Here is a 111,342-nt window from a genome sequence, read left to right on the forward strand (position 1 = left end):
AGAAACGACTACTCGTGTTCCAAAAATATTCTCAAGAGAGACTCTTATGAGTGTAGTATCGCGTAACAATCGTATCAAATCTTACATCTGAACGACTTTCGCACTACATCCTAAGAATAGGACAAGATGGGCTTGGTAAACTAAGGTCCTTGGCTTCTAAGGTCTATATTGGAAAGAGTAATGTCTAACCACAACTTACTTGTGTGACATTATTGATCCCAACATGACCTCCACCAAGTGAATGGACTTGCAAGTCAACTTGCTAAGGAATAACTCCACACAAGTCAACAAGACTACGCCATTCTCCTATCCTAAGTGCACTCGAGTCCGGGTATAGAACTCATCTCACAAAGATCACCAGGCATACAAGGAATTAGTATCAAGCAAATCAATCATTACATACAATACAGTAATCCCAAATTGCACAAAAATATGTCACAAAACAATACAAGACAACAAATATGAAAAGTAGGAAAAACCCCACTAGGCAAACATCCCCAGTAGAGTCGCCACTTTTCTGTAGCGGGGTATTCGTTACCATTAGAGATATTGACTAAATCCAAGGTAAATCATACAAATCGAGTCGCCACCGCACTTCTATTTATCCAAAGGAATGGTTAGAAAGCGAACAAAAACCTAGAAGTTTTAACAAAAACTAGTAAAAGAGAACAGAGATCTGGGTAAGGGGGTTGGTTATGTAATGGGAAGGTGTTAGGCACCCAAAACATCCTAGGTACTCCTAGGGAGCCCTTTTCACACTTGTTGCAAGGTTGTTGTTTTTGTGAAAATTTTTGTTTGTGCAAACATGATTGAAGAGATGAGAAGAGAATATACAAGTTATTTACATTTTTGTGTTTGGATGGATGAACCCATTCCATTGCCTACGTACCTTCTTATAAAAAGATTAGGATCAAAACCTCGTAGTTCGGGGTAAAAATCTCAAAATGAGTTGGTGAATTGATTGGTCCAAAAGCCTTAAGGTCTTTTGTTATCAAAGGGAGAAAACTTACCCAAACCACAAATCCACCATGTGAGGATAGCTTCAGCATGCTAGTGAGGGGTTAACCCTATAATAAGCATGGAAGACTCATTGTCCTTCACTAAGGATATAGGTGAGTATTACATCTACCACCAAGATAACTCAAACCTAATAGCTAAAGGTTATGAAATTTTTTTGATTAAGAGAGTGGCCATTGAAACCACAAAAAAAGTATTTGAATGAGTGGTATTTACCAATGAAAAGTATTTACAAAGTATGGTCAAAGTTGACTTAAAAGTTCAATTCAAAATAAGTGTCATGAAAAGAAAGTTTTAAAATCAAAAGCATAAGGCTTATGTTTCTAATGTTTAAAAGAAGTGTTAATGTTTGCACAAAGTTTTGGCTTGGGTTAGAGTGGAGAGAAGAAGAAGAAAGGCTAGGTCCTAAGTAAAACAAAAGGTGAGGGATAAAGAAACAAAACCACAATGGAGTTCCTCTCTTGAGATCATATTAATGATCCAAGTAGCTCCCATCCTTTGGAATAGGCAATCACAAAAAGCATAAGCAATCATCAAACAAGCCTCTTAAGAGATCCTCAATGTATCTTGTATCTTTCACTTTGGATGAACATGGCAATGGTTTCTCCAATTTGAGCTCTCATAGAATTCCCTAGCACAAAAGCACACACATCAAAAGTTCCATGAAGCAAATCAAGAATGGACAAGAGTGAGTTTAGAGATTTGGTCCATCTAACCCATCTTCATCATTAAGGTCCTTTTACTCCAATTTTGCATAGGGAATATCCTAGAATCTAAGTCCATTTCTCCATTTCTTTGCATAGGGAAAGTCCTAGAAACTAAGTCCATTTTTTTGCACTTTGGTCCACAACAATCAAAACAAAACACAAGCACAATAGTATATACACAATTATGTGCTCAAGTGAGCAAAAGGCAAATGGAATTAACATAAACATGTGCTCAAGTGAGCAAAGAGAAAATCAAATGGATAATATGTGCAAGAATAGTAAATTGCATAAAAGTAAAGAGCAAAAAGTAAAAGTTAGTTGTTAATGGTTAGTGTTAGTAGTTAGTGTGCCGTAAGGCAAATTTAGCGCTATGTTAAGCAATCGTAATTGGACTTATGTAGAAGTCACAAATACCTGAGGCCGGTCAATAATAATGTAGTCAACAACACAAGTTAGAAGTCTTGATTAGTGAACCAAGTTCCAACAACTTGCCATGCCAAAAAGGAAAAGAGAATTGATCTTGTATTGGTTTAAGCCTTTTGCATGATTTAGAAAACAACTTATCCTTAATGCAAAGCCATTCACTTGATCAATTGATCAAGATGAATTAGATTTGAATCAAGGAAGATTAAGTCTCCCTAATCAATGCTAACTTATCAACCTTCAACTCATTGATCAAAGAGAAAATAAGAAGAGGAAGAAGAAGGAGATGGATGATGGAAATAAAATGGCAAAAGTACAAATGCATTAAATGAAATAAAATGTACCAATCATCATATGTTGACCAGTAACATTGAAAGTCAAAGTCAAACAATCAAAAACAGAAGTGAAATGAAGATTGGAAGTCAAGAAATGAACAAAATATTTTTGGCATTTTTTAATATTAAAAATAAACTTGAATTAAAAATAAAAGGAAGGTCAAACTTCAAAATTACTTCAAATCAACCTTGAAAGGTCCAAGCAACTTATCCCAAGTTCAACAAGGTCAAACCAAGTTTGACAAAAAAATTCAGAATTTTTACAAGTCAGAAACTATTTTTAATCAATTAAAAATGAATAAAAATAACCCAATTGAACTAAAATCTCAAATAAATCTCAAATCAATTAAAAAATTGATGAGAATATTTTTCATAGATTCATCATCATTCAAATAGGTTAGGAAAATATTTTTGTATTTTTTGAATATAAAAAACTATTTAAAATGAATTAAAAACAACCAGAAAAGAGAAAATTCATAAAAAATATCAAATGACAAAATAAAAAAATATTAAAAATCATTTTAAGAAACTAGAAATTATTTGGAGACTAATGCAATTGGTCCCATAATTTTTGGAATAAAAATGAAAGAGTTATGAATTTTTGAAATAAATGGAAATAATAGAAATTAAATCAGAAAAATAAAAATTCAAAAAAACCAGGAGCGTTAGATCTGAGCTCATTAATTGAGCTGGCAGATCACACGCTCCAGATGCGCGCTCCCACCATAGGCCAAAGTCAAATGCGCTGCACAATGTATTAAAACAAGTCATAACAAACAAGGGCCAGGATTAGATCTGGAAATTCAATCCAACGATCCACAACACATCTGGCAATGGCACGACCACCGGAGTCACCTTCTTCTCTTGTGAGCATGAAGATTCCGACCAATTTTGCAGACAACCAAATCTTAACCAAAATGCACGATCTATACATTTTTGGAAAGCTGGGATGATGTACATCATCCCTATGCCACTCAATTCCACTCTAGATCTCTATATTGAGAGAAATCAGAGATGGAAGTTCTGTGGTGTTCATCATGAACTTAATGGATTTCAAAAATGAAATGCACAATCATGATGCCTCTATTGAGAGGACTTCAGCCAACACAAGATCCAAGCAAATATGTCAATATATTATGAGTTTCGAAGAAAAAACTAGTTGCATAACAACCTTGATTTCTGGAGGCTTGAACTCGATTCCTTGCTTTCTTTATCAAAACAGAAGATCAATGGGGTAAAAGATGAAGGTTTAGAAGCTTTAGATCCAAGGATTCAACCAGATGTAGTTGAATTTTGGATCTGAAAAATTTAGAGAAAAATGAACTAGCTCCTTTGGTGAGAGGTTGGGTTTTGATTTCTGCAGCAATTCAGGTTGATTTCAGTGTGAATTTTGAATGGAATAGAGCTTCTATTTATAGAGGGAATGGCAAGGAGAAGGTGATGCAATCCGTGTGCATGTAATTGGATATCCATTGCATGGGCTTGCATGATCATGCACAAGGCCCAAAACCAAAGCCAAATGACATCTGAACTCATACCAAAGTGAAATGGACGTGTAATTTGAAAGGCAAAGGCTTGTGTAATGAATTCTCACATGTTATGCATAATTGAACTAAAAACTTCTCCTCTTCGAAACTAACACTTGCCAAATCCAAACATGATCATGTGAGTAATGGATGGAAAGGTTTTGATGTAAGGAACAATTGTTGTGTTGGGAAAAAATCCATTTGGGATGTGGAAATTGGTGAAATTTGAGTTTAAAGTGCAAGGTGCAAAACATGTCAAGGCAAAGTTTCTAAATTTGGCCAATGTTCAAGCCCTTCTATTTTGATGATGAAAGCCTCAAATGAAAAAACTTCCAACATCAAAGTTGTAGATATTTTCAAGAAAATCAAAATGGACTTAAATTTTGCATCATTTGGATTTTTGATGAAAGCGTTATGGGCATTTGAAGTTGGACTTTTTTGCCTTTTAATGCATTTGGCCCAAAAGGACCTATAATGTCTTGCATTATCACATGTATTTACTTTGAGATTTTGGAATTTTGTTCAACATAACATTTTAAGTAGACATCTTAAGCTTTCCAATGAATTTGATCCCACCTCAAAATCATAAAAAAATAAATGAGTTGTGTCCTTGGGAAGTTGACCCAAAATTAGGGTTTCAGTCAAAATGACCTATAATGTCTTGGAATGGATGATGACCTTCCAAGCTTCAAATAAAATTTTGATGAACATGAAAGTTATTCATATTATCCTTAAGAACATTTGTTCGTTTGGAATCATCTCCATTTGACCAACACATAGAAAGTTAGGTCTCAGTGAATTTCAAAATAGTCAGATGAATTGACTGATCAACTTCTCAAGTCCATGACTCATATCTTGATGAATTGATGATTGAGGACACTCAAATAAGTTCAAATATGCATGAAATGATGAATTAAAGAACTTCCCTTGATTGTATTTGATCATGGGCTGAGGTTGCTTCATGAGCAAGGCATTATGGTGCACAGATGAATTAGGGTTTCCTTGGGGCACAAACCTCAAACCCTTTGACTTGCTTTGATCAAAATGATGAATTGAGATGCTTGGAAAGCATATTTTATGGATGAGAGTTTTGGGAACCATTACCATGCTTGCTATCATCTCCTCTTGACCTTATCATTGCACAAAAGATCTCCTAGAAGCTTTGGACCTTGTGATTGCTCAAGCTACAAATAAAAGATGTTAGTGACATATTTTTGTGCTTTTGGTTAGTAAACAAAATAAGAAAAGCAATGATATACAATTCAAGCATGCTTGGTGATCTCAAACCACTCACAAGAGATCCCACCCAAAGGCAAAGGGAACCAAGATGCTAAAGATCCTTGAGGCAATGCAAAATGCAATGTTATGATTTCATGAGGGATCTTAGGGAAAAAATTGGGGTCTTACAGTATGGTTTCCTTTCTTAAGTCTGTGGATAGTGAAACTTGGAAAGCAGTCATAAAATGATGGACTTCACCAAATATCGCAGATAAAGACAACACTAAAACTATGAAACATAAAAAGGATTGGACAACAACAGAAGATGAAGAAACACTTGGAAAATCCAGTGCATTTAATTCCATTTACATTTGAGTTGATAAGAATATTTTTATTATCATCAACATTTGCATTAGTGCCAAAGAAGCTTTGGAGAAACTTGAAGTTGCTCATGAAGGTACATACAAAGTTAGTATGTCAACACTTCAACTACTTATAACTAAATTTGAATATAACTAAATTTGAAAGAATTAAGATGAATGAGGATGAAATCATATATGAATTCAATGTAATTGTTACCCAATGTAATAGTTGCTAGACAATTATAACTAATAATACCATATTTTAGGAAATTATCTGCCAAAAAATTAGGAAAGTAATCGTTACCAAATTTTAATTTTAAATATAATCTTAATCTCTTAGGATTGGATCAAGATAAATTTTTATTTAAAATTTAATGAAGATTGAATCAAATTGAATATTGATTTGATCAAAATTTAAATTTCAGATATAATTCAATTATTTTATTTTAAATAAAGAATTAAAAAAGTGTAGATTTAATTTTTGAGAAAAAAATGCAAGATCCAATTTAATCTCTTAAAAAAATAAAAATAATTTATAGGCTTTGAAGAAAATAATCCTGATTTAGTCCCTGTTTTATTTACATTTTATTTTATTTGTATAAAAAGAAAGAGAAAATAATGATTATTTAATAATTTGTTAAAAGGAAAATAAAGACGGAAGTAAATAACTATTTTTATTTATAATACAACATAAATGACCTAAAAAAGTTATAATTTTAAAAAAATGATAATAATAAATTCAGTATATCCTAATTAATTTTTGTGTAAATTCTTGATATGATATGACTGGTATATATTATTATTTTTGTTAAATTAATAATTATTTATGTTTTTTAATTTTGCTTTTGATATTAAACTCTTGAAATTAAATTTACGATTTAGAAAATGATCGATAAAAACTCGGTTGGAATGAGTGAGACATCAAAAGTTTATTGAAAAAATTAATAAAATATTGCAATATTTGATTGATGTACTCAATATTGCGATATTTGATAGATATATTGAATGTCGTGATATCTCATTAGTCATATATATTTTTATCCATTTATAAGTATATTTGTATCAACAATACACGTGTTTCCAGGTTATAAAAATATTCGAATCAACAATATATTTTTTTGTTTATAAAAATATTTGTATCAACAATACATTTTTTTCACATTTATAAAAATATTTGTATCTACATTAAATTTTTTTTTGAGTTTATAAAAATATTTGTATCAACATTATATTTTTTTTTGAGTTAATAAAAATATTTGTATCAACAATAAACTTTTTCACGTTTATAAAAATACTTGTATCAACAATATACTTTTTTTGAGTTTATAAAAATATTTGTATCAACAATACACTTTTTTTCTTTTATAAAAATATTTGTATTAAAAAAACATTTCCTATTCATAAAAGTATTTATATAAACAATAAAAATATTTGTATCAACAATAAAATTTTTCCGTTTATGAAATATTTCTATCATAAAAAAAACTTTTTTTTTCATTTATAAAAATATTTGTATGAACAATAAATTTTTTCGAGTTTATAAAAATATTTGTATCAATAATATATTTTTCCCGTTTATAAAAGTATTTGTATCTAAAATAAACTTTTTCCATTTATAAAAATATTTATATCAAAATTACATTTTTCCCATTTATAAAAATATTTGCATCAACATAACGCTTTTTTCTTTATAAAAATATTTGTATCAACAACACATTTTCTTTCGTTTTAAAAATATTTGCATCGACAATAAACTTGTTCTCATTTAAAAAAAAAATTGTATCAACAATACACGTTTTCCCGTTTATAAAAATATTTGTATCAACAATAGATGTATTTCTGTTTATAAAAATATTTGTATCAAGAATACACTTTTTCTCGTTTAAAAAAATATTTATATCAACAATATACATAAATATTCGCATGAACAATATATTTTTCTTAGGGGTGTACATGGGTTGGGTTGGATCAGGTTTTGCCTAACCCAATACCCAACATGTTTAAATTTTAATGGATTAGATTCATCGTTCAACCCGCAATTTCATTTGTAAAACCGACCCGAATCAACCCGATCATTTATAGGTTTGGTTAGGTTAGATTTGTGGGTTATGTTTTAAATAAAAATTTTTTTTTAATAATGTTTTTTAATATAAACAAACTTAACACAATTCAAATTGGATGAAACATGTCATATAATGTCTAATAAAATTCATCAACACGACATAACACCTGATAATAGTATAAAATTCCATTAGACGCGTTATTTTCATAAAATACGTAAGTTGAAAATGATGTAGAAATAATAAAAAACAATATTTAGTCTTAGAATTACAAATAGTATTATTGATGGAGAATAAATTTTTTTAGGCAAAATTATGGTTAATAATGAGTTATTAATTATATATTTTTATTTAAAATAATAATAAATTACTAATGTCACATCAATGGGTTGGGTCAATGGGTCTGCGGGTTGAGAAACTCAAATTCGATACCCAAACCAAAACTGTTCGGATTGTTGTGAGTTGGGTATCCCCGTAAATGAATGTGTTTGTGTAATTTATGAGTTGATTCAGTTTGGGTCAGTGGGTTCGCAGGTCCACCCGTACCCATGAACACCCCTAACTTTTCTTATTTATAAAAACATTCGCATGAACAATACAATTTTCTCGTTTATAATAATATTGGTACCAACAATAAAAAATTTCTTATTTATAAAAATATTTGTATCAAAACTTTTTCCCATTTATAAAAATATTTATATCAATAATAAATTATTTTCCATTTATAAAAATGTGTATATCAACAATATATTTTTATTGTTTATAAAAATATTCGCATCTACCATACATTTTTCCCTTTTATTAAAATATTTACATCAATAATTCATTTTTGATCATTTATAAAAATATTTATATCCACACTAGACTTTTAAAACCATTTTTATCAACAATAGATTTTTTTTTTTTCTGTTTATACAAATATTTATATCAACAATGCATTTTTTCCATTTATAAAAACATTCACATCAACAATACACTTTTTCCGTTTATATATATAAAGATTAATTGCTATACACTGTCAGTGTAAAAAGTTTTACACCGTCCGTTCATCACCATCACCCATTTGTATTACTTTATAGATTTTTAAAATAAAAGTCAAACTTCTTTTAATATTCAACGTCTATAATTAACTGATGGTGTAAAACCCTTTTACACTGACAGTGTATTTCAATTAATCTCATATATATATATATATATATATATATATATATATATATATATATATATATATATATATATATATATATACATACACGCGCTTAGCATCTATCTGTCAATCTATGCATGCAAGGACCTTCATTCGATGAACGAAATCAACAATTACCTTAGCCAATATATTATCGCAAACATAGCAATTGCCATTTGTATAACCAACATAATTAAAAACAAAAATTATAAAATAGGAAATCATATTAATTTATAATCTAAGAAAGTACTAAATATGTTTATTATTATTTTCTTCAAGATTTAAATAGTCTTTTGGCCCCTATAAGTTGGTGTATTTTTGTTTTTTGTGTATCTTTTTTTCCATATAAAATCCTTAAATGTTGAATTTCATTTGATTTTAGTCTCTAAAGTTAAAATCTGCAGGTTTCCCGCAGATTTTTCTTCGGATTTTTTACGGATTTTAAATTTGAGTTTAATTGAAATACACTGACAGTGTAAAAGGATATTACACCGTCAGCTAATCATAGACGTCGGATATAAAAAGAAGTTTGACTTTTATTTTAAAAATCTATAAAGTAATACAAACAGATGATGGTGATGAATCGACGGTGTAAAACTTTTTACACTGACAGTGTATAGTAATTAATCTCTTTAAATTTAGGGACTAAAACCAAAAAGATTTTAACATTCAGGGATTATTTTCAGAAGAAAAAAGAAATACAGAGACGAAAGTAAAAAACATGCAAACTTCAAGGGACCAAAAGAGTATTTAATCATTTTTTTCAAACATTCTCATTTTTAATTCTACTAATTTATGTTTGATAGATGAAAATGCATAATTAAAAAATGTATACATTAATTGTATTACCAATATTTACTATTATATGTAAAAAATGTAAGAGTATTATGAAAATAAAGGATAGATTCCATTCTTGAATAAAAAAATATAAGCTTTTATACGAGATTATCAAAGATGAAAAGGACTCACTATTGATAAAAAGGACTCACTACAAGCCCTATATTAATAAATAGAGTAATTATTTTAATAGAAACTGGTCAAATCTTGAAGTCCTATTGATTATAGTCTAACCGTATATACATTTTCTCCAAAACTCACTGTATTTCTTCCATTTGCGGATGTGTTTTTTCGCCTATAATGAGCTCGCTTGTAGCACCATCAATCTTTACCGAGCTACAACCTGGTGTTGTGTTTGCTCCTTTGATTTTCATGATATCCCTCACCTTTCTAGTAAGGAGTATGTTTCCCAGATGTTGCATGTAACACCCTAGAATTTGATTAAATTATTTAATCAGATTATTTCATATTTTACTTAATTAATTAATTAATACTTGATATGTTTTTATTAAATATGTATGAAGATTTGTATTTGTATGTTGGGATTATTCTATGTAAAATAGAATTTTGGAGAAGGAAGAAGATAAGCCTAAGAGAACTTCTATTGTTAGAGCATGAAGGTGTTTTGCTGGAAAATTCAAGGTAAGGGGAGGAGGGAGGGGAATTACTCCTAATATGATGTAGATTGCGCGATTGGGTAGACGGAAAGCCTTAATTCCATTAGATTTTTACCATAACTTTTCCCCTTTTGATGAATGAACGATGAACATGAATTGAATTTTGTAATAGTATGATTATCTGTTGTGTTATGTAATTTTCGTGCATTGCTTTACCATGAGAATCATGTGTTCTTGTTGATGAAATTGGGAAAGTGTGTTCATATGTGTTTTATGAGTTTGATGAATAAAGCATATAAAAACCATGAATAATCGTTGAGATTAGATGTTAATTGATGGATAACTGATGTTTTGATGATATATATTATTTTCCATGATGTTGTTGTTCGATTTGGGGCCTAGGAAGGTAAAATCAGAGTTTTGATTTCAACTCCATGGCAAAAATGCAGTTTTTACCTTCTGGTTCAGGGTGACGAGTATCACCTTAATGACGCCTTGGTTGTCATGTGATGTGAAGCACTAACTGGCGCCAACTTCCTGACGGGTAGACCGTCATGGTCCCAATCACAATTTTATGGGACGGTCGTCACATGGATGATGTGTGAGGTGACGTGGGCGGTGAAGGACGTCACCTTGGTGAAGGGTAACCAAGGGCGTCACCGTGGAATTGAATGTCGATTTTGATTTTTGATGTTGTGTTGTGATTAGGCTACTGTTTGGCCATTGTTTGGAGGTATTTAATGTTATTTATCATGTTATGTTAGATTAATTCACCTATTTTGTATGGAGAATGGTGTTGTGCATAACAGTGATAATTGCATGGTGATACTTTGGTGATATTGCAAGTTGTTGAGATCATGCATCACCATGGTGTACGGAGTTCAGTCCAGATTCGGTGTACTATGGTTCGATGGTGTGGATTCATGAGCAAGTAGCTAGTTCCAGATGGGAATCGATGAAGCGTTACTTATGATGATAGTAATGAATTGGTGTGCTCTAGTCCGATGGTGGGGATTCAGGAGCGAGATGGACTTGTGTTATCCATAATGGTATCGCATGGATTGTAGAGTTTTTGTGTTAAGTACATTGCATCCATTGTTCTCATATATAATTGAATGATCATGTTGATATTGGTGATGGAGAATACTTTTGGGGTGTAGCGAATGAATTGTGTTGAATAATGGCTAATGTTTTCTTAGGCTACCCTGACATACTTTTGCACCATTATATACTATGAGCGTTGTAGCGAGAAATTTTTGATCATCAAGCTATTAACAAGCTAGAGATCAAATAACAAGAGTCACCACCATGCTTTTATTGTTTCCAAGGAAAAAGGAAAAAAGTACGAACAAAACCCAAAAAGTAAGAAGTTTTCAAATCAAAACTAATAAAAAGTCAGAGATCACAGGTAAGGGGGTTGGTTACACAGAGGGAAGGTGTTAGCACCCAAAGTGACCTAGGTACTCCTAGGGAGCCCTTTTTGTGTGCATATGTATTTTGTTCAAAGTGATGTTTACAAACAAATAGAATGGGGGGATGAGAAATGAATTCATTAATTATATTTTTGTGTTTGACAAGACCTTCGGTCTTGTGCCTACGTACCAACATAAAAATGAGGGATCAAAACCTCGTAGTTCATGATACAAATTTCAAAATGGATGCATTGATTTTAACAAAATTTAAGTTTAAAAGGAACAAAGGCCTAAAATGGTTTGAATGAGTAAGTTCTTTTTGGCCTTTTGAAAGTTTAAGTCAAGTATAGTTAAGTTTATTCACAAGTTTGATTTTAAGAAAAGAAGTTTGAAAATGCAATGGCATAAGGCCAAAGTTTCTACATTTTTGCAAAAGTGGTCAAAGTTTAGAACAAAAGTAGTTTACACAAAGAAGATTTTGAAAAATGGAGGGAGGGATTTTTTAAATTGAATAAATGCCAAATAAATTTGTTGACCAATTGTGATGACTTTGTTTATGTTTGACTCTTGTTGTTGGGCTTTGGTCAAGGTTGGTTTGACTTTGTCAAATTAATATCATTGGATTTAGGGGATTGATGGAATGTACATTCCATCTCCCAAAATGAATGAATGATATTAATTTGGTAAAAGTCCTCCTTTGACCAATTTGTGATTTCATTCATCCCCCTCCCACTTCATCTCATTCCTCTTCTTCATTCATTCATTCCATTTGGCCTATGACATCTCAAAGTCCTAATGCTAGTTGATTGAAAAATTGACATGAGTATGTATGAGATTAGGCCACACCTTTTGCATATTCTTTTTTGTGTGTGGTGTGTTTCATGAGCATAGTCCATTATACTATGTCTCTAATATGCATTAACACCAAAATTTTATTGCCCGACCTCAAATAGTTGTGAATTCTACATAAGTCCAATTACGATTGCTTAACATAGCGCTAAATTTGTGACATAAAAGTCATAAGCATTCTAGTTAGTGAGATTGTAAGTCTACCCTCTTTCATGGTATTCTGTGGAAACTTGACCTTCTTTCCTTCCTTTGGAAGATGTTTTGGTTCAAGGATCCATGCTTGTGATAAATAGGTTGAGTGTTCTCTAAAGAATGTCTTGAAATGAAAAGCAAAAGAAAAACAATACTAACTCTTAACCTATTAACTACTAACTTTTAATTTCAAGCTTTTACTTTAATGCAATTTACTTTTAGCACTCTATTTCATTTTGCCATTGTTCATATCATTCTAATTGTTTATGTTAATGCAATTTTCAGTTTGTCTATTTGGACCATATTGTGTGATATATTTCGTTTGTGTATACTTTGCTTGTTTGTGTGGTCTTTGACCATTAATGTACATAATTATAACCAAAACCCTAAAAAACTTTTGAGTGGACGATTGGCTTGATCTTGGACAAATGGACTTAGAATCTAGGCAACCTTCGTATGCTAATGGACTTGGCCAGTGCCAACTTGTTGAAGAACCAAGTGCTTGCAATTTGAAATTCATCAGATACATCTTTGAAGACCTCTCTAAGTTCATCTGCAACATGATCATTGTGAAGCTGTTATTTTGAACCTGTGATTTGTGGAATTCATCTGTTACATGGGTTATTCTGAAAGAAGATCATGGAATGGATAAGCTTGGATGTGGCCATCTTTATTTGATGCCTTGCTCTTCAAGATAATATAATTGTGCATTTGTGTATTGCTTGATTGTAAAAGTCCAAGGGAATTCTGGGTATCTATTGACATTTTTGTCTATTGGATTGCTACCCATTTGGTAAGATCTTTTCAACTCTAAACTTTTAAATTTTGCATTTAAATTAAATATGGCTTGTCCAATTCCTAAAATCTCATCAAAACACCAAAGAAATGGCCATGAGATTTATCATAGGTCAAACAAGGTCAAAGGACCTTGGAGAAAAAATTTCATAATTTTTGGACATTTAAAAATATTTTTAAACAATTAAAAACAAATTCAAAATCAATTAATTCATGAAAAATATTAATAATGATCTAAAGAATAACTTTAATTCAGAATATGAAAGAGAAAAATATTTGAAATTTTTTGGTGAAAGTCCCACATTTTTTGGATCAATATTGAATTTAATATAAATTATTGAAAATAAAGCAAATAAAATGAAAATTCAGAAAATCAAAAATACGTGGACCATCCGATCTCCCTCATTAATTGAGGTGGTAGATCGTATGGTGCCTAGCGCGTGTTCCATGTGGTCATTAGTCAACTGCGCTGCACATGTGGTAATAAAAACTAACACCTAAGATTAAAACAAAATGAATGGATCATGTGGTTCAGAGACTTGCTAACTCATCGCCGGAGCCAGAGCTCCGGTCTTCTTCTTCGGTGGACCTTACCGGACTGGTCCACCATCAACCATCACCAAAATAAAAAACAAGGACATGATTTCAAAGTAAAAATGGCAGTGAACTTGAATTTGGCCTCAATTCACTCTAACTCCAAGTATATTGAGAGATACATGGAGTTGAAATTTGAGGTACATGAACTGAGTTGCTTCGATTTGGCCTCAAAGCAACTCAATCTTCTTGCCTACATTGGTAGGACTTCAGAAAACTAAACAATCAATATAATTGAGCAAGAATTTGAGAGAATCGAAGAGCTCAAAATTTATGGAAAATACCTTCAATGGAGGTCTAGATTCAACTGGTCTTGATCTTGCTTGTGCTTGATCCCACTCCACTTGCTTACAGAAGAAGGATTAGATGTTTCAAAGGCTGTGGATTCCTGGAGATTTGAATTTCAAAACAATGGAAATTCAACCTCAAATTCAAAAGAATTTCTCAAGCTTATCCTTTGCAAAGTGAGGGTTTGAAATGGGGGAGCAAAGCTGGCGCGAATGTGTGTTCATTTCTGAGCAATTGAACCTCTATTTATAGCTGAAACAGTTTATAATTGCACACTTCAAATCACTTTCCAATTTTGGAAAATGGTGATGCAAGGGTGCATGGGCACGCACAGGCCCATGAAATCATTGCTTAAGGTCCACAAATGAATGTTGGATAGTCTGAATTGAGCTTGGATTGCAAGGCAAGTGTGCATTGATGTTTGAAGTTTGATCCTTTCCAAATGATATCATCATGTTCATGCCATATGCAGCCTATTCATTTCTTGTCCAAAATGAATGAATTTGAGCTCTTTGGAAAGGTGAGATCAAGATTAACAACTTTCATGTTTAACACTTTTTCATTTGGATCTTGGAACTTGGAGAAATTTGAGGTGGAAGTTTGGAAATTTTTGACATATCAAATTTTTTCTAAGTGTCAAGCCATATGTCTCAATATTCCACCTTTCTTAAATTTTTTATATGAGCTTCAAATGAGAAAAGTGTCTTCATCAAAGTTGTAGCTCTCTCAAAGACATTCAAAATGGTCACCAATATCATGTCATTTGGATTTTAAATGATAGAGTTATGAATTTTTGAAGTTTGGAAAAATCACTTGATCAATGGTATAGGTCAAAAGTGACCTATAATGTAACCTCATATCACATGCTCAAAAAAGTTGAATTAGCTCCGACTCCAAACATCAAAGTTGAAGTAGACACATTTAATTTGATTGTGCAACTTGGAAATCTTTCATATTATAAAAATTGAGCAAGTTATGGCCTTGGGAAGTTGACTTTCAAATTAGGGTTTAGACAAAATGACCTATAATGTTTCAACATAGAGAAAATTAGGGATGTGTACATGACACAACATGAAGGATTTGACATACCAGAAGGTGCCCAAAAGATATGTAAGTTACAAAGATCAATCTATGGATTGAAGCAAGCTTCCAGAAGCTGGAATCTTCGTTTTGATGAAACAGTAAAACAATATGGATTCATCAAGAACGAAGACGAGTCTTGTGTCTACAAGAAGGTTAGTGGGAGCATGATCGTTTTCCTGGTATTATATGTAGATGACATATTACTCATTGGAAACGATGTCCCTACCCTACAACAAGTAAAGTCTTGGTTGGGGAAATGCTTTTCTATGAAGGACCTAGGTGAAGCAACCTATATATTAGGAATCAGAATCTATAGAGATAGATCACAAAAACTGCTTGGCCTAAGTCAGAGTACATACATAGACAAAGTGCTGAGACGCTTTAATATGCATGATTCTAAGAAAGGATTCATACCTATGCAACATGGCATGTGTCTATCAAAAACATAATCCCCTTCAACTAAGGAAAAAAGGGATCACATGAATAAGATTCCATATGCATCTGTAATAGGATCTATCATGTATGCCATGTTATATACTCGACCAAATGTCTCGTATGCTTTAAGTGAAACGAGTAGGTACCAATCTGATCCCGGTGATGCTCATTGGGTAGTTGTCAAGAATATCCTTAAGTATTTGAGAAGGACTAAAGACTCATTCTTGATATATGGAGGTCAAGAAGAGCTTGCTGTAATTGGATACACCGATGCTAGCTTCCAGACAGATAAGGATGACTTTAGATCGCAATCTGGTTATGTGTTTTGCTTAAACGGTGGCGCTGTGAGTTGGAAAAGTTCAAAGTAAGATACAGTTGCTAATTCTACAACCGAGGCCGAGTATATTACTGCCTCAAGTGCAACAAAGTAAGTTGTTTGGATCAAAAAGTTCATTACTGAACTTGGCATAGTTCCTAGCATTGTGGATCCCATTGGTCTCTATTGTGATAACAATGGTGCTATCGCACATGCTAAGGAGCCTAGATCTCACCAACGATCTAAACACATACTTAGGCGTTATCACCTCATTCGAGAGATAATAGATAGAAGAGATGTGAAAATATGCAGAGTACCTACACTTGACAATATTGTTGACCCACTGACAAAGCCTCTTGCGCAGCAGAAGCATGATGGCCATGCTAGATCTTTGGGCATTAGGGGTATGCTTGATTAGCTCTAGTGCTAAGCTCTAGAGGCCAATAATTTTGGTACTTGTATCGAATTATTTATTAATAATAAAAGGATTTTTCTTTATTATGTTTGTTTAATAAAGTCCCTAGAATAACTAGTCCGTTTGATGTATCAAGTATGACGTAATCATGAGATCACATTAAACATAAGGACATTATTCTTAAAGTATTCATAGTCGAGCTCTATTGTGAAGTGGGATAACATTAAAGCATTAAGACTATTATGTATATAGACTGATGATCATATCTCATGGATCATGGATAAGGAGTTATCAAGTCTTAAACATAGGTATGAATATTAAGAGTAATATTTATACTGGATTGATCCGCTATGAGAATACTATATAGAATGTTATGCAAAGTGTCATAAGTTATTCTCATGGTGATAATGGTGTATGAAATTCTAGTTATCAGACGTTGGATGTCACACTGGTTGTTATGACATCCAATTCTGCACAGACAGGGATTATGCAGAACTTAATAGTAAGTGCAGTAAATAACACAAGTAATTGTTCACCCAGTTCAGTCCAACATGACCTACATCTGGGGGCTACCAAGCCAGGGAGGAAATCCACTATTAGTAGTATCAATTCAAAGCTAAACTCACCCGTTTACAACTTATCACTTAATCCCTACCCAATGCAATTTCAATCTTAACCTAAGATCAGAGTTCCTACTCACTCCCCCTCAATCACCTCAGTGATATTAAAGACACTTTGAAGTCACACTTCAAAAACAACTCTTGATTATGCTTCACAGCTTAAATCAAGATACACAGCACTCACGCTTAAAAGCTTTGAGTGACACAACACTTACAACTCAATGAACACCCTATGCCAAAGCAATCATCTACTTGATAATGGCTTGGCTTACAAGATACGTCTAATACAAGACACACAAAATACAGCAGTGAAGTATGATGGACACACTGACTCTTCACGCTTCAAAATCCCCGAGACTGAATGAAGGAATGCCTTCCTTTTTATATTGCAGTACCTGGGCTTTTGCACCTGTATTTTCCTGAATTTTAGGTCACACAAGTTCCCTCAAATTTAACATTTAGGTTGCTAACAAATAGGCTATTTGTTAGGTTCATTGAATGTAGCTTGGTTGTTGATTTCCTGGATTTTCTCTCAGTTGTTGAATCCCTAAAGAATAGCCTGAGAAAAAGCTGAAACAGAAAACTGAACAACCTACAAATTAGCATATGCTGTCAGGCACGAATGTCACGACATTCAGCTTGACATCAAGGTCCATATGCTGAGTCTGTTTTTCCAGAAAACAGACTGTACAAAATTTGCTGACCTGTACATGATCAAAATGACCATACTGCAGTAACAGCTTACATTAATAAATGTCAAAGTGTCCAACTTAACATTTACACAATTGGCCTTAAGTTAGTTCTGTTATTCTCTTGAAGAACAAACTAAGTAATATGCTGAAGTATAGCAGAACACCACTCTGCCTAATCTTCAGTAGCTGCTGTCAATGATGAATGTCACAACATCCAGTTTGACATTCAGTCAGTAGGCCTTATGCCAGGTCTGGTTCTTCCTTGATAACCAGACTGCAAATGAATACTAAGTTCTAACAGAACTTCTGTTCCTTAGTATCTGTTGACAGGAATGAATGTCACAGCATTCAATAATCCTGTGTTAGCTAGTCCTGCAGTAACTACAATGTAGTCACACTTACATGTCATGACATCAGTCAAGACATTAGTGTTTTACCATATAATGCAGCCAATTAAACACCTACAAACTCCCCCTTTGGCAAATTTTTGGCTAAAACACTTTGATCCCCATAACAGAGTTCATGGCAGCGGAATACTACTAGCTAATACACTCAGAGTGGCAGCACACTCACACACATGGAAGTTAAATAAAAACTTCGCATAGCAGCACACACATATTAGAAGTTGCACCTAAACTTCAACATCAGCTGCAGGGGGGGGAGGAAGTTAAATAAAAACTTCACACACATATCAGCATACACACAGAGGCATACACCAGCATACACACAGAAGCTAAATACACACTTCATCACACAACAGCTGTAGTAGGGGAAAACTTCAATCTGTCATGAATGAGAACCTGTTTTAATAAAGTTTAACAATGTAAACTTCTGTTGTCCTGGGGTATCACTTGTCACTCCCCCTTTTTGTCAAAAATGTTGCCAAAGCAACACTTTAATTTACAGATCCACAAATAGTAATTTGAATTACACACATGACAGAAAAAAACACAAAAGAAGTGATTAATCCTCAGCCTCATCATCAGCCTCCTCATCATCCTGTTCTTCAGAGCTGGCCTCTTCCTCCTCCTCAGCCATTTGCCCTTCAGCTCCATCCGTGTCCTCAGCAGTAGACTCCAGCTGCAAGATGAGCTGTTCCAGTGCATGCTTTCTAGCTCCCAGCTCTTTGCAGGTCTCTTTGAGAACTGTAATAACATCAGCTTTGTCTGGTTGGTTGCCAGCTTTGGAAGTCTCTCCCGATGTCAAGACAATGTCAGGGACATGCTTGCCCAGGAACAGTTTGTAGCTGAAGGCCAATGGACTCTCTCTTCTTTTCACGAAGTCATTATCTGTCAGGATGTGTGGAAATTGATTCAGCACAATTCCACATATGAGAGATGGAAAGGCAATGGGTCCCTTCACACTAAAGCTCCCAGCATGCTTCATTGTCTGATCAAATATGTAAGCACCATAGTTCACCCTTGCCTTGGTTCCCACTGCATAGATGGACTTCCCTAATGCCACAGACACAGTTGACTTGTGGTTAGTGGGGACCCAGTTGGCTGCTCCAACTTTGTGTAGCATTGCATACTTGACACTTAGTTGGCTGGCTACTAGCTTCCCTTTGAGAGGCCACATTCGGACTTGCTTGGCTGTGATGACTTGACAGACTGTATTGTCAGTCACTTCAAGCTCAGGTTGCTCTTCATCCGCTCTTCCCAGATACTGATTTATCACAGAGGGGGAAAAGGTCACACATTTTCCACGCACATAGACCTTTCGAAATTCCTTGGATCTCCCATCAGCACACTCCTCTGACAGATTTACAATAAACTCCTTCACTAAGGTCTCATAGCACTTAGGAAGTTGTGACACAGTTCTTATCAACCCTGCCTCCTTGATGAGATCCACAATCTCTTTACAGTCCAATGCATTCTGTGCCAGTTCTCTTTCCAATGCCAGCCTCTTGTGGTATACATACTTCCACCTGTTAACACTGGAGGCAAAGTGGAAGGACACATTGTCAATGGGAACTTCTGGGACATTGGTTGCCAACCTACTGGAAGAGGGTTTCTTCCTGGACATGGATGCTGTGACATCACATGGGGCATCAGATTCAGACTCAACCGCCACAGCTTTGGTCTTCAACTTCTTAGGCACCTCTTTGCTCCAAGCTTTTGTAGGACCATAGCTTTTCCTCTTGTGTGTACTCTCTGACTCTGGTTGCTTTTGAGGATTTGTTACACCAACCTCCTTGGAGGGGGACTTCAGCTCCACAACCTTTTTCTCCCTTCTGGTCCTGACTCTCTTGGCTATCCTAGGGACAACTGTAGCCAGAAGTTCATTGTCTGAGAGCTCTTCCACGTTAATCGTCTCAGCCCTAGGATTATCCTCAACACTTTGAGTAACATTGGCCTTCTCACTTCTCACCTTGCCTGAGGGTTTTTCAACCTTTGATCCCTCATGAGCATCTGGTTGCTCAACATTGTCAGTGACATTTTTCCTCAACACAACAGCTTTATCTTGACATGCAGCAATGTCAGGAATGATTGTGTTCAAGGGAAGAGAAACCCCAGGAACATCTCGATTGCCAGATAGTATCTGAGTGACGATAGTTGCAATGGAGTTATGTACATACCTTGACCCTTCCCTTGTGTGTTCATCAAGAGCGATTTCTGATGAAAACCCGGTGACCGTTTCCTTAGGTCTTCTTGCATGGGACGAAGTTGCTGCGTCCACAACTGGATCCTCCCGGGTAGGGTGGTGAGACTCGGTGCTGTGAGAATCAGACATGGTGGTGTACGAGGAGGTGTCGGATTGACGAGCCATGCTGAATATTTGAGAGGGAAGATGAATCGTTTCTTTGGACGAGGGTTTACACGAGTGGAGAATGAAACGACTGAATGTGAACCACTTTGTGCAAGAGTAAGGTCTATTAGATTTTGACCACTCAGCGCTCACCATTTGTTTAATAATTTGACTTATTAAACAGTAGCTAACTAACTTCATTAGTTGCTATAACTTTTCAGACGCACGCATTCCCTTTTTGTCCTTACTGTACAATGTCATGACATTCTGGGTGACATTGTACTCTGTCTGCATCAGGTTCCTCCAAACTAGAGGTGACCACCTGCCTCCACAAGCAAGGTACTGAGTTTCTGCAGACGTCAATAACACACACCTCTGTCTATCCCTTGCTGTCATATCAGTTGTATGATGGCCAAAGGGAACCAAGTGCTCATTGCTTTTGAGCAGACAATTTCCATAGTCTGTCCTTTTATCTAAAGACAGATATGAGACTCTTCTCATAGTTCCCTTGGAAATGCTCTTCTTCACTCCTTTTACCTGAGGGGCATCAAGTTTTCCTTGTCCCACCTTCCCTTCCTGATCTCCCTTTGCCAACAGACACTTGGGAGGGTTGATAGAATCTCTAGATTTCCATAGATAGCAATTATCTTTGGATCTATCTCCTCTCATCACTTCTTGATTGCTCCCATTCAACACCACACATCCTCCCTTGGTAAATTCCACCTTATATCCTTGGTCACACAGCTGGCTTATGCTTATGAGGTTAACAGTTAGTCCTTTTACTAACAATACATCACTCAATTTTGGAGCTTCTGGACAGTCCAGCTTCCCAACACCCATGACTTCTCTTTTAGTTCCATCACTTAATGTCACAGACTTGGTGTTAGAGGGATGTAGATTCACCACTAGGTAGTTCATCCCAGTCATATGCCTTGAGCAGCCACTATCAAGGTACCAATCTTGTCTGATATGTCCCCTTGAAGAGGTGTGAGCAAGGTTAGCAACACACTTTTGATTCTCAGGTGAGAAGTGCATCTTAGATGCCAGCTGCTTAGGATTGACCTGAGGTGTCTGCTTAGCCGCCCATGTTGGTCTCTTAATGGGGGCATTATGAGTAGACACCTTTTTCTTGGGCCTACCTTGAGAGGTCTGGTTTGGGTAACCATGCAGCCGGTAGCAGAATGGTTTTATGTGACCGAATCTACCACAGTAATGACATTTCCATCTCTTGAATTTCTTCTTCTGATGATTGTTCGTTCTGGTTCCTCGATGTTGTGACTTTGGATGAGACTTCCCTTTGGATTTCTGAACTTTAGCCTTTGGGCGTTTGCGTTCAGTTGAGGATCTTTTCCCAAAGCCTAAACCAGATGTGTTTCCAGACTTCTGTCCTGTTTTCAGGATTTCTTCCAAGGTGTCAGATCCCTTATTCAACATCTTGATGGATTTGGTCATTTGGTCTAGCTTAGAGATCAGCAACGAAATCTCACCCTTCAGACCCTCTATGACTTTCAGCTGCTCTAGTTTTTCAGCTTCTAGTTCTTTGATGAGTTTCTTATGCTTTTCTCCTTGGATGCAAACTTCTGCACTTTTAACACATAATTCTTTATATGAGGCAGCAAGCTCATCCAATGTGAGTTCATCTCCACTTGAGTTATCCTCTGAGGCACAAACACTGGTTAGAGCAGTGACTTGTTTGGCCGATTCTCCTTCAGATTCACTCTCAGTGTCTTCTTCTGACCAGTTGACAGATAGCCCTTTCCTTTGCCTCATGAGAAGGATAGGGCAGTCAGCCTTACTATGACCATATCCTTCACATCCATGGCATTGGATTCCCTTGCCTTGGTTGGCCTTTTCTTCATGAGTTGATCTTTTCTTTATGTCCGACGGGATGTTCTTGACATTAGATCTACCCTGTTGATCAACTTTCTTTATGAGCTTGTTGAACTGTCTCCCAAGCATGGCTAAGGCTTCTGATATACTTTTATCACCTCCAGTATATCCTTCTCCTATAAAGGCTATGCTTTTCTTCTTCTCAGCATACTTACCTAAGCCCATTTCAAAGGTTTGGAGAGAACCAATGAGCTCATCTACCTTCATATTGCTGATGTCCTAAGCCTCCTCTATGGCAGTGACCTTCATAGCAAACCTCTTAGGCAAGGACCTGAGAATCTTTCTTACAAGTTTCTCTTTAGTCATTTTCTCACCTAGTCCACCAGAGGTGTTTGCAATTTCAAGAATATTCATGTGAAAGTCATGAATAGTCTCCTCCTCTTTCATCCTCAGATTTTCAAACTTGGTTGTCAACATCTGAAGTTTGGACATCTTCACCTTGGAAGTACCTTCATGAGTTACCTTGAGGGTATCCCAAACTTCCTTAGCTAGTTCACAATGGTGCACCAGCCTGAAGATGTTCTTAGTGATTCCATTGAACAGTGCATTCAAGGCTTTGGAGTTTCCAAGAGCTAATGCCTCTTGTTCCTTGTCCCAATCTTCTTCGGGAATCTGCACACTGACTCCATCTTCACCAGTCCTCGTTGGATGTTCCCATCCCTTGTTGACGGCTCTCCAGACTTTGCTGCCTAGAGACCTTAAGAAGGCTATCATGCGAGGCTTCCAGTCATCATAATTAGATCCATCCAACATGGGTGGTCTGTTTGAGTGTCCTAAATCCTTGTCCATGGTACTAGAAAGTAACTTCCCTAGATCTCACCCAGAACTTCACAGGCAGGGTGCCTGCTCTGATACCAATTGAAATTCTAGTTATCAGACGTTGGATGTCACACTGGTTGTTATGACATCCAATTCTGCACAGACAGGGATTATGCAGAACTTAATAGTAAGTGCAGTAAATAACACAAGTAATTGTTCACCCAGTTCAGTCCAACATGACCTACATCTGGGGGCTACCAAGCCAGAGAGGAAATCCACTATTAGTAGTATCAATTCAAAGCTAAACTCACCCGTTTACAACTTATCACTTAATCCCTACCCAATTCAATTTCAATCTTAACCTAAGATCAGAGTTCCTACTCACTCCCCCTCAATCACCTCAGTGATATTAAAGACACTTTGAAGTCACACTTCAAAAACAACTCTTGATTATGCTTCACAGCTTAAATCAAGATACACAGCACTCACGCTTAAAAGCTTTGAGTGACACAACACTTACAACTCAATGAACACCCTATGCCAAAGCAATCATCTACTTGATAATGGCTTGGCTTACAAGATACGTCTAATACAAGACACACAAAATACAGCAGTGAAGTATGATGGACACACTGACTCTTCACGCTTCAAAATCCCCGAGACTGAATGAAGGAATGCCTTCCTTTTTATATTGCAGCACCTGGGCTTTTGCACCTGTATTTTCCTGAATTTTAGGTCACACAAGTTCCCTCAAATTCAACATTTAGGTTGCTAACAAATAGGCTATTTGTTAGGTTCATTGAATGTAGCTTGGTTGTTGATTTCCTGGATTTTCTCTCAGTTGTTGAATCCCTAAAGAATAGCCTGAGAAAAAGCTGAAACAGAAAACTGAACAACCTACAAATTAGCATATGCTGTCAGGCACGAATGTCACGACATTCAGCTTGACATCAAGGTCCATATGCTGAGTCTGTTTTTCCAGAAAACAGACTGTACAAAATTTGCTGACCTGTACATGATCAAAATGACCATACTGCAGTAACAGCTTACATTAATAAATGTCAAAGTGTCCAACTTAACATTTACACAATTGGCCTTAAGTTAGTTCTGTTATTCTCTTGAAGAACAAACTAAGTAATATGCTGAAGTATAGAAGAACACCACTCTGCCTAATCTTCAGTAGCTGTTGTCAATGATGAATGTCACAACATCCAGTTTGACATTCAGTCAGTAGGCCTTATGCCAGGTCTGGTTCTTCCTTGATAACCAGACTGCAAATGAATACTAAGTTCTAACAGAACTCTGTTCCTTAGTATATGTTGACAGGAATGAATGTCACAGCATTCAATAATCCTGTGTTAGCTAGTCCTGCAGTAACTACAATGTAGTCACACTTACATGTCATGACATCAGTCAAGACATTAGTGTTTTACCATATAATGCAGCCAATTAAACACCTACAAACTCCCCCTTTGGCAAATTTTTGGCTAAAACACTTTGATCCCCATAACAGAGTTCATGGCAGCGGAATACTACTAGCTAATACACTCAGAGTGGCAGCACACTCACACACATGGAAGTTAAATAAAAACTTCGCATAGCAGCACACACATATTAGAAGTTGCACCTAAACTTCAACATCAGCTGCAGGGGGGGGGGGGAGGAAGTTAAATAAAAACTTCACACACATATCAGCATACACACAGAGGCATACACCAGCATACACACAGAAGCTAAATACACACTTCATCACACAGCAGCTGTAGTAGGGGAAAACTTCAATCTATCATGAATGGGAACCTGTTTTAATAAAGTTTAACAATGTAAACTTCTGTTGTCCTGGGGTATCACTTGTCACTCCCCCTTTTTGTCAAAAATGTTGCCAAAGCAACACTTTAATTTACAGATCCACAAATAGTAATTTGAATTACACACATGACAGAAAAAAACACAAAAGAAGTGATTAATCCTCAGCCTCATCATCAGCCTCCTCATCATCCTGTTCTTCAGAGCTGGCCTCTTCCTCCTCCTCAGCCATTTGCCCTTCAGCTCCATCCGTGTCCTCAGCAGTAGACTCCAGCTGGAAGATGAGCTGTTCCAGTGCATGCTTTCTAGCTCCCAGCTCTTTGCAGGTCTCTTTGAGAACTGTAATAACATCAGCTTTGTCTGGTTGGTTGCCAGCTTTGGAAGTCTCTCCCGATGTCAAGACAATGTCAGGGACATGCTTGCCCAGGAACAGTTTGTAGCTGAAGGCCAATGGACTCTCTCTTCTTTTCACGAAGTCATTATCTGTCAGGATGTGTGGAAATTGATTCAGCACAATTCCACATATGAGAGATGGAAAGGCAATGGGTCCCTTCACACTAAAGCTCCCAGCATGCTTCATTGTCTGATCAAATATGTAAGCACCATAGTTCACCCTTGCCTTGGTTCCCACTGCATAGATGGACTTCCCTAATGCCACAGACACAGTTGACTTGTGGTTAGTGGGGACCCAGTTGGCTGCTCCAACTTTGTGTAGCATTGCATACTTGACACTTAGTTGGCTGGCTACTAGCTTCCCTTTGAGAGGCCACATTCGGACTTGCTTGGCTGTGATGACTTGACAGACTGTATTGTCAGTCACTTCAAGCTCAGGTTGCTCTTCATCCGCTCTTCCCAGATACTGATTTATCACAGAGGGGGAAAAGGTCACACATTTTCCACGCACATAGACCTTTCGAAATTCCTTGGATCTCCCATCAGCACACTCCTCTGACAGATTTACAATAAACTCCTTCACTAAGGTCTCATAGCACTTAGGAAGTTGTGACACAGTTCTTATCAACCCTGCCTCCTTGATGAGATCCACAATCTCTTTACAGTCCAATGCATTCTGTGCCAGTTCTCTTTCCAATGCCAGCCTCTTGTGGTATACATACTTCCACCTGTTAACACTGGAGGCAAAGTGGAAGGACACATTGTCAATGGGAACTTCTGGGACACTGGTTGCCAACCTACTGGAAGAGGGTTTCTTCCTGGACATGGATGTTGTGACATCATATGGGGCATCAGATTCAGACTCAACCGCCACAGCTTTGGTCTTCAACTTCTTAGGCACCTCTTTGCTCCAAGCTTTTGTAGGACCATAGCTTTTCCTCTTGTGTGTACTCTCTGACTCTGGTTGCTTTTGAGGATTTGTTACACCAACCTCCTTGGAGGGGGACTTCAGCTCCACAACCTTTTTCTCCCTTCTGGTCCTGACTCTCTTGGCTATCCTAGGGACAACTGTAGCCAGAAGTTCATTGTCTGAGAGCTCTTCCACGTTAATCGTCTCAGCCCTAGGATTGTCCTCAACACTTTGAGTAACATTGGCCTTCTCACTTCTCACCTTGCCTGAGGGTTTTTCAACCTTTGATCCCTCATGAGCATCTGGTTGCTCAACATTGTCAGTGACATTTTTCCTCAACACAACAGCTTTATCTTGACATGCAGCAATGTCAGGAATGATTGTGTTCAAGGGAACAGAAACCCCAGGAACATCTCGATTGCCAGATAGTATCTGAGTGACGATAGTTGCAATGGAGTTATGTACATACCTTGACCCTTCCCTTGTGTGTTCATCAAGAGCGATTTCTGATGAAAACCCGGTGACCGTTTCCTTAGGTCTTCTTGCATGGGACGAAGTTGCTGCGTCCACAACTGGATCCTCCCGGGTAGGGTGGTGAGACTCGGTGCTGTGAGAATCAGACATGGTGGTGTACGAGGAGGTGTCGGATTGACGAGCCATGCTGAATATTTGAGAGGGAAGATGAATCGTTTCTTTGGACGAGGGTTTACACGAGTGGAGAATGAAACGACTGAATGTGAACCACTTTGTGCAAGAGTAAGGTCTATTAGATTTTGACCACTCAGCGCTCACCATTTGTTTAATAATTTGACTTATTAAACAGTAGCTAACTAACTTCATTAGTTGCTATAACTTTTCAGACGCACGCATTCCCTTTTTGTCCTTACTGTACAATGTCATGACATTCTGGGTGACATTGTACTCTGTCTGCATCAGGTTCCTCCAAACTAGAGGTGACCACCTGCCTCCACAAGCAAGGTACTGAGTTTCTGCAGACGTCAATAACACACACCTCTGTCTATCCCTTGCTGTCATATCAGTTGTATGATGGCCAAAGGGAACCAAGTGCTCATTGCTTTTGAGCAGACAATTTCCATAGTCTGTCCTTTTATCTAAAGACAGATATGAGACTCTTCTCATAGTTCCCTTGGAAATGCTCTTCTTCACTCCTTTTACCTGAGGGGCATCAAGTTTTCCTTGTCCCACCTTCCCTTCCTGATCTCCCTTGGCCAACAGACACTTGGGAGGGTTGATAGAATCTCTAGATTTCCATAGATAGCAATTATCTTTGGATCTATCTCCTCTCATCACTTCTTGATTGCTCCCATTCAACACCACACATCCTCCCTTGGTAAATTCCACCTTATATCCTTGGTCACACAGCTGGCTTATGCTTATGAGGTTAACAGTTAGTCCTTTTACTAACAATACATCACTCAATTTTGGAGCTTCTGGACAGTCCAGCTTCCCAACACCCATGACTTCTCTTTTAGTTCCATCACTTAATGTCACAGACTTGGTGTTAGAGGGATGTAGATTCACCACTAGGTAGTTCATCCCAGTCATATGCCTTGAGCAGCCACTATCAAGGTACCAATCTTGTCTGATATGTCCCCTTGAAGAGGTGTGAGCAAGGTTAGCAACACACTTTTGATTCTCAGGTGAGAAGTGCATCTTAGATGCCAGCTACTTAGGATTGACCTGAGGTGTCTGCTTAGCCGCCCATGTTGGTCTCTTAATGGGGACATTATGAGTAGACACCTTTTTCTTGGGCCTACCTTGAGAGGTCTGGTTTGGGTAACCATGCAGCCGGTAGCAGAATGGTTTTATGTGACCGAATCTACCACAGTAATGACATTTCCATCTCTTGAATTTCTTCTTCTGATGATTGTTCATTCTGGTTCCTCGATGTTGTGACTTTGGATGAGACTTCCCTTTGGATTTCTGAACTTTAGCCTTTGGGCGTTTGCGTTCAGTTGAGGATCTTTTCCCAAAGCCTAAACCAGATGTGTTTCCAGACTTCTGTCCTGTTTTCAGGATTTCTTCCAAGGTGTCAGATCCCTTATTCAACATCTTGATGGATTTGGTCATTTGGTCTAGCTTAGAGATCAGCAACGAAATCTCACCCTTCAGACCCTCTATGACTTTCAGCTGCTCTAGTTTTTCAGCTTCTAGTTCTTTGATGAGTTTCTTATGCTTTTCTCCTTGGATGCAAACTTCTGCACTTTTAACACATAATTCTTTATATGAGGCAGCAAGCTCATCCAATGTGAGTTCATCTCCACTTGAGTTATCCTCTGAGGCACAAACACTGGTTAGAGCAGTGACTTGTTTGGCCGATTCTCCTTCAGATTCACTCTCAGTGTCTTCTTCTGACCAGTTGACAGATAGCCCTTTCCTTTGCCTCATGAGAAGGATAGGGCAGTCAGCCTTACTATGACCATATCCTTCACATCCATGGCACTGGATTCCCTTGCCTTGGTTGGCCTTTTCTTCATGAGTTGATCTTTTCTTTATGTCCGACGGGATGTTCTTGACATTAGATCTACCCTGTTGATCAACTTTCTTTATGAGCTTGTTGAACTGTCTCCCAAGCATGGCTAAGGCTTCTGATATACTTTCATCACCTCCAGTATATCCTTCTCCTATAAAGGCTATGCTTTTCTTCTTCTCAGCATACTTACCTAAGCCCATTTCAAAGGTTTGGAGAGAACCAATGAGCTCATCTACCTTCATATTGCTGATGTCCTAAGCCTCCTCTATGGCAGTGACCTTCATAGCAAACCTCTTAGGCAAGGACCTGAGAATCTTTCTTACAAGTTTCTCTTCAGTCATTTTCTCACCTAGTCCACCAGAGGTTTTTGCAATTTCAAGAATATTCATGTGAAAGTCATGAATAGTCTCCTCCTCTTTCATCCTCAGATTTTCAAACTTGGTTGTCAACATCTGAAGTTTGGACATCTTCACCTTGGAAGTACCTTCATGAGTTACCTTGAGGGTATCCCAAACTTCCTTAGCTAGTTCACAATGGTGCACCAGCCTGAAGATGTTCTTAGTGATTCCATTGAACAGTGCATTCAAGGCTTTGGAGTTTCCAAGAGCTAATGCCTCTTGTTCCTTGTCCCAATCTTCTTCGGGAATCTGCACACTGACTCCATCTTCACCAGTCCTCGTTGGATGTTCCCATCCCTTGTTGACGGCTCTCCAGACTTTGCTGTCTAGAGACCTTAAGAAGGCTATCATGCGAGGCTTCCAGTCATCATAATTAGATCCATCCAACATGGGTGGTCTGTTTGAGTGTCCTAAATCCTTGTCCATGGTACTAGAAAGTAACTTCCCTAGATCTCACCCAGAACTTCACAGGCAGGGTGCCTGCTCTGATACCAATTGAAATTCTAGTTATCAGACGTTGGATGTCACACTGGTTGTTATGACATCCAATTCTGCACAGACAGGGATTATGCAGAACTTAATAGTAAGTGCAGTAAATAACACAAGTAATTGTTCACCCAGTTCAGTCCAACATGACCTACATCTGGGGGCTACCAAGCCAGGGAGGAAATCCACTATTAGTAGTATCAATTCAAAGCTAAACTCACCCGTTTACAACTTATCACTTAATCCCTACCCAAGGCAATTTCAATCTTAACCTAAGATCAGAGTTCCTACTCACTCCCCCTCAATCACCTCAGTGATATTAAAGACACTTTGAAGTCACACTTCAAAAACAACTCTTGATTATGCTTCACAGCTTAAATCAAGATACACAGCACTCACGCTTAAAAGCTTTGAGTGACACAACACTTACAACTCAATGAACACCCTATGCCAAAGCAATCATCTACTTGATAATGGCTTGGCTTACAAGATACGTCTAATACAAGACACACAAAATACAGCAGTGAAGTATGATGGACACACTGACTCTTCACGCTTCAAAATCCCCGAGACTGAATGAAGGAATGCCTTCCTTTTTATATTGCAGCACCTGGGCTTTTGCACCTGTATTTTCCTGAATTTTAGGTCACACAAGTTCCCTCAAATTCAACATTTAGGTTGCTAACAAATAGGCTATTTGTTAGGTTCATTGAATGTAGCTTGGTTGTTGATTTCCTGGATTTTCTCTCAGTTGTTGAATCCCTAAAGAATAGCCTGAGAAAAAGCTGAAACAGAAAACTGAACAACCTACAAATTAGCATATGCTGTCAGGCACGAATGTCACGACATTCAGCTTGACATCAAGGTCCATATGCTGAGTCTGTTTTTCCAGAAAACAGACTGTACAAAATTTGCTGACCTGTACATGATCAAAATGACCATACTGCAGTAACAGCTTACATTAATAAATGTCAAAGTGTCCAACTTAACATTTACACAATTGGCCTTAAGTTAGTTCTGTTATTCTCTTGAAGAACAAACTAAGTAATATGCTGAAGTATAGCAGAACACCACTCAGCCTAATCTTCAGTAGCTGTTGTCAATGATGAATGTCACAACATCCAGTTTGACATTCAGTCAGTAGGCCTTATGCCAGGTCTGGTTCATCCTTGATAACCAGACTGCAAATGAATACTAAGTTCTAACAGAACTTCTGTTCCTTAGTATCTGTTGACAGGAATGAATGTCACAGCATTCAATAATCCTGTGTTAGCTAGTCCTGCAGTAACTACAATGTAGTCACACTTACATGTCATGACATCAGTCAAGACATTAGTGTTTTACCATATAATGCAGCCAATTAAACACCTACAAACTCCCCCTTTGGCAAATTTTTGGCTAAAACACTTTGATCCCCATAACAGAGTTCATGGCAGCGGAATACTACTAGCTAATACACTCAGAGTGGCAGCACACTCACACACATGGAAGTTAAATAAAAACTTCGCATAGCAGCACACACATATTAGAAGTTGCACCTAAACTTCAACATCAGCTGCAGGGGGGGGAGGAAGTTAAATAAAAACTTCACACACATATCAGCATACACACAGAGGCATACACCAGCATACACACAGAAGCTAAATACACACTTCATCACACAGCAGCTGTAGTAGGGGAAAACTTCAATCTGTCATGAATGGGAACCTGTTTTAATAAAGTTTAACAATGTAAACTTCTGTTGTCCTGGGGTATCACTTGTCACTCCCCCTTTTTGTCAAAAATGTTGCCAAAGCAACACTTTAATTTACAGATCCACAAATAGTAATTTGAATTACACACATGACAGAAAAAAACACAAAAGAAGTGATTAATCCTCAGCCTCATCATCAGCCTCCTCATCATCCTGTTCTTCAGAGCTGGCCTCTTCCTCCTCCTCAACCATTTGCCCTTCAGCTCCATCCGTGTCCTCAGCAGTAGACTCCAGCTGCAAGATGAGCTGTTCCAGTGCATGCTTTCTAGCTCCCAGCTCTTTGCAGGTCTCTTTGAGAACTGTAATAACATCAGCTTTGTCTGGTTGGTTGCCAGCTTTGGAAGTCTCTCCCGATGTCAAGACAATGTCAGGGACATGCTTGCCCAGGAACAGTTTGTAGCTGAAGGCCAATGGACTCTCTCTTCTTTTCACGAAGTCATTATCTGTCAGGATGTGTGGAAATTGATTCAGCACAATTCCACATATGAGAGATGGAAAGGCAATGGGTCCCTTCACACTAAAGCTCCCAGCATGCTTCATTGTCTGATCAAATATGTAAGCACCATAGTTCACCCTTGCCTTGGTTCCCACTGCATAGATGGACTTCCCTAATGCCACAGACACAGTTGACTTGTGGTTAGTGGGGACCCAGTTGGCTGCTCCAACTTTGTGTAGCATTGCATACTTGACACTTAGTTGGCTGGCTACTAGCTTCCCTTTGAGAGGCCACATTCGGACTTGCTTGGCTGTGATGACTTGACAGACTGTATTGTCAGTCACTTCAAGCTCAGGTTGCTCTTCATCCGCTCTTCCCAGATACTGATTTATCACAGAGGGGGAAAAGGTCACACATTTTCCACGCACATAGACCTTTCGAAATTCCTTGGATCTCCCATCAGCACACTCCTCTGACAGATTTACAATAAACTCCTTCACTAAGGTCTCATAGCACTTAGGAAGTTGTGACACAGTTCTTATCAACCCTGCCTCCTTGATGAGATCCACAATCTCTTTACAGTCCAATGCATTCTGTGCCAGTTCTCTTTCCAATGCCAGCCTCTTGTGGTATACATACTTCCACCTGTTAACACTGGAGGCAAAGTGGAAGGACACATTGTCAATGGGAACTTCTGGGACACTGGTTGCCAACCTACTGGAAGAGGGTTTCTTCCTGGACATGGATGTTGTGACATCATATGGGGCATCAGATTCAGACTCAACCGCCACAGCTTTGGTCTTCAACTTCTTAGGCACCTCTTTGCTCCAAGCTTTTGTAGGACCATAGCTTTTCCTCTTGTGTGTACTCTCTGACTCTGGTTGCTTTTGAGGATTTGTTACACCAACCTCCTTGGAGGGGGACTTCAGCTCCACAACCTTTTTCTCCCTTCTGGTCCTGACTCTCTTGGCTATCCTAGGGACAACTGTAGCCAGAAGTTCATTGTCTGAGAGCTCTTCCACGTTAATCGTCTCAGCCCTAGGATTGTCCTCAACACTTTGAGTAACATTGGCCTTCTCACTTCTCACCTTGCCTGAGGGTTTTTCAACCTTTGATCCCTCATGAGCATCTGGTTGCTCAACATTGTCAGTGACATTTTTCCTCAACACAACAGCTTTATCTTGACATGCAGCAATGTCAGGAATGATTGTGTTCAAGGGAACAGAAACCCCAGGAACATCTCGATTGCCAGATAGTATCTGAGTGACGATAGTTGCAATGGAGTTATGTACATACCTTGACCCTTCCCTTGTGTGTTCATCAAGAGCGATTTCTGATGAAAACCCGGTGACCGTTTCCTTAGGTCTTCTTGCATGGGACGAAGTTGCTGCGTCCACAACTGGATCCTCCCGGGTAGGGTGGTGAGACTCGGTGCTGTGAGAATCAGACATGGTGGTGTACGAGGAGGTGTCGGATTGACGAGCCATGCTGAATATTTGAGAGGGAAGATGAATCGTTTCTTTGGACGAGGGTTTGCACGAGTGGAGAATGAAACGACTGAATGTGAACCACTTTGTGCAAGAGTAAGGTCTATTAGATTTTGACCACTCAGCGCTCACCATTTGTTTAATAATTTGACTTATTAAACAGTAGCTAACTAACTTCATTAGTTGCTATAACTTTTCAGACGCACGCATTCCCTTTTTGTCCTTACTGTACAATGTCATGACATTCTGGGTGACATTGTACTCTGTCTGCATCAGGTTCCTCCAAACTAGAGGTGACCACCTGCCTCCACAAGCAAGGTACTGAGTTTCTGCAGACGTCAATAACACACACCTCTGTCTATCCCTTGCTGTCATATCAGTTGTATGATGGCCAAAGGGAACCAAGTGCTCATTGCTTTTGAGCAGACAATTTCCATAGTCTGTCCTTTTATCTAAAGACAGATATGAGACTCTTCTCATAGTTCCCTTGGAAATGCTCTTCTTCACTCCTTTTACCTGAGGGGCATCAAGTTTTCCTTGTCCCACCTTCCCTTCCTGATCTCCCTTGGCCAACAGACACTTGGGAGGGTTGATAGAATCTCTAGATTTCCATAGATAACAATTATCTTTGGATCTATCTCCTCTCATCACTTCTTGATTGCTCCCATTCAACACCACACATCCTCCCTTGGTAAATTCCACCTTATATCCTTGGTCACACAGCTGGCTTATGCTTATGAGGTTAACAGTTAGTCCTTTTACTAACAATACATCACTCAATTTTGGAGCTTCTGGACAGTCCAACTTCCCAACACCCATGACTTCTCTTTTAGTTCCATCACTTAATGTCACAGACTTGGTGTTAGAGGGATGTAGATTCACCACTAGGTAGTTCATCCCAGTCATATGCCTTGAGCAGCCACTATCAAGGTACCAATCTTGTCTGATATGTCCCCTTGAAGAGGTGTGAGCAAGGTTAGCAACACACTTTTGATTCTCAGGTGAGAAGTGCATCTTAGATGCCAGCTGCTTAGGATTGACCTGAGGTGTCTGCTTAGCCGCCCATGTTGGTCTCTTAATGGGGACATTATGAGTAGACACCTTTTTCTTGGGCCTACCTTGAGAGGTCTGGTTTGGGTAACCATGCAGCCGGTAGCAGAATGGTTTTATGTGACCGAATCTACCACAGTAATGACATTTCCATCTCTTGAATTTCTTCTTCTGATGATTGTTCATTCTGGTTCCTCGATGTTGTGACTTTGGATGAGACTTCCCTTTGGATTTCTGAACTTTAGCCTTTGGGCGTTTGCGTTCAGTTGAGGATCTTTTCCCAAAGCCTAAACCAGATGTGTTTCCAGACTTCTGTCCTGTTTTCAGGATTTCTTCCAAGGTGTCAGATCCCTTATTCAACATCTTGATGGATTTGGTCATTTGGTCTAGCTTAGAGATCGGCAACGAAATCTCACCCTTCAGACCCTCTATGACTTTCAGCTGCTCTAGTTTTTCAGCTTCTAGTTCTTTGATGAGTTTCTTATGCTTTTCTCCTTGGATGCAAACTTCTGCACTTTTAACACATAATTCTTTATATGAGGCAGCAAGCTCATCCAATGTGAGTTCATCTCCACTTGAGTTATCCTCTGAGGCACAAACACTGGTTAGAGCAGTGACTTGTTTGGCCGATTCTCCTTCAGATTCACTCTCAGTGTCTTCTTCTGACCAGTTGACAGATAGCCCTTTCCTTTGCCTCATGAGAAGGATAGGGCAGTCAGCCTTACTATGACCATATCCTTCACATCCATGGCATTGGATTCCCTTGCCTTGGTTGGCCTTTTCTTCATGAGTTGATCTTTTCTTTATGTCTGACGGGATGTTCTTGACATTAGATCTACCCTATTGATCAACTTTCTTTATGAGCTTGTTGAACTGTCTCCCAAGCATGGCTAAGGCTTCTGATATACTTTCATCACCTCCAGTATATCCTTCTCCTATAAAGGCTATGCTTTTCTTCTTCTCAGCATACTTACCTAAGCCCATTTCAAAGGTTTGGAGAGAACCAATGAGCTCATCTACCTTCATATTGCTGATGTCCTAAGCCTCCTCTATGGCAGTGACCTTCATAGCAAATCTCTTAGGCAAGGACCTGAGAATCTTTCTTACAAGTTTCTCTTCAGTCATTTTCTCACCTAGTCCACCAGAGGTGTTTGCAATTTCAAGAATATTCATGTGAAAGTCATGAATAGTCTCCTCCTCTTTCATCCTCAGATTTTCAAACTTGGTTGTCAACATCTGAAGTTTGGACATCTTCACCTTGGAAGTACCTTCATGAGTTACCTTGAGGGTATCCCAAACTTCCTTAGCTAGTTCACAATGGTGCACCAGCCTGAAGATGTTCTTAGTGATTCCATTGAACAGTGCATTCAAGGCTTTGGAGTTTCCAAGAGCTAATGCCTCTTGTTCCTTGTCCCAATCTTCTTCGGGAATCTGCACACTGACTCCATCTTCACCAGTCCTCGTTGGATGTTCCCATCCCTTGTTGACGGCTCTCCAGACTTTGCTGTCTAGAGACCTTAAGAAGGCTATCATGCGAGGCTTCCAGTCATCATAATTAGATCCATCCAACATGGGTGGTCTGTTTGAGTGTCCTAAATCCTTGTCCATGGTACTAGAAAGTAACTTCCCTAGATCTCACCCAGAACTTCACAGGCAGGGTGCCTGCTCTGATACCAATTGAAATTCTAGTTATCAGACGTTGGATGTCACACTGGTTGTTATGACATCCAATTCTGCACAGACAGGGATTATGCAGAACTTAATAGTAAGTGCAGTAAATAACACAAGTAATTGTTCACCCAGTTCAGTCCAACATGACCTACATCTGGGGGCTACCAAGCCAGGGAGGAAATCCACTATTAGTAGTATCAATTCAAAGCTAAACTCACCCGTTTACAACTTATCACTTAATCCCTACCCAATGCAATTTCAATCTTAACCTAAGATCAGAGTTCCTACTCACTCCCCCTCAATCACCTCAGTGATATTAAAGACACTTTGAAGTCACACTTCAAAAACAACTCTTGATTATGCTTCACAGCTTAAATCAAGATACACAGCACTCACGCTTAAAAGCTTTGAGTGACACAACACTTACAACTCAATGAACACCCTATGCCAAAGCAATCATCTACTTGATAATGGCTTGGCTTACAAGATACGTCTAATACAAGACACACAAAATACAGCAGTGAAGTATGATGGACACACTGACTCTTCACGCTTCAAAATCCCCGAGACTGAATGAAGGAATGCCTTCCTTTTTATATTGCAGCACCTGGGCTTTTGCACCTGTATTTTCCTGAATTTTAGGTCACACAAGTTCCCTCAAATTCAACATTTAGGTTGCTAACAAATAGGCTATTTGTTAGGTTCATTGAATGTAGCTTGGTTGTTGATTTCCTGGATTTTCTCTCAGTTGTTGAATCCCTAAAGAATAGCCTGAGAAAAAGCTGAAACAGAAAACTGAACAACCTACAAATTAGCATATGCTGTCAGGCACGAATGTCACGACATTCAGCTTGACATCAAGGTCCATATGCTGAGTCTGTTTTTCCAGAAAACAGACTGTACAAAATTTGCTGACCTGTACATGATCAAAATGACCATACTGCAGTAACAGCTTACATTAATAAATGTCAAAGTGTCCAACTTAACATTTACACAATTGGCCTTAAGTTAGTTCTGTTATTCTCTTGAAGAACAAACTAAGTAATATGCTGAAGTATAGCAGAACACCACTCTGCCTAATCTTCAGTAGCTGCTGTCAATGATGAATGTCACAACATCCAGTTTGACATTCAGTCAGTAGGCCTTATGCCAGGTCTGGTTCTTCCTTGATAACCAGACTGCAAATGAATACTAAGTTCTAACAGAACTTCTGTTCCTTAGTATCTGTTGACAGGAATGAATGTCACAGCATTCAATAATCCTGTGTTAGCTAGTCCTGCAGTAACTACAATGTATTCACACTTACATGTCATGACATCAGTCAAGACATTAGTGTTTTACCATATAATGCAGCCAATTAAACACCTACAGTGTATGCCTTAGATGTAGAGTCGAATGCCTTATTGCTGATCAAACGTTGTCCGTAACTGGATGACTATAAAGACAGTTGATGGGTACTCCACGAAGCATGCTACGGGACATGAGTGACCTAGATGGAATTTGCCCATCCTACGTAACAGAATAAATGTCTACGGGCCTAATATTGAACTGGACAAGGATGACACAGTCTATGCCTTGTGTTCAATATAGACATAAGGGCAAAAGGGTAATTATACACACAAGTATTATCACAAAAGGATTTGTCAGATCACATGACATTTTCGTGTCTTGGGTAGTAGTGATGTGTTGCTAGATACCACTCACTGTTTATTATATTAAATACGTGATTTAATATAATTGCCAATACCGTGAAAACCTACAGGGTCACACACAAAAGGACGGATTGATGAGAGATAGAGTAACTAAGGAACACCGTAAGGTACGTTGCACTTAAGTGAATTGTAGAACATCGTAAGGTATGGTGTACTTAAGTAGAATACGAAATATGCTAAGGTACCAGACGCTTAAGTGATTTTGGCATATTATAAGATATTGACCACATACACTTAAGTGAGCTTTTTAGCTTGTAGCCCACACAAGTGGTTCTATAAATAGAACCCTTTCGCAGAAGCATTTGTGAAGTTGCAATTTCGTTTCTCTCTCTCTCACTCACTCAAAGCCTTCATTCGTAGAAGCTAGCACTGAGATTGAAGGAATCCGTTCGTGTGGACTGAGCAGAGGCGTTGTCATCGTTCAACATTCGTGATCGCTCCGTAGATATGCATCAAAGGTTACAATTGCCACAAGAGGTAACGATTTATCACTGATCATGCCCATTTGTAAGGATCACTAAAGGAGAAATCTTTAAATTCCGCTACATTTTGGATCGCTCTTCTCCTACACACTGTACACACAATTTCATCCATTCTTCAATCAATCTCCCTTATGAAAATCCAATTCCAACAAATTCCAAGTCCATTCCATGGTAAAAGAACCTATTTGATTTCAACATGAAAAAAACCATTAGAAAAACCATGTAATAAAAACCGATACAATTTCAATTCAAACTTGCAAAACCTAGCTAACATGGTTCAAACTTCCAAACAATTCCCAAATCATCATGACAAACCAATTCAATTCCAATTGTTGACATTATACAATAGCTCACTAATTCATATAACCAATATCGACATCCTAACTAACATCCTTATTCATTCTAACCGATAATCCAAGGAATGAACAAACTAATAACGACTCTTACAATTTAATCTAATTTCACTAATAGCCACTAACATGACACTAGCTCACTTGATAGAAATTCATACCATATGTCGTTCCAAACTTAAGCCCAAAGCAATCCCAAGGCAGCCATTAAATCTGAATCCCACGACCCTGTCCATCGATCATTCCAAGCTACCCTGCATAAGCATAACAATTTTCCTGCATAAGCATAACAGCAGCCCTAAGCCAAACCTAACAATAACATCATAACAAAATATTTTGATACCCTGTTGTAACAGAAAAGCCACACCAAAAACCAACTCCTCAATAGAAACAGAAAAGGAATAGAACTAATTCATAACAGAAAAATAAACCAACCTGCAATGTAACTAACTAATAGAACCTCCTCTCAAATCTCTCCAATCCCCTAACAGAATTCAAAAAAACTGTAACAACCTCTTCAACCTCTAACCGCCTCAACAAACTCCAACTGGGAAATGAAAACACTTTTTATCATAACTCACAGAGGTGACCAAAGAGGCCAACCCTCACTTATCTCAATCCAATCACCCTCTCAATAGAACCAACCTAACTGAATTCATCTTCATCTTTTCTCAACCATTTTCCAACGACCTGTAACAAACAGAAGCATCAGAAGAAAAGAGGAAGTCAGAATAGTAGCAGAAGAAGAGACAAAATTGACAAAAGCACATAACAGCACAAAGAAATTCCAGAAGCATCAAATAGCAAAAAAAAACGGAATTGAACAAGAAGCTAAAATAATTTTCAAATTAGATTCAGTGTTTCATTCTTCATCATTCAACCACATGCACAATTCGACACGCCGAAGAACAAATCAACGCACAACAATAACATCCAATGAAAAGCGGACACACAAGGAAAAGAGAACATTGAAACCTGAAACTTTGAATTGGTAAATTCAATAATTTCATATCGATCTCGCCTTCTTTGATTTTGTGCAAGCACGAAGATGTATTGAACTTTGATTAGTTATGGTAGAATTCCTGAGCTGGATTTTGAGATTCGCTTACTGAGCATGGACGGACGCATGAACCTGGTGCGTCACCGACATTGAGTTCTTCGCATTTCGTCTTGGCACCGTTGAAGAAATCTGAACATGAGTGTGTGTTTATGTGAACATGAGAAGCGGGTCCTGGGTTGCATATGTTTGAACCCGAGTGCAAGACTTGGGGTTTGAGCCTCTTTGGCCCAATCAATCCGCTTACCACACCTCCATCCAATTATCACAACCCCGACCCATAATCTCAATGTTTTGTTTATTAATCCATCATTTCTTGCCTAATGATGATTAATTATTGTTAATCCCAGTTATCGTTAATCTTGATCATTGTTTTGCTGATTTTATTAGGATTAGTTTTTTTTCTTGAGTTTTGACAATTAGAAATTAACATGGTTTTTGATGAATTATGATTAATAAGGATTAGATTTTAGTTAGAATAATTAGTTAGAAATTAAGTCTAATCAATTTCCTTTTCATTCTCTTATGATGTATTGTGTGGATCCATTCCCCCATTTTGGGTTGAATGCTCCCCCACCCCATGATCATGTAATAGCGTAGATTTATTGCTTTCTAGTTAATTCACCATGCATGCTAATAACAAAGATAAAATACAAAACGATAAACAAAGCATTTCGAAAGAAACAAAAAGTACTTGATTCAACGTCAAGTTATTTTTCGAATAAAACTCACACCATTTCAATGTGAATATTTGATCTAACGTCAAGTATTACCCATCTGTTTCATGATCCATTATATCATCTCTCCTCCATTTTATTCTCAACCTTATTATATCTCTCACTCCCATTAATAACTCACACTTTTAATAATAAATTGAACCACTTGATCCAACATCAAGTTCCTTTTTAAAAACCATTTTCATAACAAATCAGAATGCAAAATGGGGTGTACGTGCTTGTACACAACATTCAAGTGCTTGGGTTGTCGGCCATACCTAGCCTGAGGACCCTCTAAGACCCCAATTTTGACCCTAAGATCCCTCATGGCATCATAACATTGCATTTGCATTGCCACAAGGATCTTTAGCATCTTGGTCCCCTTTGCCTTTGGGTGGGACTCCTTGTGATTGGTTTGAGATCACCCAGCATGCTTGAATTATACATCATTGTTTCTCTTACTATTGTTTACTAACCAAAAGCACAAAAATGTGTCACTAACATCTTTTGTTTGAAGCTTGAGTATCATTCAAGACACTTTGTGGGTTCTATTTAGATGATCAGTCAACACAAGGGAATGGCTTGAGATACTTCCAACAGGTTCAAATGGGGTCTATTCGTCAGTCAAAACGTTAATCTTGAAGGAGCAAAAGTTTGTTCATGAGCTGTCATGCTCGCTAGACGAGCAGAATGGGTCGCCTAGCGAGTCCCAAGAAAAGCCACCAGAATCACCTACGCTAGGAGAAGCCCACATGTTTAAAAAAAAAGAACGAAAAAAAAACAAAAACAAAAGAAAAACAAAAAAAATAAAAAATAAAATAAAAAAATAAAAAATAAAATAAATAAAATATAAAATTTTGGACTTGGGCCTCTCTCATTTAAGCCCACAGGTCCACAAAAATCAGGTTATAAATTCAGAGTTTCAATGAAACAAAATTCAATTCTATTCCTATTACCCTGGCAGGGAGAAAGATAATGAGAGAAGAGCTAACAGAGTTCAGAGCAACCTCCAGAGACTGAAGGGAACTCATCAGCAAAGAACCAATTCCCTCTCATATAAACCCTCAGATTGCTTTGCAAACCCAACCGGGAAATTCAATTTCATTCGATCTCTCCAGTCAAGTTTGCCCTTATCCCCATTACTCTACGCTTTTAATTTGAATGCTCTGAATGTATGAGGTATTATGGGTGAATTTGATACCCTTTTGAGGCATGTGTTTGACAAGAGGTTTAGGCCTCCTACCCTTGGTTGCTTTTTGTGAATTTTAATGGCATGATTCATGTGGTTACATTTTGATTTAGGGGCAACTCTGGATTACCCTATCTTGTTTCTCTAACCTGTTTGTTGAGTTTTTTTTGTGAGGGATCACATGACTCTTGCAGAGATGGCTTGCCTGGTGTTCCACTTTATTTGTGGGAGACCACCTGGAGGTTTATTCCGATTACCTGTACTGACTCACTTTCTTTGATGGTGCTAGCTTGAGAGATCTCTGGGTTTCTTATTCCTTTATTTGCTGTTGCTTCGGATCTTTATCCGTGTGGTAGATCTCTTAACCCCCTTTATCTTTCCCGCATTTTACTACTTTTTCCCTAAATACCTCCATGAAGAGGCAATTGACGGATAAAAAGGATCAATAATCAATTCCCCGTTATTCAGTGCGTCGTTCTTTAAGATCACACTACGTGTCGATGCTTCAGAACAAAAACCCCAGATCTTTTGTCCGGTCAGTCAGTGGAGAAGGTTCCACCTTTATGAACCCCCACTTTTTGTCATGAGCTCACCTTGTACAGGGTTAAGAGCTATGAGGTCTTATCCTCATTACCCCTTTTGCATGAGCGTTCCTAAAACCCCAAACAACTCATTGATTTTTCTTCTCCTAAGAACACGTTATCTCCTTCTACTACAGGCGAGTAAGTCTCCAAAGGTCGAGCATCCGGTAGATTGCGTAGTAACGTCGTTCACCCCAAAACACAATTCTTACCCCATAGGTGGTCGAACTACGTTTTGCTCTGATTTTCATCCCAGATGAGATACGTAGGCATAAGATGCGATGTCTTAGCGAGCACACTCCTCTTTAACCCATAGGTATCTGAGCTACGAAGACTCTGATTCTCAGATTCAGATGAGATACGTATGCAGTGGATGCGACGTCCGTGCGAGTCATTTTCTTTTGACCCTTCTTTTTGTAAGTAGTACATTAGATAAACATACACGCTTTTCTCATCCCTTCAATCATGTTTGCACAAATAAATTTTCAAAAAAAAAACAACAACCTTTGCAAAAAATGTGAAAAGGGGTCCCTAGGAGTACCTAGGATGCTTTGGGTGCCTAATACCTTCCCATTGCATAACCAACCCCGTTACCCAGATCTATGACATTTTTACTAGTTTTTGATTCGATAAAACTTTTAGGTTTTTGTTCGCTTTCTAACCATTCCTTTGGATAAATAGAAGTGCGGTGGCGACTCGACTTGTATGATTTACCTTGGTTTAGTCAATATCTCTAATGGTAACGAATACCCCGCTACAGACCCGACACTTAACTTTCCCCTTTAAAACATCTAATGATTCAAACAAGTTAGATTTATGTGCTACGAGGGAGAAAAGGAGTAGTTAGGACTTCATTGTCCTCTCAATTCCCAAGTACTCTGATTGTTGACCGTACTTAGTCGATGGTCAGATACTTGTCTCCCTCTAAGTTCCAATGATTAGACTTGCCAAACTATTTTCATAATTCAAATATTTTTTTTGGATGAAAAATAATGGTTAGGATAACATTGTCCTTTCAACTCCCGAGTTCTTGAACTGTTGACTGTATCTAGCCAAGGGTCTGATGCTTGTGTCCGTACATAAAATCAACCCCGACAAATCAAATCATCTTTTGCCTTAAGGCATCCTTTTTAAAAACTTTCAGAAAGAACGTGTTATTTCCATTCTACCGTGAATGATGCTTAAGCCTCCATGGGTGAGCAAGTAATGTTTAACTGCTAGAGTTTGATCCAAGCGCATCCACTTTACCGTAAACAAGCAAATACTTCTTGCTTCCGTGACAAATTATACAAGCAAGTGAACAATAACATGTGAATGTTAATGTTGTTCAGTAAAAACAATCAAACAAATGTTCTGTTTGTGAGCCTAACTACGAAGCTCTGACTTCCTTATTGCACGTATGAGGATACTTAGGCGCAAATGCCCAAATCCTTGGAGAGCACACTAAATTAAAACTTATTCTCTCCCCATCTTATTATTTCATCTCATTCCCGATAGCAAGCAACATATAGATAAACAACATCCATACGCCTTTGATACGAGCAAGTGGTTCCCATGGAGTACCATGGATGTGAGGGGTGCTAATATCTTCCCCTTGCATAACCGACTTTCGAATCTGCTCTTGGTTGCGAGACCATTTCTCTCATTTGGGGTTTTATCATTATTTTCCCTTTCCTTTGCAATAAATAAAATCCGGTGGCGACTCTGTAATTTTCGCGGCGCGACAAAACTGTTCTTTTTTTCCCGTTTGTATGCAATATTTAGATTTCGTTACTCTGATCTGTAACACTGGGCAAATGATTTTTTGGTCTTATTATTTGTTATTTGTTTTAAATTTATTGACGTTGAAGGCATTTTTCCATAATCATGTTTTATGTTATGATACTTATTTGGTTGTTGAGTTACTTTATTTGATTTTTTTCCCGTAACAATGAGCCTATGTAAAGGTGAGTAAGTGATGTCAGGTGTTTAAATTACTGCATGTTTTATAAAACTCATGTTACGGAGTAGGTTTATGTTTTGTTTGAGTGACACCTTATGTGTGTAGTTGTTTTATATTTGCATTATTTCGCATTTTGGGCTTTAGGGTGTTACATTGCATACAGATTAGAAAGCAAACACATAGACTCCAATGCGAATGTGATTATCTAACTGCAACACCTTTTCAACAACAAGTTCAGTCAGTTCAGTTTCTCGATGGTTACAATATACATCAATTACAACTCTATCATACATCAAGATTCCATCTTTTTTGGTGCGCCATTGTATTCTGTGTAAATTCTGAGCTTTGGAGCATAACGAAGATATCTTACCAATTATAATAAATTTGTTTAAAATAACTTAGTTGCTTAATGTTACAAGAAAATAGTGTTTAACTATGATTTTAGCTTTGAAGAAATAGAAACACACATTGTATCAACGTAGATCACACTGGTTCCTCATATAACTACCATAGTCTGAATTCGACCCAACGAATTTAACACTGTAAATTTCAATGATGCAGTTGTCTAGAAGAAGAAAACAGTCAAACATAACATCATAAGCTTTCTAGAAGTGTATGACATGATTTTAATGGAAGATGTAGGATAAATTAATCTATAAGAACATAATAAAGTATAACCTGCACTCAAAAACTCCAGTATCCGAATTGCATCGGATATATTTCAATGATGCACTTGTCTGGAAGAAGAAAACAGTCAAACATAACAAGTGATAGTGTTATAAGCAGTCTTACATAAGTTGGCTCTTCTCAAACAAGTGGATCTATCCCTCCTCCTCTGAGTATTATTATTTCATCACAAGGATAAAAACAAACACCCCTCAGGCTTAAACACCAAAATAACTAAGAACAAAAGGTACATTTTTAAAAAATAAACAAGTACGGAAAGAAAACCTTTTAGATTCTTTTCTAAAGTCCGACTATACTTCACACTGACAATGATAAGGCAATATGTATCTTTTGTAATAAAGTGTATGCACGCACTAGCTCTAGGAATATAATCATTAGCATAAACAAACATCTTAGTCTAAATAAGAAATTTGATAAGAGACAAAAAAATTGGTCTAGACAAAGATTGTGAAGATAACCCTAATAAGACTGTTATTTTTGAATTTGTTAAATTTAATCAAGAACTTACACTGTTAGTCGTTGTACATATGATAATTATGGATGATTTTTCTTTTTAAAATATTGAAATGAAAGACTTAGGTATCATGTTATTGTGGATTGTCTTAGATTTAAAGTTTTTACTCATGTTAGAGTGGTTAAATATTGCATGCTTTTGTATAATGATGTGAAAGAGAAGTCAAAGAGCATATGGTCTTCAAATAAGTAAATTGTTTCTTTTACCATAGGTTGATGGACATATGTATAAGATTTGAATTACATGTGCATATTTTTCATTACATTGATGAGTGGTAAGTGTTGAATAAGATATATATTGAGTTTAAATATGATTTCATATCACAATGGAAAAAGAATTGATAAGTTCTTAAAGGCATATGCTTCAAATAGTGGAGGATCGAAAAAGTTTATTGTGTACCTATTGATAAAGTAAGTGTTAATAATGTTGCATTTCCATATCTTATTAGAGGAAAAAGTGGTTGAATTAATGCATGTACAACAGTTATTGAGCACCTCATATGCATGAACTCCTCATTTAACAAAGTATGACCACTCAAATTACTATTCTTCTAACTAGATATGTGAGATCAATATTATTAGCACTTTCATTATCTACAATTATACAACAAAAGTTTTAATCCCCATTCTTTCAAGGATGTCTCTAAGCATTTACCAATTATTTATCCACTGTGATCCAAAATTAGATTAAAGCTCAATATTTTCTTATTTAACTCAAACACATGTCATTTAAATTTTGTACCGATATCCAACAATTGATGGTAAGAGAGACCATTTGTTTATTTGTAGACAACATGCTCTTCAATTTCTCTTTCTCATCATTATACAAAAATATGCAATCTTGAGCAACAATGACATGAATATGAACTTTAAATCTAGAATAATTCACACTAACAAAATAGCTAAATACTTCATTTTTAACATATTCAAAAACAAACTCATCCATAGTTATCATCTTTGTAAAAACTAATCGTGTCGATTTTTAACTAAATTCAAAAAATTTAAAACTAATATTGCTATTAGGACCATCTTCACAACTTTTTATAAGACCAATTGTTTTTTCCTCTTATCAAATTATATATTTGGATTATTAGGATACTTCTTCATATGTTTGTTCATGATAGTGGTTCAATTCCTAGAACTACTGCATGCATAAATTTTGTCATAAAAGATATGTATAATCTTATCATTGTCTCTTGCGAAGGATAATCATACTTTAGAAATGGGTCTATTAGATTTTCTTTTTAGAACTTGTGTATCTTCTATAGATATATTTTATTGTGTTTCTAGTTGTGTTGTGTTTAAGCTCGAGGTGGTTGTTCTTTTCTTTGTGAGAAAAGAATGACACCTAAAGGAGACAAGGAATTCATTTGTTGGAGAAATTATCAAAATATTACCTTCCAATTATATAATATTGTGAATTTCATTATATACAAAAAGACATGTTTACATTGTTAGATTACAAATAAAATGCATCAAAATATATGTCACTAGAACAACCCGTTATAGCGTGTTTAAGACATTTGTTGTAGTTCATCCCTAGATCAGACCATCTAAACCGAAAAGCGTAAAAAATAAATTATTTACAGTTAGTTGTACTATAAAGTAAACATATGGAACAAATGAGATAAACTTACTTTGGTGCGTAATGGAATGTGAAGTTGTTCACATTAACGGGGGAGAGTGACAACACTCTCGCAAACCCCATGCTTGGAGAAAAATAGCGCAAGAATAAAACGAACAAGTACCCTTTCGTGCGTTTTACACAAATAACTATATAGATGGGATAAAACAGTTTAACCCCAGTTAATATGCGATGAACTTTTATCTATCATTAACAAGGGCCCGTTATTGAAGATGAGTACAATAATCTCGCATATCGTTAAATGATACAATTATACTCCCTCATACATGAAGGCATGGATAGCTAGGACTAAGGATGTTGAACGAGTATTCATAAATTGAAAGGATTCGTACAAATAACTTCCACAATATCTGGTGGCACTTAAGCATTATGCTTCGAAAACTGTTGCAATTTTGGAGACCTTGTCGGCATATACCCCAAACAGGACTCATGTTACTGGAAATGGAATATTCCACCGACTCTTCTAGGCGTATGAACCATGCATCAAATGTTTTGCATTATGTAAACCTATTATACAAATTGATGTAACATGGTTGTACATGAAATACAAAGGAACACTACTCATGGAAGTGGCACAAGATGGCAACATCAACATTTTTCCAATCACCTTCGCTCTGGTTGAAGGGGAGACTGCTGGTGGATGGAGTTTTTTCTAAAAAATCTCTGATTACACATTGGTCTTCAGCCTAACTTATGCTTGATCTCAGATAGATATCTATCTATTGAGAGTGCTTATAAAAACCTTGATAGTGACTGGCAAGATCCTCCTTTTATGCATGTCAACAACATTAGACACGTCACTCAAAATTTCATGCGGGAGATCAAAGACAAGACGCTACGAAAGAAGATTATGAATGCAGGGTATGCATTAACAGAACATCCCTTCAAACACTATCGGGAAGAGATCAGATTGACAAATGCAGATGCATTAAGGTGGATCGATAATATTCCATTGGAGAAGTGGACCAGGGCATTCGACAATGGTCAATGATGGGGACACATGACAACAAATCTTATGGAATCAATGAACTATGTCTTCAAAGGCATCCAAAACCTACCGATAACCGCTTTGGTGAGAGCAACCTATTTTAGGTTAGAGTCACTATTTGAGATCAAACGCTTAAAATGGAGTTCAGTGTTACAATCAGGGCAGTTGTTTAGTGAAACTTCAATGAAATTCGTTAAGGAGGAAGTTTCCAAAGCTAACACACATGTGGTCACAATGTTTGACTATTGTAAAGATTGATTTAGTGTAGATGAGGAAATCGACCACAATGAGGGGAGGCCAAGGGGATACTATCGAGTCGAACTAGATAAATGTTGGTGCAATTGTGAAAAGTTCCAAGCCTTCCGCATGCGTTGTTCACATGTCATAGCGACATGTTCAAAGGCTCGACAAGACCCTTCCAACTTACTATCTGCCATTTATAAAGTCACAAACTTATGCACTGCGTACAACAATAACTTTCCCGTGGTAACAAAGGAAGATTATTGACATGCATATTAAGGGGAGATAGTTTTACACAATAAAATTATACAAAGAAAGAAAAAGGATCGCCCTAAAATATATGTGCATTAAGCTATGTAAGAATACTTAAACCCTAAACATATACATTAATAAAGATGTATTAAAAACTAACATGACAATATCATATTATAATACAATTATTTGAAAATATACCATTCTATAATAAGATATCCGTGTAAAAAATTTATTAACAATATACACAAATTAATATCTATGATAATTTTGATATAAATATACTTGTTAAAAAAATACTATAAAAATAACCATATGTTTGTAGAAATGTTTAATGAGAAGTTTTATATATGACTTTTTATTCAGGCTATTCATTGGGTATTATAGACTACTTGTTATTCCTTCTCATGCAAAGCAAAATTATTCCGGTACCATAATCAATGAGATTATTATAAATGACAATATGTAATAGTTAAAAAACATTGAAGGATTAATAATTAAAAATATATAGAAATATTCCTAAAGAATCAATATATTTACAATCTTAATTATTAAAAATTAAAATTAAAATTGATATCCACTATTTATTGTCTTATCACATCTAAACTCGGTATTCTAATTTATCACTCACACATAAAGGATTTTGTTTATCTAATATTTGACGACCAATCTTCTTTAAATCCACCTTGCATGCATGTTCTTCAGGATATCTATGCATTTTACAAAATACATTTCCACAACGACAATTAAATCCTAATAGTCCCACTTTTTTGTTGCAACTCTTGCACCTATTTTTCTCTGTCTTTATGTTTTGATTGTCGGTAAGAGAAGTAGCTGCCATAGCCTCACAGATACTATCAGTATTAGGGGTCATTGAAGAACAAGAAGATGTTGATTCAAAAACAAAGCTTTCATCATTTGACTTTTCAATGTTTTCTTTGAGATAATCATTGTAACACTTTGAGCAGAGATTGTTGTTTGAAGAAGAACCGTAGAAACCACAACCATTGACACAAAGCAATGGAACCATGTTTCACTTAAGAAAAATAGATGTTTGCAAATTCGGAGAAAGGGAGAGTTTTGTGGAGAAAAGATTCAAGCTTGAAAGTTTTGAATGATGGATTAGGTTGTGTTCATTTATAGGATATAATTGCTAGATGATTGTAACTAATAATACCATATTTTAGGAAACTATCTGCCAAAAAATTAGGAAAGAATTAAATAAGTGTAGATTTAATTTTTGAGAAAAATATGCAAGATCTAATATAGTCTCTCAAAAAAATAAAAATAATTTCTAGGTTTTGAAGAAAATAATCGGGACTTAGTCCCTAATTTATTTGCATTTTATTTGATTTATTAAAAAAATTTAATTAAATAAAATGAAGATAAAATAGTGATTATTTAATAGTTTTATAAAAGGTAAATAAATACGGAAGGAAATAAATATTTTTTTTATTAAACGACATAAATGTCCTAAAAGAACTAGTTTTTTTTAAATAAAATATTAATTTTGGTATATCCTAATCTTATGTAAATTCTGGATAGGACTAGTTATATATTATTTTTGTTTTGTTAAATTAATGATTATTTATGTTTTTAATTATTTGTTATATTAAACTCTTAAAATTAAACTTTTGATTTAGAAAATGTTAAAATCTCTTTTGAAATGATCTAAAATAACTTCATTTATAACTACCATTATTGTTACCACTTTGCAGAATATTTAGGTCCTAAACGAATTCTAAGAATTTGACATTTATAAAATTAATTTTTATATAAATAATTTAAATATATTTATTTTTTAGACTTTCTAAGATGTAAAATCATTTATTAAATTATCATAATCGATTTCTTATCAAATTTCTTTTTCAATGGATAGTAAAGTCAATCATTTAATCTTTGTTAAGGCATTGTTCATCTTAGATAGGATTTTATCAATTTTAATTTCAAAAAATACAACTAACCTTTTAATTGTTCTAGAGCAACATTATGAACAATCACCTATATTTTCATATTTATTTTTTTCGTTTGTTTGTGGTCAAGATTTTTAACATTTTAGATTTGAGAAATAAATATGTGGATTTTATAGAGAAGAAAGAGAGGAACTCATAGGAAGGTAGGGATGACAATGAGTAGGGGATACTATAGTATCCAAGCCCATACCCGCTAGCATATCAACGTTAGTACTCGTACCTAGGGATGTACATGAGTTGGATAAAAACTCACTAAATTCGGCCAAACTCATTCAAAATGATCCAAAAAAGAGGATTTGAATGGGTAATTCGGTTAATATGATCTTGGAAAATGAAAAATTGTTCAAAATAATTGGATTTCAGGTAAACACAGACCCAACCCATAAAATCCACTCAATCCATAAAGTTTACCATTAACTATTAACTATTTTTGTTTTTTTATGTCTCTTATAATGAATTGATATATGAACTAATATTTATATTTTTATCATTGTAATTTTGTTGAAGATATTAATGTTGAAGTCAAAACTTCCTTTTTGAATTATGAAGGATATTTTAACATTGTTATTGTCTCTTTTTTGTATTTTGATGAATGATGACTTTGATGTATTCATACTTGATTGCTTCAATTTTAGGCTCTTAATTTATGAGCCATGCATTTTAATTATTTAGGATATTACACTTTGATTATTTTGATTTTAATACTAGTAAGTTTTTAGTAATTTACGTAATTCTAGTTCTAGGTATTATCAGAGGTGGATCCAGACATTATATATTGATGTGGCTAAATATGAAAAAAAGTATGAAGTAAATTATATTCAGAATAAGAAATAATATTGTTTAATAAAGTACATTTACAATGAAAATTGTCTACTATCCATTTCTTGAAAATGAACTAAAAATAACATCATTGTTAATTGTTCCAAGACCATCTTTTTCTATAAAAGTTACAAGACGATCATTTAACCATTGATCACTCATTTTGTTACATAGTTGACTCTTCACAAACTTCATAGCTGAAAAATTACGTTTCACACTTGTAGTTGCTACCGGTAAGACTAAAGTCAAATTCAGAAACTTATAAACCATATCGAATGTGTTGCACTTATTTGTTTCCACAAGTTTTACACAAATATCTAAAATTCCTTTTAAATTTGCAAATTTTAGGTCACATAGAACATTTCTAACATAATTTTGAAGTTGATTTCGCACCATAACTTTTGACACATTTACAAAATCATTTGGATAAAACTCAACCATCCTTAATAATGTTTTCACATCAAAAGTTGCAAATGACGATGAGGGACTCAAACATGAAACACGTTGTAAAAGTTCAGTATTCTCTTCATCAAACCTAGCATTAAGCTCATGTAATTGCAAATCTAAAACACTAAACAAACAATCATGCCTATAATGATTCAAATTAGAAACACTAGAAGTTGTAGCATGTCGTCTAGGTTTCTTCCCTTGCACATATGGTGCCTCCATATCAGGCACATAAATATCATGCTTATTACAAATTTCCATAATCTTAGATATAAGTTCTTCTCATCCATCATTCTTTATTTCTTGTAATTCTTGTTTGGTAGCATTGACAAGTGATAAAGCGTTCAAAATATCTTGATCACACTTTTGAAGCATTACACTCAAATAATTTATAAATCCTAAAAATCTCAACCATCATATATAACATGAAGATAAAATCAAAAGAATGAAGCACATCTAACAAAAGCATAGTTTCACCATATACTCACTTTACATTTGATTTTCAACCACCCATTAATAAATGCAACCAAGCCAAGTGAAAAAATTGGAGAAATAAAATTAAAGATTGATAAATATGAGAGGAAGAGACAAGCATGAGAGATGGTGTGAGAGAAAGAGAGAGAAATGTGAGTTAATCATATTTTTTATAAATTATTCTAATAAACATGTATTTTTATATATAATATAAAAAAATTAATTATTCTAATAATAATCATTAGTGTATATATATAATATATAAAATATTTAAAAAAACTAGTGTGACTATAGCCACACCCTGCCATCACCTGGATCCGTCCATGGGTACTACCGTAATACAAATTTGATTTTTGCAAATACTTTTATTATAAATTTTATATAATGTTTAGACATTTGATGTTAAAAGAATAACGTTAATACGGTTAAAGTATTTTTCAAGAAAAAAAATAATTGGAGCATTTTTTGAAAAAGAATGTCAAATTATTTATAATTATCCAATAAAACAAGGAAAAGAATTGGGCGACCCACTACCAAACCCAATGGTTTTATCCAAACCGACCCAATGATATTGTGGGTGGTTATTTTATTTCACCAAATTCAATATAGTCTATGTGGTATGAATTTTGACTTTGGCCAAATCCAACCCAAACTGACTCATTTACACCCATACTCGTGTCCTCTAGGTATGTAAGTGCCCATACTCATATTTGTTACCCGCATTTATAATAAAAATAAATATATCAAGTATAAAATATCATATCATTTTATCTTTTTAAGATCATTAAAAATTTTCAAAAAATTTACTATTGAATTAAGAAATAAACAAATACTTATATTAAATATGTAATGGTTTAACATTGACGTATTCTTAAAAATTGATAGACTTTTATTTTTATATGATAATATAAATTAAAATATATAAATAAATATATTTTAAGGGTATGGGGAGGGGTGGGTACTAAGGTGTCCATACCTGCATCCATACTCACTTATTTAAATAAATAATTATCCGAGTTTGTGCATGTACCCATTTTTGCGGATTTTTACCCTACCCATTATAGGTATTTTTGTGGGTACTTACTGGAAACGGGTCAAATTTCCATCCCTATAAGAAGGGACGACGTAAGGGTAAGACAACCCAAGCTAGTGAAGGAGAATAGCGATCCAAAACGCAGCGGAAATTAAAAATTTCTCCTTTAGTGATCCTTACGAATGGACATGATCAGTGATAAAATTATTACCTCTTATGGCGATTGAAACCTTTGATGTAGATCTAAGGAGTGATCACAAACATTGAATGGTGACAACGCCTCTCCTCAGTCCACACGAAAGGATTCCTTCAATCTCAGTGCTAACTGCTATGAATGAAGGCTTTAAGTGAGAGAGAGAGAGAGAGAGAGAGAGAGAGAGAGAGAGAAACGAAATTTCATATATATCAAATGCTTATGTACAAGGGTTCTATTTATAGAACCACTTATACAGGTTGTAAGCTAAAAAGTCCACTTAAGTGTATGTGGCCTATATCTTATGATATACCAAAACCACTTAAGCACATGGTATCTTGCCATATTTCGTATTCTACTTAAGTGCACCATACCTTAAATTGTTCTACAATTAACTTAAGTGCACTGTACCTTACGGTGTTCCTTATTTACTCTATCTTTCATCAATCCTTCCTTTTGTGTGTGACCATGTAGGTTCTCGCGACATTGGTAATTATATTAAATCATGTATTTAACATAATAAAAAGTGAGCGGTATCTAGCAACACATCACTGCTACCAAAGACACAAAAATGTCATGTGATCTGATAAATCCTTTTGTGATAATACTAATGTGTACAATTACCCTTTTGCCCTTATGTCTATATTGAACATAAGGCATAGACTGTGTCATCCTTGTCTAGTTTAATATTGAGCCCTTAGACATTTCTCCTATTACGCATGATGGACAAAATCCATCTAGGTCACTCATGTCCTTCAGCATGCTTCATGGAGTACCCATCAATTGTCTTTATGTTCATCCAGTTACAGACAATGTTTGATCAGCAATAAGGCACTCGACTCTACATCTAGGATCCATAGTGGTTTTAGGTCAAAGAGTGGTATACACCACTATCACCATGAGAATAACTTATGACACTTTGCATAACATTCTATATAGTATTCTCATAGCAGGTCAATCCAATATAAATATTACTCTTAATATTCATACCTATGTTTAAGACTTGATAACTCCTTATCCATGATCCATGAGATGTGATCATCAGTCTATATATATAATAGTCTTAATGCTTTAATGTTATCCCATTTTACAACAAAGCTCGACTACAAATACTTTAAGAATATTGTCCTTATGTTTAATGGGATCTCATGATTAAGTCACAATTGATACATTAAACGGACTAGCTATTCTAGGGACTTTATTAAATAAACATAATAAAAAAAAGTCTTTTATTATTAATAAATAATTCGATACAAGTACCAAAAATATTGGACTCTAGGGCTTACACCAACAATCTCCCACTAGAACTAGAGCAAATCAGGCATACCCCTAATGCCCATAGATCTAGTATGGACATCATGCTTCTGCTGCGCAAGAGGCTTTGTTAGTGGGTCAACAATATTGTCAAGTGTTGGTACTCTGCATATTTTCACATCTCCTCTATCTATTATCTCTCGAATGAGGTGATAACTCCTAAGTATGTGTTTGGATCGTTGGTGAGATCTAGGCTCCTTAGCTTGTGCGATAGCACCATTGTTATCACAATAGAGATCAATGGGATCCACAATGCTAGGAACTATGCCAAGTTCACTAATGAGGATTATTGGCCTGCATATCAAAGGGGAGATAGTCTGACACAATGAAAATATGCAAAGAAAGAAAAAGGGTTACCCTAACAGCACACATATTCAAACCAAAATGGATACGACGAACAAAATGGTGAGATTACGTAGTTCATGCCGTCAACCCGAACATAATCTTACAAATTGTCTCAATATTGTAGCAAGCTCCACAACATAATTCAATAATCCACTTTTAGTCTTGCTTTTTATATGTAATTCATTTTATGTAACCATTTTATTTTAGATTGAAAATAACGTTCATTTCATAAATATCACAATATTCGGTTTCAACAACTAAACAACAATTTAAACAACAACTAAACAACAAGACAAACAAATACAATGACTAAACAACATATATATGCAATTACAACCATCAGGACAATTTCCTCACAACTATGCATCATAATACGACAATCAATGTCAGTTTTAATTGACTCCCAAAATCGAATTTCTCCATTGTTGTTGTACACCATAACAAGCGTTTGAATTCTTCTGATATTTTCACCATCTGCAAAATCTCCATCTAACCAACAGATCAAGCTCTACTGAAGATGCTCGAAAGTCTCCGTGTTTCAGAGTCGGATCTTCATCAGAGGCTTTACTGCTGAATAAATCAAATTGATATTTATCTTGACAATATAACACATCATTTTGAAGATAAATTAGAGAGAATTAAAAGGTGGGTGAAAAATGATGGATAGGAGATGCACTATATAAAAAAATTCAAAACAACACAGTAGCCACTGACTATGGTGCATGCTCTTAGAGGATGCATGCATGCCCCATAGACACTTACATGACATGATTGCATGCGCCACACCCAATGGCGCCTTGGTTCAAATTATGAGGGCATGTGCCATTGCCTGTGGCGCTTCCTCTCGGGGTCGAAATATTTTTGTTTGAAACATGGTTACTTTAGTATTTTTTCTAAAAATATGATTCTTTTGATTTTTTTTTAAATATGATTATTATAAAAAAAATTCAAAATTGAGTGATCAAAATCACCTCAAAAAAGTTTAGCATATGGTGATTTTTAAGTATCTTCCGTTCTTTTTCAAATATACACTTTTTATAATAAAAAATCAAATAAAATATATGTGCATTAAAGTATGTAAGAATAACCTAAACTTATATAGTAATGAAGATGTATTAAAAACTAACATGACAATATATATACAAATTAATATCTAGGATCATTTTAATATAATCGTACTGTTAAAAAAAATACTTAAACATAACCATACAAACAATGTTTGTGGTATTTAGAGTATTTAATGAGAAATTTTATATATGATTTTTTATAAAGAAAATTAGAGAATTCTCTCAACTCTAAGTTCAAAATTTATCTTTCTTCCATAATTTTCACTTTTTCAAACATATTAAAACAAAATTTTCAGTAGTTATTTTAAAATATTCAATACGCAACTTTTCCATTTTTCAAAATTCACGGATTTATATCGGAAATCCGGGAAAATTCGGTAAAAATACTGGAAATTTCAAAATTTTCAATATACAATACTGGAAATTCTCAAAATATCCGGGAACAAACAAAAATTTTCGGAAATTTTCAAAATTCCGATATATCAGAAATTTTGAGTATATTTGAAATTTCCAGTAACAGACCCTTAGAGACAGACTTGTACTAAAGATGCAAAAGCATGAGAATCAACATATGTAGGACGAATTAGGCATTTGAAAGATGAAATTACGAAGTCATCCTAAGTAGTTTTGTATTCTTGTACGTAGAACAACTTTTGTGGTAAATATGTATCTATTATATGTGATGACTTTTTAGTGGAACCATTTATGCATGCCGTTGTACTCAAAAAAATGAAAATTCATGTTTTTGATAATTCTGAGATCATACCGGAAATTTGACATTATTTGCATTTTCCGATGTATCGGAAAATTTAATTTTTTGGGATTTTTAACCATTTTATGCAAAAGTCATGATTTCCGGTATATCTTCATCGGAATTTTTTTAAATTTCCGATACATGGCTTACGGAAATTTGAAATTTACCGTACCTGTCTTACGAGAGCAATAAAAATCTGTAAATTCACAAAATTTTCCGTATGCACACAAAAATTATGATACGAAGCTGGAAATTTCAAAATTTCAGAGTTTTTTACAAGAGTATCAAGGTAAATTTGCTCAAAACAGAGGGTGTCAGGTTTAATTGTGGGGTATCATGGACCACTTTCACAACTTTGATATTTTGTTCACAGAAAGAATCAATATGATTTTTCGTCTGTTTTTTTATTTATTGAGAAGGACTTAGTTTACTTGTGATTGGTTTGGAGCTAGTTGTAATACTTCTATTCATTCTAACTTCTTAGATTGACTTGACAATCCTTTATTGTATATTAGATTGTGGTTGTATGCTAATGTTTGAAAATCAATTCTACCTTTCTCTTTCTATTGAGTTGAGTATTACTTATACCACCCTCTCTCATCTAGGCTACTTGTCTTGCTTTCCTTAGAACCACCCTCTCTCATGCCAAGCCAAATTATTCCGGTACAATAATCAATAAAATAATTATAAATGACAATATGTAATAGTTAAAAAACATTGAAGGATTAATAATTAAAAATATATATAAATAGTCATAAAGAATCAATATATTTACAATCTTAATTATTAAAAATTAAAATTAAAATTGATATCCACATCTAAACTCGGTGTTCTAATTTATCACTCACACATAAAGGATTTTGTTTATCTAATATTTGACGACCAATCTTCTTTAAATCCACCTTGCATGCATGTTCTTCAGGATATCTATGCATTTTACAAAATACATTTCCACAACGACAATTAAATCCTAATAGTCCCACTTTTTTGTTGCAACTCTTGCACCTATTTTTCTCTGTCTTTATGTTTTGATTGTCGGTAAGAGAAGTAGCTGCCATAGCCTCACAGATACTATCAGTATTAGGGGTCATTGAAGAACAAGAAGATGTTGATTCAAAAACAAAGCTTTCATCATTTGACTTTTCAATGTTTTCTTTGAGATAATCATTGTAACACTTTGAGCAGAGATTGTTGTTTGAAGAAGAACCGTAGAAACCACAACCATTGACACAAAGCAATGGAACCATGTTTCACTTAAGAAAAATAGATGTTTGCAAATTCGGAGAAAGGGAGAGTTTTGTGGAGAAAAGATTCAAGCTTGAAAGTTTTGAATGATGGATTAGGTTGTGTTCATTTATAGGATATAATTGCTAGATGATTGTAACTAATAATACCATATTTTAGGAAACTATCTGCCAAAAAATTAGGAAAGAATTAAATAAGTGTAGATTTAATTTTTGAGAAAAATATGCAAGATCTAATATAGTCTCTCAAAAAAATAAAAATAATTTCTAGGTTTTGAAGAAAATAATCGGGACTTAGTCCCTAATTTATTTGCATTTTATTTGATTTATTAAAAAATTTAATTAAATAAAATGAAGATAAAATAGTGATTATTTAATAGTTTTATAAAAGGAAAATAAATACGGAAGGAAATAAATATTTTTTTTATTAAACAACATAAATGTCCTAAAAAAACTATGATAATGTTTTTTTTTAATAAAATATTAATTTTGGTATATCCTAATCTTATGTAAATTCTGGATAGGACTAGTTATATATTATTTTTGTTTTGTTAAATTAATGATTATTTATGTTTTTAATTATTTGTTATATTAAAATCTTAAAATTAAATTTTTGATTTAGAAAATGTTAAAATCTCTTTTGAAATGATCTAAAATAACTTCATTTATAACTACCATTATTGTTACCACTTTGCAGAATATTTAGGTCCTAAACGAATTCTAAGAATTTGACATTTATAAAATTAATTTTTATATAAATAATTTAAATATATTTATTTTTTAGACTTTCTAAGATGTAAAATCATTTATTAAATTATCATAATCGATTTCTTATCCAATTTCTTTTTCAATGGATAGTAAAGTCAATCATTTAATCTTTGTTAAGGCATTGATTGATGCTATATTTATATATTTAAAAACTACATCAATTGATGCTATATTTATATATTTTTTATAAGTAAATGCTATATATAAAAGTGAGGATCAACTTACTTTATAACTAAGTTTTTTAGCTTGCTCCAAATCATAATCTTTAAATTGAATCTAATCTAATGGTTAATTAGAATTTTTATTTAATTAACCATTAGATTAAATTTAATTTAAAGACTATAATTTAGAGTAAGTTTAAAAAACTTACTCTTAGAGTAAGTTGATCCCCCAAATATATATATATATATATATATATATATATATATATATATTAAGAAAATTAAAATTTTAAGACCTAACGCGAGGTCTTTACCAACCTAATTGTTGAGATGGCCCTACCACTTTTTCATTTTATGTACATATCAAACAATTCCAATATTTAAACCATAATAATTTTTTTTGAGACATGAATATCACATGAATTCACGTGAATACGATAATTCTGAACACTTAATTTTTTTACTTGTAAAACTACAACAGGAGAGATATTGTCCCTGTCTTGATATTTCAACATGAATACTATAATTATGAACACTTAATCTTAAAGAAGACATGATATTCAAATTTTTCATTTGCAAGCTTCTAAAACTGGCCACTTCACTAAACTATGATCTGATTGTGAAATTTGAGCAATATCATGAAAGATTGCTACTTTGTTTTGAATAACAAGAGCGTCATGACAACTAAAATAACTCTGATGACAATAGAAGGTCTTGAACAGTGCTGTTAAAAGAGTGTGAGTTTTGTGGTCAAGAATTTTAACATTTTAGATTTGAGAATTAAAAATGTGAATTTTGTGGAGAAGAAAGAGAGGAACTCATAGGAAGGGCGGACGTAAGGGCAAGGCAACCCTAGCTAGGGCTTTAGGACTCAAAATTTTGGGTAAAAAAATACTAGTTTTTTTAAAATTTTGTTATGAATATATAAAATGACATATTTCTTTCATAAAATTCTCAAAAAGTCTTGATTTTGGTGACTATGTGTTTGAGCTAGAAGTTAAGCATGTAGAATCCTATGCCATAAAAAAAACTCTATTGGATTTCCATCTTTGATTTTTGGTATTTTGTTCAATCAAAAGAATAATATTGTTTGTATTGAAATAAAGTAAGTGTGTCTCTTGGTTTATTAAATTTTAGTTATAAGTTATTTGCGAGGAAACATGCCTCTTACATTGTTCTTCCAAATATTCGAAAGATTGATGAGTCTAATCTAATTGTTGATGATGTATTACCCCTGTCTGGACATGTTAGAAGACGTCTCCTCAAGTTCCTTATGCAAGAAGACAAGGCTTTACCAGAAATCATAAATATGTCGAGTGCTAGAGAGGGTGTGTGGGAAAGGTTAATTCAAATGTTGAGTCCAAAGGTTACAGGTGCTTTATCTTCTCATGCTGTTGTACCATATGTTGAGAAAAATGATGTGACATTCGATATTGATTAATACATGGACAATGGTGATGATGATGAAGATATTGAGTATGATATTGTCTCTGGTGAAGACTGTGTTACCTCCTTTTAATAAGTTGTTTATGGGTTCACGATTTCTTTTCTTTTGACAGGTTTTTTTTTTCTTTTGACGAAAATGTATGTCATTTGTATGGCTAAATATTTTTATTTCACTCTTGATGTTATGCCTCTATATGGGTCGAATAGTTTTTTGTCTGTTGATGCTTTATGCCCTTATGTGGCTAGTTTTGTTGTTTTTTGTATGCCTTTGTGGGCCTGACATTAGTCTCCTTCCTTTGTCCCTTTTGTGGCAAATAGGGGGGAGAAAAAATATCATTACTGTGTTATTTAGTGCTTTGTGGTTTTTTCTTTATTTTATATTATCGTTGTTGATGAAGCTAATTGCACGTTCCTCTTTATACTCTGTTGTGATTTGTGTTATCTCATCTAAAAGATATTCTATTGTGATATGATGTTGGTGCCACAATGAACCTTTTGTTGTTCTTATGTGATCCTTGAATTTGTTGTGATCTATAGATGATGAATTGGAAGAGTGTGAGTATAAGAATGTGCATAATATCTTGAATGTTATTGAAATGCCTAAAAATAGCCTAAAGGGGAGTTTGTTATTACAGTTGATTCACAACTTTTTGTAGGTAACTTGTTAAGCAATATGTTTTGATATGGTATGAGACATTGTGTCTCAGTCTATTTACTGGGCACGCGTTTTGTATTTGATTGGATTTTTCTCAACATGATTTGTTTCCTTTTTTCTTAAATCGAGAACTTAATTCAAAGTGCATTTTCATTTTGGAAAATATTTTACGCTGAATCATTTGGTGAAGTTTTTGGAATTATTATTTATTTTTAAATAAGATTTATTTAGATTTGATTCTCAAAGATTTAGAATTGATTTTGTGGAGTTTTATTTTCTTGCTCTTTTTGGAAGCCAGATACTTTTGGTCAAAAATTTATTGGGCTTATGTGCTGGATGTTTTGTATTACTATTTAAAGAGAGGTTCCCTTCTTGTGAAAACTCAGACTTACAGAATTAAGCTTGTCGTTTTTGTTAGTTTTATTGAGTCTTTTGTTTTGAGTTTGTAATACTATAGCGTAGGATTTCTTTCATAAGTTAGAAAGGTAGAGTATTTGTTTTGTAATTGTGTTTTATCACAAACATTATGTATTTGTACAAACACCAGGGAGGGTATTTGAGTGAAAGTGAAAGGTGTCTCTAATTTAGGGGGAGCTTGAATAGAATTTCACGGGCAGTATTAGGAAAAAGGCATTGGACCGAGGAGTTTGAAATAGACCTTCAACTATTATTGACTATTGATTAAGGAATTTTATTTTATTGGGTTGATGCCCTCCAAACGTAGGTGACTTTGCACCAAATTGGATTAAAAATCTCTTGTGTTGTTTATTCTATGTCTTTGTTATTTTCTATTATGGTATCACATTGTTGTGTACATTGTCTCAAAATTGTGTGTGACATCTTGCCACCATTCGAACATAATTTCAATTGACATCAGTACATGCACCTTGTTATGGTTGGGTGAGCTCCGGGTTTTTTCTATACTCTAAACAAAATGGACAATACCAAAGAAAGAGGATATGTGAATCGACCACGGGTTCTTGATGGTATGAAAAATGATTAATGGAAGGTTTGTATGTGTAGCGGGGTATTCGTTACCATTAGAGATATTGACTAAATCCAAGGTAAATCATACAAATCGAGTCGCCACCGCACTTCTATTTATCCAAAAGAATGGTTAGAAAGCGAACAAAAACCTAGAAGTTTTAACAAAAACTAGTAAAAGAGAACAGAGATCTGGGTAAGGGGGTTGGTTATGTAATGGGAAGGTGTTAGGCACCCAAAACATTCTAGGTACTCCTAGGGAGCCCTTTCACACTTGTTGCAAGGTTGTTGTTTTTGTGAAATTTTTTGTTTGTCCAAACATGATTGAAGAGATGAGAAGAGAATATACAAGTTATTTACATTTTTGTGTTTGGATGGATGAACCCATTGCCTACGTACCTTCTTATAAAAAGATTAGGATCAAAACCTCGTAGTTCGGGGTAAAAATCTCAAAATGAGTTGGTGAATTGATTGGTCCAAAAGCCTTAAGATCTTTTGTTATAAAAGGGAGAAAACTCAACCAAACCACAAATCCACCATGTGAGGATAGCTTCAGCATTCTAGTGAGGGGTTAACCCTATAATAAGCATGGAAGACTCATTGTCCATCACTAAGGATATAGGTGAGTATTACATCTACCACTAAGATAACTCAAACCTAATAGCTAAAGGTTATGAAATGTTTTTGATTAAGAGAGTGGCCATTGAAACCACAAAAAAGGTATTTGAATGAGTGGTATTTACCAATGAAAAGTATTTACAAAGTATGGTCAAAGTTGACTTAAAAGTTCAATTCAAAATAAGTGTTATGAAAAGAAAGTTTGAAAATCAAAAGCATAAGGCTTAGGTTTCTAATGTTTAAAAGAAGTGTTAATGTTTGCACAAAGTTTTGGCTTAGGTTAGAGTGGAAAGAAGAAGAAGAAAGGCTAGGTCCTAAGTAAAACAAAAGGTGAGGGATAAAGAAACAAAACCACAATGGAGTTCCTCTCTTGAGATCATATTGATGATCCAAGTAGCTCCCATCCTTTGGAATAGGCAATCACAAAAAGCATAAGCAATCATCAAACAAGCCTCTTAAGAGATCCTCAATGTATCTTGTGTCTTTCACTTTGGATGAACATGGCAATGGTTTCTCCAATTTGATCTCTCATAGAATTCCCTAGCACAAAAGCACACACATCAAAAGTTCCATGAAGCAAATCAAGAATGGACAAGAGTGAGTTTAGAGATTTGGTCCTTCTAACCCATCTTCATCATTAAGGTCCTTTTACTCCAATTTTGCATAGGGAATGTCCTAGAATCTAAGTCCATTTCTCCATTTCTTTGCATAGGGAAAGTCCTAGAAACTAAGTCCATTTCTTTGCACTTTGGTCCACAACAATCAAAACAAAACACAAGCACAATAGTATATACACAATTATGTGCTCAAGTGAGCAAAAGGCAAATGGCATTGACATAAACATGTGCTCAAGTGAGCAAAGAGAAAATCAAATGGATAATATGTGCAAGAATAGTAAATTGCATAAAAGTAAAGAGCAAAAAGTAAAAGTTAGTTGTTAATGGTTAGTGTTAGTAGTTAGTGTGCCATAAGGCAAATTCAGCGCTATGTTAAGCAATCGTAATTGGACTTATGTAGAAGTCACAACTACCTGAGGCCGGTCAATAATAATGTAGGCAACAACACAAGTTAGAAGTCTTGATTAGTGAACCAAGTTCCAACAACTTGCCATGCCAAAAAGGAAAAGAGAATTGATCTTGTATTGGTTTAAGCCTTTTGCATGATTTAGAAAACAACCTATCCTTAATGCAAAGTCATTCACTTGATGAATTAGATTTGAATTAAGGAAGATTAAGTCTCCCTAATCAATGCTAACTTATCAACCTTCAACTCATTGATCAAAAAGAAAATAAGAAGAGGAAGAAGAAGGAGATGGATGATGGAAATAAAATGGCAAAAGTACAAATGCATTAAATGAAATAAAATGTACCAATCATCATATGTTGACCAGTAACATTGAAAGTCAAAAAACAATCAAAAACAGAAGTGAGATGAAGATTGGAAGTCAAGAAATGAACAAAATATTTTTGGCATTTTTTAATATTAAAAATAAACTTGAATTAAAAATAAAAAGAAGGTCAAACTTCAAAATTACTTCAAATCAACCTTGAAAGGTCCAAGTAATTTATCCCAAGTTCAACAAGGTCAAACCAAGTTTGACAAAAAAATTCAGAATTTTTAGAAGTCAGAAACTATTTTTAATCAATTATAAATGAATAAAAATAACCTAATTGAACTAAAATCTCAAATAAATCTCAAATCAATTAAAAAATTGATGAGAATATTTTTCATAGATTCATCATCATTCAAATAGGTTAGAAAAATATTTTTGTATTTTTTGAATATCAAAAACTATTTAAAATGAATTAAAAACAACTAGAAAAGAGAAAATTCACAAAAAATATCAAATGACAAAATAAAAAATATTAAAAATCATTTTAAGAAACTAGAAATTATTTGGAGACTAATGCAATTGGTCCCATAACTTTTGGAATAAAAATGAAAGAGTTATGAATTTTTGAAATAAATGGAAATAAAAGAAATTAAATCAGAAAAATAAAAATTCAAAAAAACCAGGAGCGTTAGATCTGAGCTCATTAATTGAGCTGGTAGATCACACGCTCCAGATGCGCGCTCCCACCATAGGCCAAAGTCAAATGCGCTGCACAATGTATTAAAACAAGTCATAACAAAGAAGGGCCAGGATTAGATATGGAAATTCAATCCAACGATCCACAACACATCTGGCAATGGCACGGCCACCGGAGCCACCTTTTTCCCTGGTGAGCATGAAGATTCTGGCCAATTTTGCAGACAACCAAATCTTAACCAAAATGCACGATCTATACATCTTTGGAAAGTTGGGATGATGTACATCATCCATATGCTAGTCAATTCCACTCTTGATCTCTATATTGAGAGACATCAGAGATGGAAGTTCTGTGGTGTTCATCATGAACTTAATGGATTTCAAAAATTAAATGCACAATCATGATGCCTCTATTGAGAGGACTTCAGCCAACACAAGATCCAAGCAAATATGTCAATATAATATGAGTTTCGAAGAAAAAACTAGTTGCATAACAACCTTGATTTCTGGAGGCTTGAGCTCGATTCCTTGCCTTCTTTATCAAAACAGAAGATCAATGGGGTAAAAGATGAAGGTTTAGAAGCTTTAGATCCAAGGATTCAACCAGATGTAGTTGAATTTTGGATCTGAAAAATTTAGAGAAAAATGAACTAGCTCCTTTGGTGAGAGGTTGGGTTTTGATTTCTGCAGCAATTCAGGTTGATTTCAGTGTGAATTTAGAATGGAATAGAGCTTCTATTTATAGAGGGAATGGCAAGGAGAAGGTGATGCAATCCGTGTGCATGGAATTGGATATCCATTGCATGGGCTTGCATGATCATGCACAAGGCCCAAAACCAAAGCCAAATGACATCTGAACTCATACCAAAGTGAAATGGGCATGTAATTTGAAAGGCAAAGGCTTGTGTAATGAATTCTCACATGTTATGCATAATTGAACTAAAAACTTCTCCTCTTCGAAACTAACACTTGCCAAATCCAAACAAGATCATGTGAGTAATGGTTGGAAAGGTTTTGATGTAAGGAACAATTGTTGTGTTGGGAAAAAATCCATTTGGGATGTGGAAATTGGTGAAATTTGAGTTTAAAGTGCAAGGTGCAAAACATGTCAAGGCAAAGTTTCTAAATTTGGCCAATGTTCAAGCCCTTCTGTTTTGATGATCCAAGCCTTAAATGATAAAACTTCCAACATCAAATTTGTAGATCTTTTCAAGACAATCAAAATGGACTTACATTTTGCATCATTTGGATTTTTGATGAAAGAGTTCTGGGCATTTGAAGTTGGACTTTTTTGCCTTTTAATGTATTTGGCCCAAAAGGACCTATAATGTCTTGCATTATCACATGTATTTCCTTTGATATTTTGGAATTTTGTTCAACATAACATTTGAATTAGACATCTTAAGCTTTCCAATGCATTTAATCCCACCTCAAAATCATAAAAACCAAATGAGTTGTTTCCTTGGGAAGTTGACCCAAAATTAGGGTTTCAGTCAAAATGACCTATAATGTCTTGGAATGGATGATGGCCTTCCAAGCTTCAAATAAAATTTTGATGAACATTAAAGTTGTTCATATTGTCCTTAAGAACATTTTTGCTTTGGAATCATCTCCATTTGACCAACACATAAAAAGTTAGGTCTCAGTGAATTTCAAAATAGTCAGATGATTGACTGATCAACTTCTCAAGTCCATGACTCACATCTTGATGAATTGATGATTGAGGACACTCAAATAAGTTCAAATATGCATTAAATGATGAATTAAATAACTTCCCTTGATTGTATTTAATCATGGGCTGAGGTTGCTTCATGAGCAAGGCATTGTGGTGCACAGATGAATTAGGGTTTCCTTGGGGCACAAACCTCAAACCCTTTGACTTGCTTTATCAAAATGATGAATTGAGATGCCAGGAAAGCATATTTGATGGATGAGAGCTTTGGGAACCATTACCATGCTTGCTATCATCTCCTCTTGACCTTATCATTGCACAAAAGATCTCCTAGAAGCTTTGGACCTTGTGATTGCTCAAACTACAAACAAAAGATTTTAGTGACATATTTTTGTGCTTTTGGTTAGTAAACAAAATAAGAAAAGCAATGATATACAATTCAAGCATGCTTGGTGATCTCAAACCACTCACAAGAGATCCCACCCAAAGGCAAAGGGAACCAAGATGCTAAAGATCCTTGAGGCAATGCAAAATGAAATGTTATGATGCCATGAGGGATCTTAGGGACAAAATTGGGGTCTTACAGATGCCCCTATTTAAGTTCATTATAGCCGGAGAAGTGAAGGTTAAAATCTTCGTCTCGACGGGGTAGAATGGGCTTAAATAATATTAAAGAGACGAATTTTGGTCCCTAAGAGACCTCATGATGCAGATGTATGCATGCAAATAGTAAAACTCTGTGGGGATAGGCGTCCACAAAAGAAAAAGAAATCCGGAGAAACTAAAAATCCAAAGGAGTAAGACACTTACTAGGGAGACAGAGACTCTGGGGGAGCAAATGGTGAAAATGCGTGAGCAGGTCACGACTTGAGACTTGCTGAGAGACACTGAGAGAATCCATGAAATAAATCAATGGAAGAACTCGAGCTGACTCGAAGATGCATGTATTGGGGAATATGCCAATACAACCAAAAATTATCCACGACGGATACTTCGGATAAAAAATCCGGACTCAGGTGGGGATGTCCACTAAGGACTCAACTGAGGAAGATCCCAACAGAAATCTCCTAGGGAAGCAACAGGATGAGGTATTACCGGTTACTGGGTAGTAAGCTTAAAGAGATGTGTGATCCGCACATCGGTATAATGGTGAGAGAACAACATGCCCCGGAAGAATGAGTATCTAAGACCGATATAAGGGTGAGAGATGTCAATCAACCAAATCATCTGAGGAAGACCTAAAAAGGTATATTTCAACTCAGGAAAATCTGACTCCACAGGGGACAAAAGGTCATAATAGGGAGCAGAAGGAAGGAACACCAGGGATGCCGGTTACTGGGCATATAATAGGTGACCAACCAAAGCGTGAATATGGGAATATTCCCAAAACACTCATCATCCGAAAAGAGGGCAAAAAGCAAGCTCGATTATGGGATGGACATTCGATTCCAAAATAGGGATACGAATCTTACTCAACTGGGGAAGAACAAAAGGCTTCGACCAAGGAGTGCATGAGATATATTATCTATTACCGTCAAAACGTAGATAATATACTCGCATGGAAGATTATCCACAACCGGTTACTGGGTTAATAAAGGATAAATCGGCCGACAAATAAAGGCATCGGGATACCGAAACTAGGTATATAATGATGACCATTCAAAGGGAGCATCAAACATTAACGGCAACCGGTACATGAAAGCTGACTTGTTGGGGATAAACTACTTAATCAGAGCAATTATCCAAGAGAGGGAGGGAATATCAACACCGAATATTGGATAATGATAACCGTCAAGGAGGGGATTACATCTATAGGATACTGGGTAGAAAACCACAGAAGAGTAACCGTCATCGATTAGGATGAACAAGGAGGTTAACTCTGCAAAGGGGAGAAAATAGGGTTTACAACTACCGGTATAAGGGTAGAAAATCACGGACTCTGCCGAGGATAAGATGAATAATTACCGATTACTGAGCAATTATTCATTTATACCACGGGGAAACATAGGAACCAGTCACAAGAGGCCAATTTAGGATCAAACCAAAGAGGCAAAGTGAATCAAGACTCGTCCTAGTGAGGATATCACTCAATAGGGGAACCCATCCCAATATATGTGTTGGGAGGAAGCGAAAACAACCGTCGTCCATGAGTATATAACTCAATGGGGAGTGCGAAAGGAAAGATAAACACTTTCTGCTTAACGGGCTGACTCTATATTGAGGGATCAGGCGCCGACATCTGCTTTGGGAATGTACTACCAACTAGCAGAGAATAACAAACAAAGATATATGGCAGAGAATGCAATATGAATATCCGAATGTTTGAAAATTATATGCACACATGCGTGGTTTATGTATGATGAATGCTGACAAACAGACATTTCTAACACAAACATCTCCAGAGAATAAGCACTCAACAGCCGGTACTACATCTCAAGAGAGAAAGCCAGACTCCATGGAGAGTATTCAATCTGCCGGGGATCAGAGATACCAGGAAGCAAAGACCTCTGCAGGGGATGAATCATCGGTCAATCCTGTTGGGGACAGGAGTTTATTGCACAAAATAAAATCTGTTGCGTAAGCAATTCTACTGGGGAATCTATCCAAGGGATAAAGGGGTTCTGGGGATCAACCACCAAGTACCGTACCCACCAAGGAGATCACATCTGCTGAGGAGAAAAGGTTGCTACTCCGCTAAAGGGGAGAGTGGTGAATATCTCAACAAGCATTCCACCTAGTAGGATAAACCATAAAAGGCTCCGGAGGGAGAAGATACATTGAAATTCTGGTATAGTCAGAGTTCAGATGTTCTACACGAAGTCATGACATCTGATCCAACATTGTTACTAATACAGCGAGACAGTTATCACAATTAAAACTTAGTACTCATATGGACTCTGTGACAGATGTCAAGACATCTGCTAATATACCACCATGGAAAGAAGAACATCCAGTTTTGTCCATCTAGTGCAAAGACACAGTAGAGATCAAATATAGCACTTATGTTTATTGATCCTGCCCAGTTATCAGCATGATGTTTCAACATTGATTTGAACATCATTTGTTCCAACATTACAGAAGGGTGAACTGTAATAGACCAACCAGTCTATCAGTGACAGCAGTCTATAATGAATGTCATAACATTCTGTTTTGCAATCAGACTGTAGGCTATGTGTCAAGTCTGTTGTTCTCTTCATAAACAGATTAGAAACAGACTGAGTTATAACAGACAAAATATAGTGTGCAGAAGGTAAAAACACCAGTAATTGTTAACCCAATTCGGTACAACATTACCTACTCTAGGGGCATACCAAGCCAGGAAGAAGATCCACTATTAGCAGTATTAATTCAGAGTTAAACTCCCCCGTTTACAACTCTTCACTTAATCCCTACCCAATGCAATCTTTACCTAGGAACTCCTAGATAGAAACCTCCAGTTTCCATTCCTATCACTACAAATACTATGTAATGTTTAAGCAACTTGAACATGCTTCACAGCTTCGTTCAAGAACATAACAACTCTTGCCTACAGGCCTTGAGTTACAAATAATCTCATGCTTTCAAGCACTGAGAAACACTTGGTAACCTTCCCACAGGTTGGGAGGTTTACCTCACACATACCCCTAATTTTTACATTGTTTGAGGCTTACAAAACCTAGGTTACAATCTACTATTTATAACCTAACCACCCAACTGGATTTGGGCCTTCAGAAATCGCAGCAAAGCTTTCCTTTGCTGTTACAGAGCTGGCAGAATTCTTCTACTGCAATCAAGGTCTTCAATCTTTTATTTCCTAAAAGATCTCCATATTTGGGAACTGTATGTTCACCAAATATATTTACCAAATCTTCTGATTGAATCTTCAAGATCTCCACGCAGGAGTTAGGATATTCACCAGATCTCCTAATTAATCACAAACCAAACCAGAATTAACTGATTCAGTTTTATACACATTTGAGATGTCACAGTCCCGATGTCGTGACATATTACATGACATGTTGGTCCAGATGTTGAACTTCTTCAACCCAACATATTAAAATAACAGAGGTGATTACATTATTTGTTTTACTAAATTAATGCCAATCTTAAGTTACTCACAATCTCCCCCTTTGGCAAATTTTAGCTAAAACAAATAACCCAAATCTGGGTCTGCACTTCCTCTTTGTCTTTGACAGCCCCAATGCCACCACCACTGTTGGTGTACATGAGGAAGAAGATGTACAAGGATCAGCTCCACCACAACCCTTCCCCTTAACAGTAGGGCTTCCTGAAGAATATGTAATGCTGAGTACATAGATAATGTAACTCAGATTACAAGACACAACTGTCTTCTTAACTCAGATCACAAGACACAACTGATATACCCAGTTAGTGACTTTTGTGTCTGAATCCATCTTCTCCTTGCTACCAGATATTGCTTGTTTCTGGTGCATCCTCAGGACAATGTTTCTCTCCCCCTTTTTAGCTAAACATTTACAAATGACACCTTCACAAAACCAGATCCAGGAGCAGTATGCCCAGATCTTAACAAACCCCATGGTTTAGAGGGAATGAAATGTCGCTCTTGTGAGAAGAGGAGTTCTGATAAATCCTTTAAATAGGCCAGACCATGCTTAGGAATTAACGGTAGGAGTAAATGCTTGGTCAAGATCCATCCATATTTGCTGAGAATCAGTCAGAGAATCACCACCAATATCCCAGACAATCTTTGAATACCTTTTACAGCTTTTGACTGTTTCCAGAAACAGCAGTTCCAAGACTATTCCATAAATGCTGTTAGACACGTTACAAGCTATGTCTAAACATTTGATACTGCTTTTGTCTGCATTCTTCAAGTATTCTCCCTATCACCATTTTCTAAAACCACTTACTCACCTCCAGTGGTAGCTTGACATCTGGCATCACACATCCACATATCCTTATACAACTTCCAGCAGGAACATATGATATCTTATGTTAAGACATCACTTATGACATCTTGTGAACACTCTGTCCTTTTTGTTCACAAGGAAAACTATCAGCAGTTAAACCACATAACAATACTTTAATCAGCAGCAGAAGCAAAAAACAATTACTAGCTATGGCTACTAGTAATACACACATGCACAAGGGTACTTCTCCTTCCCCTAAATCTGTGCAACAATCAAAATTACTAGTTATGGATGCAACTAGTAAGACACACAAATGTACAATGCACAAGGGTACTTCTTCTCCCCCTAAATCTGTGCATTCATCAAGTAACAGCTGCTGTAACTCCAGTACCTGTACCGGCCAGACTGTCATACTGACATCTGCTTCCATATTTCCTTATGACTGTAAGTTTCAGAAGGAAATAACAATATTGTCCAAGGCAATGTCATGACATTCGGTCAGACATTCTTCTGCTCACTCAGCCTTGACACACACCACATCATCCCACTAGCTAACAAGGTTCCATATCTTGTTATCTGAGAACACATAGACGACAAGCTTGATGATTACTTGCAGTGCAAAGACAGAAATCCCCCTGTCATGAACAACCAACTCTCCTCTTGGAACATGGAGATCACATATGAACATATCCAACACCCCAAAGTTAGACCTTTACAAACTTCCTGATTCAACGAGAACCCAGACCACTTGATGAATGGAAAACATAAGACGCATCTTCATGTGTTCAAGAGCACACCCTCTGTTCAACCCTCTTGGCTGAACACATCCATACCTTGTGTCAATCTCTCTTCTAACCAGAACAGAACACCACTTCACAAAATGTTCTAACCTGTGTTAGGACATCCTTCACAACATAACACCATCTGCTAATCTTCAGATATCACTGAGTCATTAGCTTGATCCACAACAAACCAGACACAAATTGGGACATATACATTCTCATCCCATTACAAGAGATAGTCTTCCATATAAGCTCCAGCAGATACAACCACTATCAGAAGCTTTGTCATTGTATGTGGCATTCTGAAACAATCCTGCTTGCATATGTTCTTTAACTCTAGCCACAAGCTCCAAGAGATGAAAAAAACAACTCCTTTTGTCTTCAACTTACTGCTTTTCTGCTCAAAAGTAACTTGTCTTGGACTGTCCTCAAGAATAATCAGTTGCCATATGTAGATTATCTTGAATCTTCGAACTCACTTCTGAGATAGACCAAATGCCACTGGTTGATTACCTCCTTCATGAATCCTCATATGAAAAAGTCAAATGCCATTCTTTTGACCTCTCCACGATTATCAGACTTCTCCCAAAGATATTCTGACCTTCCAAGTGAAACTTGAACTTCAAGCTTTTTGAAGTATCCAATCTCCAACCCTGTAGACCCTTCTATCTCAAGTTGATGTGTCGCTTCACCAACTAAGAATCTGATGTTGAACCAAATGTCACAACATTGTGTTTTGACATCTAGCTGTTGAATTCAACTCCTTCTTCTGCCACTTGAAAGAACTTCCTCCCTTCACAGAACAAGAGTTCAATGTTCTCATAAACTTGATTGTGGAACCAAGTTTGAGTAAACAACCTCCATCCTGCAGGTTTGCAGTTAAGTCATCCAAGCTCACACCTTGATGAATCCCTGCTTCTTCTCCAAAGACATCAGTTACTCTGATGCATGAGTCTTCAGAAGGACCAGTTAGAAACTCTCCCTACAGCTATACCAAGGATTCCACTTCCTAAGATAAGGTTGTTTCCATGATGTTAAGAATGCCGCCACTTATTCTTAACTCCACAGTGTGCATTAGCCAATGCACTTCCTTACCTAGATCAGAAGTAAACTGATCCAAGTAACCACCATTAAGACTATGATGTTTTCTTCTTTTCGTACACACCAAGGCTGAACATGTTTCTTGCCAGGAAACCTTTTCAGAGATCATATGCTTTTGCTGCCACCAAAGTGATAGATCATAACCAATGTACTATCCTTCCTGTGATTCTGCACAGGGTCTTGAAGACAAGATGTTCCAGCATCTTTTAAAAACATCAGTTATCTTGAGTTCCAAGGATAATCAATTAAATACTTGTACTTGGCACAAGTAGACATTGATCTTAAATCCTTTCCCAATTTTCCTTTCAGATACTTCCACCATAAGAGTACTTTGAGAATACTCTTCTTGTGTCAACATCTTCTGCTTGCAAGCACCTCAACAGTTTTGAGAATCTTTCTAGATTAAATTCACCCTTAGGAAAGAGAGGGATGAATCCTACCTTGCAAATGTGTCACCCAACAACCAGAACTCATGTGACACAGGTCAACAACCAACCAGACCCTAGGTTGACCAAACGTGAGGAGGTTAACCAAAACTCCCCCTCAAATTAACAATCATGAAAACTCCACACCAATATCCATGGATTGTACACAAATGTCTCAACATGACATACATCACCCCTGTCAGTGGCAATTAGCTCTAAGAGTTATACCTATACATACTCCAATCACACCAATCAGACTCCAGCTGACCATAACTACTGGTGAAAGAAAACAACACCCATCAATAGTAGCTATGCATTGCCTGAGCATACTACCTCAACCAATCTCTGAATCTTCATATTCTCACTCCTTGAAAGAACTGTCACTTCTGAGCGTGGTGTTTGAATAACTAGATTCATGGTCCCAATCCTCTCAATTGAAATATCAATCAGGTTACCCTAGTATTGACTTCTAACATCCAGGGGACTTATCTTCCAACACAGCATAGTACTTCAGGGAACACCTATCCAATCCTGATCAATCTTATAGGAATAAGACAGACAGCAGGAAATTGCACTATGTCACATCTCAACCAGCTTCACTTCTAGAGATCAAACGTCTAAAAGTGACCTTCTTGAGCACACATACAGTTGACCCTATCCTTGTCAACTTAGCACACACAGATGTCTCCTCTTCCAGGTCAGGAGTAGGTTCCAAACAAAAGTATCCCTTTGTTTGACACCTAAACACATCTTCTCTTCAACCAGTAGCTGCATACTTGTTGAACAACATGTTCTAACATCACATAGAACATTAGTTCCACCTCCTTGGAACAAAACCCTCCTTGAAAGTCTTCAAGATCTTCATATACACTACCCAAGAGAGTAAAAGAATCAGTGATCAGGCGATTCTTACAATCCTGAAGTGAGAACACCATGATGAGTGGACTTGAGGAGACTCAAGTATCTTTGACATCTTCAGTAGATTATGATGCAATCTTGAATACAGCAGCCTTTCATCCACATGAAGGGAAACTACATCAGAGTTTGAGTTTTGCTAGGTATTATACAGCGGAAATCATAATACAACTCAACCTATGAACACACACTTCTCCAGATCAACCTCCAAGATCATACCAAGATTGAATATGATTCAATACTAGCAGAGTTGTCCCACACAACGGCCAATTGTCAACCTCTAGAGACAGGTACACACAGTTCCTGTCATGAATAGTCCATCCACCTACTTCAAGGGACTATTCAGGGAAAACACAGAACCTTCCACAGGTTCCGGCATCAGTACTAATATAACTCCTTGCAAGATACCAGAAAGTATCACCCATGGATCTCATCCAGAAACAGAACAGGATGCCTGCTCTGATACCAATTGAAATTCTGGTATAGTCAGAGTTCAGATGTTCTACACGAAGTCATGACATCTGATCCAACACTGTTACTAATACAGCAAGACAGTTATCACAATTAAAACCCAGTACTCATATGCACTCTGTGACAGATGTCAAGACATCTGCTAATATACCACCATGGAAAGAAGAACATCCAGTTTTGTCCATCTAGTGCAAAGACACAGTAGAGATCAAATATAACACTTATGTTTATTGATCCTGCCCAGTTATCAGCATGATGTTTCAACATTGATTTGAACATCATCTGTTCCAACATTACAAAAGGGTGAACTGTAATAGACCAACCAGTTTATCAGTAACAGCAGTCTATAATGAATGTCATAACATTCTGTTTTGCAATCAGACTGCAGGCTATGTGTCAAGTCTGTTGTTCTCTTCATAAATAGACTAGGAACAGACTGAGTTATAACAAACAAAATATAGTGTGCAGAAGGTAAAAACACCAGTAATTGTTAACCCAGTTCGGTACAACATTACCTACTCTGGGGGCATACCAAGCCAGGAAGAAGATCCACTATTAGCAGTATTAATTCAGAGTTAAACTCCTCCGTTTACAACTCTTCACTTAATCCCTACCCAACGCAATCTATACCTAGGAACTCCTAGATAGAAACCTCCAGTTTCCATTCCTATCACTACAAATACTATGTAATGTTTAAGCAACTTGAACATGTTTCAAAGCTTCGTTCAAGAACATAACAACTCTTGCCTACAGGCCTTGAGTTACAAATAATCTCATGCTTTCAAGCACTGAGAAACACTTGGTAACCTTCCCACAGGTTGGGAGGTTTACCTCACACATACCCCTAATTTTTACATTGTTTGAGGCTTACAAAACCTAGGTTACAATCTACTATTTATAACCTAACCACCCAACTGGATTTGGGCCTTCAGAAATCGCAGCAAATCTTTCCTTTGCTGTTACAGAGCTGGCAGAATTCTTCTGCTGCAATCAAGGTCTTCAATCTTTTATTTCCTAAAAGATCTCCATATTTGGGAACTGTATGTTCACCAAATATATTTACCAAATCTTCTGATTGAATCTTCAAGATCTCCACACAGGAGTTAGGATATTCACCAGATCTCCTAATTAATCACAAACCAAACCAGAATTAACTGATTCAGTTTTATACACATGTGAGATGTCACAGTCCCGATGTCGTGACATCTTACATGACATGTTGGTCCAGATGTTGAACTTCTTCATCCCAACATATTAAAACAACAGAGGTGATTACATTATTTGTTTTACTAAATTAATGCCAATCTTAAGGTACTGACAACAGTCATGCCAGGAATATGAACAAATGTCTTTCCCTGTTGGAGATCATACCATCCTTGGGAGAGCACTAAGGATATCCTAAGTATCTTTTCTTCGTTGTGAATGTTCACTTTGTTTAAAAACAGGTTATGAGAAATTTGTTTCTTCAAAACAATGATATTTTTTTTCAATTAAAACATGCAAAACATTTGTCGAATAGAAACAAAATAAGAGTGCAAATAATTGGATAAAAGGCTCAAATTTATTTGATGGAATGGTAGTCTGCAAATGTGATCGCGACTTTATGAGTCGAATTTGGGGTACAAACTGCAAGTGCACAGTTCTATCGCGTAGTTTTAAAAGATATCGATCCCACAGGGACTTATGAATCGATATACCATTATCTAAGGTTACTTCGTAAAGCTAAGGTGGATAATGTTCGATTGTTTGGGGGAAAAGCTAAAACTAAAAATAGAATCTAAATTAAATATTAATAAAGCGGATATCGGTATGTAGTTCGTCGTAATTAGGGAATCAATTCTTTGTCGGTTTCTTGGTTTCAAAATAAATCTTTTCAGTTGACTTTATTGATTAAAAGTTTTATCTCAAACTCTCGCTCTGTTGAATAAACCATGATTTTATGTTAATGTAACTATCACTTATAATTAAGTCAAAAAAACCATTTTTTGGAAGCAATACAGTCCATAGAAACTCTTTTCAAGAAAACACTGACCGTTTAAACACCCTTATCTCAAACTCTCGCTCTGTTGACTTAGGTTATATAATTAAATTCGAATGCTTAACTCTCGTCCTCACATTCAATCTTTAAAAATACTTTTTGGAAAATATTGGAATTTAATTAACTCTAAAACTTGCTCTCGCCCTGATCTAGAATTAATGTCTAATTTACACTGTCCAGTTAAAACCTCAAACTCTCGCTCTATTGATTTTAACTTCTTTATGTCTTTTACCTTCGTAAAAAAACCTTTGTTATTAACCCTGTAAATTGAGACCGTAAAAAGAGTGATTTTAATTTTAAATTTAATGAAACCGACTTAGATTTTGATTCCTTATTCCGCTTACTTTACATACCGATATCTAAGCGAATTAGCCAGACATGCTAAACAAACTTAAATACTTATCATGCATAAACAGACTCATCCCAGGCAGATAATATAAATAAATAATAAAACAAAGCATTAAATAATAATTAAAGAACCTGAATAAGTTAAACAGTAGTCTTGAATAAGTTAAACATTAGTCTTGAACACTCCACCACAAGCCGGTAGGATTTGTTCTTGGATTCTTCAATTAAACAACAAATTAAAATGAAGGAAATAAAAACTGGATTCTAACGTAAGGTTAGATCCGATAAAAAGGTACACAATAGTTTCCGGTGTAGAAACTATTGTGCGAAAAGAATTAACTAAATGCTAAAAAGGAAATAGAAATTGCAAGGGAAATAGTGTAAAACTCGTAAAAGCAATGCTGTAAAAATAATGCTTAAGTTGCTGGAAGAGAAAAAGGCAAAAGCGAAAACGGCAAAAGGAAAAATATGGAAAAAGCGTGGAACCCTTTTAGGTTTGGAAAGTGGCTATTTATATTGGTGCCTTGAGTAACTGCTTCCGCTTCCAAAGGTCTTCAACCTGCAAAGTACTTAGGCGCGGATATCGGCTTCAACTCTCCCTCAACGTCTCTGAAGCGTTCCTTGCGCCAAAAATGTAGGGGACTGGTGTGACACACGTCAATCCGTATTAGGTTGCAAGTGGATTTAGTTTAGAAGCAACTTGAGTTTAATCTTGACATCAACAACCACCGTCACAACCTAGATAACCCTGCCTTATGCAAATCAGTTCAAGTAATGCCATTATAGCTATCCTAGTTCCTTTACTCTTATTTCACCCGTTTTCTTTCTAGCGAAATCACATTAAGCCCTTTATCTTTTCGCGCACATAGTGGAGTAACCGGTTAGTGATTCTGATCCCCTTTTAGCTAGAAGTTCTGGTACATAAGTCGGATAACTTCGTTATTCAGTCCATTGCAAATTGCGGGGGATCGGACCGTAGTCCGTCCAACCAAGTTCAGCACCAGATACCTGCTGAACCAACTCATAATGGATCTTTCATCTTATGCTTTTGTATGATCTGCAACCTTTAGATTAAATGATCTGGTAAGGATCACCTAACTTAATTAGTGCATTTCCTGATATATTTATATTTTTTATGTTACTTTGGGAATCATTCACTTATATTCATCGGCCCTCCACGTAGTTTGCTATTAAGATGGTGCTGACTTCTTGAATAAACTACTCGGGGTTACTATAAAACTAAAAGTTCAAGGGATTGGTATAATAGGTACTTATCCTGATCTAACGTGTTGAGGTTCGTTTAGGGTGTTTGGCGGTAGTGGTCTTTGTCTTAATTCGTCTCAAGATCGATAAGGTGAGCAACCTTTATACTTATTGGGTGTTGAATTTTTGTTGTGGCTCATGGAAATTTGAGGGAATAGATAATAGAAATTTGTTCACACTCGGGACTTAACTTAAAATAATAGATTTTTTTTTTATATAATAATTAAAATAACAATGAAAGGAAAGGTACATACTTGAAAAATGGAAATAGAAAGAACATGGTTTCCCCCCCATACTTAAAATAAACATTGTCCCCAATGTTTTAAGGAAATGAAATATAATATGGAAAGGAAAAAGAAACTACAACTAAGGTTGCCTTCCGCCTCTGGTTCTTGGGCCAGGTGATCTCTGACGTAAGTCTAAGTTGTCGAACCTGCTGAACAACTCAGTAAACCGCTGGTCGGTTATGGCATTCCTAGCATCCTGTTGTTGTTGCATTTGACGCATCATCTGCATCATCTCGACATTCTGTGCCTGCATACCATCAATAGCATCCATGATGTCGTCGTTGGTTGCAGGCATTCTTCGTCGACGACGGTGGGAGGATGGGCCAGTTGCATTATCGGAAGGGTTGAGCGGGACGGAATGTTGTGCGGGAGGCTGATCACCTTGCTCCATTTCCTCAAACTCGTCTGTGGGCGGGTTTGCTTGTGAAGGCTCGGTGGCTTCGGGAGCATGTAGATCATAGAGGAGGCAGTTTCGGTTTGTGACATCGGTCAGGGCCATGTTGGGTAGGACAACGCTTGGGATGGCCTGGTTGTTCACCATAAGATAATATCCTCCTCCTACTCTATTCTTAATCATGCGGCTGGATCGACAGTAGTTGATGTCCATAAATAGGGGAGGTAGGGATTCTAAGGTTTAGAGTCGGTCCCCTAAGTTTAAGTCAAGTGCAATGGTGGTGATTAACCCACCAATTACAAAGGGTTAGCGGCCTCTAGCACATAAGGTGCGGATATGATGAAGTATAAAAGAGGCAGCGTTTACCTTAGCAGTCGGTTCGAAGACGCATTCGAGGAAGAATAGTTCTTTTGTGTTGACCTTACTGTTGTTTGGTCTTCCAAAAACTGTGTTTTGTAGGATCCGGAGAAAATATCGGATGGTTGGGTTATGTATGTGGGAAAGAAGGAGTTCTTCCCAGTTGTAGGCATCTAGACCGGATATTTTCTTAAAAAGGGTGGAAATGGCAACTGTGCTCCAGTTTATTTCGGGAGGGATTCTGGGGTAGACTTGACCTTCTGTGGGGAATTGTAGCATGGTACTCAATTGGTTTTGGGTTAAGGAGTACTCAGTGTTGAACATTCGGAAGGTTGCGGTGCCGGTTAAAAATTCATCTTCACCGGCGGAAGTGGTGTATGCGTATGAACTTAAGAATTCTAAGGTTAGGGAGGGGTATGTTGGTTGGTTATGGGTGCATAGAAAGGTTAAGTCGGCTTGACGGAGCATCCATTCGATACCTTGGAGTAATCCTAATTGGTGTAAACAAGTAAAATCAGGGTACCTGGTGGAGACGACGCCTCGCTGTTGGAAACGCTCGAATTGCTCCCTTTGATAATTTTCGTCTTCGGATCGGAAGATGATATTTCCGAAATTCTGATTTCCCGCCATAGTGATGAATGAATTTGAAGGAGTAATTTGGAGAGAAAAGAAATGTATTTGATAGGAGAGAATTGTTTGTGGTGAATGAAGGGAGGTTTTGATGGGTATTTATAGGAAAAGAATTTGGAAGTTGGAGAAAAAAAGTGGTTGAAAAGTAAATAAATGTGGGTAAATGTGAATAAATGGGGAAGATAAAAATTTAAGGGTGTAACGTTCGTCTCCAACGGCTATGTAACGTTCACCTAGTCAGAAAGGTGTTACGCTCGTCACAGGGGTGTGACGCTCGTAACAGGCTCTTGGCGTGCCATTCGTCATAAATTGTGTGATGCTCGTCACACATTCTTTTTGGCAAGGCTTCAGTAGCGTTCTACAGAATTACTTTGGTAATGGATTTATTGTTATTATTTTGTTTTGTTTTTAGATTATTTTATCTTGCTAATTAATTTATCTTGCATGCTATTCTACTTTGCATAATATTGCATGAATAATTCAATAGGTTATAGGCATCAACAGTAGAGAATATAATAGCTATTGCATAATAAAATTAAATAAATAGCTTCAATAAAATGATCATAATGTAATATTGGAAAGAACATTAAACCCTAGATAGCGAACATGAATTCAAATAACATTAATGAATAATCTAACTTAAAACTAGATAGCTAAGAAAAATAACTAAATTCTATCCATCTGCACGATCTCTGGCCGGAGGAGCAAAAGAGTTAACACGGTGTAGCAACTCGTGAAACTGATCTGTCATACTGCTCATGTATCCTAGAACTTCGTGTCTCATGTCAGTAAATTCTTCTCTGAGGGTGTCTTGTTCTGACATCAAAGCTTCAATGGCGGTGTTATAATCAGTTCCGGGCATATGATGCCGGAGGTCGGATATTGCTGATTCTTCGGTCTGAACAGGCTGAGGAGGAGGGTCAATATCATAATAGCCAGATGGTGTCTGAGGGTCAGATTCAGCATAAGGGATCCGGTCATTATGAATCTCATAGTCATCACAAATCTCATAGTCCTGGATGGATTCAGTGGATCTAGCAGGAGTGGGGGTTTCGTTCAGATTGTAGAGCCAGTTGTTGCGGTCATGAATACTAGTCCTAGGATCGGGTAAGGTAAATAGGCAAAGAACCTGGTTATTAATAATAAGCTCAAACTCATCAGATCCTAGGTTTGCTATAAACAAGGTGTTGAAGAGGAAGGGTATACTCATAGTAGTAATGCCACAAAAAGGGCTTAGGTCGAGAATTGACCGACGTAACCCGATAGCGTTACCAATCATGGTTATCAAACCGCCTATTCTAATGGGTGCTCGCTCATCTTGGATAAGGTGGTCTAAATTTGCTAGCATAAAGGTGGCACCGTTTACTGGACGGCTCTGAGAAGCACATAATAGGATGAAGAGTTCATCACGTGAAACTGAAGTGCTGTTTGGCTTCTCTTCAAATAAGGTGTGGGTGAGGATCCCATGGAAGTAACGGAAGGCCGGGTTATGAATGTTTCCAGGGAGAAACTCATGGTCCTCAGGTTCATCATTTCCAGTCAAACTACCCCAAAAGTGTTCAAGTTCTCTATACTCAAAAAGTTCTTCCTGGCTTACTGTGAATGTGTCAAAGGAGGTAGGAAAACCCAATAGGTTTGTAAAGTCTCTAATATTAAATTGGTACTCCATGTTGAACATTCTGAACTGGATAAAACCTCTGCTAATTCCTTTTCCATGGCTGGGTAGATAGATTAATGAGCTAAGGAATTCTAGTGTGAGTCTCCGGTAGGTGGCGAAATGTCTTAGGATAGGGGATGTCTCCCATCCTATCTGATTCAGCAAATACAGGACACTTTCTCTTAGTCCAAGGGCAGTCATAGCCCAATCATCAGCATATAAACTAGGTAGCATCTCTCTAGTGGCTAGTTCGTCAAACTTTTGTTTCTGAGCCATTCCTCTGAATTTGATACCCATACGATCAATATGTCCCATCTGGTTAGTGTTAGCTAGAGAAAAGAAAACATGAGTTTTAGTTAGGATTTGGCCAAATGCCGAAAGAAGAAAAAAGTTATTATTATTATTATTATTATTTTTTCTTTTGAATTAAAATAAATCAGGAATGAATACTAAACAGAAATTAAAAGAATAATTAAGGAAGAAATAGGAAAATGATAATAATAGAATAAGAAAATAATAAAATAATTGTGGGTTGTCTCCCACTAAGCGCTTTGTTTAAATGTCGCAAGCTCGACAAAGAAACTGTTAAGTATAATCTATTGATCCTGGGGGCATTTCGTCTAAGTGTAGGATTTGCGAATCTTCGTTGGTTTCCGCATAGTGATAGTGTTTTAGACGTTGCCCGTTTACAGTGAACGGTTCTGTGGATTTGCCTTTAATTTCTATCGCTCCACTGGGAAAGATGTTAGTGATATGAAAAGGACCTGACCATCTGGATCGTAGTTTTCCCGGGAATAGCTTTAGTCTAGAGTTAAATAAAAGGACTGCGTCGCCTTGCTTGAAGGTTTTCCTTGATATACGCTTGTCATGCCATTGTTTTGTTCTTTCTTTGTAGATTTTGGCATTTTCATAGGCGTCTCTTCTGAGTTCCTCTAATTCGTTTATGTCAAGGATTCTCTTTTCGCCGGCGACCTTATAGTTTAAATTCAGATTTCTAATAGCCCAATAGGCCTTATGTTCTAACTCTACCGGGAGGTGACAGGATTTTCCATAAATGAGTTTAAATGGGGTCGTCCCTATGGGGGTTTTATAAGCAGTTCGGTATGCCCACAAAGCTTCTGGTAATTTTAATGACCAATCTTTCCTTGAAGTGGCGACTGTTTTCTCTAATATTTGTTTAATCTCTCTATTGGACACTTCCACTTGCCCACTGGTCTGAGGGTGGTAAGGTGTCGCTATCCTATGTCTCACGCCGTATTTAAACAATAGTTTTTCGAGTACCTTGGATATAAAGTGCGATCCACCATCACTGACTACTATTCTTGGGATGCCAAATCTCGGAAATATTATATTCTTAAAGAGTCTAGTTACTACTCGGGTGTCATTTGTTGGAGAAGCTATAGCTTCGACCCATTTTGATACGTAGTCAACTGCCACGAGTATGTATTTGTTACCGAAAGAGGATGGAAAAGGTCCCATGAAGTCTATTCCCCACACGTCGAAAATCTCTACTTCCAAAATACCCTTTGGTGGCATCTCGTCACGTCTAGATATGTTTCCTGTGCGTTGGCATCTGTCACATTCCTTAATAGCCGCATGTACGTCCTTCCATATAGTTGGCCAATAAAAGCCGGCTTGTAGGATTTTAGAGCAGGTCTTGGATGTACTTGTGTGTCCACCATAAGGAGCGGAGTGGCAGTGTTGGATTATATTTTCTACCTCTTCTTCGGGTATACATCGACGGAAGATACCATCGGGGCCTCTTTTGAAAAGTAAGGGATCATCCCAGTAATAGTGTTTTATGTCGTAGAAGAATCGTTTCTTCTGCTGGTAGGATAAAGTAGGTGGAACTATTCCGACGGCTAAATAATTGACGAGATCAGCGTACCATGGTGTGACAGATATAGCTAAGGTGGTTTCTACTGGTTTGTCAGAGTTATTCTCTTCCAAAGTAGCTATAAGTTTATCGTACGAGAAATCATCATTAATTGATGTTCTTTCCGGTTCAAGGTTCTCAAGTCTAGAGAGGTGGTCTGCTACTACGTTTTCAGTTCCTTTCTTGTCTTTTATTTCTAAATCGAACTCTTGTAACAACAAGATCCATCTTAGGAGTCTAGGTTTAGCATCCTTTTTTGTTAAGAGGTACTTGATAGCGGCGTGATCAGTGTAAACTATTATTTTGGCTCCGACCAAGTAGGAACGAAATTTATCTAGCGCAAATACCACTGCTAGGAGTTCTTTCTCGGTAGTGGCGTAATTCATCTGCGCTTCATCTAGGGTCCTACTTGCGTAATATATAACGTGAAGCTTTTTATCCTTTCGTTGTCCTAAAACAACACCTACAGCATAATCGCTGGCATCACACATTATTTCGAATGGTTCATTCCAGTCGGGTGTCTGCATTATGGGTGCGGAGATCAATGCTTGCTTAAGCGTTTGAAATGCTTTTAAACAGTTATCGTCGAATATGAATTCAGCATCTTTCATCAATAGTCCGGTTAAAGGTTTAGTTATCTTAGAGAAGTCTTTGATGAATCGTCGGTAAAAACCGGCGTGTCCTAAAAAGCTTCGTACTTCTCTCACGGTTCTTGGGGGTTGAAGATTTTCGATTACCTCTATTTTGGCTTTGTCTACTTCGATTCCTCTGTTCGAGATGATGTGTCCTAAAACAATTCCTTCTTGTACCATAAAGTGGCACTTCTCCCAGTTAAGTATTAAGTTTACTTTTACACATCGCTCAAGAACTCTTTCTAGGTTTTCAAGGCATTCTTCAAAACTTTGTCCGTATACGGAAAAGTCATCCATAAATACTTCCATGATGTTTTCGAGAAAGTCGGCGAAAATTGCCATCATGCATCTTTGAAAAGTTGCAGGAGCATTACACAGGCCAAACGGCATTCGTCTATAAGCGAAGGTACCAAAAGGGCACGTGAACGTTGTCTTTTCTTGGTCATCAGGGTGAATTGGTATTTGAAAGAAGCCTGAATAACCGTCTAGATAACAGAAATGTGAATGTTTTGCTAATCGTTCTAACATCTGGTCAATGAATGGTAGAGGGAAATGATCTTTTCAGGTTGCTTTGTTTAGTTTCCTATAGTCGATGCACATTCTCCATCCCGATTCGATTCGTTTAGTTATAGTTTCCCCTTTTTCGTTTTCAATAACGGTTATGCCTCCTTTCTTTGGTACTACGTGTACAGGACTAACCCATTTGCTATCAGATATAGGATATATAATGCCTGCTTCTAATAACTTGGTTATTTCCTTCTTTACTACCTCACTCAGGATCGGATTTAGTCTCCTCTGGTGTTCTCTAGAGGTTTTACAGTCTTCTTCTAGCATGATGCGGTGCATACAAATAGAAGGACTTATTCCTTTAAGATCGGTGATGTGGTAACCTAGTGCGGTTGGATATTTTCTTAAGATATGTAGGAGTTTTTCTGTTTCGAGTCTTCCTAGGTCTGCATTGACTATCACAGGTCGTTCAAGTTCTGAGTCTAGGAATTCATATCTCAGATTTTTGGGAAGTGTTTTCAGGTCGAGGGTTGGTTTGTTAAGACATTGCATAGGGTCCGGTGTTATTGCTAAACATTGGTTAGATTTGTCTTCTACAAGGTAGTCGGATGATTTGTCTTCTTCTAACTCTGCTTCTTTTATGCATTCATCGATGATATCCATGAAGTAACATGTATCTTCTATTGCAGGTGCTTTCAAGAATTGGGAAAGAATGAACTCAATTTTCTCTTCACCTACTTCGAAGGTGAGTCGTCCTCGTTTTACGTCTATGATTGCACCGGCAGTTGCTAAGAACGGTCTTCCCAGTATAATGGGTGTAATATCATCTTCTCTAATGTCCATAATTGTAAAATCAGTTGGAATGTAGAATTGACCTATGCGTACGGGAACATTTTCAAGAATTCCTACAGGATATTTTATGGAACGATCTGCTAGTTGCACAGACATTTTGGTTGGTCTTAATTCTCCCATTTCCAGTTTCTTACATATGGATAAAGGCATAACGCTAATTCCGGCTCCTAAATCGCATAAGGCTTTGTCGATGACAAATTTTCCTATGTGACAGGGTATAGAGAAACTACCCGGATCCTTGAGTTTAGGAGGCATGTTTTGGATTATAGCGCTACATTCGGCAGGGAGTGTAACGGTTTCGCTATCTTCAAGTTTCCTCTTATTAGAAAGAATTTATTTTAAGAATTTAGCATATGAGGGCATCTGCGTAATAGCTTCGGTGAACGGAATTGTAACGTTTAATTGTTTAAGGAGATCAACAAATTTTCTAAATTGGCCCGCATCTTTGGTTTTAACAAGCCTTTGAGGGTAAGGGATAGGTGGTTTATAAGGTGGTGGAGGTACATAAGGTTCCTTCTTTTCTATGGTTTCCTTATTACTCTCTTCCTTTTCCTTAGGTTCACTTTCCTCAGTTGATTTTTTAGGGTTTTGGTTTTCTATCCTTGAATCAGATGGTCCTTCCACTTCCGTTCCACTTCTTAATATGATTGCATGAGCGTGGCTTCTCGGGTTAGGTTGGGGCTGTCCAGGAAATGTACCAGTTGGGGCAGCAGTAGGCGCTTGTTGTTGAGCTACTTGTGATATTTGTGTTTCCAGCATTTTGTTATGGGTAGCCAGGGCATCTACTTTGCTTGCTAGTTGTTTAAGTTGTTCGCCAGTGTGTACATTCTGGTTTAAGAAATCTTTATTGGTTTGTTGTTGGGAAGCTATAAAGTTTTCCATCATGATTTCCAAGTTGGATTTCCTAGGGGCGTTATTGTTAGTCATGGATGGGTTCGGTTTCTGATATCCTGGAGGTATAGCTGGGGCTTGATTTGGAGATTGTCCAGGTGCGTACAAAGCATTATTACTCTTGTATGAAAAGTTTGGATGGTTCTTCCAATTTGAGTTATAGGTATGCGAGTAGGGGCTTCCTTGAGCGTAGTTTACTTGCTCTGCTTGGAATCCTGTTAAGAGTTGACAATCCGTAGGAGTGTGGCCTTGGATTCCACAGACCTCGCAATTCTGAGTTATAGCAACCACGGCGGCTGGAGGTGATACATTTAAACTTTCAATTTTCTGGACCAAAGCATCCACTTTTGCATTGACGTGATCAAGGTTACTTATCTCGTACATGCCAGTTTTCGTTTGAGGTTTTTCCACCATTGTTCGTTCGGTTCCCCACTGATAGTGGTTTTGGGCCATGCTCTCGATAAGCTGGTAAGCATCAGCATAAGGTTTGTTCATTAATGCACCACCTGCAGCGGCGTCTATTGTTAACCTTGTGTTGTACAAGAGACCATTATAAAATGTGTGAATTACTAACCAGTCTTCCAAACCATGGTGTGGGCAAAGTCTCATCATGTCTTTGTATCTTTCCCATGCTTCGAAAAGAGACTCGTTGTCTTTCTGTTTAAATCCGTTTATCTGGGCTCTTAACATAGTTGTTTTGCTTGGCGGAAAGTATCGGGCAAGAAAAACTTTCTTCAACTCGTTCCATGTGGTGACAGAGTTGGAAGGGAGGGACTGAAGCCATCTTCTAGCGCTATCTCTTAATGAGAAAGGAAAAAGACGAAGTCGAATTGCCTCTGAAGTGACACCATTAGCTTTAACAGTATCAGCGTATTGGACAAATACGGATAAATGAAGGTTTGGATCCTCGATAGGATTTCCAGAGAATTGGTTCTGTTGCACAGCCTGCAACAGCGAAGGTTTAAGTTCGAAGTTGTTTGCTTCGATTGCGGGTGGAGCAATACTTGAATGCGGTTCATCTTGCGATGGGGCGGCGTAATCTCTAAGAGCACGAGCTGGTTCTTCCATCTCGGGTATCGAAGGAAAAATGTTTTTGAAATCAGGAAGATCTACAGGAGGGAGATTGTTTGCAACACGATATTCCCGAATTCGTCGTAGGACTCGGAGATATAGTTCGATATCGTTGATTCGTAAATAGAGCGGTTCGCCTTGTGAGCGAGTGCGTGGCGTACAAATCAACGAAAGAAAGAATAGAAGAAAAAGAAACCTTAGTCTCTACAGCGTAACGGAAGAGTTACGATATCGATTAAATAAAAGTCCCCGGCAACGGCGCCAAAAACTTGATCGCTCGACTTCGTGAGTCGAATTTGGGGTACAAACTGCAAGTGCACAGTTCTATCGCGTAGTTTTAAAAGATATCGATCCCACAGGGACTTATGAATCGATATACCGTTATCTAAGGTTACTTCGTAAAGCTAAGGTGGATAATGTTCGATTGTTTGGGGGAAAAGCTAAAACTAAAAACAGAATCTAAATTAAATATTAATAAAGTGGATATCGGTATGTAGTTCGTCGTAATTAGGGAATCAATTCTTTGTCGGTTTCTTGGTTTCAAAATAAATCTTTTCAGTTGACTTTATTGATTAAAAGTTTTATCTCAAACTCTCGCTCTGTTGAATAAACCATGATTTTATGTTAATGTAGCTGTCACTTATAATTAAGTCAAAAAACCATTTTTTGGAAGCAATACAGTCCATAGAAACTCTTTTCAAGAAAACACTGACCGTTTAAACACCCTTATCTCAAACTCTCGCTCTGTTGACTTAGGTTATATAATTAAATTCGAATGCTTAACTCTCGTCCTCACATTCAATCTTTAAAAATACTTTTTGGAAAAGATCGGAATTTAATTAACTCTAAAACTTGCTCTCGCCCTGATCTAGAATTAATGTCTAATTTACACTGTCCAGTTAAAACCTCAAACTCTCGCTCTATTGATTTTAACTTCTTTATGTCTTTTACCTTCGTAAAAACCTTTGTTATTAACCCTGTAAATTGAGACCGTAAAAAGAGTGATTTTAATTTTAAATTTAATGAAACCGACTTAGATTTTGATTCCTTATTCCGCTTACTTTACATACTGATATCTAAGCGAATTAGCCAGACATGCTAAACAAACTTAAATACTTATCATGCATAAACAGACTCATCCCAGGCAGATAATATAAATAAATAATAAAACAAAGCATTAAATAATAATTAAAGAACCTGAATAAGTTAAACAGTAGTCTTGAATAAGTTAAACAGTAGTCTTGAACACTCCACCACAAGCCGGTAGGATTTGTTCTTGGATTCTTCAATAAAACAACAAATTAAAACGAAGGAAATAAAAACTGGATTCTAACGTAAGGTTAGATCCGATAAAAAGGTACACAATAATTTCCGGTGTAGAAACTATTGTGCGAAAAGAATTAACTAAATGCTAAAAAGGAAATAGAAATTGCAAGGGAAATAGTGTAAAACTCGTAAAAGCAATGCTGTAAAAATAATGCTTAAGTTGCTGGAAGAGAAAAAGGCAAAAGCGAAAACGGCAAAAGGAAAAATATGGAAAAAGCGTGGAACCCTTTTAGGTTTGGAAAGTGGCTATTTATATTGGTGCCTTGAGTAACTGCTTCCGCTTCCAAAGGTCTTCAACGTGCAAAGTACTTAGGCGCGGATATCGGCTTCAACTCTCCCTCAACGTCTCTGAAGCGTTCCTTGCGCCAAAAATGTAGGGGACTGGTGTGACGCTCGTCACACCATGTGTGACATTCGTCACAGGAGTGTGCAAGGCGTGACGCTCGTCACAGCCTCTGTTACGTCCGTCACAGGCATAACACCTGTGTTCTTGTACTTTGGGCTGGGCTTTGATATTTGGTTCATTTTCTCTCCTTTTTGCACCTCCTTTTCTTCCATTTTTACTTGTGCTTCAAAATAAGCCACCTGAGACAAATAGGAAGAAAATACCGCGTAATATCTAATAAAATGAAGTGAACTGAAATAAATAATGATAAAATTTAATTGAATTAAGTCCTAAAATATGATATAATTTCATGTTATCAAAATGGCAAGACTCCATAGATCTTTACAAATTTGAAATTGGTGATATATATTGGAAAAGGGCTACATTGAACATAATGACCATTTCTCCACCAATTCTGAATTCGATGTATTCGAAGCTTCGGTTGATGACGAATGAGTAAGAATCTCTGACGGATGACAGTTGTAGAACAAAGTCTTGTCGGGATGCAGTTACTTGCCAAATCCCTAATTTTTGCCTAGATTTCCCCAGGATGAGGTACTCAATCTAGCGGGATACCTTTATTTATTTTTTCATGTCTCTAACTTTTGCCTGGACCACCCTTTCAGGTTTTCAATCCACCACGATGCTCATTTTTGCCTAAGCCGCCCTTTCGGGTTTTCAACTTAGCGAGCTATTCTGTTTTTTATTTCTAATCGAAGTATTTCTTGACTGCATCTGAATTCACAGGACGAGTGAAATCCTCCCCATCCATAGTTGTAAGTATCAAAGCACCACCTGAAAAGGCTCTCTTAACAACATATGGGCCTTCATAGTTTGGAGTCGACTTGCCCCTGGAATCGGGCATGAAAGACAAGACTTTCTTGAGCACAAGGTCACCTTCTCGGAACACACGAGACTTGACCTTTTTATCAAAAGCTTTCTTCATTCTTTGTTGATATAATTGACCGTGGCACATAGCAGTCAATCTCTTCTCTTCTATCAAATTCAGTTGATCATAACGACTCTGAACCCATTCAGCATCAGTCAACTTGGCCTCCATCAAGACTCTCATTGATGGGATCTCCACCTCTACTGGGAGTACAGCCTCCATGCCATAAACAAGAGAGAAAGGGGTTGCCCGTGTTGAAGTACGAACAGATGTACGATATCCATGCAAAGCAAATGGCAGCATCTCGTGCCAATCTTTATACGTTACAACCATCTTTTGGATAATTTTCTTGATATTCTTATTAGCAGCTTCAACAGCCCCATTCATCTTGGGACTGTAAGGAGAAGAATTATGGTGTGCAATCTTGAACTCACTACACAGCTCTTTCATCATCTTGTTGTTCAAGTTAGATCCATTATCAGTAATGATCTTATCTGGCACACCATAACGGCATATGAGTTGATTCTTGATAAACTTCACGACCACCTGCCTGGTCACATTTGCATATGACGCCGCTTCAACCCACTTGGTAAAGTAATCAATTGCTACGAGAATAAATTTGTGTCCGTTGGACGCTTTCGGTTCTATCATGCCAATCATGTCAATTCCCCACATGGAGAAAGGCCAAGGTGATGAGATCATATTCAACAGTGTCGGGGGAATATGAATCTTATCTGCATAAATCTGACACTTATGGCATTTCTTCACATATTTGCAGCAGTCAGACTCCATTGTCAGCCAATAGTAGCCTGCTCTCAACATCTTTCTAGCCATGGAATGTCCATTGGAATGAGTACCAAATGAACCCTCATGGACCTCAGTCATCAACAGGTCTGCTTCGTGTTTATCCCTGCATCTAAGCAGAACCATGTCAAAATTTCTCTTATAAAGCACGTTGCCATTGAGGTAGAAACTTCCTGATAATCTCCTCAAAGTCTTTCTATCTTTCATAGATGCCCCAGGCGGGTAAACCTGGTTTTGAAGGAAACACTTGATGTCATAATACCACGGCTTATCATCTTTCACATCCTATACTGCAAATACATGAGTTGGTCTGTCCAAGCGCATCATAGTGATATTGGGGACTTCATTCCAAAATTTTACCACAATCATCAAAGCAAGTGTAGCAAGAGCGTCTGCCATCCGATTATCATCTCGAGGAATATGATGGAAGTCAACCTTAGTAAAGAACGTTGAAATCCTCCTCGCATAATCCCTATATGGAATGAGACCCGGCTGATTCGTTTCCCAATCACCCTTAATCTGATTAACAACGAGGGCCGAATCACCAAATACATCAAGATGCTTGATCCTTAGATCAATGCATTCCTCCAATCCCAAAATACAAGCTTCATACTCAGCCATATTATTCGTGCATTTGAAAGTTAACCTTGCTGTAAAAGGAATATGTGTGCCCTGAGGAGTAATAATCACTGCCCCAATACCATTTGCATACTGATTTACAGTGCCATCAAATACCATACTCCATCTGGAACCAGGCTCTGGCCCTTCATCGAGTGTAGGCTCATCGCAATCTTTCATTTTCAAATACAGAATCTCCTCATCTTGGAAGTCATACTGAACTGATTGATAATCCTCGATCGGCTGATGTGCCAAGTGGTCAGCCAAGATACTACCTCTAATAGCCTTCTGAGCTCGATACTCAATATCATACTCAGATAACAACATCTGCCAACGGGTAAACCTCCCGGTTAAAGAAGGCTTCTCGAAGATGTACTTGATTGGATCCATTCTAGATATCAACCAAGTCGTATGATTTATCATGTACTGGCATAAGCACTTAGCAGCCCAAGCCAAAGCACAGCATGTCTTCTCAAGCATTGAGTATCGAGACTCACAATCAATGAACTTTTTGCTCAGGTAGTAAATAGCATATTCTTTCATTCCTGATTCGTCTTGATGACCAAGGACACAACCCATTGAGTCTTCAAGAACAGTTAGATACATAATCAAAGGTCTTCCTTCCACGGGCGGAGACAGGATCGGAGGCTCAGACAGATACTCTTTAATACTGTCGAAAACTTTCTGGCAATCCTCGGTCCAATCATGGGACTGATCTTTCTGGAGGAGCTTGAATATTGGCGCACATGTGGCAGTCATGTGGGATATGAATCTGGAAATATAATTCAAGCGGCCAAGAAAACCTCGGACTTGCTTTTCAGTTTTGGGAGCAGGCATCTCTTGTATTGCTTTGACCTTTGTAGGATCAACCTCAATACCTCTTTCACTGACAACAAAGCCCAATAACTTGCCAGAACGGACTCCAAATGTACACTTGTTAGGATTCAGACGAAGCTTGTACTTCCTCAAATGCTGAAAAAGCTTCAACAAGTGCTCTACATGTTCAACTTCCATTTTTGACTTAGCAATCATATCATCAACATATACCTCGATCTCCTTGTGCATCATATCATGAAACAAGGTGGTCATAGCTCTTTGATACGTGGCTCCGGCGTTCTTCAAACCGAAAGGCATCACTCGATAACAGAATGTTCCCCAAGGTGTGATGAATGTTGTCTTCTCCATATCCTCGGGTGCCATCTTGATCTGATTATATCCGGAAAATCTGTCCATAAATGAGAAGACATTGAATTTAGTTGTATTGTCTACCAACATATCAATGTGTGGTAGGGGAAAATCATCTTTTGGACTAGCTTTATTCAAGTCTCTATAGTCCACGCACATTCGGACCTTTCCGTCTTTCTTAGGCACGGGCACGATGTTGGCCACCCATTGAGGATATGTAGAAGTCACCAGAAACCCCGCATCAATTTGTTTCTAAACCTCCTCTTTGATCTTCACTGCCATATCAGGATGAGTTCTTCTAAGCTTCTGCTTCACAGGCATGCACTCAGGCTTCAAGGGTAAGAAATGTTGCACAACATCAGCATCTAGACCTGGCATGTCTTCATATGACCAGGCAAATACATCGACATATTCTCGTAGCAATTCAACCAACCCCTTCTTAACAGATTCTTCAAGGAGTGCCCAAATCTTTACTTCATGCACACAATCTTCAGACCCCAAGTTGACTGTTTCCAAATTTTCAAGATGCGGCTGAATGATTTTCTCTTCATGCTCAAGTAGACGGGTAATCTCGTCAGGAATCTCTCCAATATCATCTTCTTCCGCCTCAAATACAGGGAATTCAAAGTTGAGAGATGGTGTTGGGTCATTATGTTCAATGGGTTTGATTAACCTGCATAATGATTTTGGATATGAAAAGCTTTAGAATTCAGACAAGGTAAATCATTATGCAGATGAAAAGATTGATTTTATTTTATTTTTTAGGTTTTATGTGATCACCAATTTCATGCAAAAATCAAAAAGGGAAAATAATTGGAAAAATAAACATTTAACATGAATTTATTGAATGAAAATATCATTGTATTAATGCGCCAACAATGTCATCACTCCTCCTTTTGGCATGGGAGGAGGGTTTTTAAACACAATGAACATTACTTCGACTTATGGATGATTGTTGGAATATCCACAGCGACCCAATTATTGCAGATTCCCCCAGGGATGACGAAGTTGCCAGAATCTTCTGCATCCTCTTCTAAAATGGCAGCAGCCTCCTCATCTTGACTGGTGTGGATGAAACCTCCACTCTTGAACAACCCTTGCGTGTTGAAAACCCCAGACGAATAACCTATGCCAGCCCGAGACTTGTTGTCTTCTAGCTCAATCATCTTCCCTAAACCAGTAGTTGCACCACACTCAATGGCCAACTTTGCATCTTTATAGGAAGCAAATGAAGGAGTTCTCTTCTCAATAGGCTCAGCAATAGATAAATATTGGAAAGGAGTTCCAACTTCATCCTCGGCATCTATGTATGAGAAGGAAGACAAATGGCTTACCAGGAGAGCCTTTTCTCCCCCTACCACCACCAGCTTCTTCTTCTTCACAAATTTCAGTTTCTGGTGTAAGATGGATGTCACAGCGCCCGCCTCGTGAATCCATGGTCTGCCTAAGAGACAACTATACGATGGGTGAATGTCCATAACCTGGAAGGTAATCTGGAAATCACTCGGTCCGATTTTGATTGGGAGATCAACTTCCCCAATCACAGTTTTCCGAGACCCATCGAAAGCCTTCACAACTATTCCACTCTGCCTCATGGGAGGCCCTAGATATGACAGTTTCGAAAGAGTGGTTTTTGGCAATACGTTTAGTGATGACCCAGTGTCCACCAGCACATTGGACATGGCGTCGTCTTTGCAACCCATAGATATATGTAATGCTAAATTGTGGTCTCTTCCCTCCTCGGGGAGATCTGAGTCATAGAAGCTTAAGTTGTTACAAGCAGTAATGTTTGCAACAATGCTATCGAATTGTTCTATCGTGACATGATGATCTACATATGCCACATCCAAAACCTTCTGCAGATCCTCTCGGTGTGGTTCTGAATTCAAAAGTAATGATAACACCGATATTTTGGATGGCGTTTGTTGAAGCTGGTCTACAACATTGTACTCACTTCTCTTGATGAGCCTCAGCATCTCATCACAGTCTTCTTTCGTATTTTCGCTTGGGCCAACAGAAGCAGGAGTTATCAATGTAGAGGAGGGCTTAACAACAGGTGCCGGATTCGGAGTGCTCACTGCATTCCCAATCGGGCATTCAATAGAATCAACATTAGCTTGGGGCTTTGGAGGTGCTGAAAACACACGACCGCTACGCGTCAAACCACTAACATCTTCAATGTTAACAATAGAGGAAGATGGTAAGGACACTTCTTTCCCATTTTCTACCGCAACAGCATGGTAGTGATAAGGAATTGCTTTTTCGGAAGAGTACGACACTGGTCCGGATGGCTTGATGGTTAATACGGGAGAAACCTTTTGCTTGCTACCATCATACTTGATGATAACAGGCTCGGGGATCCGAAATACTGGAGAAATTACGTTGACCTCGTCAGCGTCTTCGTCAACATTTCTGTTTTGAAGGATCTCAATGACTCCTTCATCTAGCATTTCCTGAACATCTTTACGCACCTGGCGACAACCCCTTTGATTGACAGAACAGACTCGGCATCTATCGTGGTCATGCTCATAATGACTGTAATCACACAGCAAACGATGCATCTCGACCAGCGATTGTCGAATATGACTGACATATTTGACTTTGTACTTGCCAGGGCAACCCTGGACCATGTTAACAGACTTCCCATGCTCGGGCAATGGGTTCTTTTTCACATTAGGACCTACGTCCTCGAAACACAGAATGCCACACCTTACAAGGTCTTGAACCTTGGTCTTCAAAGGGTAACAATTCTCCACGTCGTGGCCGGGAGCACCAAAATGGTAAACACATTGTAATTCAGGCTTATACCACCACTGAGGGTTAGCAGGTATAGCCGGTGGGTCTCGCGGAGTAATCAACTTCCTCTCTATCAAAGAGGGATATAACTCTGCATACGTCATCGGAATAGGATCGAAGGTGACCCTTTTCCTCTCGTAACTCGTGCTGGTTTGATTACTGTTTCGAGGTTGGTAGGCCTGCTATTGCAGATGGTGCGGTGGTCGTTGATATTGCTGATGTGGTTATTAATTGTTGTTATGTTGCTGGTACTGCTGATTGTCTCTGAAGACAGGTGCTATATGAGCCACCTGGTGCTGGTTACTGACGGGACGCACAGTCTTCCTCCTCATAGAGAGTCTTCTTGGTTTTACATGGGAGGTCACAGCATGTGCCTCTCCATCTTTCTTCTTTGCAAACGACCCATAACGTTTGGCAGAAGAGCCTTCTTCTCTGGTCAGACATCCTTCTCTAACCCCTTCTTCTAGACGCATCCCCATATTCACCATCTCGGTGAAGTCAGAAGGAGCGCTAGCAATCATCCGCTCATAATAAAAAGAACTCAAGGTCTTCAAGAAGATCTTAGTCATCTCTTTCTCTTCTAGCGGAGGAACGATCTATGCTGCCAACTCTCGCCACCTCTGGGCGTACTCTTTAAACGTTTCCTTGTCCTTCTGGGACATGGCCCTCAATTGATCCCTATCGGGAGCCATATCCACATTGTACTTGTACTGCTTGAAGAAGGCCTCACCAAGATCGTTGAAGGATCGGATGTTCGCGCTGTCTAAATCCATGTACCAACGTAGAGCGGCACCGGACAGACTGTCCTGAAAGTAGTGGATGAGCAATTGGTCGTTGTCGGTCTGAGTTGACATCTTCTTAGCATACATGACCAGGTGGCTGAGAGGACAAGTATTTCCCTTGGTATTTTTCAATATCAGGGACCTTGAATTTCACAGGAATTTTCACATTGGGGACCAAGCAAAGTTCGACAGCAGACTTGCCGAAAAGATCCTTTCCTCTGAGAGTTTTCAATTCCTTGTGAAGCTCAAGAAATTGACCGTTCATAGCGTCCATCTTCTCATAGACATCTGGGCCCTCAGATGGCTCAGAATGATAGATGGTGTCGTCTACCCTGGGCATAGTATGCACGACAGAAGGAGGAACAACAAGGATCGGGCTAGATGCCGTCATAGAAGCAAAGGTGGGAGCAGGACCCTGGGGCATGAAATTGAGAGGCATCCCCCACGGGAATCCGGTTGGCATGGTTGTTGGAGCAAAATATGCACTGGCTGCAGGCACCGTCGAGGAGACAATCTCAGAAATGACTGTCCTCTGGGGAGGTGTTGAAGGTGTCGGAGAAGATTGGCTATGGGCAGCCAAGAATGATTCCATCAGGGCACTTAATCTGGCCACTTCCTCTTTCAGCTCGCGGTTCTCTTGTTCTAGATGATCCATCAGTCTTGAAATGTTGGCTCTGGTGTAGTACCGGTGAGTCAGCTTGTCTTCAAAATAAATGAAGAACACAGAGTTATACCACAGGACAAGAAGTCGGGAGCAAAACCTGCTTATGTGCATGATGCATGCAATGCTTGTGCATATGATTTTTTCTTTTATTTCAAAGGAACTTTAGGGTTCTATTTGCAAAGTTTGGAAGTATTAAACAGTTATCACATATGGAAATATCTCATCAAATAATATCGGGGAAAAGAAGTACAGCATTGCCAATCATATACAAGAGAAAAGGAAAATAATCATCCTTTGGATCCCTAGAAACAATCATCCAAAGCTCGGGACACAGGAAGATAGGATGCACGAAGCCTCTTCACCTCCCTCTCGTAGGCTGCCTCCATATCTGCTTTCTCCTTGGCGAGTCGGTCGTACTTCCTCTTCCAAAACCTAGAAGACTGAGGAAGTAGAGAAGTCCATGCATCATCAGGATCATCAATAACCTGATGTTCGAGGAACTCTATCAAAGCGTCCTTCTCCTTGATCTGCTGAAGCAACTCCTCCCTTTCACGGATCCAAGCACGTGATCGGTCTTCATCTCTCAACTCCTCTACTCCTTGGTTAGGGAGGGTTGAAGGCCCAACCATAACCAAAGGTGTAGGTCTTGGATACTCATAAGGCATGAGATACTCAGACGCTCTCTCTTTCCTTTCCTATGAATCTTGCGACAAGCGCAAACCATTCTGCCCTTCAAGTTTTGGGGATCTTTACCCTCCTGAAAGAACACACCCTCTAACAGAATGTTATTAGGTTTATCCTTTAGGGGGAACCCAAGCTGACGACGTGCCAAAACAGGGTTGTAGTTAATCCCACCACATGTACCAAGAAGAGGTACATTGGAGAATTCACCACAAGAGTCAATAATTTGCACACCATCATACACGCGATTATACCAAGAGATGTCATCATTAGTGAGAGACATCAGTCTCGTGGACCACTGTAGACATCCCTTGTTCTCCTTGAAGGCGACCGTCTGTGGTAAGTGAGAAATAAACCACTTATACAACAGAGGCAAACAGCATACAATGGCGCCACCACCCTTTGCATTCCTCATATGCAAAGAGAAATAGGTATCACCTAACAGAGTCGGAACGGGATTAAGAGCCGAGAAGATCCTAATAGCGTTCACATCCACAAACTTGTCGATGTTGGGGAACAATACCAATCCATAAATGAGAAGTACAAATATGGCCTCAAAGGCATCCTCACTCATGGCCTTCCCATACATAGTAGCTTGAGTTATGAGGAACTCAGAAGGGAGACCTTGAATTCCACCTTTGGTAGTCATATGAGCACCAACAGAGATTCATCTATGTGCAACATGTCTACTATCTCTTGAGAAGTAGGAATACTCTCTAAGCCACTGAACGGAAACTGGTCTAGGATAGGTATACCCACAAGGTAGGCATACTCCTCAAGTGTAGGAAAAAGCTGGAAATCCGGAAACGTGAAGCAACGGTACAAGGGATCATAAAACTGCACCAATACACTCATCAACCCTTCATCCACCTGAGTAGTCAGAAGAGGGAGAAGCTTCCCAAAACGAGCCTTAAAACCCAAAGGATCTAATACATAGGATGTCAGATTCCTTAACTCTTTCAAATCTGGTTGTCTGAAACTGTACTTCTTTGTATTCCTTCTTTGTCTTTCCATGTCTGAAAATTTTGCAAATAAATCCCTTAAGTTCCCTGAAAAATTTCTTTATTATTGATGATATGGATGCAAATGAGTGTATGAATGCATGAATGCAACAATCACACTCAAGGATCAAGCAAATCACACCAAACAAAGGTCATGGGATGGATCATATCATCCTTAATATCAATCATCCATTTTGGTGGATTATGGTTTACACCTTATCAACACCCAAGTTCCTTTGATATTAAGGATACATGAACGGATCAACCATGAATCAAGGGTTTATTGTGAGTCACGAGCATGGAGTTTAGGTTAAGAACCACCCAAAGGGAGTGTACTAGGGTTTAAACCTGCCAAACATGTTCTACAAGAGGTTCCCATAGTCATCATCCCATCTTTCGGATATTATCGGAGAAACGACTACTCGTGTTCCAAAAATATTCTCAAGAGAGACTCTTATGAGTGTAGTATCGCGTAACAATCGTATCAAATCTTACATCTGAACGACTTTCGCACTACATCCTAAGAATAGGACAAGATGGGCTTGGTAAACTAAGGTCCTTGGCTTCTAAGGTCTATATTGGAAAGAGTAATGTCTAACCACAACTTACTTGTGTGGCATTATTGATCCCAACATGACCTCCACCAAGTGAATGGACTTGCAAGTCAACTTGCTAAGGAATAACTCCACACAAGTCAACAAGACTACGCCATTCTCCTATCCTAAGTGCACTCGAGTCCGGGTATAGAACTCATCTCACAAAGATCACCAGGCATACAAGGAATTAGTATCAAGCAAATCAATCATTACATACAATACAGTAATCCCAAATTGCACAAAAATATGTCACAAAACAATACAAGACAACAAATATGAAAAGTAGGAAAAACCCCACTAGGCAAACATCCCCAGTAGAGTCGCCACTTTTCTGTAGCGGGGTATTTGTTACCATTAGAGATATTGACTAAATCCAAGGTAAATCATACAAATCGAGTCGCCACCGCACTTCTATTTATCCAAAGGAATGGTTAGAAAGCGAACAAAAACCTAGAAGTTTTAACAAAAACTAGTAAAAGAGAACAGAGATCTGGGTAAGGGGGTTGGTTATGTAATGGGAAGGTGTTAGGCACCCAAAACATCCTAGGTACTCCTAGGGAGCCCTTTTCACACTTGTTGCAAGGTTGTTGTTTTTGTGAAAAATTTTGTTTGTGCAAACATGATTGAAGAGATGAGAAGAGAATATACAAGTTATTTACATTTTTGTGTTTGGATGGATGAACCCATTCCATTGCCTACGTACCTTCTTATAAAAAGATTAGGATCAAAACCTCGTAGTTCGGGGTAAAAATCTCAAAATGAGTTGGTGAATTGATTGGTCCAAAAGCCTTAAGGTCTTTTGTTATAAAAGGGAGAAAACTCAACCAAACCACAAATCCACCATGTGAGGATAGCTTCAGCATGCTAGTGAGGGGTTAACCCTATAATAAGCATGGAAGACTCATTGTCCTTCACTAAGGATATAGGTGAGTATTACATCTACCACCAAGATAACTCAAACCTAATAGCTAAAGGTTATGAAATTTTTTTGATTAAGAGAGTGGCCATTGAAACCACAAAAAAAGTATTTGAATGAGTGGTATTTACCAATGAAAAGTATTTACAAAGTATGGTCAAAGTTGACTTAAAAGTTCAATTCAAAATAAGTGTTATGAAAAGAAAGTTTGAAAATCAAAAGCATAAGGCTTAGGTTTCTAATGTTTAAAAGAAGTGTTAATGTTTGCACAAAGTTTTGGCTTGGGTTAGAGTGGAGAGAAGAAGAAAGGCTAGGTCCTAAGTAAAACAAAAGGTGAGGGATAAAGAAACAAAACCACAATGGAGTTCCTCTCTTGAGATCATATTAATGATCCAAGTAGCTCCCATCCTTTGGAATAGGCAATCACAAAAAGCATAAGCAATCATCAAACAAGCCTCTTAAGAGATCCTCAATGTATCTTGTGTCTTTCACTTTGGATGAACATGACAATGGTTTCTCCAATTTGAGCTCTCATAGAATTCCCTAGCACAAAAGCACACACATCAAAAGTTCCATGAAGCAAATCAAGAATGGACAAGAGTGAGTTTAGAGATTTGGTCCATCTAACCCATCTTCATCATTAAGGTCCTTTTACTCCAATTTTGCATAGGGAATATCCTAGAATCTAAGTCCATTTCTCCATTTCTTTGCATAGGGAAAGTCCTAGAAACTAAGTCCATTTCTTTGCACTTTGGTCCACAACAATCAAAACAAAACACAAGCACAATAGTATATACACAATTATGTGCTCAAGTGAGCAAAAGGCAAATGGCATTAACATAAACATGTGCTCAAGTGAGCAAAGAGAAAATCAAATGGATAATATGTGCAAGAATAGTAAATTGCATAAAAGTAAAGAGCAAAAAGTAAAAGTTAGTTGTTAATGGTTAGTGTTAGTAGTTAGTGTGCCATAAGGCAAATTTAGCGCTATGTTAAGCAATCGTAATTGGACTTATGTAGAAGTCACAAATACTTGAGGCTGTTCAATAATAATGTAGTCAACAACACAAGTTAGAATTCTTGATTAGTGAACCAAGTTCCAACAACTTGCAATGCCAAAAAGGAAAAGAGAATTGATCTTGGATTGGTTTAAGCCTTTTGCATGATTTAGAAAACAACTTATCCTTAATGCAAAGCCATTCACTTGATCAATTGATCAAGATGAATTAGATTTGAATCAAGAAAGATTAAGTCTCCCTAATCAATGCTAACTTATCAACCTTCAACTCATTGATCAAAGAGAAAATATGAAGAGGAAGAAGAAGGAGATGGATGATGGAAATAAAATGGCAAAAGTACAAATGCATTAAATGAAATAAAATGTACCAATCATCATATGTTGACCAGTAACATTGAAAGTCAAAGTCAAACAATCAAAAACAGAAGTGAAATGAAGATTGGAAGTCAAGAAATGAACAAAATATTTTTGGCATTTTTTAATATTAAAAATAAACTTGAATTAAAAATAAAAGGAAGGTCAAACTTCAAAATTACTTCAAATCAACCTTGAAAGGTCCAAGCAACTTATCCCAAGTTCAACAAGGTCAAACCAAGTTTGACAAAAAAATTCAGAATTTTTACAAGTCAGAAACTATTTTTAATCAATTAAAAATGAATAAAAATAACCCAATTGAACTAAAATCTCAAATAAATCTCAAATCAATTAAAAAATTGATGAGAATATTTTTCATAGATTCATCATCATTCAAATAGGTTAGGAAAATATTTTTGTATTTTTTGAATATCAAAAACTATTTAAAATGAATTAAAAACAACCAGAAAAGAGAAAATTCATAAAAAATATCAAATGAAAAAATAAAAAAATATTAAAAATTATTTTAAGAAACTAGAAATTATTTGGAGACTAATGCAATTGGTCCCATAATTTTTGGAATAAAAATGAAAGAGTTATGAATTTTTGAAATAAATGGAAATAAAAGAAATTAAATCAGAAAAATAAAAATTCAAAAAAACCAGGAGCGTTAGATCTGAGCTCATTAATTGAGCTGGCAGATCACACGGTTCCAGATGCACGCTCCCACCATAGGCCAAAGTCAAATGCGCTGCACAATGTATTAAAACAAGTCATAACAAACAAGGGCCAGGATTAGATCTGGAAATTCAATCCAACGATCCACAACACATCTGGCAATGACACGACCACCGGAGTCACCTTCTTCTGTGGTGAGCATGAAGATTCCGGCCAATTTTGCAGACAACCAAATCTTAACCAAAATGCACGATCTATACATCTTTGGAAAGCTGGGATGATGTACATCATCCCTATGCCACTCAATTCCACTCTAGATCTCTATATTGAGAGAAATCAGAGATGGAAGTTCTGTGGTGTCACTACGCCAAATAAGGGAAAAGAGGGCGCTTATTTTGGCCTATAACAGCGCTTTTAAGCGCCCTCTAAAGTGGCGCTGGCATAGGTAAAGACAGCGCTTTGTTTTCCTGGAGAAAGCGCTGTCTAAAGTGGTCACATTATAGTGCGCTTTCATAAAAAAGCGCCCTCTGGAGTGGTCCATAAAGGGACACCTTAGATGGCGCTTTCTGGAAAAAGCGCCCTCTAAAGTTGTCAATGTAAAGTGTTTAGAGGGCGCTTTCAGGAAAAAGCGCCCTCTAAAGTTGTCAATGTAAAGTGTTTAGAGGGCGCTTTCAGGAAAAAGCGCCCTCTAAAGTTGTCAATGTAAAGTGTTTAGAGGGCGCTTTCTGGACAAAGCGCCTTCTAAAAGTGTTAGTTATTTTAAAAAAATTTGTTTGAAAAACAGTGGATATTTAATTGGTAACCTGTTCGCATGCTGCAAAAGTGTAAAATTCATATTGATTTCATCCTTTAATCCAATGTTATACACCATTAATCCATTGATATATACAACATGAATCCATTTATATACAACATTAATCCTCCATATATACAACATTAATATATGATTCTTTGATCAACAATATACAACAACATATTCATGATTTAGTAAAAGTACAACAACAATATACAACATATATACAACAACAGCATACAACAACAACATTCCATACATATATGTACAACAATATACAACCTAGCTATATGATTCTTTGATCAACAATGAATTGACACAATTCATCCTTTATTTCATCCAAATGAGCTCTTGAGTAAGATTTGTATTCCTCAAAGTACTACAATTAAGAGAATAAAACATATTCATGATTTAGTAACAAATTAGATGAAATATCCGATAATATTAAAATAAACCCTAAGTTATTATTCCATACCATTTTTGGGATGTCTATACGATTCAACGCAATGATATCTCTCGTAAATCTCAATACAAAAAATCCGCAATCGACCGAATTATTTTGCTGAGGACACTACACAGAAAAACAAACAACATATATATAGTTAATTTCTTACAAACACTATTATAAGCAAATAAACAAACACTATTATAAGCAAAAATAAGATACTTAATATATACCTGAACTCTGACCCAGGTAATGTCCTTCCTATTACGATAATTCTTTTTCGATCTAAATTTTATTATTGCCTTAACAAAATAAAAACGTATATTGAGATCAATCTGACAGACATAATTAAATATACAAATACACACGAATATTTAGGGGAATTTCACTTACGCGTCAACCGTCTTCTTCATACTCGGATATTTACTCCAATCACCCGATAACGAATCGAGATAATACACTATTAGTCTCGAAAGATCCATAGCAACCAACACCCAGTGACCACTGTAAAATAAAACAAAAATTTAGATGAATGAAAATTTTCTACGTAAAAGATATACATAAATTAGAATGAAATCATTAGAAATTAAGAAAATTTAACCCGTTGCCAGAATTAAACGGTAAAAAATACAAACTGGGTGTAGTATTATCGCCGGCCGCCATGAATCTATCGACTAGATCATTCTTTACGGATGCTGGATTTTTCGTTATTAACGTTGCGTTGATACGGGAAGCAGCAATAAAATTGAAACGGTTACACAATTCAGTTCCCCGCATCAATGTTACATACATATACCTTAAATAGAAACATAATAAACATTAGACTACTCATTGAAATGTGTAAATAAATTGTTCAACTAAGTAAATTATAGATTGATTGGAGTACCATATGCATGTATGAATGACAGCGATGCCCAATTCGTCGTGTTCAAAAAGTTGTTGCATGTCCTCCTTTGCAATTATTTCGAAATGAGCAGCTCCGAAAACACCTTCATCAAAATCTATACTACGAATGGCCCCGTGCATAATATCGGACTCATCCACCATTTTCTCAAGACGCATCATAATTTGAGATTTTGTCCCGGACGTCATTGGAATATCCTTAGCAGCGCTTTTCAACTTTCGACCGGGAACCTAAAAATTCATATAAAATAAATCATGACTTTTTGTGATGCAACAGAATCGTTGCGTATATAATTCAATGGGTATATATATTTGTACCTCTTTTTGAGATGCAACCGACTCGATGCGTCTTGAAATCCCTTTACCAACTTTATGTGTGGGTCTTGTAGGAGTCTAACATTACCATGTAATAAGGATTGATTAAATATCATAATTGTAGCTGAATTGAAATGTGAATACTAAATATTCATAATCATTTATAACATATATACCTCGGCATCAGGGAAAATTAGATCTGACGGCCAACCAACAAAGGATCCGACTGCATCTCGCATCAACGTTGTCTCTGAAACAACGTCAGGTAATGGTAGAAGCGCGTTCGTATCTAATACAAGGTCAACCGAAACTTTCATATATCCCACCGGGAGGGGATTATGGTGAAGTAATTCACCCGAAGTATTGTGCACTTTTCCCTTGCCAACTATGCGATAAGTTGGTGACGATAGATACAGCTGACAAGGTGAAATGCCCTAAACCAATAATAAATGTTATTGTTAACGTGTATATGTGTCAAGTAAAAAAGTTCTATTTTAATTTCATAATAACATATATAATTATCTCGGGAATTTTCGGTTGACAATTGATACTAGCTCGGTCACTAGTATCTTTTGCCTCGGGAGCGCACCTTTCCTCTCTATACCTTGCATTCTCGTTTTGCAGTTGGAGTACTTGTGCCCTTAACTCCGCCAAGGTCTCCATCACCTCTTTGTTGGTAGGATTTTTTGTTTTTGGTTTTTTATAAAATGACGACGGAGTCACACCAAAACCCTTACCCCTCACACGACCGGAATACTCAGGAACATTTAGTACTCGACTAAGTACGCTCCTGCAATCCTGGACCTCGGTTGAAGGTAAGGTTTGGGATAAAGTCTCCTGAAATATTATTAGAGGAGATTAAAAATTAATTATATGTCTAACAAAATTTTCGATATAATTAAAGAAATAATGTTACATATACTTACACATTCGTCATAAACATTTTGGACCGCTTCAACGACAGCCCCATCCTTCCCAACCCGAGCAGCCTTCCATAATACGTGCTCCGGAAGAGATGTTGCGTCATTTTTCTCCTCGGTTAGCTACACATTGAATTAGATTATAAGATCATCAATTATAACATATTGTGACAATGTATAAGCTCATAGCATTTGAATATACTCACAATTCTTTGTTGTAACCGTGCATATCCCGTACGCCCTTTTTTGTACGGATACGCGGGTTCTGATGCCCTTTTCCGATTTTTGTCGCTTACTTCCTGGATAAAAAAGTTTAAGGCATATTAGAACCAAGTAACTTAACAATTGTATAATACCATAATTAATAGACATTACATGGAATTTTTCGTTTCTTCGTTTGGCGACAAAGTTATCCCATTCATCGGCTGAAATAATCTCGGCATACTTCATTGGCCGTTCTGCTTCAACAAATTTTCCTTCCTCATCCTTGAGAAATTTGTTGGACAAAAAGGATCGAAATCCTCGGAGTATTTTTCCGGCCAATTGAATACAATATTTTTGCCGGCTTTCATCGATGTGAAAGGATCTCTTAAAAACATACACATGGAGTGTGTTATTATAAAGTAATATTATAACAATATATGGTCAACAAATAGTCAACAAAAAAAACATATAACAATATATGGTAAGTACCTGTATCTCCGACCATATTTTTTCTTTGCCAACCTTCAAGTCCGGACTTCTCCAATTATCACATCTAATCGGAATATGTTGTCGAACAAGGAAACCAATGTAACTTGCCAACATTGAACCGTTAGGCTCAATTAGTTGGTCTTCAGCACTCCAATGTACTTCAAATTTTACACCCTTGTCTCTTGCACGAATGATTGACTTCATAACAGTCAATCCTCGTTTGATTTCTTTTTCAACATTGTTACGTGATCCATTCGCGTCATGGGTATCGTCTTGGTTAGCCATTTTATCTGTAATATAGAAATGATTCAATAAGACCCAAGTAAGACAATGATTCAATACGTGAACACATTCATATACCTTCCATTTCTCTCATGTTACAACAATCTAAACTCTTTTTTTTTATCATTATTGAATACAAACTCACACACACCTACTGCATGCAAAAGACCAATGCAAACTTATGGTGTTTGGAACATGAACAAACTTGCATCCATAATCATCAAACTTCCAAGCACAAGCTCAAACACACTTCAAATGATATCAGTTTTCAATCAGAAATAAAAAACTCAGTTTGCCCTAAACAACATTAATCAACATAATGCACAAAATGTAAAACTAAGTTTAGAAAATGCCCTAATCAAACACATGAAGAAAGTGAACGGTAACGATGGAGAAGAGAAATACCTTCAAGGTGACGGTAACGATGGAGAAGAAAGTGAACAGTGACGGTGGACGTGAATGTGAACGCAGTAGCAGAAAAAGGCGACGGCGACGATGACGGTGAGGGAGGGAGAACGAACGGAGGATGAGAGTAATCGGAGTAGAGAGTAATCGCAGTAGAGAGAAAACCCAGTTACGTAAACGAAATAGCTTATAGAGAGGGAAAATAAAGAGACATGCAGTATATGTTATAATTTTAATGTTTACTAAAGGGGACCTTAGAGGGCGCTTTTGTAAAAAAAGCGCCCTCTAAAGGGGGCCTAAGAGGGCGCTTCTGAAAGCGGTCTCTAAGGCTTTCCAAAAGCGCCTTCTAAACTGGAAATGTACATGGACTTAGAGAGCGCTTTTTTAAAAGCGCCCTCTAAGGGTAACCTTAGAGGGCGCTTTCACTAAAGCGCCCTCTATTGTTGTCCCTCCATTTCCTCATTATTTTTTTTTGGCTTCACTTTAGAGGGCGCTTTGTTACAAAAGCGCCCTCTAAAGAGGGCCTAAGAGGGCGCTTCTAAAAGCGCTCTCTAAGGCTTTCCAAAAGCGCCTTATAAACTGGAAATGTACATGTACATAGAGAGCGCTTTTTAAAAAGCGCCCTCTAAGGTTACCCTTAGAGGGCGCTTTCAATAAAGCGTCCTCTATTGGTGTCCCTCCATTTCCTCATTATTTTTTCGCTTCACTTTAGAGTGCGCTTTGTTACAAAAGCGCCCTCTAAAGTGCGCTGTCTATTCCAATAGTATGCTCCTTATTTTTTCTCTTCACTTTAGAGTGCACTTTTGTAATAAAGCGCCCTCTAAGGGGCGCTGTCTATTCCAGTTTTTGGCGTAGTGTGTTCATCATGAACTTAATGGATTTCAAAAATTAAATGCACAATCATGATGCCTCTATTGAGAGGACTTCAGCCAACACAAGATCTAAGCAAATATGTCAATATATTATGAGTTTCGAAGAAAAAACTAGTTGCATAACAACCTTGATTTCTGGAGGCTTGAGCTCGATTCCTTGCTTTCTTTATCAAAACAGAAGATCAATGGGGTAAAAGATGAAGGTTTAGAAGCTTTAGATCCAAGGATTCAACCAGATGTAGTTGAATTTTGGATCTGAAAAATTTAGAGAAAAATGAACTAGCTCCTTTGGTGAGAGGTTGGGTTTTGATTTCTGCAGCAATTCAGGTTGATTTCAGTGTGAATTTTGAATGGAATAGAGCTTCTATTTATAGAGGGAATGGCAAGGAGAAGGTGATGCAATCCGTGTGCATGTAATTGGATATCCATTGCATGGGCTTGCATGATCATGCACAAGGCCCAAAACCAAAGCCAAATGACATCTGAACTCATACCAAAGTGAAATGGGCGTGTAATTTGAAAGACAAAGGCTTGTGTAATGAATTCTCACATGTTATGCATAATTGAACTAAAAACTTCTCCTCTTCGAAACTAACACTTACCAAATCCAAACATGATCATGTGAATAATGGATGGAAAGGTTTTGATGTAAGGAATAATTGTTGTGTTGGGAAAAAGTCCATTTGGGATGTGGAAATTGGTGAAATTTGAGTTTAAAGTGCAAGGTGCAAAACATGTCAAGGCAAAGTTTCTAAATTTGGCCAATGTTCAAGCCCTTCTATTTTGATGATGAAAGCCTCAAATGAAAAAACTTCCAACATCAAAGTTGTAGATCTTTTCAAGAAAATCAAAATGGACTTAAATTTTGCATCATTTGGATTTTTGATGAAAGCGTTATGGGCATTTGAAGTTGGACTTTTTTGCCTTTTAATGCATTTGGCCCAAAAGGACCTATAATGTCTTGCATTATCACATGTATTTACTTTGAGATTTTGGAATTTTGTTCAACATAACATTTTAAGTAGACATCTTAAGCTTTCCAATTAATTTGATCCCACCTCAAAATCATAAAAAAATAAATGAGTTGTGTCCTTGGGAAGTTGACCCAAAATTAGGGTTTCAGTCAAAATGACCTATAATGTCTTGGAATGGATGATGACCTTCCAAGCTTCAAATAAAATTTTGATGAACATGAAAGTTATTCATATTATCCTTAAGAACATTTGTTCGTTTGGAATCATCTCCATTTGACCAACACATAGAATGTTAGGTCTCAGTGAATATCAAAATAGTCAGATGAATTGACTGATCAACTTCTCAAGTCCATGACTCATATCTTGATGAATTGATGATTGAGGACACTAAAATAAGTTCAAATATGCATGAAATGATGAATTAAAGAACTTCCCTTGATTGTATTTGATCATGGGCTGAGGTTGCTTCATGAGCAAGGCATTATGGTGCACAGATGAATTAGGGTTTCCTTGGGGCACAAACCTCAAACCCTTTGACTTGCTTTGATCAAAATGATGAATTGAGATGCTTGGAAAGCATATTTTATGGATGAGAGCTTTGGGAACCATTACCATGCTTGATATCATCTCCTCTTGACCTTATCATTGCACAAAAGATCTCCTAGAAGCTTTGGACCTTGTGATTGCTCAAGCTACAAACAAAAGATGTTAGTGACATATTTTTGTGATTTTGGTTAGTAAACAAAATAAGAAAAGCAATGATATACAATTCAAGTATGCTTGGTGATCTCAAACCACTCACAAGAGATCCCACCCAAAGGCAAAGGGAACCAAGATGCTAAAGATCCTTGAGGCAATGCAAAATGCAATGTTATGATTTCATGAGGGATCTTAGGGAAAAAATTGGGGTCTTACAGTATGGTTTCCTTTCTTAAGTCTGTGGATAGCGAAACTTGGAAAGCAGTCATAAAATGATGGACTTCACCAAATATCGCAGCTAAAGACAACACTAAAACTATGAAACATAAAAAGGATTGGACAACAACAGAAGAGAAGATGAAGAAACACTTGGAAAATCCAGTGCATTTAATGCCATTTACATTTGAGTTGATAAGAATATTTTTATTATCATCAACATTTGCATTAGTGCCAAAGAAGCTTTGGAGAAACTTGAAGTTGCTCATGAAGGTACATACAAAGTTAGTATGTCAACACTTCAACTACTTATAACTAAATTTGAATATAACTAAATTTGAAAGAATTAAGATGAATGAGGATGAAATCATATATGAATTCAATGTAATTGTTACCCAATGTAATAGTTGCTAGACGATTATAACTAATAATCCCATATTTTAGGAAATTATCTGCCAAAAAATTTGGAAAGTAATCGTTACCCAATTTTAATTTTAAATATAATCTTAATCTCTTAGGATTGGATCAAGATAAATTTTTATTTAAAATTTAATTAAGATTGAATCAAATTGAATATTGATTTGATCAAAATTTAAATTTCAGATATAATTCAATTATTTTATTTTAAATAAAGAATTAAAAAAGTGTAGATTTAATTTTTGAGAAAAAAATGCAAGATCCAATTTAGTCTCTTAAAAAAATAAAAATAATTTATAGGCTTTGAAGAAAATAATCCTGATTTAGTCCCTGTTTTATTTACATTTTATTTTATTTGTATAAAAAGAAAGAGAAAATAATGATTATTTAATAATTTGTTAAAAGGAAAATAAAGACGGAAGTAAATAACTATTTTTATTTATAATACAACATAAATGACCTAAAAAAGTTATAATTTTAAAAAAATAATAATAATAAATTCTGTATATCCTAATTAATTTTTGTGTAAATTCTTGATATGATATGACTGGTATATATTATTATTTTTGTTAAATTAATAATTATTTATGTTTTTTAATTTTGCTTTTGATATTAAACTCTTGAAATTAAATTTACGATTTAGAAAATGATCGATAAAAACTCGGTTGGAATGAGTGAGACATCAAAAGTTTATTGAAAAAATTAATAAAATATTCTTGCAATATTTGATTGATGTA

General features: G+C 36.8%; 5 protein-coding genes, 1 long non-coding RNA gene and 2 pseudogenes across 6 annotated transcripts; 1 reads left to right on the top strand and 7 right to left on the bottom strand.

Annotated features, from left to right (window-relative positions):
• Window positions 1-18,942: 18,942 nt before the first annotated feature.
• LOC127129478 (uncharacterized) lies at window positions 18,943-20,748 on the bottom strand. Its single transcript, XM_051058651.1, has 3 exons — window positions 19,980-20,748; window positions 19,342-19,733; window positions 18,943-19,203 (listed from the first exon to the last, which is right to left on the bottom strand). Exons 1-3 carry the CDS (start codon window positions 20,746-20,748, stop codon window positions 18,943-18,945), a joined length of 1,422 nt encoding a protein of 473 aa, XP_050914608.1.
• A 4,591-nt stretch (window positions 20,749-25,339) lies between these two features.
• Window positions 25,340-27,145, bottom strand: LOC127129479 (uncharacterized). The gene is made up of 3 exons (XM_051058652.1): window positions 26,377-27,145; window positions 25,739-26,130; window positions 25,340-25,600 (listed from the first exon to the last, which is right to left on the bottom strand). The coding sequence occupies exons 1-3, from the start codon at window positions 27,143-27,145 to the stop codon at window positions 25,340-25,342; spliced, it is 1,422 nt and encodes a 473-aa protein (XP_050914609.1).
• A 4,588-nt stretch (window positions 27,146-31,733) lies between these two features.
• Window positions 31,734-33,539, bottom strand: LOC127129480 (uncharacterized). The gene is made up of 3 exons (XM_051058653.1): window positions 32,771-33,539; window positions 32,133-32,524; window positions 31,734-31,994 (listed from the first exon to the last, which is right to left on the bottom strand). The coding sequence occupies exons 1-3, from the start codon at window positions 33,537-33,539 to the stop codon at window positions 31,734-31,736; spliced, it is 1,422 nt and encodes a 473-aa protein (XP_050914610.1).
• Window positions 33,540-37,867: 4,328 nt separating this feature from the next.
• LOC127132265 (uncharacterized) lies at window positions 37,868-39,999 on the bottom strand. Its single transcript, XR_007806648.1, has 4 exons — window positions 39,780-39,999; window positions 39,240-39,494; window positions 38,966-39,058; window positions 37,868-38,635 (listed from the first exon to the last, which is right to left on the bottom strand). It is a non-coding gene; the product is annotated as an uncharacterized LOC127132265 (long non-coding RNA).
• A 9,216-nt stretch (window positions 40,000-49,215) lies between these two features.
• Window positions 49,216-49,702, bottom strand: LOC127132263 (zinc finger A20 and AN1 domain-containing stress-associated protein 6-like). The gene has a single exon (XM_051061178.1). The coding sequence runs from the start codon at window positions 49,642-49,644 to the stop codon at window positions 49,216-49,218; it is 429 nt and encodes a 142-aa protein (XP_050917135.1). The 5' UTR covers window positions 49,645-49,702.
• Window positions 49,703-51,441: 1,739 nt separating this feature from the next.
• LOC127129481 (uncharacterized) lies at window positions 51,442-52,228 on the bottom strand (annotated as a pseudogene).
• A 5,623-nt stretch (window positions 52,229-57,851) lies between these two features.
• Window positions 57,852-58,280, bottom strand: LOC127132264 (zinc finger A20 and AN1 domain-containing stress-associated protein 6-like). The gene has a single exon (XM_051061179.1). The coding sequence runs from the start codon at window positions 58,278-58,280 to the stop codon at window positions 57,852-57,854; it is 429 nt and encodes a 142-aa protein (XP_050917136.1).
• A 29,210-nt stretch (window positions 58,281-87,490) lies between these two features.
• On the top strand, window positions 87,491-87,590 carry LOC127133737 (uncharacterized; annotated as a pseudogene).
• Window positions 87,591-111,342: the final 23,752 nt, after the last annotated feature.

Source organism: Lathyrus oleraceus, chromosome 3 (genome assembly GCF_024323335.1).
Source record: "Lathyrus oleraceus cultivar Zhongwan6 chromosome 3, CAAS_Psat_ZW6_1.0, whole genome shotgun sequence".
In the NCBI taxonomy this organism is placed as follows: Eukaryota; Viridiplantae; Streptophyta; class Magnoliopsida; order Fabales; family Fabaceae; genus Lathyrus; species Lathyrus oleraceus.

Bases quoted from the DNA above. Each gene is read 5' to 3' on its own strand.
- LOC127129478 (XM_051058651.1), bottom strand. From the start codon at position 20,748: ATGGCTCGTCAATCCGACACCTCCTCGTACACCACCATGTCTGATTCT. The intron at 19,734-19,979 runs GTAGGTTGGCAA...TAAATCTGTCAG, and splicing joins CAGGAAGAAACCCTCTTCCA to AGGAGTGTGCTGATGGGAGA. The intron at 19,204-19,341 runs GTGAAGGGACCC...TTCCTGGGCAAG, and splicing joins AGCATGCTGGGAGCTTTAGT to CATGTCCCTGACATTGTCTT.
- LOC127129479 (XM_051058652.1), bottom strand. From the start codon at position 27,145: ATGGCTCGTCAATCCGACACCTCCTCGTACACCACCATGTCTGATTCT. The intron at 26,131-26,376 runs GTAGGTTGGCAA...TAAATCTGTCAG, and splicing joins CAGGAAGAAACCCTCTTCCA to AGGAGTGTGCTGATGGGAGA. The intron at 25,601-25,738 runs GTGAAGGGACCC...TTCCTGGGCAAG, and splicing joins AGCATGCTGGGAGCTTTAGT to CATGTCCCTGACATTGTCTT.
- LOC127129480 (XM_051058653.1), bottom strand. From the start codon at position 33,539: ATGGCTCGTCAATCCGACACCTCCTCGTACACCACCATGTCTGATTCT. The intron at 32,525-32,770 runs GTAGGTTGGCAA...TAAATCTGTCAG, and splicing joins CAGGAAGAAACCCTCTTCCA to AGGAGTGTGCTGATGGGAGA. The intron at 31,995-32,132 runs GTGAAGGGACCC...TTCCTGGGCAAG, and splicing joins AGCATGCTGGGAGCTTTAGT to CATGTCCCTGACATTGTCTT.
- LOC127132263 (XM_051061178.1), bottom strand. From the start codon at position 49,644: ATGGTTCCATTGCTTTGTGTCAATGGTTGTGGTTTCTACGGTTCTTCT.
- LOC127132264 (XM_051061179.1), bottom strand. From the start codon at position 58,280: ATGGTTCCATTGCTTTGTGTCAATGGTTGTGGTTTCTACGGTTCTTCT.